We start from the raw sequence: 144179 nt of genomic DNA, 5'->3' as shown, positions 1-144179 counted from the left end.
CATGGTAGCTATTATTGTAGGAGAACTCTATAAGTGGAAAATACTTACTCCATGATCCTCCAAAGTCTAGTACACAAGCGCGCAACATATCTTCTAAAATTTATATGGTACGCTCGAACTGACCATCGGTCTGAGGATGAAATGTTGTACTAAGACTTAGCTTGGTACCCATGGCGTGCTGCAAGCTTCCCAAAATATCAATGTAAACATCGATCCTCTATCGGATACTATGGCCTCAGAGATTCCATGCAATATTACAATTTCTTAAACATAAATGTTTGCGTACTGGTCTGCGACGTACGTAGTCTTGACAGACAGGAAGTGAGCTGACTTTGTGAGTCTATCTACCACAACCCAAGCCGAGTCATGTTGCTTATTTGTTCGTGGTAATCATGTCACGAAGTCCATGGCTATGTCTTCCCACTTCCATTCTGGAATACTAAGTGGTTGCAATAAGCTTGTAGGTCGCTGATGTTCCGCCTTTACTTGCTGGCATATTAGGCATTTGGACACATACTCTGCTATGTGTTTCTTCATTCCCGGCCACCAATATAGTGCCTTAAGGTCATGAGTCGTCTTGGTAGACCCCGGGTGACTGAGTATGGGGTAGTGTGTGCCTCTTCTAATATCGTCATCTTAATTCCATGGTCATTTGACACGCATACCCAGCCCTTATATCTCAAGAACCCCTGTCCTAATATAGAGAACTTTGTAGTCTTGCCTTCTTTGACTACAACCATATGTGATACTAACATGTCGTCATGCCCTTGCCCAATCTGTATTTCACCTAGTAAACTTGATTGGAAGGACAAGTTAGCCAGTTGACCCCTGACTATTTCTATCCCGACAATAATTAGCGAGACTTTCGTAACTATTCTGACTTAACGTATCTGCAACTACATTTCCTTTTCCTGGGTGGTATAGGATTTTTCAGTCATAATACTTTACTAGTTCAAACCACCTACGCTGCCTCATGTTGAGCTCCTTTTGTGTGAAGAAATATTTTAAGCTCTTGTGGTCCGTATAAATCTCACACTGTTCTCCATAAAGATAGTGGCGCCAGGTTTTCCATTTGAAGATCACCGCTGCCAACTCCATATCGTGTGTTGGGTAGTGTTGCTCGTATTCCTTCAGCTGCCTTGAGGCATAGGCTATCACCTTGTCATTTTGCATTAGCACAAAACCTAAACCTTGCTTAGGTGCATCACAATATACTACAAACTTGTCGTTGGGTGTGTTGAGCATAATTTATCTTTGAGCAACTGGAAGCTTTCTTGAGATTTATCCGTCTAGTTGAAATTTTGCTGTTTTTGGGTCAAGTTGGTAAGCGGAGTGGCTATCTTAGAAAAGCCTTTGTTGACGTGGTTCTTCGCCAATAGGTAATTAAGAAAATAAGAGGAAGGGATTAGTGCTTAGGTTGAACCGAAATGGATGAATGATCTTTCTAGGAATGGGCTGGTGACACAATTACGTTTTTAGGTGGTTCAAAGGTTAAAATCCTTCTACTCCACCAGTCAATATTATTGCTATATGCTTGGTATTCTTTTAAAGGGTATTTCTTACACAATAAAATCCAACCCTTTGCAACTCCCAGGGTCTCCATATTTATAGGAGAAGGCACCTGGGAGTTGGTAAGAAGGTCATCCCGTGACCTCCTTACCTATTATGTCAACTTTGTGACATTCATGATTAATTCCTAAAACCTGACACATAAGTGTGGTCTAATCAATAGGTAAGGGGATAATGGGCCGCACGGCCCAACCCAGTCGTGGGTGCCAGAATGTGCACGTTCATGCTGCGTGTCCGAGAAGTCAGGGATATATCAGACACGTGATGTCTGATATATGCACATTTACCTTGCGTGGTTGACTTTATAAAGGGGTCATAGCCTCCAACTCCAGTTCGTACAACGAGCTGGATGCCTCCCTCGACCTGTGGCCTTCAAAGTCCAAACTCAGTCTAATCTTGGTGAACCCTTAGGTTACCTCGAGCTGAGGAGGTAGGATCTTTCGATGGCAGCTCTGGTCTTGGGGATGTCCACTTGGTAGACATGATTAGGTTGTATCTCATGATTAGGCCGTATCTCAGCTCGCTAACAGCCCATGGGAAAACCAGGGCGAACAACCTTCTACAGATCTATGGTAATAGCCTGCTAGCTCGAGAAAACTTCTAACCTCTGATACATTCTTAAGTTTTGGTCAATCCTTCACAGCCTCTACCTTAGTTGGGTCTATTGTGATTCTGTAACGCCTTACTACCTTACAGTCGTTACTAAGTGAGTTTAAAATGTGCATTTAACTAGCTAACCAAGCATTTAACTTGAAAGTGTAACTAAACTGTATTAAAATCACATAATTTGAAAATATGAACATTCATTGAAAATTATAAGTGTTTTACATTAGGGATCCCAAAAATATCGTTTATAAATATTTAAAACTCAAAACATGTTTTAGGTTGTTTAAACGACAAAATAGAATTCAGTACAAGCATCTCCCAAAAATACCCCTGGCCGTGGCAGCCAGGCAGACCAGACATATACGCATCGCCTCACGCTCTCCGTACTCATGGTTGGCCAATCTTCCCCTTGCCCTTACCTGCACCACAGAGCACCCGTGAGCCGAAGCCCAGCAAGAAAACTCCACACAAATAGATAACATGTGCATGTCAATCACACAGGATAAAGCAAATCCACCAACAGGCTAAACACATATACGGCCGTGCCATCCCAGGAAGTTTACCAGGCCCTGGGTTTGCGGTCCATACTGTAAGGATATCCCAGGTATCCTTTAGGATCTTACCATGGCAACTCACACTTCGCGTGCTAAACGCTGCTCCCGGCCCCTTGCCGTTCTCGGCCCTTGCCATTCTCGGCCTTCACCATTCCCGACTCATGCCGTTCATTCACATATTTGCATACATAGCATAATTATTAAAACTCTTAAACATGTATTAACATAACCAATGGGCTACGACCTGCACATAAACATATAGGGTCGTGCCCTTCAACACAACTACGGAGCCTCGCCCAGCTCTATGGGTACATCGGTTTTTTTACATGTGTCCCGAGCTTCTTGAGCACCGAAATCTCGAGCACGGTCCTCTAACCCGAGCCTCACTGAAAACCTAGTCACAACACATACATAGAACCCTCATTACTAACTAATTTGTAATCATCTCTCGGAACCAATCCCGAGCTCTCGGGACCTTCCGTTTCCCCCCCATAAGGTAGCGGAAGCATCCCCCAAGCCCCTTGAGCCAAAACCCCAAAATCACATTTTCCCCAGCCCATGAATTGGCCTAGCGCCGCAGCACCCCCCTATAGGGCCGCGACGCCCATAATGGTGCCCTGCCTCTGATGCATCCTAGCGCCGCGACACGGAAGAACAGGGCCGCGGTGCCCATACGCGAACCCAGAAATCTGGGTTTTTCCCTAACATTTTCCCGAGCCAAAACTCTTCCAAATCAACCCCAAGACACACCTAAGTCCCAAATTCAATAAGAAAACCCCAAATAGACATAAGGCAACCTAAAAACATCAATAACAAGCCCAAACACACATTCAAACCCATGATTCACAAATTGGTTAAAAATTTCATAAAACTTAAACCATAACTTATAGAACTTAAACCTCCCTTCAGAAATCTTAAACCACACCAGAAATCAACCTCAAAGATGCACGAAATTCTTACCTCAAACTGAAATTCGACTCTGAGCTTCCTCCAATTCCAACTCCAAGCTAAACCCCTTTGATTCCCAAGCTGAATTCTCACAATATTAGGCCACAAATCCAACTTTCAGCACTCAACCCAAATTCTCAAAACATGCAAGGAAACCTAAAAAAATCAGATATGAAACTGTTGACAGTGAGAACTCGTTAACTAAGTTAAGTTAGAAAAATTGCAACGTAGAGATTATCAAAAGAAAAGCTTTAGAAATCTAAGTAGAAACTCCCAAAAGTAATTGCAGAAGAACAATCGTGAAATCAGTTTGTATTGATTATGGTGCCCAGCTACAATGATTTTTCCAACCTCATTTCAAGAGAAAGTGGTGTTTCTTTTATAGTGAGCTCTAGTGGCCCCCTGATACAATGTGGTCCAGGGGACTAGGCAGTACGCAGGTACACTGTCAGGAGAGTGGCTTCAGAGGTAGTGGTGTTGGTACCAGTACATTCCCAGGTACCATGAGGATGTCTCCACTACGCGACTGTACGAATGTCAGAGGAGTGGTGCAGGTGGTAGTGGTGTCAACTCTGACATCTTGCCTCAGACACATATGCCGCGCCCCCCTCTCCTAGCACCCCCACTACTTGTCTGGCAGGGGTACCACATTCGTACGCTGATTCCCTTATGTTTGCAGGTACATTCCAAAAGATATGCATGAGAGTTAAACTTTGCTGGTTGGGCTAAAGGGGGATAGACGTGAGAGGTCCTACGGGGTGCCCAGGTACGTAGCCAAAGCAAGGTCATCCCCCGCGAGACCCCTTAAGGACACCCCCGGCACCCGCGGGGGCTGCTGTTGGTGCAGCATGGCGCACGTGGAGGAGAGAGGCGGGGCCTTGCGTGGGCGCGCGCGGAGGAGCGAAGCTGGGCCTCGCATGGGCGCACGCAGAGGAGCGAGGCGGGGCCTCGTGTGGGCATGCGGAGGAGTGAGGTTGGGCCTCGCGTGGCGAGCGGAGGAGCAAGGCTGGGCCTCGCGTGGGCACGCGCGGAGCAGCGAGGCTGGGGCTAGTGTGGGCATGAGCGGAGGGGCGAGGCTGGGCCTCGCATGGGCGCGCACGGAGCAGCAAGGCTGGGGCCTCGCATGGGCGCGAGCGGAGGGGTGAGGCTGGGCCTCGCGTGGGCGCGCGCGGAGCAGTGAGGCTGGGCCTCATGTGGGCGCACGCGGAGGAGCGAGGCGGGGCCTTGCGTGGGCGCACGGAGGAGCGAGGCGGGGGCCTCGCGTGGGTGCGCACGCAGGAGCGAGGCGGGGGTTTCGCGTGGCATAGCTCAGAGCGCAGGACCGAATGAGGTTGGGCCTCGCATGACCCCTTGGATCTCTCGGTGCATCTTTATTAAGGCCTCCTAAGAGACATGGGTTGTGGGAAAAATATTGGGTTGCTTGGATTGCCTGAGGCTAATGAGGGTAAACCTCCATATTTTCCCTTGGTGGAATTTGAGTATCCACATAAACCTTACCTCTGAATTAACCTTGGCCTTTGCTTGATTCTAGTTGCCTCAATTCAGCCTTGAATCCCTTCCTTAGCCTCAAAGATATTCAGCTCTCTCTTCCACCCTTCTCTCCTAGCTTCTTGGTTCCTCTAGTCTTCTAACATAAACATTCAGATTATGCCTAGATGAAATAACGTGAATGACTTTTCCTCAGCCAAAGCTATCTTCTACCAAGGCCAAATGACCCAATTACCCTCCTTTCTAACTTGGATTCTAGCTAATCCTCAAGGGCACTCTAGTCTTTTCCTAAAACCCTTGCAAAAAAACCACTTTCCCACTTTAGACAACTATCCTCAAGAGTTGCCTATGGTTACCCAAGTTACCAAAGTGCCACTAACCATCCCCCAATAACTCCCACACTCAAGTTATAATATTCCCAAAATACCCCTAGGCTCCTCCCGAGCCGGGTATTTAACCCCGTTGGGAATTTTAGCGAAATAACTCCCTAGGACCGTCTCGGAACGTGCATCACAAATATATCACCATTATATCACAAATATCACTTATATCACATTTATGCCCTCAATGGGCTAAAATTACAAACATGCCCCTAAAGACCAAACGAGGCCCACATGCATGTTTAATTCACCTAAACATGCATTTCTAATTACATATTCACTAGATTCACATATTAATACAATATAACAATTATTGCCCTCCAGGCACGCTAATCATGGCCCAAAGCCTTATTAGCAAACTTGGGTCATTACAGACTCCATCCTTGGATACTATGTAGCCAAGGAACGCTACTTGTGATTGCCAAAATTCACATTTCTTGAACATGGCATAAAGTTGATTCTCCTTTAGTCGCGACATGGTCAATCTTAAATGTTCTTCGTGCTCGAATTCATCCTTGGAGAACACCAAAATATCTTCAATGAATTCTACGACGAATTTGTCCAGATAATCCTTGAAGACCTAATTCATTAAGTCCATAAATTTGGCTGGAGCATTGGTAAGACCAAAAGACATAACTAGGAACTCGTAATGTCTGTATCGAGTCATAAAAGCCATCTTTGGTATATCATCTTCCCTTACCTTGATCTGGTGATAACCAGATCGTAGATCAATCTTTGAAAATACAGTCCCTCCTCGGAGTTGATCAAATAAGTCGTCGATCCGGGCAAGCGGGTACTTGTTCTTATTTGTCACATTTTTTAGCTCATGGTAATCGATACACATCCGCATGCTTCCATCCTTCTTCTTCATTAATAGATCAGGAGCTCCCCATGGCGAATGGCTTGGTCTGATGAAACCCAAGTCTAAGAGCTCATGCAATAATGTTTTCAACACCTTGAGTTTTGTAGGTTCCATCTGGTATGGTGCCTTTGAGATAGGCTCGGTTCCCAGTACTAGTTTGATTGTGAAGTCAATTTCCCAAGTAGGGGGTAACCATGGTAAGTCGTTAGGAAATATCTTTGAAAATTCCTTAATAATGCGGACGTCTCCACCCTTTAATGGTGTTTCCTGTGCCGCTTCCGTGACCCTTGCTAAGAATGCGTGACTTCGTTTCTCTATCATCCTCTGAGATTTGAGAGATGAGATAAGCGGTGTCCATAGTCCTGAAACCTTTCCCATAAAACATAGTGACTGTCCCTCAGAAGTTTCGAACATCACCTGCTTACGTCTACAGTCGATGGTTGTGCCATGTCTTGTTAGCCAATCCATGCCCAGTATTACGTAAAAGTCCTTGATCTCTAGCTCCATCAGGTCTCCTTCTAGCTCCGTGCCCTCGATTTTGATTGGTACACCTCGTGCTATTCGTGATGATATAACTGCTTCGCCCGAAGGTAATTCCGTAACAAACCTAGTTCTAAATCTTTAACAAGTTTTGTCTAACTTCTCTATCATTCCTAACGTGATATACGAGTGTGTTGCTCCGGAATCAAACAATACTAAACATATATTATTAAGGATAGGAAGCTGACCTGTGACCACCTTGTTACTAGCTTCGGCTTCTCCCTGGGTCAAGGCGAAGACTCTGGCTGGAACCATCTTGTTGATCTTCTTTTCTTCTTGTTTGAGTTGTGGACAATCTTTTTTTCGATGACCTTCCTGGCCACAATTGTAACAACCCTTGGTGTTTGCATGACACTCTCCAAGATGTTTTTTCTGGCACTTGGAGCACTGAGGGTTTTCTACATAACCCGACCTATTATTACCAATATTTTTCCATGCTCTTTTGACAGCGTCGACTTGCTTATTACGAGGATGCTCACTTTTCTACCCATTATTGTTATGCTGGTGGTTGTTGTGGTTTCGACCATTCTGAGTCTAATTCTGCTGCTTGGGTTCAGACTTGCTTGCCTCCTCCTTAATAACATTTTCTTCGAGCCTTTCCACCTCTATAACTGTTTCTAGATCATCGTCATAAGAAGTAGTTCCACGGTTTGTAAGCTTGACACTTAACTCAATCTTGCGTCTGAGTCCCCTGGAAAACTTGGTAACCCTCAAGTATTCGGTTGGGACTAACTCTGGTGCAAACTTGGCTAGACGATCAAATTGTCGAGCGTACTCATCTACCATCAAATTTCCCTGCTTCAGACTGGAAAACTCTTCTACCTTCGTAGCGATGACTGCCGAGTTGTAGTACTTTTTGTTAAACAGCTCCAAAAATTTGGCCCAAGTCATGGTGGTGATATCATGAGTTTGTTGTACCAAATCCAACCAAATTCAAACATCCTTTTTCAGTAGCGAGGAAACACAAGATATGCAACCCTCGTTGTCGAGGTTCATGTGTGCTAGAATAGGCTCTACATTCCTGAGTTATTCTTCATCCTCAAAGGGGTCGGTTGTCCCTTCAAAATTTGGAGTGTGTTGCTTACGGAAACGCTCATAGACTGGCTCTATGTATTGAGCTTGATAAGGTGCATAGTTCACCATCAGCCATCCCCCATATGGATTTCCTACATTTTGTCCTTGGTGGGATGCTTGAGCCATTGGTTTAGTCTGGGGCTAAGGCTATAGCTAAGGCAGCAGCTGAGGCTGTTGTCGTTGTTGTTGTAGTGGTTCTTCTACTTGTTTCCATAACCGGATAATCTCAATGTTGTTGTCAACTAGTGGTGGTGCATTTCTATTGGCAACAGTAGTAGTAGCACACGTTCCCCTTCTTTGTACTGGAGGGGCTTCGTGAGTCTCGTTGGTAGTGCTGGGGGAATTGTCGTTTGTGCGTGCAGACCTTCGAAGCGACATCTTCAGCAAAGTTCTAACAGTTGAGAAAACACGTTAGAACTTACCCTAATAGTTTCTAAGGCAGAACTTAATCTACGCAAACATAACTTGAACCTATCTGTTATGATTTCTTATGAAAAATTATGTAAGTCATCTTTATAAATTAGGGTGTGTTTCTATACTTAGACTATTAAGCCACCTTTATTATTTTAGAAGTCTGTTTCTAATCACCCTATATGACTTAATTCTCAGGCTCAAAACTCATCGTTGTTCCAAAGTTAACCATATTGTGAGAGGGCTAGTATCAATAAAATCATTCGCACTACTATGACCCCCTAAAATCTCAATACAGAACCCTGGCCATTGATTTGTATCCACCCTCAATGAACTCAATCATTTTTTATTGAATTTATTCTAAATTTATTATGATTATTTAAAAAAAAAATCAAACTTATACATGCCATTCAAAAATAACAACTTTATTCATTTTGAAAAAGATTTTCACTTATTACAATCATAAATTCAAAATAAATAAAGAAACAATACTAATAATAACTAGGGTAAATCTCTAAAACTCAGGATCTTCTACATCTATCCCTCCATCTAACATATCATCGTTTATTTCCTCATAATCATCATTATCATGAGCCTCGAAACTACCTCGGGGAATATTCATTAGTGAATTGAAACTCAAACCTATAGGTAAACCTAAGTATAAGAAAATAATATCTCATAGCTACTGGTAAATCATCTTCATCATCCATAGTCTCCCATAATTCTTCCAATTTTGAAACTACAAAAGGAAAATCCTTAAACAGCCTAATTACCAGGACATATTGTTTCATGGCTCTCATCATAATTTGTCTAGCGATATGAAGATGAACTATCTCCTTCTGAAATTTGACCAATCTTTGAGTGATTCTTTCTAGCACTCCTATTGTATCCATTGACTCTTTAACCCTTTTCATTGCCTTAATGGCTCAGATATCTTGATAGGTCAAAGCTCCATTCATTTTTTTACTGAAAACATAATGTCTAAAACGTTAGCTATTAACATAAACATAATATTCATAACATAAACACCTACATTGGCGGTTAGATTCGGAGCTTTTGCGTGTGTATCAAGGAGAACTTCAAGCATATGAATCGTGGCTCTGGTACCAACTGTAATGACCCGACTAACTTAAAGACCTCAGACCATTAAAACTACTAAGACATAACTATTATTTTGGAATACATACATAAAATAATAGAACTTTAAAAGAAAATCCAAAATATGGGATCCCATTGTTTTTTTTTTGATCAAGAAGGAAAAAACTTCATTGAAAAAAACAAGCAAATATACACAAGGCAACTGCCCAAACCGAACCCAACAACCAGTCAAGAATCCACCCTCAGATTACATACATTTGGAGCTTCTTTAAGAAGAGCTTGAAAAGAGGGACATCTTTCCTGTTATGAACCATATACAATCTATATTTCACTAAGGTAATAATCTCTTTGGCTATACAATAAGCTGACAGTGAATACCCATCAAATAAGCACCCATTCCTATTCCTTCAAATACTATGAACCACAGCAGCAAGAATCAAATTCAAAGTAAGACTAAAATTGTTATTATTCCCAGCACTAAGACTAACTGTCCAAGCTGAGTACTTAGTAGCCCAGGCAGGAAACCCAATCCAGGAGAAGATAAAACCCAGCACATTCTTGGATAAACAACACTCGAAAAATAGATGCTGATGGCTCTCCAAACGATCTTCACAGACAGGACACAGAAAGCTGGACATCTGAATATTAGCTTGAGCCAGGTTATCTCTGGTTAACAGGAAAGAATTAACCACCATCCATAACACGAACCTATGCTTAGGGAGAATTGAACGACTCCAAATAGCACTTTTATAGGCCACCAGTTGCTGGTTTAAACAGCTATTATACAGCTTAGAAGGCTTAAATTTTCTAGAAATACCAGCTGCAATCACCTCATCTTTCCTGAACTTGTTCCTTAAATGGCAGAGTTTTCGCCAATACCAGCTGGTGTCCTGCTTCAAACCATAGCTCCAAAAGTCAGCCCCTTCAAATACACGCTGAATCCATTTGACCCACAACGTATCCTGTTTAGTCGTGACTGCCCAGACATATTTAGCCAGCAAAGCTCTATTCCATCTTGAACCATCTCTAAGACCAAGCCCTCCAAAAGCCTTGGGAAGACAAACCTGCTGCCAAGAAGCTAGGTGCAGCTAACTACGAGTCCTCGAGGCCCCCCAAAGGAACTGTCTACACAGCTTGTCGACCTCCTTGATAATGCTTTGAGGCAGAATAAACACGTTCATCCAGAAATTTCTCAAACCAAAAAGAACGGAGTGAATGAGGAGCAGCCGGCCAACATAAGAGAGATGCTTGCTAGACTAGGAGAAAAGCTTAGTTCTCATTTTGTGAACAATGACCTCACAGTCCGAGTGCTTCCATTTAGTAGGCCTTAAAGGGACCCCAAGATAATGAAGAGGAAAGATCCCTTCAGAGAGGGTCATGAGCTGACAGATCTCTCTTTTATGCTCTACATTAACTCCTCCAAAATAGATCAGAGACTTCATGGAATTTATTAGTAAACCAGAAGCCTCACTAAACAAACCAAGAGCATTCTTAAGAACACTAACAACCCCAATAGTGCCTTTGCAAAATAGAATTATGTCATCTGCAAAACACAAGTTAATCAAATTTATGCTCTTACACATCGGGTGAAACCGAAAAAGAGGAGACCTGGAAGCCCATTGAACACTTCTAGTCAAATATTCCATAATGATCACAAATAGGAGAGGGGACATAGGATCCCCTTGGCGCAAGCCTCTTTTCCCCATGAAACTACCCTGAACCCGACCATTTATCAACAAGAAATAAGTAGTATTTCTGATACAGTTCATCACCCAACCAATGAACTTCATAGGAAAACAAAAAGACTTCAAGAGGTTTTCCAAAAACAACCAATCAACAGTATCGTACGCCTTACTTATGTCAATCTTTATAGCACAGCGGGGGGAAGTTATCGCCCTACCATAATTCTTAATAAGATCTTGAAGAATCATGATATTGTGAGCAATAGACCTACCACGAACAAAAGCACCTTGATTAGACTGGATAAGAGAAGGAAGCACCACTGCCAACCTAGAACATAACAGCTTAGCCATGACCTTATAAAGAGTCGAACAACAGGCAATGGGCCTGAAATCAAAAGCCTTAGCTGGATTAGGGACCTTAGGGATCAATGAGATGGTCGTTTCATGCAGCTCCTTAGGAAACTGCCCTGTAGCAAACCCATGCTTGATAGCTGAGAAAAAATCCTGACCAATTTCCTTCCAAAGCAATTTGAAAAAACCTGATCCATAACCATCAGGACCAGGAGATTTAGTGCTTGGTATACTAAATAAAGCAGACTTTATTTCCCTGTTAGAGAAGGGAGTCAAGAGAATAAGCTGCTGATCAATAGACAGCTTGGGGCCCATATCAATACAGTGAGGGTCTATTGAACCAGAGGCCGACCTAGAGTAACCTAAATGGTTCTTAAAGTGATCAACAAAATGGTCCACCACCATCTTAAAGTCATCAATAAGCACCCCTTGATCATTTATATAAGAAACAATGGTATTCTATGCCTTGCGTTTCTTTAGAAAAAGCATGGAAAAAAGATGAGTTCATATCCCCCTTCCTAATCCAGTTAATCTTGCTCTGTTGAGCAAGAAAACTATGATACATTTGTTCTTGTTTATGAAACTCAGAAGCCTTCTCCTTCACCACCTCCTGTAACTTGAAATCTTGCGGATTAGCTTGGGCTTGAAACTGGGCATCTTGAAAAGCCACTGAAGCTAACTGGTAACCATACCCCACATCACCAATACAGTCCCTATTGAACTTCTTAAGCCTATGCTTCAGCCTAACAAGACGGATAAAAATAGCTCTCAAACCAGATGCTTGAACAGGGACCTCCCAGCTACTTAACACCACTTGTTTGAAATCAGCATGGTTAGACCAGAAGTTATAGTACCTAAACAACTTGCTTCCCATAGTCACCAAAGGGATATTAGAAACAATACAAGAGCAGTGATCCGACACTACCTCCCACCGAAAATTAGCCAAAGACTGAGGAAAGATGTCTAACCAATCCTCATTAATGAAAACATGATCAATTTTTGAGAATATCCTGGCTGATCCTTCCTGATTGTTAGTCCAGGTGAAAAACGACCCTATACTTTTGAGAGCTTCAACTTTAGCATTAACTTTCCATCCAATAGCATCAGCCAGCTCAAGACTAGTAATAGCATTGCCACCAGACCTATCTCCACCAGAAAAGGGAGCATTAAAATCTCCAAGAACAATCCAAGCCTTAACTGAAAATGAGATACGAGTTAAATCCGTCCATAGGCTTCTTCTCTTTTCTACTGTGTTGTACCCGTAAATAAAAGTGATATGAAAACAGCTCCTGTAGCCCACCATCTGAACCTAGCAATGAACCAGCTGAGGAGACTCTTCCAAAACAGACATATTAGCTAACCCCTTCCTCCACAAAATTAACAATCTCCCTTCTGTTATCGGACTGGAGTAAAACTCCCAATTAGGAAATTTAAGCTCCATGAACTCCCTAATTTTATTCCCACACAATTTAGTTTCTAATAGTCCACTAATTCCAATCTTATTTCTCCTAAACATTTCTTGAACTAAACTCTGTTTATTAGCACTATTCAGTCCCCTTATATTCCAACTCAAAAGAGAACACTTATCCATTAGCTAAATTTCCTCCAGAATAGTCACTCTTCCTACCGTGCACCTGTTCCTGAAGTACACCATACTGATTATTCCTGTTGTGATTCTCAACAACCAGTTTAAAGGAACCATTGGAAACCTGTCCATGTCTGTGCAGAGAAGCAGTGCGTCTAGGGGTATGCCAGATAGCTTCCTTGTCCCTCTCCTTAATCTGATCCATATTAGCCTCCCCTGGAATAGAAACACCACTGGGGCCAATAACTGAGTTGTCTTCTCCTTTTTCTCCACCCAATTCCTCAACTGATTCCCCTTCAGACTCTTTCTCAGAAGTTTTTCCCTGCTCCAAAGTAATCTCTGCCTTAGAACACGTTTCTTTTTCCACCCAAACAGACTTAACATTCTTGTGACAATCTACCATAGAATGCCCAAAACCAGAACAGGTCTTGCATTTTGTAGGCAACCACTCATATTCTATCCCCTGCTCAATATTACAGATAACCCTCCCTGTAGGTTACAGTTTGTCAACGATCATGGGATCCCATTGTTATTACATAAAAACATACAGAAAATTTAAACATTTATTTTAATCGTTCAAATACTAAATACGGAAAAAACATAAATACATAATTAAAAAGACTTGAAACAAAACGTCATCCTCGATCTTTCCCATCAGTCCATTCATTCAGTTCTCACCCAATACACATGCCAAAGCAGCCATGAATTCGTCCCGCCTTCCAAGCTCATTTTCCTGCACCATCTAAAATGAAAAGGAATGAGTCTATTGCCCAGTAAGGAAAAACTACTAAAACATATCATATGTTATAAAGCGTAAAACATAAATCATAAAACGTATGACGTAAAAATGTAAATCATAAAACATATGACTACAAATTAATGGCCATTAACTCATTACAGTAGTATGTGATAGAAATCATCTAGGTCCTCTTGCTACTATTTCGAGGTAGGTTTAGACACAATCATAGTATATGATAAACCATCTAGGTCCTCTTGCTACTATTTAGAGGTAGGTTTAAGCATAACTATAGTCTACGATAATGATAAAAATCTTGGGATTTGCTTATTTTCTTTCTAAGCAACCATATTTCCCAAGCGACTACAACATAAAACATATACATACATACATACATACATACATACACATAGCATATATACATAATCATAACACACAAAATCTAACCTATTTTCCTTACCAAAACTAGGATATTGGAGACAAGAGCGGGATTGGAAACTCCTAAAACCAAATAGTAAAAATCATAAGTTTCCTAAAGAAAATAAGATGAAGAGAAGATCTAAACCATCAAGATAAGAACTTACTGAAAACCTTTAGTTTCAAAGGAATTAAACACCTAACCAAAAGCCATTATAAGAAGTTAGGATTTTGAAGAAGATGAAAAGAATAAGAGGAACTATAATGAACTAAACCTGAGAATAAGAGTACCTTAGATAGATTAGAACTTCGATCTACACCTCAATACTGAAATAACACTCTATCTTACTTCCCAAGTGTTTAGAAAAGCTTGGATTTCAAATCTTTTACCCTTAAAACCCTAGTGTTTCTCTCTAGAACGAACTTAGCAGCTTGGAGGCTCTGAAAAGTGCATGAATGATGAAGCAAATGGCAGAGTGAAGGGTCTTATTTATAGAGTTCAAGGAGTGAAACTAACTCCTTTTAAAATGAATAAATAATTGAATAAAAATTGAATTTTTTGCTCCACAAATGCCCCGAACTCGGTCAAAAACGTTCAAGAGCAAGTCCAAGTTATTGAGGGCTGTTTCTAGCTCAGATTCCATGGATTTTCAAAAATGCCAAAGGGAGCCGATATATTGCCCCTATAGGCGATATATCACCTGCCCCATAATCCCAAGCCTCTGTGGTTTCATTCGTGCGAATTCGACGTGTTTTCCGTATCAATCATAGGTGATATATCAACCCCTATAGTTGCGATATATCGATATACACTGATATATCAAAGACGTTTTTACACACGTTCAACACACTTGAATTTGTTTAAACCACTTTGACTAAGTAAAACGTGATCCTAATAGCTGAGGGAAAGTTCTAGACTTCCTAGGTTTATCCTTGATTAATTTATTCAACCAAAATCCTTGATAAACATATATGTGACAAGTATCACATTCTTAATTATTCTATCTAAACCTAATGTTATAATAAATATCATTTCTAGGACCAACTATATTAATCAAACCTTATGTTAAAACCAATATTTCTAAACCATAGGTTAAACTTATAAAATCCATATATATTTTTTTGAGCTTCCAACTAAATCCCGACTTGAACCAATAACCATGAAAACTAAAATACTACAACACAAGCTACTACTATCTAGCTAAATTTTTTTTTCAGACGCTAAAACTTGCTAATGGCGAGGTGACTATGCGAGTTGGAAGTGGCGCGCTCGTTTCAACTAGAGTAATGGGAACAATCCGTTTATTTTTTGGGAACAATTATCTTATTTTGTAAAATATTTATTTTATTTCTAGATTTTCTAGAAACTTAGTTTCTTTTTCTATGTTGCATGAATTTTTTTTTTTCACATTTTTCTTAATAATAATGTGATTGTGATTGTGTAGGAAAAATTGTATTCAGGTACAAAGAAAAAGAAAGAAATAAAACTGAGGAAAAGAAAGAAATAATGGCTTTTTTGAAGGTCCAAAAACCCAGGAGGTCGTGCCAAACAACCCCAGGCCCGCCTAGCCTTGCTCTCCCTTCGCCACTTGGCATCACCTGCATGTGCCACATATCTGCATTAAAGCCTGCGACCCGCCCTACCGACCCGTGTGTGTAACGCCCTAATCTCCAGGGATCGTTACGGTGTGCCCTTTTAAAAAGTGCTAAACTCCCTAATCGAGTCATTTGGCCATAATCATGTCACTAAGTATGATTAGCAGTTTAGGGATAAATTTTTTGGTTAAGATATAACATTTCACTAAAACGTTTAACGTAGACATTGGGATCCCAAAAATATAATTGAAAGGTTAATTACAACAAAAGATTTACAACCAGTTGACCTAAGCGGCAAAATAGGGTTTAACCCTAGTTCCTCTTTCAACCCTCAGCCGTGGTGGTCGAGCAGCCGTATATGTACTCATCGTCACGTAAGCTCTCCAACTCAAGGATGGTTCAACTTTCTTTTGCCTTTACCTGCACCACATAGCACTCGTGAGCCAAAGCTCAACAAGAAAACTTAATATGCTCATGAACAAGTAATAACATATTACTAAGTCATAATAGGCATGCCTAGAAGTAATAACCCTACTCATGCATAAGCAGGTACAAATACATGTTTGTGAAGTCCTGCGCTCTGAGTAGATGACTAATAAGTCTCTCGCTCTGAGGTAGATGACTAATAAGTCATTCCTTGATCAATTGACTAATAAGTCACTCTCTAAATAGAGACTAATAAGTCCATCTCGATCAGATGACTAATAGGTCTATCCCGGTTAGATGACTAATAAGTCCATCTCGGTCAGATGACTGATAAGTCCATCTCGGTCAGATGACTAATAAGTCTATCTCAATTAGATGAATGATAAGTCTATCTCGGTCAGATGACGATAAGTCTATCTCGGTCAGATGACTAATAAGTCTATCTCGATTAGATGACTAATAAGTCTATCTCGGTCAGATGACTGATAAGTCTATCTCGGTCAGATGACTGATAAGTCTATCTCGGTCAGATGACTAATAAGTCTATCTCGATTAGATGACTAATTAGTCTATCTCGGAGGTCCCATACCTCCTATCCATGTGACGTGTAGGTGACCTTAGCCTTTCCGGCTTTGGCTCTAAGTAACTAGCCTTTAGACTAAACAAGTACTTTTAGTTTTCATCGAACTTGTGGTCGGTCCGGCATTAATGCTCATGATGAGTCATTCAATGCAGATGTTGATTAGATCTAATCTTTATCGGCTCGCGTTAAACACGCTACAACCATCCTTGACTCATAAGTCAATGCCATACGACTAGTGCTCGATACTACTGCCGAACTTGACTAGTAAGTCACAGCTTCACAGTCAATACTGACACCAATGCCGATGCCTAACTAATAAGTCAGTGCTTCCTCTATGAGGCAATGCAAACAGACATATATCATATGTTAAGTATTCTGATATAAGGCATTTAGCATGCTTAATCAATAATCAGAAGAATATTTATAATCAGGCACAAATACAGAGACTCAAGCTCTTATCAATCTCAATTTCAACTTTCATGCCATGCCCTAGCCTCATGTATCTTATGCATCACATACTGGGTGCAGTTTTCTTATCTTTGGTCCAAGCACAGGTAACCAATAAACAAGCCATAAGCACGATCCTGATTCCAAGCCCATAGTGAAAACCTAGTCACAACCATAATATAAAACATCATCAAAATGAGTAAATAAATACTTCCAAACCCAAACCTAGCCTTCAGGAAGTAGAATCCTACTCAACAGGGTAGTAGAATCGATCCCAGGCCCATAGAGTTAAGTTCCTAAGACTAAAAACCAATTCTGGACAAAAATGCCCTCTAGCACCGTGTCCCCACCTCCCAAGCGTCGTGGCCCGCCCCAAATAGAGGCAGAACCCTTCTCTGCTTGAGCCTAGCGCTGTGACGTGCCACCTTCCACCGCAGCCCTAATAGCTCATCAGCAACCTCTACATTCTTCATCGAGCCTGGGTCACGGTGCCCAAGAAAAGGGTCGCGGCCCAACCATGAACCAGCCGTTTTTCCTCGTTTTCTCCATTTAAAAACCTTCCAAAAACCTATCCAAACATCCCCAAATACCAAAATCAAAGCTCCCAACCATCCCCATAATCCAAAACCAACAAAACCCAAGCTTCAATTCAATAAAAAACTCATCAAAACATAAAATCCAATTCAAGCTTAAAAACTTTAAAAACTTAGAACTTAAAACTTGGATTACCTCCGATTAAGTTGTTTCCCAACTAAATCCTCCAGCTAATAAGCTTCTAATCTTCCCTAGAATCTTTATGCCTTAATCCTCACTTGAATCCAAGTCCTAGAACTCAAGTTTCCTTCGAAAATGTGATTGAGAGATGAAAATGGAACTTTGAGGGAGAGAGAACGTTCTGAATGTTCTTTTTATTTCTTAACAGGTTACTTCAAGCTTAAGTAGCCTCAAGCAAATCCTAATGCTCGGGGTCCCAAAAATGCCCCTGGTAAAATAGTCAAAATTCCCAGAACTTTCCCCTTGATCTTAATAACTCATAAATTATCATCAAATAATTATTCCCATTACCCAATATCCCGGTAATGTGCTAAATATCCCTTGACTCACTTCGAGTCAAGTATAAATCCCGTTGTGACTTTCCCACTAGCTTACCTCCTAGGATCATCTCGTGCTAAGTAACCCTAGCATAACCAAATAATAATGACGCACCACACATATACCACAATATGCCAAATATGCCCAAAATGGCCAAAATATGAAAATCACCTAATTAATCAAAAATGGGTTCACATGCATTTCTAATACACTGAAACATGCATATTATCATTTAATTGCATAATAAATTAATTATGGCCCTCCCGACCTCCTAATCAAGGTCCTGAACCTTATTAGAAAATTTTGCTCATTACAGTGTGACACGACGGGCCTGCGTGTATAACCCCCTGCTCCCCTCCCTGCCTTGCACCACTTGTTGCAATGCTAATGGTTGGGCCAATCAATGGTCAAAAACTGCAATTTTACTGCCCATTTCAGCCTCTTCTCCATCAGTGCTCATTTTTCCCATTTTTCTCACACTCCACCTTCATTCAATAATATACGCCCAAAATAACAATGATAACTACATAAATAATAATATTAATAATTGTCGACATCCTTTTTTGCTATCAACTTAATAAAATCACTTTAAACAAATAATGAAGCTAAACACCAAGGTTTTACGTGGTTCAAGTTATAAAACAACACTAGTCCACGAGCCTTTAGTATTAGGGTTCTTGAAGCTTGAGATGGCAAGCCTCAATGGTGTTTTTCTCAGGAAGCGTATATATTGCTTTAAGTGCAAAAGTTGTGAACCCTCTGACAAGGGTATCCAAGCCCTATTTATAGAGGCTAAAGGTCATTAATTTCATTAATTCCAAATATTCCCTAATTATTCCGGGAGTTAATTGCTATTTAATCCCTTTGACTGTTCTAATAAAGACTATGGGCCCTTATGTATTGCAGAGGGCCTAATTCGTAGGTTGCAGCCCATCTACTTTGCAGGAGACATGCCTCTGACATTGTTAAGGTGCAGCTGCACATTTTCCTGTGTCAGGCGGTGTTGTGGGAAATACCAATTGTCGAGTGTACGAACTCGGTGCCACTACTCAAGGTGCCCAAAAAGCTGTCAGACAATCTTGTGTTGGCCCAAGGCTACAACGATGGACACTAGGTGCTCTCTGTAGGCATGAGGACAATGCACCTATACTTGGAGGACTATCGGACCAAGAGCACAGGAGGACCCCTAGGTTACTCCTCGAAGTGTGGCTTCATTTGGAGACATCCACACCTAAAATAGGGGACTCGACCTACTAGAAGGATACTACACTCTGAGGAGCTCTAAGTGAGCTTTATAGAGCTTTATTATCTTTACGAGGAGCCTAAGTACTTCTCTAATGACTACCACATGTCGAACGATGAAATCACAAACAACATTTTCCCCCCAAGACTTCACTTGTCCTCAGATAGTGGTGACTTAATCTGAGGGGAGTAATTTCAAGGGTCCTCGAGAGGTGGCTCTAGAGTTCTTTGTGACGTCACATTCGAAGAATGCAGAACCACATGTCGGATCCCAATTGTTGGCTTATCAATCAGTGTAGTTAATGATGAGTTTGTTCCACTCCCAAGACATCTAATTTGTACTTGAAGCGTCCTTTTGCCCTGTATCCGAGGCTACCGTTTCCCATGCTAATAATCATGATTCGAGCCTTGATAATCATGAACATGGGATCACGCTTGAGTGCCTACCCCGTAGGTGATCAATAGCTGGGGTAGAGTTTCTTCCACCCCAAGTTCATCGAGTATAAAACTCGAGAACCGCCCTCACACAATTACCTTGGTTATTTGAAATTCGAAAAGTATCAATGCTCTCACACTTGTCCAAAATTTTTACTGGTTCTAGACCCTGAAACCTTCAACGGCATCTGCGTCTCTGACAAAATGGACGGTTGAAGAGAATCCTCATTCTGTTGGTTGAACAACAAGTAGCATTTTCGGGTTCATACGCGACATAGCACCTACAGGCGCATCATATTGAGTAAGTAACTTAAGTTCTGGTTTGTCGAATGTGCAGTTGCATGCTTAAGCCTTAGATGTTTTTGGCATTTAGAGGTCCTTTGACCTCTTTTTAGTCGTTTTAGGCCTGCTTGTCATTTAAAATAGTCAAAATGTGTTATTCCACGTCCTATGTGTCTTTCCATGCTTCTGGGCATTCGACCTTAATTTGGAAAATTTCCAAATTCCGACGAGGTTCATGAACTTCGATGGTACTTTTCGGTACCAATTTGAAGGTTCCAAGGACATCCAATCCTTTTTCGTTCTTCCTCTTCTCTTCTCCAAGAAGTAGTCTTAGGGTCTCTTGTTTTGACCTATTTTCCTTCTTGTCAAGGCATTAGCTGCTTGGTTTTGTTTCAGATGTCCGAAGAGCTACATCACCTCCACCAACAAGGATTTTACTACTTTGATAACGAGTTCTTAGAGATGGCTTGGGATACGAGACAACTCCCCGAGAAGAGGAAGCAAAAGGCTGTGAAGTAGAGTAGGGCCTTCATAGTGAGAGAAGACAATGCTCCAGCAATGTAAAGGCTAGTCTGAGTTGGAATCTCAAAGGAAGAGGCCAAAATTTGGTCTTTTGCCATGGCACGGAACCTATACCATTGACGGTTTCGAGGAAGAGGAGCTCCTGAGTAAATTGAGGCATTGGGGAGCTCTTAACAAAAACCTCTCCCACCACAAAGTGGACACACAAGACATGCTGGTGCGCTTGTCCTGGGAGAGCGAGATGGCGCACAAGAGAATCTACAGCCTCTGAGCGTGGAGCACCTCTCACCTCCAAACAAGAGCCACACTACCGCTCAACTACTACTATGCAAACTTTTTGAAGTTCATTGGCATAGCTCCCTTTTAGCTATTCCTGAATGGGTATCAGGTGCTATCAGGGTTTTTCTTTCTGTATAGGAGGAAAAATTGGTCCCACCCTTATCCGATAGAGATCCTCTACATCTACAACTTTCGTGCCTACCCGAAGAGGGATAATTGTGACATGTATTATACTTTGATGCAGTATACGTACCTGGGTTTGTCCTAGAAGGCTTTGAGTGGTCGAGAGCCATGCACGAGACTACAAAGTCCACTTCTTTCGGACAAGTGGCTTCCCCACGCGAACTAATCCCACCCTATAGTTGGACTTCGCCAGGGTTGGTAAGTTGTCCTCCCCATGTGGCTTTTCCTTAGGAGTTGTGTTTTTTGCAGGTCCTTTTTGCAACGCTCCTTATGTGGATGCCTACCATGAGTGGTTCCAAAAGATGCACTCCCTCCCTGAAGAGGAGATGAGCTTCACTTTCCTCATCACAGAGGCTCACCTGTGCCAGTACGGGCTTCTGCAAGAGGGTCAACGCATAAGCTATGTGAGCCTGTCCAGCTTCCGTGACTCGAAGAAATCACTAGAGCACACCAGGCTTTACATGGAATATGCTGCGGGTCAGGTACTCCTATAGTACAACTAGAGGATGTGCGAGGAGCACATGGCGAGAGTGCTCACCATCAAGGCCAATGCCGAGGCCCAAGAGGAAAAGGAGCTCGAGATGGGGATAAAATCGTCTTTTGTGCCTCAAGGTAAATCCCCCATAACCCATTACCATGGTAATCATGTAGGGGATGGAGTTACTCCCGAACACACCTGGGTTGCCCCATGACTCCTCGAATGCGGGCAGGTCTCAGAGCATAAATGGATTGGGGAGGACTTTCAAGACTATCAAGACTTGATTGATGTGTTCCTTTGCCACCTGAAGAAGAAGCTCCCCCCCCCCCCCCCCCGCCATGAGGATTCGTGCCTCTGGATGAGGTGACGTTCATGCATGCCAGGTGGGTTTGCTAGTACGAGACCAACACCACGCAGAAGATGGATCGAAAATCTGTGAGTTCCCCCACTCCGTTCTTCACCCTAGGGAGTGTAACGTCCTCCTAATCCAAGATTGTTACACTTTGTAATTTAAATAGTGCTTAACTCGCTAAACTATTCATTTGGACATAGACCATGTAATTAAAACTAACCACATACTTGGGCAATAAAAAATTCGGTCAAAAGTCAACCATTTCATTAAAAAGAGTATGACTTCAATACATGGGATCCCAACATAGTTTAAAATGATTAAAAACCCAAAAATGGATACAAAAGCCGACCTAGGTGGAAAAATTCGGGTCCAACCCTAGTTCTAATTGATGTCCTCTGCTGTGGCGGACGAGCAGACCCCATATGTACACTCTGCCCCTGAAGCTCTCCAACACATGGCTGGTCCAACTTTTCCTTTCCTTTACCTGCACCATTTAGCACCCGTGGGCCGAGGCTCAGCAAGAAAATATAATCATGCTTATAAGCAGTACATTATTGGATCATAGATTCATAATTAGCATGCCTGGCAGTAATAATCCTACTCATGCATGCAATAAATCTAGATAAGTGACTATAGAGTCACACCAGAGCCTATTGGCCAATTTTCTCATATAACCAGCCTTAGAGCTGGTCAAACAACACAGATGCTTAACATTCCAGACGACCCTAGGGGTGTTCAAGCGTATATCTCTCTTTCGGGTTGGCTTAACCTTATTGGCCAACGTTTAGCACGTTATTGATACCTTCATCTCCTAAGCCGAGCCTTCAAACCCTCGACTTATAAGCCGAGTCCTTGAACCTTCGACTGATAAGACTAGTCCTTTAACTTTTGACTGATAAGTCGAGTCTTTTAACCTTTGACAGATAAGTCGAGTCTTTAACCATCTACTGGTAAGTCGAGTCTTTTAACCTTTGACTGATAAGTGAAGTCTTTTAATCTTGGATTGATAAGTCGAGTCTTTTAACCTTCGACTAATAAGTCGAGTCTTTTAACCTTCTATTGATAAGTCGAGTCTTTAACCTTCGACTGATAAGTCAAGTATTTTAAAGCAAATATGTCTTTAACTACTAAGCCATGCTCTACATTAAATAAAACAGATGAATCTTCAGCTTATAAGCTGAGCTTCCCAATTAGATATATAGACAAGCAGTTAATACGTAACATAGGTAAGCACATCGCATTAACATGTTGAATAATACATTCTCAAAATAGTAATAATCATGTACTATAATCGGGCCAAGCCTTAAACATAGACCAGCTGTAGTTTTCTTACCTTTGGTCCAAATACGAGTTAGTTAACCACGATCCTCGAGCATGATCCTGTTCCATGCCCTAGTTGTACTCTAGTCACAACCATAATAAACAATATCTATCAATATCGAGTAAATAAAGACTTGCGGACTGAGACCTAGTCTCCATGACCTCAAATTCTACTAAACTGGGTAATAGAATCCTTCCCGGGCCCTTAGGTTTGGGTTCCCGCCACTCAAAACCCAACTTGGCCAAAATTCCCGTTTGAGTCGCGATGACCTTCACAGGCGTCATGACTCTCCTTAAGTCAAGGAGCCTGACAATAGCCGCGGCGCGGCCTGATAGGCGCATCAGTGCGATGGCAATTCAGGGAACCGTCCATGGTTCTGGGTCCATGAGGGTCGCGGCACGACCTCAAGAACTCAGTTTTTCGAACGTTTCTTCAAGCTAAATCCCTCAAAATTCACTCTAAAAATAGTACCAAACTCCCAATTGAGTTTAAGAACATCACAGGCAGCAAAACCCAACTCTGAAACGAATCAAAAACACCCTAAAACCATAAAATTCAATCAAACTTAATGAAAACAAAAACTCAGAAACATAAAGCTCAAATTACCTCTAACACAGTCATTTTCCAGTTAAATTCCCAACCTATCAAGCTTCTAATCTTTCATAGAATCGTTATGACTCTAACCTTGCTTAAATTCGAGCTCTAGAACTCGAGTATCATTCAAAAACGCTAACGAGCGTGAAGAGTGAATGAGAGAGAGAGAACGAGAGTGAGACTTATGTTTTTCTAAGTTAATGAACTCAGTCAAGCCCTTACATTTGAACTGTCCCAAATGACCAAAATGCCCCCACTCAACTAACTTCTCTCTCAATATCCCATAAGGGAAAAAATGTCATTTCCATTCTCTAATCCCGCTCTATACTCAAATTTACTCGAATAATTTTGCTAAACCCGGAATATTGCTATTTCTCCCAAAATACCACTCACTCTACACTGAGTCCCGATGACTCTCCAGATCACACAAAATATCCCTTGGCTCGCCCTGAGCCGGGTATTTCTCCCCGTTGTGACTAAATCACTACTTGCTCCCTAGGATCGTCTCTTGCCGAATAACTTAAACATATCCACATAATAATGTGGTCTCAATCAATATGCACACATGTATATACCAATATTCTCTCAACGGGCCAAATTACAAAAAAAATGCCCTTCTAATAAGAAACGGGCCCACATGCATTCTTAATACACCTAAACATGCCAATATAGTCATATTGTAATATAACTCACATAATTCATATAATCATGCATAATCAACTATATAATAATATAACACATGCCACATAATCGTATCAGTATCCGATTAATTTACATAAATATTAAAATATTGCCCTCCCGGACCACTAATAAAGGCACTAAGCCTTATTAGGAATTTGGGACGTTACAACTATCCCCTCCTTATAGAAATTTTTCCCTTGAAGTTTAGCTGAACAACTCAGGATACTGGACCCGCATGTCTCATTCTAATTCCCAGGTCGCCTCCTCGACCTTGTTGTTCCTCCATAATACCTTAACCATAGGTATGATTTTGTTCCTCAATAATTTTTCCTTTCTATCTAGGAGATGAACTGGTCACTCCTCATAGGAAAAATCTGTTTGTAGCTCCAGATCCTCGTAACTCAATACATGAGTTACATCTAACACATATCTCCGAAGCATCAAAATATGGAATACATTATGAACCCCAGATAGCGATGAGGTAAATCCAACCTATAGGCTACCTGACTAAACCTTTCCAGGATCTCAAAAGGTCCCACGAACCTAGGGCTTAGCTTGCCCTTCTTTCCAAACAGCTTCACCCCTCTCAATGGTGAAACATGAAGGAAAACATAATCCCCAACCTAGAACTCTATATCTCTACGCTTGGGATCAGCGTAGCTCTTCTGTCCACTCTGAGAAGGGATCATCTGAGGTCTAATCTTCTCAATAGCCTCATTGGTCCTCTGAACTTCTTCAGGACCCAATTATTTCCTTTCCCCCATTTCATCCCTATTGATGGGCGATATGCATTTCCTACCATACAACATCTCATAAGGAGCCACTCCAATAGTCGACTGGTAGCTATTGTTGTTAGAAAACTCAATCACTGGAAAATATTTAATCTAGGACCCTTCAACATCCAATACACATGCCCGCAACATATCCACTAATATTTGTATCGTCCTCTCAAATTGCGCATATGTCTGAGAATGATAGGTGGTACTGAACTTCAATTCTGTACCCATAGCCTTCTGTAGACTTTCCCAAAACGTGGAAGTAAAAATGGGGTCCCGATCTGACACAATGGACCTAGGAGTCCCATGAAGGCGCACTATCTCTTTCACATAGTGATCTGCATATCGATATACTATAAAGTTTGTCCTCACTGGCAAGAAGAGGGCTTATTTGGTATACCGATCCACAATCATCCATATTGAGTCATGCTGACCCACTGTCCTGAGTAACCCCACTATGAAGTCCATTATAATGTCCTCCCATTTCCAGTCAGGGATACCCAAAGGCTATAATAGCTCTGCTGGTTTCTAGTGTTCTACTTTCACCTGCTGACACGTTAGGCACTTAGCCACATATTCGATTACATCTTTCTTCATCCCAGGCCACCAATATAGCAATTTCAAATCCTGATACATCTTCGTGGTGCGTGGATGGAACGAGTACAACGTAGGATGAGATTCATCCAGAATCTCTAGTTTGAAAGCAGTGTCTATCGGAGCACAAATCTGCTCCATGTATCTCAGTAAACGTATTTCTAAGACAATGTAATACCTAGCCACTCCAGCTAGGACGTCCTCTCTATGCCTCATCAACTGAGGAACATTCATCTGCCCTTCTCTAATCCTCTCCAACAGAGTAGACTATAAGGCGATGTTAGCTAATTGGGCGACCACCAACTGTATATCTGCTCTAGTCATCTCCTCTGCCAACTCCTTTGATATTTGCTTAAAGCTAAATAGTTGTCTCGAACCACTTCGGCTCAAGGCATCAACCACCACGTTGGCTTTCCCTGGGTGGTAAGGAATCTTATAATCATAATCTTTCACAAATTACAGCCAACGCCTCTATCTCGTACTATGATCTCCCTGAGTAAAGAAATATTTCAGGCTCTTGTGGCAGTGTATATCTCACACTTTTCTCCATAAAGTTAGTGCCACCATTCCTTCAAAGCAAAGTCCACCGCTGCTAACTCCAGATAATGTGTAGGGTATCGTTGTTCATAATCCTTCAACTCTTGTGATACATAGGCAATCACCTTTCCAGCCTGCATAGGACACAACCTAACCCTTGTTTCAACGCATCGTAGTAAACCATGAACTTCTCCTGATTTAAAGGAAGACTCAGAATCGGTGCAGTGATCAACTGCCAATTCAACTCTGGGAAGTTGTTCTCATATCATATGACCACGCAAACTTCAAGTTCTTGCCTGTCAGTTCAGTCAGTGGTGTCACATATTGTGAAAATCCTTCCACAAAAGTTGAGAATATCCTGCCAATCCAAGTAAACTCCTAATCTCTGAAGCACTCCTTGGCCTTGGACAATCCCTGACCGCCTCAATCTTGGCCGGATCCACCATAATTCCATCTCTGCTGAAAAATGTGATCGAGGAACGTCACCTGAAATAACTATAATTCACACTTCAAAAACCTTGCATACAATCTATGCTCCCTCAATCTCTGTAATACCAACTAGAGGTGCTGCTCATGCTCTAACTCTAACTAAGATTAAACTAGAATGTCGTCAATGAAGACTATCACAAATTTGTCCAAGTAATCCTTGAACACTTGTTCATCAGATCCATGAACGCTATCGGGGCATTAGTTAATCCTAACGACATGACTGAGAACTCATAATGCTTATACCTGGTACGAAAGACTGTCTTCAGAATGTCCTCATCTTTGATCCTCAGCTGGTGATAACCAGATCAAAGATCAATCTTTGAAGATATAGTCTTACCCTGTAACTGATCAAACAAATCACGTTCCTTGGTAGTGGATACTTGTTCTTAATAGTCAACTTGCTCAACTCTCTTTAATCAGTACACATCCTCAGAGAGCCATCTTTTTTCTTCACAAATATGACTGGCACATCCCATGGCAAAAAACTGGGCCTGACAAAACCCAAGTCCAATAACTCTTGTAATTGATCCTTTAGTTCCTTTAACTTTGCTAGAGCCATCCTATATGGTGCTCTAGATACTGGCTCTATCCCCGGTGCCAATCCAATGAAAAATTCTATCTCTCTTTGGGGCAGTAACCTTGGTAACTATTCTGGGAATACATCCAGGAACTAACAAACTAACTTGGTCTCCTCGGGACCAACTCGAACAACCTTAGTGGTATCTACCACACTATCTAGGAAGCCCATGCAACCTCCTCACAATAGGTCTCTAGCTCTCAATGCTGATATCATAGGAATACGAGGTCCGTGCATAGCTCCCACAAATACAAACGGGTCCTCGCCCTTAGGTTCCAATGTTACCATCTTTTTCTAAAAATCTATGGTTGCTCCATACTTGGCTAGCCAATCCATACCCAATATCATATCAAAGTCTTCCATAACCAAATCAATAAGATCTACTGATAGCTCTCTGCTATCCACTTCCACTGGTAATGACCTGACCCATCTCCTAGAGACTATCAGATCCCTAGTAGGCAATAAATGTAGAGCGCGCATGGCTTTGAACCCAAATACATTACCCACAATTGAAGTAAACATGTTAGTAACAAAACCCTCTTTGAAAAGTTCTAAGGGATAAGCTACACATTGCATACTATTCACATGGCCTACACAACCTATCAATCACCCTACTAGATACAAAGGAATGTGTAGCCCCAGAATCAATCAAAAACAAAATAAGAAGTGCCAGCACTAGAAAGCTAGCATGTCACTATAGAGGGTCGAGCCTCAGTCTCTGATTGTGTCAATGAGAACAGTTGAACTGGAGCCAAGTTGTCGCCTTCTTTGGTTCTTCCTTCTTCAACCTTGGGCAATCTTTCTTGAGGTGCCAAATTGTACAACATAAAAAGCAGGCATTCGTCCGACACTCTCCCAGTTGATGTCTTTTGTATCTGGCACATTCTGGATAAGTCCTCTAGCTCTCATTGACCCCCTGGCGACCAACATGTATACCCTGTGGCCTCTTGTCTGGGCCTGGAATTGTAATGGTGTCTGGGGTCTTCCTCTTTTGGTCACCAGGGCCTCCGCCCCTACTAGCTCCAATAAAGGGAGGTCCCACCCTCCTAGTGTCCCTTCTGGCCACGTTCTCGCGCCAGATCTTGTTTTCACCGCCCTCATCAATAAGGGCCTTCTCCACTTCCTGAGCATAAGTCGTCACTCCAGGTGCTGAAGTAATTTTAACATCCCGGGCTATCATAACATTTAGCCTTAGAAACAATCTCTATTTTCTTATCACATCAGCTAACACCAAGTCTGCAGCGAACTTGGCCAACCTATCAAATTTTAGGGAGTACTCTGTAACTGTCATGGTGTCCTGCACTAGATTACTGAACCCATCAGCCTTTGTGGCTCTAACTGCATCGTTATAGTGTTTCTCATTAAATAGTTCACTGAATTCCTCCCAGCTCAAGGTTCTTACATCTCTGGTCCAGGATAGCACTTGATTAGGCGTTATCCTGAAACATGAATGTGGCACATTCCACTCTATCATTACCTGCCACCCCCATAAATTCTAGGGTTGAGGTGGTCATACCTATCCACTACTCATCTTGCAACACATTTGGCCCTCCCTCAAAGCTAGGAGGGTGTTGTTTCCTGAAGTGCTTGTAGAGAGGCTCCCACCTGTTTTGTACCCATAGTTGTTACTGTAATACTAGTGCCACTAAAGGTGGCACAACTGGTGCAACATTCCTTACTAGAACCTACTACTGTCTCAACGTTCCTAGCTTGCATATCAGCAGCACCTATTGCTACTTCTTAGGATCTAGCGGAAGGTTATGACCCTGATCGTTGTCTCTGACCTAACTTCCAGGGCCGCCTGATTCATTTGATTTCCCTGGAAGCATACATCCAATTTTATCTACAATCATTGACTCAGCACATTAAGCAACAATAACAGTGCCCAACACCATTCCCATGGTCCAAGACTAGACAATTAATCATACACATGCGATAACAGTGCTAATAAGCAATTCAATAGCATTCACATACAACAATCATGCTAATAAGAAAGTTAGTTCATATTCATGCTCAATTAGGGTGCTAATAAGCACATTCTTGAATATTCATAGCTATAAAACTGCTAATAAGCACATCCTTTATCATTCACTTAACAGTCAAGGGACAGGCCCTATCAGTATAACTCATGCTTCCTAATCAAACATGCAAATAAGACATTCATATATCAAATAAAAAGGTAAACACAAATTATCATAAATAGTTATCGAACCCTGAGCCGAGCTTGTCTTCAGCGGCAAAGGTACATGTCCTGCCAATCTTCAGGAACCTTTAAACCTAAACCGCTCTGATATCAAGTTATAACGTCCTCCTAATCCAGGACAGTTACACTATGTAATTTAAATAGTGCTTAACTCACTAAACGAGTCATTTGGACTTAAACCGTGTAATTAAAACTAACCACAAGCTTAGGTTATAAAATTTTTGATAGAAAGAAAACCATTTCATTAAAAGAGTTTAACTTCAATACATGGCATCCCAACATAGTTTAAAACGGTTACAAACCCCAACATGTATACGAAAGCCGACCTAGGCAGCAAAATTAGGGTACAAACCTAGTTCCAACTAATAACCTCGGCCGTGGCAGACGAGCAAGCCGGATATGTACACTTTGCCCTTGAAGCTATCCAACTCATAGTTGGTCTAGGTTTTTCATTCCTTTAACAGCACCATTTAGCACCCGTGAGCCAAGGCTCAGGAAGAAAACATAATCATTCTTATAAGCAGTACATTATCATATCACAGATTAATAATTAGCATGTCTATCAGTAATAATCTTACTCATGCATGCAATCAATCCAGATAATTGACTATAGAGTCACACCTGATCCTATTGCCTAATTTCTCATATAACCAGCCTTAGAGCTGGTCAAACAGGTATAATGATTAACATTCCAAATGACCCTAGGGACGTTCAAGCGTATATATCACTTCCGAGTTGGCTTAACCCTATCGGCCAGTGTTTAGGATGCTATTTCCGCCCTCGACTCCTAAGCCGAGCCTTTAAACCCTCGACTTATAAGTAGAGTCCCTTACGCTTCGACTGATAAAATGAATGCTTTAACTTTTAACTGATAAGTCGAGTCTTTTAACCATCGACTGATAAGTCGAGTTTTTAACCTTCGTCTAATAAGTCAAGTCACCTCCAACTAATAAGAAGAGTTATTAACCTTCGACTGATAAGCCGAGTCTTTTAACCTTCTAATGATTAGTCAAGTCTTTTAAACTTTGACTGATATACCAAGTCTTTAACCTTTGACTGATATGTCATGTTTTTTTAAAAGAGATATGTCCTTGGCTATTAAGCCAAGCTCTTCGTTAGATAACATAGATGAATCCTCAACTAATAAGGTGAGCTTCCAAATCAGATAACACAGGTAAGAACATCGCATTAACTTGTTTAATAAAAGATTCTCAACATAGTAATAATCATGTACTATAATCGAGCCAAGCCCTAAACACAAACCGGGTGTAGTTTTCTTGACTCTGGTCCAAGCATGGGTTAGTTTGCCATGATTCTAAGCGTGATCCTATTCCGAACCCTAGGGTACCCTAGTCACAACCATAATAAACGATATCTAATAATATCTAGTAAATAAAGTATTTCGAATGGAATCCTAGTCTCCAGGACATCGAATTCTGCTAAATTGGGTAGTTGTCCCGAGCCCTTAGGTTTGACTTCCCGCCACCCAAAACCGAACTTGGCAAAAATTCCCATTTTGAGCCACAGTGCCCCTCACAGTATCCGCATCTCTCCTCAAGTCAGAGACCCCAACCTCTCTTTTCTCTGGACATGGGTCGTGGTGCAGCCAAGCAGGTGTCGAGGAGAGATGGCAGTTCAGGGAACCGCCGAGGCTCTTGGGTTCATGAGGGTCGGGGGCCCCAAGAACAGGGCCGCGACGCGACCCTGCGAACCTAGTTTTTCAAACGTTTCTCCAAGCTAAATCCCTTGAAATTCACCCTAAAAACAGTACCAAACCCCTTAATGAGTTTCAGAACATCATCAGTACATCAAAGCAGCAAAACCCAACTCTCAAACGAATCAAAAAGTTCGCAAAACAATAAAATTTAATCAAGCTTAGGAAACTTAAAGAAATAAAAAACTCAGAAACTTAAAGCTCAAATTACCTTTGATAAAGTTATTTTCCAGCTAAATTCTCAAGCTATCAAGCTTCTAATCTTCCGTAGAATCGTTATGACTCTAACCTTGCTTGAATTCGAGATCTATAACTCGAGTTTCCTTCGAAAATGCTAATGAGCGTGAAGAGTGAACGAGAGAGAGAGAATGAGAGTGAGACCTATGTTTTTCTGAGTTAATGAAATCAGGTGAGCCCTTATATTCGAATAGTCCCAAATGATCGAATTTCCCTCACTCAACCCACTTCTCTCTCAATACCCATAAGGGCAAAAATGTCATTTTCACTCTCTAATCCTGCTCTATACTCAAATTTTCCCAAATAATTTTGCTCAACCCAGAATATTTCTATTTCTCCCAAAATACGACTCACTCTATAATGAGACCCGGTGACTATCTCGATCACCCAAAATATCCCTTGGCTCGCCCTAAGATGGGTATTTTCCCCCGTTGTGACTATACCGCTACTTGCTCCCTAGGATCATCTCGGGCAAAATAACTCAAACATATCAACATAATAATGCGGAATCAATCAATATAAACACATTTAAATTCAGATATGCCCTCAACGGGCCAAATTACAAAAATTCCCTTCGAATGAGAAACTGGTCCATAGGCATGCTTAATACAGCTAAACATGCCAATATAGTCATATTATAATATAACTCACATAATTCATATAATCATGCATAATCAACTATATAATAATATAACAGTTCTCTCTCTCCCGTAATTGCAACAATATCCAATTAATTCACATAAATATCCCAATAATGCCTTCCCGAGCCCCTAATCAAGACACAAAGCCTTATTAGGCATTTCAGGACGTTACAAGGCGCCTTATAGTGGTGGGGATCCTGAGGATAATATGTACACTTGCATGCATTTTATTTTTTGCTTTATTCATCTCTCTTTCCTTCCCTCTGAGTACTAACAAGGTTCTTTCTTTTCCGGACGACATGGGCATGTTCGACTTCATCCAGGAAAAATGCCAGAGGGTATTTTGGCCATCTTAAATTTAGGACTCAAGCACACGAGCTGAGCCATTGTTTCCGATGGACGATCCTTCAGCCATGATGGCCCAAGTAGCCCTGGCGGCCACTGTGCCCTCGACACTTTTGGTGGCCCTTGCAGCCTCGACAGTTGCTAGCCTGGTCCACCCCTTGAGGCCAGTGGTATTTGGTGGGGTCATCAACCTAGATGGATTCCCCACACATGATGTGGGGCCTTTTTCGATTGGAAAGGAAATCCCTTCTTCCTAGGTGTCTGGTTGTCCTCTAGCCAGAACATCTCGCGTCATTATCTTCCCTGAACACTTCGAAGGGGAGGAGCTGTAGAAGCATAAGTGAGTGGTTGAATACTTCAATGCTCGTATCAACGAGGTTAATGAGGACTTCAAAGTGTTGGCTGAGTACTTGCGTGAAGATCGGCCGCAGACTACGTTGCCTCGTCTCAGCCATGAAGAGGAGGAGCCCCTCCTAGCGGGGTGGGTTAGTGAATGGACGACCCCGCTAGCGGTGGAGCTTCTTCAGGGACTAGCGGGGTCCCCCTGTGAGATGCCATTTCACATCTATGCCCGCTGTGGCAATGATAACAAAATAACACTCCTTGCGACCTGCCGCTTCGCTGCTCAGCAGGTAAGCTACATTTAATTTTTTGGGGTTTATTTTTTGGCTGTGTCTTCCGTTGTAACTAACTTCTTGTGTTGTTTAGACCACAACATTATGTTAGAGACTCGGGGATGTTATCACGACGAGGTCCTATGAGCTCCACGAGCTCAGGGAAACCTCAGTTCCCTTGGACGATCAGTCGCAGCTTCAGAAGGTCATGGAGCACGTGAAGAGTCATGCCTCCGAGCTGGAGACCCAATTATCCATGGAGCGGTCCAACTTACAAACACTCGAGAATACTTCCTCAAAGTTTGTGGAGGATGTAGTGGGCCGCACTCAAGTCGTGGAGGAGGCCGAGCGTAAGATGGCAGAAGACCTCACGGCTGCTCGGTAGGAAATCTGCTTTGCCCACGAGCATTCCTCAAAGAATTTAGCGGAGGCCCTAAGCCCAAGAAGAGGTTGTGCAACCAGCTTTGGGATCTGAGGCAGCTTCCAAGGACATGGAGGGCCTGAAGCTTCAAGCTAAGGATTTGAAGAATTAAAATGCGGATTAACTGATTGTAATGGTTATAACAATGGATAACATATTTATGGTTTTGAAAATGCTTTCTATGAATTCAAGAGTTCAATCCTGAGTCTATAGTGGAGTCACGAGGAATTAATAAGGTAGTAAAATTATTCGTAAATAAATTCACGGTAACTTATTGGAGCTTGATTTCATGGATCCATGGTCCCCTCATAACCTTTGAGTAAATCATCTAGAATGTCTCAATTAATTGATTTAATTATCAATTAGGATTTTTAAAGTTGACTACGTCAATTTTGGAAAATTTACAGAGATATGAGATTTAGAGAATAAAAGAGAATCTCTGGGTAAATTTAATAATATTGATAAATTGGTATCAATATAAATAAATAATATTAAATCAAGTTTCAAATTATAATTAGTTAATTTGAATAAGGATTTAATTAATTAATTAATTAAAAATAAATAAATAAATAAAAGGTTTTGAATTTAGGCCCAATTGGGATTTAAATTCAAAACAAAGAGATTGGGCCCAAGTCCATTTATGGCAGCCCAAGGCTTTTATTTTTGCTTATTATTTTTAATTAATTTAAATTTAAATAAATCCCATTATGTTGCCTATATAAGGAATATGATATCTAGGGTTTTTATAAGAAAGTGAGTTTCAGTTGATTGGTAAGTGAAAACCTAGACAGTCTAACCTTTCTTGGCCACTCTCTCTTCTTCTTCTCTTCAAGATCTCTATCTCATGTGTTGAGAACCAGCCCACACTAGTTCTAGGTTGATCAAAGGCTTGGTGAGGAAGACTGTGTTGCTGATCTTGTTCAATCTCTTGATAATACTCTGCTACAGAAATGAATCAAGGGTTAGAGAGATTGAAGGATGAAGTTGTTCCAGTTCCGCTGCGTAATGTAAGTTTTTACTTTACTCTGTATTTGTATCAATTTCATAGGAGCATATTCTAGGAATTTGCATGTTTGTTTGATAATATGTAAATTGCATGAAAATAAATAAAGATCCTGAAATGAGTTTTTCCATCAATTGGTATCAAAGCCATAGGTTGCTAGCTTATTTTTGTGAATGAACATGTATGAAATTGATTGATATGTTAGGTATTCATTGGATGGTACATGTTATTAGTGCATGTGTTATGTTTTCTTATGTAAATTTAGCAATAATTTGGTTGTTTTTGGCTTGTTGTGGATTTACAAACTGCACAGATTTTTTTAAAAAAAAAATTTGGACTGTTTTTTGCAGTGTATGTGTTGGGCACGCATGGAGCCGCCGTCGGGACCCGACCGTATGGCGTCGGTGCCGGAACCTGCGCACGACATTTTTTCGCAAAAATAAAATATTTTTTTAATTTTTTATTAAATTGGATATTTTGTGCAGTTAGGTTTAAAATATTTAAAATTGATTATCTAATAATTTTATAGATATTTTTGTTTTTTAAAATATTTTGAATTTGTTAGCTGATAATCATGACATTTTAAGATATATATTTTTTATTTTTTTATAAATAAAATATTAAAATTAGTTATGTGATTATTCAAGATATTTTTATTATTTAAAATATTTATAATTAGTTATCAGATAATACTAGATATTTTAAATTTGGTTAAAATATATTTTGATATTTTAAAATTTGTTAAAATATTTAAAAATAAAATATCTTGTCATTCCTAACAACTTAACAACCTTGAATAAATTAATTATTTGAAATTGAATTTTCTTTGATAAATTCTATTTTAATTAATTTAATATTTTGTAACTTGTTTAATTAATTATATTGAATTTTGTCCGATGAAGTCTATGTTAATTAATTATGGTATTTTACAAAATAGTATATTGTTGTGGTATATTTGCATAATTTAATAATACATGCTTATAGAGTAACATGTTAGGCCCATCAAATTATTAACATATCAAGCATCATTATTAAGTTATTTTTTGCATTTGGGCTTTAAATATAAGTATAATGATAGCCCAATTTTTGCGTTTAAAAAATGTGGGAAACTCAAATAAAACTTTCATAAAATGTTAGGTTTTATTTGGGCCCAATTGAACATGTAAAGTTTAAATTCCTCTCGTGTGTGTGGTTCCACTTGTGAATGACCATTTGCTTTGAATTACTAGATTGAGCCTAATCAATTGAATAACAATTAATAAAACAAAGGTTCAAATTACTGTCTTTTTGGGCTTTGTGTGGAAGTTTGGGAGCCTTGGTAGTGGGTCCGACATACTGAACCCAACTCTCCTCCATGCAAGCTCGAATTGTTAAGGCTCATTTACCTAAGTTGGACTTAGTTGTATTAGGTTATTCCTTTTAGTTGGACGTAATAATTGATTAGAAACATATTAATTCTAATTTTTGGATTAATTTTCAATGGTAAATTTAGAATTAATGGAAAAATTATAAACTATGGTTTGTTGATTATTTTTATAATTTGGCGAACCTTAGTTGGTTTATTGATTATTTTGATAATTTGGAAAACCTAAGTTGATATTTTTCAAAAAGAATAAAATACTAAAATATTTAATAATGAGTTTTAAAATTTTTCAATTCGATCTCCACCGTTGATTTAACAAGATTAGAGTTCAGTGGGGCCTCATGGCGCTTTGATTTCGTCTCCCTACGGAAGGTGTTCACCGGACTTCTTAGGTAAAATTTCCTAGGATAGATGGTTATAGATGGAACTTCTATAGACTCATCCCTACGGTGACTATAGGAATTAAGTCTATAATAATCGAAACCGTGGGTCAAACTCATAAAGTAAGAAATATTTGTGACTCTCGCCTACCGGGACACATGATTTTTCGTTACTTTGATCGGATGGAATAGGTAGTTAATAAAAGTCTATGACGTTTTATTAATTGAGATGTTTCTCTATTTAACTACGTGAATATTTGTGACTCTCGCCTACCGGGACACATGGGTTCATGGCTAGCTAAAGTACCTAAGAAATAGAAGATAAGTGTTTTAGTATTTTGCTTATCTCAAAACATTTTGTATGTTATGCTATTTCTAAAATATTTAATGAATAAATGTTTGTCAAGCAATGCGTTGATTTCTACTTAGTTGATAATAGAAGCTCTAGGCTTCCCACCTCATACTCTCTCTGATCTCTAAAATGTTACTCTATGGTGAGAACCTCATGAAATGTTTGTCCAACATCAACATGGTGTTGATTTTAGACCACATCGAGTTCGTGATAATCAAAGATATTCCTATTTTTCCCATGCAACGATCACCAAATCCTTCAAAGAGGATTGTTGATGGTAATTCGAGCAAATGAAAGAATGTTAATACTACTAAGCAAGCTCAAGGAGAAGCTGCTTTGAGCTTCTTCTTCGAAGAGCAAAAAGGAAGAAATTCATACAAAAAGAACAAGAAGTCAATTGGAAAGGCACCAAATGCTACAAAGCATCTTGGAGCAAGGCCTGATAATAAGTACACAAAAAAGGGGAGTGTTTCCAACTGCAAGGAAACTAGGAATTGGAACAAGATTGCCCAGAACTCAAGGCATATGGAACCCAAAATAATTAAATTTGTCTTGGATGCATGTGATTTTAGAGGAAGAAACTTCAGTTTTGGATCGCTGAATCACAATCTACTAAACATGCATGTACCTGTTTACACTTTTAACATTGGGAAAGCCATGAAGGATAAAAGCCACAGCTTGGTATCCATCAAGGGTTGTTCATATCAAACAAGGCAAAAGGATAAGCTTGAATAAATTTTGGAAGTAAATATATTGTTTTAAGACAATGTTTATTTTATTCCGATTTTCAATTGAAAATTTAATTTAAGTTTTTCTTATTACATCAACAACAATTTGTAGTTACTTTCACAAGTAAAAAAAATCCTATTTCTTTAAATGAATGTAAATTATGGGGTGGATGTATGAAAAACAGGCTATACCTATTGCAACTAAACGAACCCTATGCTATAAATAATGAGTTGTTTAAGACAGCTAATTCTAGTACCGTTAAACGACAAAAGGTCAATAACGTTAAAAATGATGCACCTTTGGCATTTTCGCTTTAGTCATATTTGCTATGATAGGATTCAAAGACTAACAAAGGTTGGGCCTTTGAGGGAACTCACCTAGGGTGACCTGCATGTTTGTGAATCTAGTCTCGAGGGCAGAATGACAAAGCGTCCATTCTCTATGATAAGAGAAAGGGCCAAAGAACCACTAGGGCTAGTATGTTCAAATGTCTGGGGACATATGAATGTTCAAGCGAGGGGTGGTTATAAGTATTTCGTCACCTTCATTGACGATTGCTCTAGAGACTCATGTAAGTACCTAAAGCATAGGAATTCTGCGAATTTGTTAAGAAGTTCAAAGAATTCATTGCTATGGCTTTAAAACCAAATTAGTTAAAACGTTAAAGATCTTACGATCTGATAGGGGTGGAGGATATTTGGATAATCAGAACCAAGATCATTTAATTGAGCTTGAAGATATGTCTAAAACAACTGCCCCAAGGACTCTGCAACAGAACTGTAACGACCCCAAATTCGCTATTAAGGCTTAAGGGCCTGGAGTAGTGTGCTTGGAGGGCATAATGGAATTCTGTGTGTGTCTTTAGTGAGTTTTATGCATAATTATGATTTGATGCACGTTATATGACTATTTGATTAATTGAGATGCATGACTATGTGAATTAGTATGCATGTAGACCTGATTGTCTTAGAATGAGCATGATTGTAATTTGGCCATTTTAGAGCACAACTGTGATAATTGCATTATGTGATTTGTGCCATGCGAGTGTGATGTTTTATTAGGATGCACACATCAGTACGGTCCTATTGAGCCAATTAGTCTAAAAGTCACAACGGGATGTTGTACCCGGCTCGGGAGGAGCCTAGGGGTACTTTAGGAATTTTGTAAGTTGAAGTGAGAACTAATGGTTATAGTTTTGGCAATTGAGTAACCTGGGTAACCGTTTGTAACTACTGTGGGTAACAAGTTTTAAGATAGAAAGTGATAGAATTGAAATAGAAGTGTAAAGACTTAAGTGCCCTTGAAAGTTTAGTTAGGAAGGATTATTAGGAAGGGGTAAATCGGTCTTTTGGCAAGGGGATTATGAAACTTTCAGCTGAGATTTAGGGGGGTACGTTTTGGGCATTTGGGGTTACTTGAGGCTTTGATAGAAATTGAAGAGAAGAAAGAGAAGGAGAAAGAAGAGCTAGGGCAAGCAAAAGAAAAGAAAAGAAGAAGAAGGGTAGAAGGGCTGAAGTGGGAGCTTAGGAGGAGTTCAAGAAAGCTTGTTGGGTGGATTCTTCACTTAAGGTATGGATTTTATACACACTTAAGTTTGGTTTCTGTGTTGATTTGAGGAATTTAATGCTTGAGTTAAGCTTTTCAAGGTTTTGTTATGGGTTGCTGAAATTTAAGATCAAAGGTGTGGATCTTGGGTGTGTTGATGTTTGGATCTTGAACCTAGTGTCTATAGGTTGTTAGATTGTTCATATGAAGTTTGGATTTGAGTTTTGGGGTTTAGGTATTGGTTTGGGGTGATTTGGAGAGGTTGAAGCTCGGGAAAAACGCATGGAAAACCCAGAAAATCTGGGTTCGCGATGGAGCGCCGCGGCCCTGTTCTTGGGCGCCGCGGCGCGAGGATGCTTCAGGATGGGGGCCAAGCTGCTGGGCGCCGCGGCCCTTGATGGGAGTGCCGCGGCCCTAGGCCATTTTGGCTGCCCAAAAGTTGAATTTTTAGGGCTTTTGCCCGGGGACACGGGGGATGGTTCCGATGCTTCGTTTTATGGAATTAGAGGTCCCGGGAGTACGGGATTGGTCCCGGGAAATGGTTTTGGGTTTGGTTAGTATTGAAAGTGTTTTATGTGTCTTGTGACTAGGATTCGGAAAGGCTCGTGCTAGAGGACCGTGCTCGTGACCGTGGTGCATCGGAAAGCTCGGGATACAGGTAAGAAAACCGTAACACCCGAGATTAGGGCATGGCCCCACTGTGTGATTGCAGGGCATGGCCCTAGATTATATTATGTGCAAATGTCTAACCTTCAATGAATCATGATGTGTGTGAATGATTATTTCGAATGTACTATATGTGTGATTATAATGAAATGAACGGCAAGGGCCGAGAGCGGCGTAGGTCGGGTACGGCCGTGGGGCCGGAAGTAACACTCAAGCACATGGGATGCTTATAGTCAGGGTGGGACCCAAGGGATACATGAGTTATCCTCGCGGTGAGAACCGAAACCCCAGGCTTTGGTAAGGCCTCTGGGGCGGCATGGCCGTACTTGTTTATTATGATGGTTTTCCTATTTATCAGTGAATTATGCCAGCTATATTATTTGCATATGTTATGTTCTATTTGGGTTTTCTTGCTGGGCTCGACTCACGGGTGCTCCGTGTGGCAGGTAAAAGCAAGGAGTCAGTCAACCGGCCATGAGTATGGAGAGCGTGGGGGCGGCGCGTACATGTTCGACCTGCCCGACTGCTTTGGTTGGGGGCATTTTGTATATGGCTGTATTAAACCATTCTTTTGATAACTGATCAAGTGTAAATCTATTTTTGAGTTGTAAATATTTTGTAAACCTTATTTTTGGATCCCAGATGTTTTATACTTAACGTTTTCAATGAAGTTAAACATATTAAAAGAGTACAGCCTTAAATTTTGATTTATCCACACTTTTGGTTTTAGAAACCACTTAGAGTCAGTCAAAAGCACGATTTCTATTTTAAACTCACTAAGTAACGGCTCTAAGGTAGTAGGGCGTTACAACTTGGTATCAGAGCGAGCCAAGGTTTATTGGTTCTGGAGATTGACCGAACCTGTACGCACGGTGCCATTGAAAAGCTCGACTCAGGGTTGATTGGTATGGTCGATTGATATATTCATGAATATGTGTTTAATGCTTTGTGTGCCTGCCTAGATTGTTATGAGCATGATGATTGGAATATTATATGCATGATGCCAGGGCAAGGCCCGTTGTATGCTGTATGATATTTGCATGTCATTTTGGTCGATTGATCATGGTTGTTGTTGAGATTGAGAGGTGGAAATTGGACCTTGTTATCATGCCTAATGAGAGGTGTCACTGATTGCAGGCAATTAGTTTTAATGCCTCGCCAATCATCGAGACTCCGCGGCATTCAGGCCGAGGATGATAACCAGAGGCAGGACCCTCCACCTGCTCCTCAGAACTGGCAGCAGATTTTAGCCGAGATGGAGGCTAGGTTGAAGAAAACAGAGGAAGAGCTTAGTCAGTTGAGGCAGCCAGCTCCTCCACCAGCCACTGGGTTACCACCACCGCCGAGTGTGGTACCAGCTTCGGTTCAACCTGTGACTGAGAACAGGTTGGAACCCCTGTATGAAAGATTTAGAAAACAGCAACCTCCTACCTTTGAGGGTGGAGCAGACCCACTGCAGGCTGAGCAGTGGATGAGTACAATGTCTGTGATCCTGGACTTCATGAGGGTTGAAGGAAGGGATAGGGTTGATTATGCCAGTTATATGCTTAAAAATGATGCACAAATATGGTGGGAGGTAGTAGGGCAGCGAAGGGATACTGCAACTATGTCTTGGGAAGAATTCAAGAGCATTTTTAACGAGAAATACTACAGCATAGCCATTCGAGCTGCGAAGGCGGATGAGTTCAACAACCTGACTTAGGGCAGGTTATCTGTCACTGAGTACGCCCTGGTATTTGATAGATTGGCGAAGTTTGCGCCAGAGCTGGTGCCGACTGATGCGACCAGAAGGGACAGGTTTATACGGGGATTAAATGTAATGATCGCCCGTGACGTGAGTATTACAATGGCTCCAGAGACTACCTATGCGCAAGTGGTAGACAAGGCCCTCACTGCTGAGAGGGCTGAGGATCAGATCTGGAAGGATAGCGCTGCTAGGCGTGATACCAGGAGGGTAGTGCCTTCTTCTTCTGGGCCTAGTCGAGGCAGCGGCCCCAGTGAGCAGAACAGGAGAGTACCGGACTCATTTGCTCCTTATGGTTCTGACAGGAGGGTTCGCGGTTCTGTGGGTGGCCGCCAGGGCGGAAATGACAACTGGATGGGCTCTCCATTGTGTCCTCGATGCAGGCGACGGCATTAGGGCGAGTGCCGGTCCAGGGCATGCTTTGTTTGTGGAAGCACCAGTCACTTGAAGAAAGATTGCCCGCAGGCTAAGAAGGAGGAGCCAAGGCAGGGTGACAGCCTCGCTCCTGCTAGGGTTTTCACCTTGACTCAGACTGAGGCAGAGGCCAGTCCATCAGTGGTCACAAGTCAGATTTTTAGCGCTGGATCCTTGTTTACTGCATTGATTGATTCTGGTGCTACGCACTCATTTGTTTCTGCTAGGGTGATTGATCAGCTTTGTAGACCTAGTATTTTGTATGCTAGGGATTTTCAGACTATATTGCCTACAGGAGAACTGGTAGTCTCTAAGAGGTGGGTTAGAGCCTTACCAGTAGTGGTAGACGGTAGAGAATTGTTTGTTGACCTGATTGAACTAGACATGGATGATTTTGACATAATACTAGGGATGGATTGGTTGACGCGGTATGGAGCAACCATTGATTGTAGGCGACAAATGGTGACCTTTGAACCGGAGGGCGAGGCACCCTTTGTGTTCGTGGGAACGGTGAATGGACCGCGGGTGCCTATGATCTCAGCACTAAAGGCTAGAGACCTGATGCAAGAGGGTTGCATAGGATTCTTAGCGAGTATAGTAGATTCCTCCAAGGTGGCGACAGTGGGACCGAATGAAACTAGAGTGGTCTGTGAGTTTCCAAACTTGTTTCCTTCAGAACTGCCGGGATTGCCGCCGCAGCGGGAGATTGAGTTCGGCATAGAGTTAGCTCCGGGAGTAGAGCCAGTATCCAAGGCACCTTACAGAATGGCTCCGGCAGAATTAAAGGAATTGAAGATTCAGTTGCAGGAACTACTTGATTTGGGGTTTTTTCAGACCAAGTTTCTCGCCGTGGGGTGCTCCAGTATTATTTGTTAAGAAAAAGGATGGATCGCTCCGGATGTGCATAGACTACAGGGAGTTGAATAAGCTGACCATCAAGAACAAGTATCCATTGCCTAGGATCGACGATTTATTTGATCAGCTTCAGGGGAGTACAGTGTTTTCGAAGATTGATCTCCGATCAGGCTACTATCAGTTGAGGATCAAAGAGGAGGACGTACCAAAGACTGCTTTTCGGACGCGGTATGGACATTATGAATTTTTGGTTATGTCCTTTGGGTTAACCAATGCCCCAGCGACATTTATGGATTTGATGAACAGATTTTTCAAGGATTACCTGGATAAGTTCGTGATTGTGTTTATTGATGATATCCTAGTATATTCACAGTCAGAGACAGAGCATGAGCATCATCTGCGCCTAGTGTTTCAGCGGTTGAGAGAGCATAAGCTATATGCTAAGTTTAGCAAGTGCGAGTTCTGGTTATCGCAAGTTTCATTTCTAGGCCATATTATTAGTAAGGATGGGTTACTGGTCGACCCAAGCAAGACGGAAGCAGTGAGAGATTGGCCTAGACCCAGCAGTGTTCCTGAAGTTAGAAGTTTCCTTGGACTAGCCGGTTACTACCGGCGGTTTGTAGAGGGGTTCTCCAGAATTGCTACTCCGTTGACAGAACTGACAAGGAAGAAGACCAAGTATGTGTGGACAGATCGATGTGAGAATAGCTTTAAAGAGTTGAAGCGGCGGTTGATTACTACACCAATGCTGAGCCTGCCAACAGATGATGAGAAGTTTGTGGTCTACTGTGACGCTTCCAGACAGGGTCTGGGATGCGTGTTGATGCAGGCTAGGAAAGTGATAGCGTATGCATCAAGGAAATTAAAGGAGTACGAACAGAGATATCCCATGCACGACCTGGAGTTAGCTGCAGTGGTATTCACACTTAAAAATTGGAGACACTATTTGCATGGAGAGAGGTGCGAGATATACACTGATCACAAAAGTCTAAAGTATTTCTTTACCCAGAAGGACTTGAACATGCGCCAGAGACGGTGGCTAGAGCTGGTAAAGGATTACGATTGTGATATCCTATACCATTCTGGGAAGGCTAATGTAGTGGCTGATGCATTGAGCCGGAGGGGCCCAGGACAGCTATATAGTTCGAGGCAGATATCTGACAGATTAGCTGGAGAGATGACCAGAGCAGGTATAGAGCTAGTGGTTGGTAGGTTGGCCAACATTACTCTCCAGTCAACGCTCCTCGAGAGGATTAAGGAAGCACAGGGAAGGGACCCCCAGTTAGTTGAACGTAGAGAGAATGTCCTAACTGGAGCAGCTAAGGACTTCTCTATTTCTGAGATGGGTTTGTTGAAGTACAAAGGACGGATTTGTGTTCTGATTGATCCAGACATTCGGCGAGAGATTCTGGACGAGTCTCATACCACTCCCTACTCTTTGCACCCAGGTTCTACGAAGATGTACCATGACTTGAAAGTTTTGTATTGGTGGTCAGGCATGAAGAGGGATGTGGTGGACTATGTGGCTAGATGCTTAACTTGTCAGCAGATTAAGGCTGAACATCAGAGGCCAGCAGGATTATTATAGCCTCTAGGGATTCCCGAGTGGAAATGGGAAGATATTGCCATGGACTTTGTGGTTGGATTGCCGAAGACTGTGGGTCAGCATGACTCGGTGTGGGTGATTGTGGATAGGTATACCAAGTTCGCCCACTTCTTGCCTGTGAAGACGACTTATACTGTGGATCAGTATGCAGAGCTTTATGTAAAGGAGATTGTTCGACTTCATGGGGCTCCGAAGGTCAATTGTATCCGACAGAGACCCCACTTTCACTTCCAAGTTTTGGAAGAGCCTGCAGAAGGCTATGGGCACGCAACTCCGGTTTAGTACCGCTTATCATCCTTAGACGGATGGATAGTCTGAGAGGACAATTCAGATACTGGAGGACATGTTGCGAGCTTGCGTGTTGGATTTTGAGGGATCTTGGAGTAGGTATCTCCCTCTGATTGAGTTCTCGTACAATAATAGTTATCAGGCGACTATCGGAGTGGCTCCGTATGAGATGCTGTATGGAAGAAAGTGCAGATCGCCGATTCACTAGGATGAGGCAGGTGAGAGAAGGTATTTAGGTCCTGAGATGGTTCAGAGGACCAATGAGGCACTTGAGAAGATTAGAGCTCGTATGCTCACCTCCTAGAGTCGCCAGAAGAGTTATTCAGATCAGAAACACAGGAGTGTGGAATTTCAGGTTGGTAATCATGTATTCCTCAGGGTTTCACCCCTGAGAGGAGTAAAACGATTTGTCGTTCGGGGCAAGCTGAGTCCCAGGTTTGTTGGTCCATTTGAGGTTCTGGAACGAGTTGGGGAGGTGGCTTATAGGTTAGCAATGCCTCCAGCTCTATCAGGGGTTCATGACGTGTTTCATGTATCCATGCTCCGGAAGTATGTTTCGGACACTACTCATGTGTTGAGCTATGAGAACTTGGAGTTGGATCGGAATTTATTGTACGAAGAAAAGCCTGTTCAGATCCTTGATAGAAAGGACAAAGTCTTGAGGAACAAGACCATCGCCTTGGTTAAAATATTGTGGAGGAATAGCAAGGTCGAAGAGGCAACATGGGAACTGGAATCAGATATGCGGGAGCGGTATCCCGAGTTGTTCAGGTAAATTTCGAGGACGAAATTTTCATGAGGAGGGGATAGTTGTAACGACCCCAAATTCGCTATTAAGGCTTAAGGGCCTGGAATAGTGTGTCTGGAGGGCATAATGGAATTCTATGTGTGTCTTTAGTGAGTTTTATGCATGATTATGATTTGATGCACGTTATATGAGTATTTGATTAATTGAGATGCATGACTATGTGAATTAGTATGCATGTAGACCTGATTGTCTTAGAATGAGCATGATTGTAATTTGGCCATTTTAGAGCACAACTGTGATAATTGTATTATGTGATTTGTGCCATGTGAGTGCGATGTTTTATCAGGATGCACGCATCAGTACGGTCCTATTGAGCCAATTAGTCTAAAAGTCACAACGGGATGTTGTACCCGGCTCGGGAGGAGCCTAGGGGTACTTTAGGAATTTCGTAAGTTGAAGTGAGAACTAATGGTTATAGTTTTGGCAATTGAGTAACCTGAGTAACCGTTTGTAACTGCTGTGGGTAACAAGTTTTAAGATAGAAAGTGATAGAATTGAAATAGAAGTGTAAAGACTTAAGTGCCCTTGAAAGTTTAGTTAGGAAGGATTATTAGGAAGGGGTAAATCGGTCTTTTGGCAAGGGGATTATGAAACTTTCAGCTGAGATTTAGGGGGGTACGTTTTGGGCATTTGGGGTTACTTGAGGCTTTGATAGAAATTGAAGAGAAGAAAGAGAAGGAGAAAGAAGAGCTAGGGCAAGCAAAAGAAAAGAAAAGAAGAAGAAGGGTAGAAGGGCTGAAGTGGGAGCTTAGGAGGAGTTCAAGAAAGCTTGTTGGGTGGATTCTTCACTTAAGGTATGGATTTTATACACACTTAAGTTTGGTTTCTGTGTTGATTTGAGGAATTTAATGCTTGAGTTAAGCTTTTCAAGGTTTTGTTATGGGTTGCTGAAATTTAAGATCAAAGGTGTGGATCTTGGGTGTGTTGATGTTTGGATCTTGAACCTAGTGTCTATAGGTTGTTAGATTGTTCATATGAAGTTTGGATTTGAGTTTTGGGGTTTAGGTATTGGTTTGGGGTGATTTGGAGAGGTTGAAGCTCGGGAAAAACGCATGGAAAACCCAGAAAATCTGGGTTCGCGATGGAGCGCCGCGGCCCTGTTCTTGGGCGCCGCGGCGCGAGGATGCTTCAGGATGGGGGCCAAGCTGCTGGGCGCCGCGGCCCTTGATGGGAGTGCCGCGGCCCTAGGCCATTTTGGCTGCCCAAAAGTTGAATTTTTAGGGCTTTTGCCCGGGGACACGGGGGATGGTTCCGATGCTTCGTTTTATGGAATTAGAGGTCCCGGGAGTACGGGATTGGTCCCGGGAAATGGTTTTGGGTTTGGTTAGTATTGAAAGTGTTTTATGTGTCTTGTGACTAGGATTCGGAAAGGCTCGTGCTAGAGGACCGTGCTCGTGACCGTGGTGCATCGGAAAGCTCGGGATACAGGTAAGAAAACCGTAACACCCGAGATTAGGGCATGGCCCCACTGTGTGATTGCAGGGCATGGCCCTAGATTATATTATGTGCAAATGTCTAACCTTCAATGAATCATGATGTGTGTGAATGATTATTTCGAATGTACTATATGTGTGATTATAATGAAATGAACGGCAAGGGCCGAGAGCGGCGTAGGTCGGGTACGGCCGTGGGGCCGGAAGTAACACTCAAGCACATGGGATGCTTATAGTCAGGGTGGGACCCAAGGGATACATGAGTTATCCTCGCGGTGAGAACCGAAACCCCAGGCTTTGGTAAGGCCTCTGGGGCGGCATGGCCGTACTTGTTTATTATGATGGTTTTCCTATTTATCAGTGAATTATGCCAGCTATATTATTTGCATATGTTATGTTCTATTTGGGTTTTCTTGCTGGGCTCGACTCACGGGTGCTCCGTGTGGCAGGTAAAAGCAAGGAGTCAGTCAACCGGCCATGAGTATGGAGAGCGTGGGGGCGGCGCGTACATGTTCGACCTGCCCGACTGCTTTGGTTGGGGGCATTTTGTATATGGCTGTATTAAACCATTCTTTTGATAACTGATCAAGTGTAAATCTATTTTTGAGTTGTAAATATTTTGTAAACCTTATTTTTGGATCCCAGATGTTTTATACTTAACGTTTTCAATGAAGTTAAACATATTAAAAGAGTACAGCCTTAAATTCTGATTTATCCACACTTTTGGTTTTAGAAACCACTTAGAGTCAGTCAAAAGCACGATTTCTATTTTAAACTCACTAAGTAACGGCTCTAAGGTAGTAGGGCGTTACAAGAACAATGTTGATGAGCGGTGTGAATCGAACATTTATGAAAATGTGTGTTCTATGATAAGCTATTAAACTCTACCAACTTCTTACCCAGATCTTTTCTGGAGACATACTACCTAGACCGCATGTGATATTTTTTTTTTAAATGTTGTGCCATCTCAAAAGTTGTCTGCAAGACACCACTAGAATTATGAAATGGTCGTGAACCTGGTTTACGTCATTATGGAATTTGGTGGTGTCATGTTTTTGTCATGAGGAAAAAGGTAGAAAGCTAGAACAACGAACTAAGGGTTTGCTTGTTTGATGGCTATTCTAAAGGTACTCAGGGTGGTCTGTTTTATAGTCCATAAGACAAGAAAGTGTTTAGCTCTACAAATGCTACTTTTCTGGATAACGACTACATAATGAATTTCAAGTCTCATAGCAAAATAGTATTAGATGGAAAAATGATAAACTATTGTTCCATCCTTACCGACGCAAGTCGATGAAAACAAGGTACATTTAGAAACCACTAATCCAAGTCAGAAAGTTACGATGCCTTGTCATAGTGGGAGGATTTCTCGGAACCCGGTACCTATGATATGGATAGTGAAACCCACAAGTTGGTTGGGGACACAAGTAACAATGATTCGTTGGCCTTTAAATAGGAGATGGGTAAGTCTGAAAGGGATTTTTGACTCAAAGCCAAGTACTAGGTAATAAAGTCTAAGTACTCTTAATTTGTCAAAGATCTTGTAGATGTGCCATTGGACTTTAGGCCTATGGGGTGCAAGAGGATCTATAAGAAGAGAGGAGCTAATAGAAAGGTCGAGACATTAAAGGCTCGACTCGTGGCAGAGAGAGAAATTTGACTTACATAAAACTTTTTCTCCAGTAGTCATGTTAAAATTCATTTAGTATACTCTTATCCATAGCCACAACTCTTGATTAAGAGATAAGGATAATGGACATCAAATAAGCATTTTTCATGGCTATCTTAATGTGACAATTAACATGCATCGATTAGAAGGATTTAAAGTAGTTGGATAAGAAATTTGGCATGCTGAGTAAGTCAATCTATGGACTTAAACAAGCTTCGCGCTTGTGGAACTTAAGGTTAAATGGAAACATTAAGACCTGAGTTTTTGAACAAAATGTAGTTGACCCTTGTGTTTGAAAACTTAGGGAAAAAGACATTGTGGTGTTTTTAATCCTTTATGTCGATGATATCTTATTCATTGGAAACAATGTCAATAAATTATCAAACATAAAGAACTGGCTAGAAACGAAATTTTAGATTTCATTGTAGCAAGTCTTGTTCTTGGTAAACGAAATTTCATATTTCATTGTAGCAAGTTGTGTTCTTGGTATCCAGAACATCAGGGAAATAAATAACTGAACTTTAGCTCTAACTCAAGTGACCTACTTTAGTGAGGTGCTTGGTCATTACTATGTAACAAATTATGAGAAAGGATGTTTAGTGTCTTGACATGGAATTTATTTTTCTAAGCAGCAGTCTCCACAGACTCCTCAAGAGAAAGAAAAGATGTAATGAATTCCTTATGCATTTGAAATTAGAAGTCTAATGCATGCTATGTTGTGTGTTGTGATCGAAGATCTTCTATGCAGTGGGAGTGGTGAGCAAGTGTCAGTAAAACCTTGGAAATAAATAATAGATGAAAGTCAGTATCTTTGATGGACTAGAGACTATATGTTAGTCTTTTCAAGTGGATCTTTGTACCTGTTAGGCTACACATATTAAAATTTTAGACTGATGTTGATGACAAGAAGTCTACTTCTGAAAAATGTGTTTACTCTTGGGGGTGGAGCTATGATTTGGGGAAGCGTTAAGCTATCTGCCATTTTAGAATCCACTTTGGAGGCTGAGTACATAGATGCTTCTATGGCAGCTAAGGAAATAGTGTGGCTAAGGAACTTCTATACGGATCTCGGTGTTATTCCAGAAATGAATAAACCACTCATTTTGTCTAGTGACAGTAATGAGGCAATAGCGAATTCGAAAGAACCTCGAAGCTACAAAAGAGCAAAGCATATAGAGAGAAAGTATCACATTATCGAGGATATGTGGCGAAGGTGTGAAGTGAAGGTGATGAAGATAGCATTGTAAGGAAATCTTTCATATCCCTTTATAAAGATATAAGCAGAAAACATAATTGTGAAGCATGTAGAATGCATGGTTTTGAGAAACATGTCCCATTTGTTTTAAAAGGGCAAGTGGGAGTTTGTTGGGTTTTATGCCCTTATAAAACCATGTCAGGCATGTAGCACGGTTTCATATTATCAATAAAAGTAGTAGAAATCATTTAGTTTGACAACCGTGTTGCTTGCTTGTTTTATTACATGATTATTGAAATAATAAAAACATTTATAAAATCCCGAACATATGGATAGTTACAATTATAGTGACTAGGTCACAGTGGATTATAGTTGTAATTATATGTTCAAAAGAATGAGTCCTAAGATTAGATCAGTACATTGGATTTTCACTGATTAGGCAATCTACGACATGATCTACTTACACATTCAGGGTGTGATGTCTTGTCCAAGGCATAGACCAAGTAGATAAGATCGGATGTATTTAGTTACATCGGACTAGGACCGATATTGATTATTGATTGATAAATAAGTATCGTTGTTATCAAATCTAATCAATGTCACAATGTTGACCATATATTAAGTCGATCTTAATTTTGAGTGATAATATTATGCTAATTATATTATTTAAATCTTTTGACTTGTTCGTTACCAGCTTACCCTACGGTCTAGCCCATACTTACATCTTGGAGATTTATTAGTGTAATTGAGTGGGAGTATTATTCATAGATACGAAATCTATAACTTCTGTATGAGAAGTGAAAAGATGATTTCCTTAATTTCTTTGTTCAAAAGGTTAAATGATTGAGATCTCATTTCTGTGATTAAGTTCACAGAAATATCATTTATAAGGAACTTAGTGGGAGTTAAGGATAAAATACTGATGAGGGGTAAAATGGTAATTTGCACCCAGCTCGTTAGTAAGTCATCGATAGAGGATTGACTAATTTTAATGGTTATAACAATGGATAACATATTTATGGTTTTGAAAATGCGTTCTATGAATTCAAGAGTTCAATTCTGAGTCTATAGTGGAGTCACGAGGAATTAATAAGGTAGTGAAATTATTCGTAAATAGATTCACGGTAACTTATTGGAGCTTGATTTCATGGATCCATGGTCCCCGCATCACCTTTGAGTAAATCATCTAGAATGTCTCAATTAATTGATTAAATTATCAATTTGGATTTTTAAAGTTGACTAGGTCAATTTTGGAAAATTTATAGAGATATGAGATTTAGAGAATAAAATAGAATCTTTGGGTAAATTTATTAATATTGATAAATTGGTATCAATATAAATAAATAATATTAAATCAAGTTTCAAATTATAATTAGTTAATTTGAATAAGGATTTAATTAATTAATTAAAAATAAATAAATAAATAAAAGGTTTTGAATTTAGGCCCAGTTGGGATTTAAATTCAAAACAAAGAGATTGGGCCCAAGTCATTTTATGGCAGCCCAAGGCTTTTATTTTTGTTTATTATTTTTAACTAATTTAAATTTAAATAAATCCCATTATGTTGCCTATATAAGGAATATGATATCTAGGGTTTTTATAAGAAAGTGAGTTTCAGTTGATTGGTAAGTAAAAACCTAGACAGTCTAACCTTTCTTGGCCACTCTCTCTTCTTCTTCTCTTCAAGATCTCTATCTCATGTGTTGAGAACCAGCCCACACTAGTTCTAGGTTGATCAAAGGCTAGGTGAGGAAGACTGTGTTGTTGATCTTGTTCAATCTCTTGATAATACTCTGCTACAGAAAGGAATCAAGGGTTAGAGAGATTGAAGGATGAAGTTGTTCCAGTTCCGCAGCGTAATGTAAGTTTTTACTTTACTCTGTATTTGTATCAATTTCATAGGAGCATGTTCTAGGAATTTGCATGTTTGTTTCATAATATGTAGATTGCATGAAAATAAATAAAGATCTTGCAATGAGTTTTTCTTTCACATGGTCCCTAAGAAGTTACACTGGATAGAGTTCCCCCTGAGTATGGATGACTCGAGGGTCCGTTCACTTGTTTGAAGTCGGGATCAGATCGTTGCTCCTCAGGATGTAACTCATGCTCTCCACTTGTAGGTTACTAGGCTCGCCAGGTCTAACACTAGGCTTGCTCCACTCGTGATAAGCTTATCTTCCTAGGTTATGCTAAGAGAAATGGCCCCCATGTACGGATGACATGGGGGTCCATTCACCTGTTGGAAGTCGCGAAACGATCGTTGGTCCTCGGGATGCAACTCAAGCTCTCTGCCCGTATGTTACTTGGTTTCTGAGCCTGCTTATGCCAACCTTGACACTAGGCTTGCTTTTCTCTTGATAAGCTTAGCTTCCTTGGTCATTCTAAGAAAAATTTCATCCCGAGTACGGATGACTCGGTGGTCCGTTCACCTATTGGAAGTCGGGAACTAATTGTTGGTCCTCAGGACTCAACTCAAGCTCTCTGCCCTTAGGTTACTTAGTTTCTTAGCTTTGCTTATGCCAGCGTTGATGCTAGGCTTGCTCCACTCATGATAAGTTTAGCTTCCTAGGTCACGCCTGCGATCAGCTATCCAGCGAGGAGACCCACCTATGCCCCTTAAGAGATTGGAGAATAGTTTGCATTCACTTGTCTAGACCAGCGACCGGGTACACCTCGAGAAGTAAAATTACTGAATTAAAATTGAAAATACAAGAAGTTTCACTGAATATCATATATCGTGTTTTGTACGCATGATTTCCATTAATTGGGTCTGTAGGCTACAAAATTTAGAAGAAACATTGGTTACAATACTTGTAATAATTGCGAAGGTGCTCGGCATTCTAGGCAAGAGGCAACAACTCTGTAATGCCCTACTACCCTAGAGCGAATACCATGTTATTTAAAATGTGCCATTAGCTCGCTAATCGAGGTTTTAGGTTGAAAAGTGTGATTAAATCAAAATAAAGACTCATTTGACGAAAGTTAATTATAAAAGATATGGACATTCATTAAATTTGTAAAAGTTATACATTGGTATCCCAAAATATTATTTCAAAATTTATTACAATTCAAAAGTTAAGATACATTCGACCTAAGCGACACAACAAACTATTCACAGTATATTTCTCAAAACAACCCTGGTCATGGTAGCCAGGTAGGCCGAACATGTAGACGGCGCTCCACACCCTCCATTTCATGGTTGGTCGACCTTTGCCTTGCCCTTACCTGCACCATAGAGCACCCGTGAGCCAAGGTCCACCAAGAAATATAAAGACTTAGCATATCACAATTGAATCCAGTAATAAACAACTTAAACATATAGCATATCAAACATATAGCGACCTATGCCGACCCAGGTGCTTTAACAGGCACTAGGTTCATGATCTTCGTCGAGCGGGTGAGTACAACACCCTTAGAGGGTCTTTCTCTAGTCGCCTGCATTCAACATGCTTAATGTCGATCCTGATCTTTGCCATTCCCGACCTTTGGCGTCCCCGGCCTTTGTCAGTCCTGTCCTTTACCATCCTTGGCCTTTGCCATTCCTGGCCTTTGCCCTTCCCGACCTTTGCCGTTCTTGGGATTCCCAGTTCTCAGCATTCACAGTTTTTATCCTTCGTCGTTCATTCTTAATCATGCACAACATAGCATAAAATCTACATGTATTCACACACTCAATACACAAAAATAATAGGGTTATGCCCTGCTCTATGGGCACAAACAATTTTCTTAACTATGTCCCAAGTTGACTGAATAGTGAAATCCTGAGCACGATCCCCTAAACTCGAGCCTTTTTGTAAAACCTAGTCACAAAGCATCAATAAATAAACATCCATCAATTCCTAACCAATTAAGAACTTCGGATTAATATTCTGGCCTCCGGGACCTCGAATTCTAAACTGGGTAGTAGAATCTTCCCAAGCCCTTAAATTTGGGTTCCCGAGCCATAATCCTCTATTTGCGCCATGATGCCCCCAATTAGAATCGTGACACCCCAAAAATTAGAGTCAAGGCCCTCTCTAAGTACGAAAGCCCAACCTTAAATTTTCCTGGACACGCGTCATGTCGTGCCCTGCCCAAAGCTGCGACGCTAAGGCGATTCAGCGAATCCCCAAGCCCTCCTGAGTTCATGCGGGCTGCGGCGCGACCCCGCGAACCCAGTTTTCCCCCAACATTTTCAGATTTTTAAACTCCGAAATAGTTTTCCCAAACATGCCCCAAGGCTAGAATTGAGTCCCAAAACACTTTCACTATACTCAGAGCAGTAGATAATCCCGAAAAAATGAACCAACACCTCATTACAACTTAAATTCATACACTTGAGTTCCAAACCCCTAAAATAACCAAAGAAATTTAAAAAGAAATCTTGCTCTAAACCTTACCTATGTGATGATTTCGACCCTGAGCTAATTCCTCAACACTAGTAGCTTCAAATCGTAAGCAATCCTAGCCTTGATTTCAGAAATCTCAGCGATTCCACTTAGAATTTCCAAAACCTCACCAATGGGAGTGAGAGAAAGGGAAATGAGAGAGAGAGAGAGAGATGAGTGAGAGATTAACTTAGTTTTTTCTCGTTTCTCATAGTTACCTAAGCCTGTCCAAGTCTATCACTTACCTCAAAATGACCAAAACACCCCTTAGACCAATTCTAGCCCCTTTAATGCCACCAAGGGAAATTCTGTCATTTGCACCATTCTCGCTAATTCCTAGAGTATTCTTATAAATCCCCAATTAAACCCGACATGCCCAAATAATCACTAAATAATTACCTATTACTCGATAAATCCTGAACACATACTATGTTCCCAAAATACCCATAGGCTCACCCCGAGCCGGGTATGTGGCCCCATTGTGCCTATTCTTCTATTTGGCTCCCTAGGACCATCTCGGATCACACATCACAAATATATCTCTACAATATTGTGGTCTCTAACACAACAGACACATAATTTACATTTATGTACTTAACGGGTAAAAATTACAAATATGACCATATTAACCAAAATGGGCCAACATGCAAATTTAATTCACCTAAACATGTAATTCTTATCACATAATCATTTAATCCATGTAATAACATAATTAAATCAATTATTGCCCTCCCGACACACTGATCAAGGCACTAAGCCTTATTAGCAAGTTTGGGACGTTACAAATCCCAACAAAGTCAAGCCAATTTGTATGTCCTGGGCACACAATTCACTGGACTTGGTATAGGCCTTCCTAGCTATGGCTTAATACTTCAACACCTGGATCTCAGGTGGCTAAGAAAACTCTTCGCAACACCATATCTCTGACCCTGAACTTCCTATCCTTCACTTTAGAGTTGAAGTTTCTGGCCATTTTCTGCAGGTAGGACGCTCCTCGAAGCTCTTCCACAAGGTGCAGAGACTCTCAGAGTATAGCATGGTTCGTGGTCGAATCTTGTGTATCCCGTTGGTGCGTGGAGATTTCTACCTTGACTGAGAGCACGACTTCATATCCATTGGCCATGGAGAATGAAGAATGGCCAGTAGAGTTCGTAGCAGTGGTGCGGTTGCTCCACAATGCCTTAGGCAGCTCCTTAGGCTAGGCGTCTTTCGCATGCTCTGGCTTTTTCTTTATGGTGGCTTTAAATGTCTTGTGGATTGCCCCCACTTGTCCGTTTTCCTACGGGTGGGCTATGAAAGAAAATTTCTTCATAACTACATGCCTTTGACAGAAGTATGTGAATAGTTCGTTGTTGAATTGCAGGGCATTGTCAGATACTATCTTTCTCAAGAGCCTGTAGCGACAAACTATGTTCTTAGAGATGAAGTCTAGTGCCTTCTTGGAAGTAATTGTAGCGAGAGGTTCAAATTTGACCCACATTATGAAGTAGTCGACTGCCACAACAGCGTACTTCGCTCCCCCTTCCCAGTGGGGAAGGACGTGATAAGATCAATTCCCTAGACTGGGAAGGGTCAAGGACATGTCCTCTAGGTGAGCTCATTTGGTAGAGCTTGGGATATGTTAGCGAAGCATTAGCATTTGTCGCACTTCTTGATGTAGTCCATCGCATCACCATTCATAGTGGGCCAGAAGTACCCTTGTCTCAAGATTTTCATGGGGAGGCTCTGGCCCCTGACGTGGTCTCAACAAAAGCACTCATGAACTTCTCGGAGTTCAAGGTTGGCTTCCTGCGTGGACACACACCGGGGAAGGGTAACGAATATCCTCGCATATACAGCTTGCTATCCATGATCACGTATCGAGCTACTTTCTTGTCCTATGGTAACTCTCTAGAGACTATATACTTCAAAATAGGCTCCATCCTAACATCTTGAGGTTGGACTGCTTCAACCTCCTCAGAGGCTAAGATGCTTGGCACGACTAAGTAGTCAATCGGAACCACGTTGATTAACTCAGCATCCTTGGTGGTAGCAAGCTTGTCCAAAGCATCAGCGTTAGAGTTATGTTCCCTCGGCACTTGTCGAATGGAAAATCTCTTGAATTTGTGCTGCATTTCCTGAGCCTTCACTAAATATGCGGCCATCTTCGTTCCTTGGGCCTGGTATTCTCTGAGGACCTGATTCACTAAAAGCTGGGAATCACAGAAAGCTTCAAGTCTCTCAGCCTAGAGCTCCAGGGACACTCAGAGTCCAACAATAAGGGCCTCATACTTAGCCTCGTTGTTAGAGGTGTCAAACCCAAACCTTAGGGCACTGTGGACCCTGTGCCCTTCAGAGGATACAAATATTAGGCCAACTACTACTCCATTCTCATTAGAGGACCCATCTTCATACAACTTCATTGTGGGCCCAACCATCGGGGCATTCCCAGGTGGCTCATGCGTTCCCCTACACTCCGCTATGAAATTTGCCAATGCATGTCCCTTGATGGCAATCCTCGGATGATAAGTAATGTCAAACTGACTTAGTTCGATGACCCACTTAAGGTGTCTTCCTGAGAACTCCAGCTTCTAGAGGACTTACCGCAAGGGTTGGTTGGTGAGGACCTTGATGGGATGTGCCTGGAAGTAGAGCCTTAGCTTCCGAGAAGCAGCCATTAGGAAAAAAGTTAGCTTCTCCATAAGCGGGTACCTGGAATCCACCTCGAGGAGTCTCTTACTCACATAATAGACCGGGTGCTGAACACTGCCTTCTTGGCAAACCAAGGCGACACTAATGGCATCTTCTGAGACATCCATGTAGAGGAAGAGGGCTCTCAATCTACGGACTTTGACAAAATTGACGGGTTAGCCATATATGCCTTCAACTGCTGGAATTCCTGCTCACATTCCTCCGTCCACTCGAATCCTTGTCCTTCTCGAAGGACGTTGAAGAAAGGAATGTACTTATTAGTTGCTTTGGAGACAAAGCGACTAAGTTTTGCTATCCTCCCAGTGAGGCTTTGTACGTCTTTATGCTTTCGGGGGGATGGAATTTCGGCCAATGCATTGATCTTCTTAGGATTTGCCTTTATTTCACGAGCACTAACTATGAAGCCAAAGAACTTCCCAGAGGCAACTCAAAAAGTGCACTTTTAGGGATTCAACTTCATTTTGAATTTGCGGAGGAAGGAGAACACTTCTACCAGATCTTTGACGTGTTCGGGGGTTGTTCTAGATTTTACCAACATATCGTCTACATAAACTTCCATGTTATAACCCAGCTGGTTCTTAAACATCCAGTTTACCAATCTCTGATTGGTGGCACCAGCATTCTTGAGCCCGAAGGGCATCACCTTGTAGCAATACACCCCTTGGTCAGTCTGGAAGCTGGTATACTCTTGATCTGCCATATGCATTGAAATTTTGTTATACGCCGAATACATGTCCATAAAGGACAATAGCTCATACCTGGAGGTACCGTTGATCATATGATTGATTTTGGGCAAAGGATAACAGTCCTTTGGGAAAGATTTGTAGAGGTCTGAGATGTCTATATAAGTCCTCCAAGTGTTGTTTGTCTTGGGAACACGGATTGGGTTAGACAACCACCTTGGGTACTGAGCCTCTCGGATGAATCTGTTTGCGAAGAGCATATCCACCTTCGCCTTCAAAACCAGTGCTCCAGTTAGGTATATTGTCCTCCACTTTTGGTGTATTAGAGCCACGTTAGGATCGATATTCAAGGTGTTTCATATAATGTTCAAATCAATGTCTGTCATGTCAAAGTGAGACTAGGTAAAGACGTATTGATTGTCCTTGAGAAAGCCCAACCATGCTTCTTGGACATCCACCCTGAGATCCTTCCCGACTTTTGTATTTCTATCAGGGATGGAGGCGTCAAGGATTACCTCCTCCATCTCCTTCATGGGCTTCATAGCCCTCTCTTCTTGGACTCTGAGGTCCAACTCCTCAGACTCCCTTTCCTCTTGAACAACCTGGACCTCCATCTCCTCGAGAGGAGGCTGTTCGGGAGCAATTGCCTCAACTACCATCACTGGATGCTTCAGGGACACATTGTAACACTACCTGGCCTCATTTTGGTCTTCGCAAACTGTGCCTATTCCCGCCTCAGTAGGGAATTTCATGCACATGTGGCGTATGGAAGTAACCGTTCCAAACTCCACCCAGGTCGGACGCCCCAGGATGGCATTGTACGTGGACGAGTAGTCCACGACCACAAATGTACAGTATTTGAAGGTCTGGCAAGGCTCTTCCCCAAGTGTCATTGGCAGTTTAATTTGCCCCATTGGAATGAGACCTTCCCCTGAGAACTCGTAAAGAGTGAAGGTGCATAGGGGCAGGTCACCAACAGTCAACAAAATATTCTCGTAGGCTGACTTAAATAGGATGTTCACTACACTCCCATTATCCACCAAGATCCGAACCACAATCTTGTTGGAAATCTAGCTCTCGACTACCAAAGGATTGTGGTGGGGAAAATGCACACTCCGAGCATTGTCCTCGAAGAAGGTGATGACTTGGTCACTCATTCAGGACCTCTATGCTATTAACTGGGTTAATGACAACACCCCATCATCAAGGTTAAAATCCTGTGCATATCGATTATGAAAACCCTTGGAGGTGCCTCCCAAGTGGGGTCCTTCGAAGATAGCCTGCACTCTCCTGTTCACTAGGGGAGGTCCATGGGCTATCTGCTACTGCGGGGCCACATGCACTTGAACCAGGGGCCAAGGACCCACCTGTTGAGGAGGCAATCCTGCATTCGGAGCCTGGGCTGGATAGGCACAAATCCTAGCATACTAGTGGAGGAGTCCCAGTTTGATGAGACTTTCAATCTCATCTCTATGTTACCTGCACTTGTTTGTATGGTGCCCCATATCATTGTGAAACTTGCAGAACTTGGTGGAATTTTTCTTCTCTCGATCCCTTCATAGAGGCAGCGAATTCTAATAGATGACATGTAGCTTAGTGCCTAGGAAAATATTCTCTAGAGTATCCACCATGTAATGTCCCAATTTCCCTAATAAGGCTTAGTGCCTTGATTAGGGGTTCAGCAGGGTAAAATTTCAATTATTATTTGATTATATGAATAATGTGAGTTATATTATAATATGACTATGTTTGCATGTTTAGGTGTATTAATCATGCATGTGGGCCTGTTTCTTATTAGAAAGGGTGTTTTCGTAATTGTGCCCTGTTGAGGGCATATTTGCATATATATATATATGTGTGTGTGTGTGTGTGTGTGTGTGTGTGTGTGCTTATTGATTGAGGCAACATTATTATGTTGATTTATTTGAGTTATTCATCACGAGACGATCCAAGGGGGGAAAGTTAGCGATTTATTCACAACGGGGTCAAATACCCAGCTCAGGGTGAGCCCAGGGTTATTTTATTAATTTAGTACATTACCAGGGATTTATCGGTTAATGGGAAGTTTTTTGGTGATTACTTGGGGATATTATAATTATTTGGAAAATGTGGTATTATTTGAGATTAGTGAAAAGTGGTGGCAACAGACTAATTTTCCCTTGAGGGCATTGAAGAGCTTGGGTGAGTGCTAGGGGCGTTTTGGTCACTTCCCTTGCCCATGAGATAACTTAGTCAGCTGAGAAAGAAACCTCTAGAGTTTACAAAACACCAAATAATAGCTCTCTCTCTCTCTATCTATCTATCTATCTATCTATCTCTCTCTCTCTCTCGTTTCTCTCTTTCTCTCTTGAACACTTAAGGAGTTTTTAGTTTTTAGAGAAGATTTTCTTGGGAATTTAAGGCTTGGATGTAACGACCCAAAATTACGAATAAGGTTTAAGGGCCTTGATTAGTGTGCTGGTGTAATGCCCCGGATTCCCTAATGTGGTTTGATGGCTGGGTTAGTAGGCCGGGAGGGCCATAATTGCTTAATTATGCCATTTAATGTGTTTATGCATGTTTATGAGAATTATATTATAATATAATGTTAATTGTATGCATGTCGATGTTATATGTTGAGACCACATTATGATGTGGGTTTGTTCGAGCTAGTCGACATGAGACGATCGTAGAATATTGATTAGCGGTTTAGTCACAACAGGTTTAAGTGTCGGGAGTTGGGTTGAGTCTCGGGGTGATTTTGATGATTAGAGTGTTACCGGGAGATAAAGGGTAACGGGTTATGAATTATTGGTGTTTGAGATTATTGAGGATAGCGGGAATTGGAGAGCGTTAATTATGATTAACAAGTTAGGAGGGAAGTACCAAATATGCCCTTGGTAGCCTTTAGAAAGTATTAATTGACCTAGGGGTAAAATGGACATTTCACCCCTAGGATAGATATAACTCTTGGTGGTTGAAGAAAGTAGTGGAAAAACAGAGTATGCAAAAGAGTTCTCCCGTACCTTCTTCTCTTCACCTTTCTTTGTGGTTTTTGAACCAATTTTGAGGATTCAAGCTTGGGAAGCAAGCCTTGGGAGTTTGGGAGTGTGTTCCACCATTGAAGACCATCATAAGCCGAGCTTTGGGTAAGTTTCTAACCATGGTTTTCTCTGGTTTGCCTTGTTTTGGTTCTGTTTTGCAGCTGAGATGTTTAGGGTGAATTCATGGTTTTGGTTGGGATTTTTGGCTAGGGTTCCCATGCTTGTGAAGTTTGGGGTGTGTTAGAATGGTTTTTGGGATCATTTGGCATCAAGAATAGGATTTGGAAGCTTGGGAATCGAGTTAGAATTGAAGGAGTTGAAGAAGGTCTGTTCAGGGGAGATTGGGTCTGGAGGTAGCGCTACAGCGCCCACCCTAGGGCGCTATAGCGCTCCTCAGGAGGCTTTCTGGCACTTGGGTGGTTCTGAGTATAGCGCTGTGGCGCTAGGGGTTGAGCGCTGTAGCGCTACCCTGTTCCTTCTAAGTCCCGTTTTGAGTGTTTTTAAGGGTTTTTGAATTGGGGTTTCAATCCTTAAGGCCCGGGATCGAATCTACTCACCATGTGGGCATGTTTCGAGGTCCCGAGGGTGGTGCTTAGGTTAAGACCCTATTATTATGGATTCTCATTAATGGAGGTTGTAATTGGTTGTGATTAGGTAACCGCTAAGGAACTAAACGATCGATCGTTCTCAGGGGTCGTCTTTATCGTACTTCTCGCTCGAACCTGAGGTAAGAAAACAGTGTATGAATACAGTTGCACCCTGTATAGGTATATGACATGCATGGTTTGATATTGAAGCATGTTGGTAGATATATGAGGATGTGGATTGCATATTAAATGCTAATGAACGCTGATTACCTGTTTATGACACTGACTAGTCAGGGACCGACTCTAAAGTCGATGATCACACATTGAATGGCTCTATAGTATTAATGCAGGACCGACCCTAAGGTCGAAGAACTTATAAGCGCTTACCTGGCCTACGACCAAATGTCTATAGCCAAGGTATATGATCCCGATGACCGTTTGTCACGTGGCTGAGGGACGTTGTCCATAGCTTCGACTCTAGAGTCGTGAGGAAGGTTATGTTGGTGGCTAATCACCATGCACCTGTCCTAATCAAACTTAAGAAAGAATCACCTATCAGTTAAGCCCTGGTGACCCTATCCTCATATGGCTAGAGGGAGCGATGCTCATTATTGTGACTTTTGGCTATTGTCTCCTATTTTTTGGACTGATAGTCCTGAATGGTTATTGTGATCGTTGTTGATATTATATCATGTCTTATTGTGTTTTCTTGCTGGGCCTCGGCTCATGGGTGCTATGTGGTGCAGGTAAAGGAAAAGAGAAGCTCACCCAACCCTGAGTGGAGAGCTTGGGCGATGTTGTGTACATACAGGGCCGCTTGACCGCCACGGTCAAGGAGTTCTCAGAGGGACTAGGGGTTTACCCTACTTTTGCCGCTTAGGCCAGCGGGGACTGTAAATTTGAAATAATAGTGACTCTTTTGTATCACGAACTACTTGTAATCATTTTGAAAGGCTCATGAGCAGTTTATTTACGTAATGAAATGTACCCTTTCCTTTTTATTGGTTTTCTCCTTAAACTAATAATAACGCTTAGATCACGTTTTAACCAAAGGACTCGGGTAGCGGGTCAAATTTCCGGTTCACCGTTCACCATAACTGTTCTGGGGTAACCAGGGCATTACAGCTGGGAGGGCATAACTATATTATGTGTGATTTAAATGATTAAATGCATGATTATGTGATAAGCATGCCTATATGATTATTTGGATATATGAGATGCATGATTATGAGTATTAGTATGCATGTAGGCCCTGATTAGATTATAAGGGCATATTCTTAATTTTGGCCCATTGAGGACATAAATGTAATTATTTGTGATAAATTGTTGAGACCACATTATTATGTGGATATATTTGTAGCTTGTCACTCAAGGCGATCCTAGTGAGCGGTTGAGCGAAAAAGTCACGGTGGGAATTTATACCCGGCTCAAGGGAGCCTGGGGGTATATCTGGAATCTGGGAAATATATTGGAGACTATTAGACAATGAGGAAAATAATTGGTGATTAGTTAGATGTCGGGGTATAAGCAGTAATTATTTGGGACACTCGCAGAATTAGCGGGAATTGGGAGCAAATGACCAAAAGGCCCTTGGTATGTTTAAAGGCTTAGGTTTAAATGGCAGGGCAAAAAGGTCATTTGGTTTAAAAAGAGATAAGTATTCAACTGCCTTCTTCCACTTAGTGGGATTTGTAGAACATATTGGAAGCTGAAAGAAAGAAAATAAGAAGGAAAACAGGGGAGGCCATCCTTCACCATTTCTTGAGGAGTTTTGGAGCTGTAATTCAGAGGAGGCTTAGGCTAAGGCTTTGCACTTGGATCCTTGGTGAATCTAGGAAGTTCCACTAGAGTTAAGCTCAATTGAGGTAAGGTATAAAGATTTCTGATGAGTTTTACTGGATTTTGTTGAGGTGATTTCTAAGCTTGAGTTTTGGATGGAAGTTAGAGGAATTGAGCTTGAAGAATTGAGGAGCTAAATGCAAGAAGGGCATAGAGATAACCTAAGGTCAAATTTCCCCATTGAAGGTAACAATTTCTGGCTTTGAGGTCTTCAATCTCTAAGTTTTTGGTTGAGTTCTTGAATTCTGAGCACAATGCTTGTTTTCTTTGTTTGATGATGCATGTGGTTAGAATTGAGGTTGTTGGGCAATGTGGGGTGAGATGTAGTGAATGGTAGTCTTGTTTTGAAGTGTAGTTGAGATTTGGAGTGTTCTAGGGGGTTTTGGCTCGAGGAAATTTGAAGGAGAAAACCAGAGGTTGAAGTGTGTTGCTTGTAGCCTTGGAGTGCTACAGCGCCATGCTGGCTTCCTTGGGGTCTTTTGGCTCTGCTTGTAGCACTGTAGTGCTACCTTGCCTTCAAAAATGGGTTTTTGGGTTGTTTCTTAGGGTTTTTTCCCAGGGGCTCGGGGTTTGATTCCACCACCCCGTTTGGTGGAATTAGGGCTTCCCGAGGGCACGGGATTGGTCCCGAGGTTAGGTTTCGGAATTGAAGTTTAGTGATGATTCTAATTTATGGCTATGACTAAGGGTACACTAGGGCTTAGACAGGATCGTGCTTGAAGGTCGATTTCACTAATAAAAGCTATCAGAATCAAAGGTAAGAAATTGCACCCGATTATGTGTTAGTGTTGGGACTAAGAGCTCCCTATATTTATATGTGATATCATGAGATGTTATTATGCCATGGGACATATGATGGACGACCTAAGAGTGCCAGAATCAATATTTGTGCACAGGACGGGGCTCGGCCACTGGTAGTTGGGGCTAAATATATATTCACTGAGCTTGGCCTAAGTGAGCTGGAGTCAATGGGATAATCAGAGGGTGTGGCCTATGGGCGCCGACCCTGTATTATGGCGTGATATGTTTAATGTTGTTAAACTAATGACTGTGATGATTTTGTTATATGAATAATTCATTATTGGTTTGAGGATTGATGCCACTGCTTATGTGAGCTGTATGACTTATTGTATATCTGACAAACACACAGTGTCACGGTCTTGGCTATTTAGGGAGTTACATTGGAGCTAGGATTTGGATTAAGGGGCATCTTAGGGTTGTCTCTTAACAGATTAAGGTAAATGAACTCGTTATGTTCTTGAGGTGTTCATGAGCTTTGAAGCTCAAGATTTGGGATTTGAATTTTGGTGAGAAATTGGGTGAGTTTTTGGTGTCACTGTGTTGCTTAATGTGGATGCCAAAAATCCACCAAGAAAAAAATCCCCAGTACATGGTTAAAATACAAGGCTAAAGGTCACTTAGTCACATTATCAGGCTCAGACCTATAAGTCTTGTGAAACCGGGAGATTGTCCCAAGGGAGGCATCACCTAGTGAGCCGTGAAGTATGGCCTTTGTGGATGCTCAATATTCCATGCTTGTAAAAGATCCAAGGCACATGCTAAGGTCACATAAAGGCCTAAATACAAATCTGAGCCGCGGGATGCTCAGGCCACCGTCCTCTTGGAACGGCCTCGCATCACCCGGGCACGTGCATCTCGCGAGGCCAAGCCTCGCATCACCCTCAGCGCGCCCTCGGCATCACACTGAGCATGTGCGTCTCGCGAGGCCCAACCTTGCACCACCTCTCGCAAGGCCCATGCCTCACACCTGCCTCGCATAACCAGTACCACACGCCTAGGAGGGGCACCTCGTGCCCGGAGGATGTGCCTCGCGTCCATGGTGCCTCGCGCCTAAGAGGGGTGCCTCGCATCCGAGGTAGGCATCTCGTGCCTAGGGGGAGCGCCTCGCCCCTAGGAGATGCCACGTGCAATGGGTCGCACGCCAACGACACCTAACACCTATTAGGCATACCTCAGGCCCGGGAGATGCCCAACGCCTCGCCTCATCTTGCATCTCAGGGCCCCCAAGCGACCCTGCCTCACTTCACGTGTCTGGGAATATGTCCCGAGAAGGATCTTAGGCAGCAGGACAGGCTCGTCCTTGGTGGGCTCGCGACCCCATGAGCATGGGGACCGCGGGGCATTGGTCTTGTGAATGAGACTATCGACTAACGCAGGGGTGCCCTCAACGACACACATTTCTTCCTGTGGGACTCATAGGATGTAAGGTCAAGGACCTAAGGGAAGGCTTCACAGCGATCTGATGCGAAGGCAGGAGGGGTACGGAGCGCACCTGCGAACTAAAAGGAAGTAAAGTACGGAAACAAGGCCCATGTCAGACAAGTAGTGGCCGTACAAACAAAGTACTTGCTGCGGTCCACACCAGACAACCCCTGACACTCGTACTCAGTAGGTAATGGAGACATCCCCACGGATTCTGACCATGTACGGGAGCTGATACCACCACCTCTGAAACCACTCTCCGGACAGTGTACTTATGTACCACCTGGTCCACTGGACCATAGTGTATCTAGGGTCATTAGAGCCCACTATATAATGACCCCCAATTCCACATGGGAGGGGGTTGGAAATTTCATTGTATGCAGAGGCTATTAAGCAATATACATTTTTTATTCCATTGTTGATCTGCGTTTATCCTTCCATAAGTTCATTCTAAGTTCTTGTCTAAACATCACCACACTTACCTTTGAGTTTTCCGATCTAATTTCATTGACGAGATTTCACCGTCAATAGTTTGGTGCCATCTGTGGGAAGAACAAGCATCAAGCCAGTGTTCTTCCATCACTTCCAACGAAGAAAGATGCTAAGACGTTCAAAACTCCTATGGAAAATACAAGAGGATGAGGTTCGCCAGAATGAAGTAGAGCGAAGGGCTTCCAAGAAAGATCCCCCTCCAACTAAGCATGGAGGTAGGCTGGAGGAACCTCTTCCCCTAGGGGAGGAGAGCGAAGCATCGTCCCTAGCTATCCAGCCCGGCGGAGGTCATTCAGAGCCACTAGTGTATCCACTTAACCGTCCCTCATTGACACCATGCTCAGGCCACCAAGACCCAGGTCCCTCGACGCACTGGCCAGGCAAGGGCCCCGGGGTACGCTCGGTAAGTTCCAGCTCAAGGACTCGCTTCTACAAGGATGAGATTCACTAGTTGCATAAGAAGACACGAAGGCTGGAAAACACAATAGAGAACATGCAGGAGGTTTTGAACGACCTACTCCATGGGAAGTCAAGCATGCCCCTCCTTAAGCGTAAAGGGAAGGAGCATGAAAAAGGGGAAAACACTGTCCCCGTAGACGATGGGGGAACCCAACTTACCACCAGTAAAACCCCCCAGACAAAGTACCATGGGGGACCTAGGCAGACAAAATGTCCCCAGGAGAGAAGGCGAGGGAAGATGATGGTCGCAAGAACGAGGCCGAAGTCCCCTTAAAAGATGCACCCACTGGCCTAAGAAAAGAGCTCAAAGGGAAAAGGTCAGAAGTAAGAAACGCACTCCCCGCAGTTCCCCCGAGGAACACAACCAAGGCAAGGGATCAGCCCGAGAACCCGCAAAACTCCTTATGCAAAAAGAGGAGGGGACTAGACACCGAAATGCAAAGCCCTCGGGGCAAGATCATCACTGTACTTGGGGGGCACATGGATGAAGAAGAATTCGACCGTGATTCACCCTTCACAAGGGAGATTCAGGCTGAGAAAATGCCCACTGGCTTCAGAGAGCCTCGCATGACTCCGTACGAGGGTACTACAGACCGAAAATATCACTTGGACTCCTTCAATAACTTGATGAGGTTAAGAGGGGTCAAAAACATGGCAATGTGTCATTTCTTTGTCGTTACGCTTAAAGGAGTGGCGTACAAGTGGTTCAAGAGGTTAAGGCCAGGAACGATCGAGTCATGGAAATAATTCTCTGATGAATTTCTTCAGCAACACCATGTAGCCTGTGATTACGTCATGCCAACTACCAGCCTCGCTAACATAAAACAAGGCGAGAATGAAAGTCTAAAGGACTACATCCATAGGTTCAGTATAGAAGCAACAAAGGTGGGAGGTTTAACCAAAGCGGAGCACAAGATGGCTATTACAGCCGGAGTTCGTCCAGGAAGCAAGTTATGGGGTAACATGCTCAAAAGAGAAGTTTCAAATTTGGATGACTTCGAGAGAGAGCACAGAAGTACATACGTGTGGAAGAGGGCCATAAGAACTTCTATGTTGAAGAAAGTGAACCTTCCTCCAGTTGCCCTACGACCAATACGTCTGAAGATTCCATATAGAAGGGGGGGGGGGGGTTGTGCTAGAGGGATCGCTGACCAAGTTTGAGATTGAACGAAGAAGATGCTTGCAAAAATAGTACTATGCCATGAAAGTCTCGACCTAAGGGGAGATCACCTCAAAAAATTGCAAAAAGGGTCTCCAAAGTAGGCGCTTGAGAAAAGGGTCTCAAAAGTAGAGGCCACCAAAAAGGGTCTCCAAAGTGGACGCTTGAGAAAAGGGTCTCAAAAGTAGAGGCCACCAAAAAGGGTCTCCAAAGTAGACGCTTGAGAAAAGGGTCTCAAAAGTAGAGGCCACCAAAAAGGGTCTCCAAAGTAGACGCTTGAGAAAAGGGTCTCAAAAGCAGAGACCACCAAAAAGGGTCTCCAAAGTAGACGCTTGAGAAAAGGGTCTCAAAAGTAGAGGCCACCAAAAAGGGTCTCCAAAGTAGACGCTTGAGAAAAGGGTCTCAAAAGCAGAGACCACCAAAAAGGGTCTCCAAAGTAGACGCTTGCGAAAAGGGTCTCAAAGTAGACGCTTCCAAAAAGGGTCTCAAAGAAGACGCTTGCAAAAAGGGTCTCAAAGAAGATGCTTGCAAAAATAGTACTATGCCAAATGACGAGAAGGACGCTTCTCACAAGAAATAATAAGCGCGCGCAAAAATAGATAAAAGGATAGCTAGAACCCAAAGGGTCAACATATCCTTATAGATACAATCAAGGTGCACCAAAGAGAGACCTATCGAACCCCCTTTCACGTGGGCTCCAAAGGACCTCGAGCATGAATAATACAAAAAATAAAATAAAATAAAAAATAAAATAGAAAATAAAAAGAAAGAGAAGAGTCTACAAGAACGCCTAAAGGCCTCCCTATAGACTGGGGGGCAAGTGTGGATGCCAAAAATCCACCAAGAAAAAAATCCCCACTACATGGTTAAAATACAAGGCTAAAGGTCACTTAGTCACATTATCAGGCTCAGACCTATAAGTCTTGTGAAACCGGGAGATTGTCCCAAGGGAGGCATCACCTAGTGAGCCGTGAAGTATGGCCTTTGTGGATGCTCAATATTCCATGCTTGTAAAAGATCCAAGGCGCATGCTAAGGTCACATAAAGGCCTAAATACATATTTGATTCGCGGGATGCTCGGGCCACCGTCCTCTTGCAACGGCCTCACATCACCCCTCAGTATCACCCGAGAACGTGCGTCTCGCGAGGCCCAGCCTCGCATCATCCTCGGCGCACCCTCAGAATCACGCTGGGCATGTGCGTCTCGCAAGGCCCAGCCTCACATCACCCTTGGCGCGCCCTCAGCATCACACTGGGCATGTGCGTCTCACGAGGCCCAGCCTTGCACCACCCTCCGCGCACCCAGCGAGGAGGCTCTTGCATCACAGCCGCACACCCCTCTCGAGAGGCCCCTGCCTTGCGCCTGCCTCGGCGCATGTGCGTCTCGTGAGGCCTAGCCTCGCACCACCTCTCGCGAGGCCTCTGCCTTGCACCTACCTCGCATCACCGGTACCACACGCCTGGGATGGGCGCCTCGCGCTCGGAGGATGCGCCTCGCGTCCACGACGCCTCGCGCCTAAGAGGGGTGCCTCGCATCCAGGGTAGGCATCTCGTGCCTAGGGGGAGCGCCTTGTCCCTAGGAGATGCCACGTGCAATGGGTCGCACGCCAACGACACCTAACACCTATTAGGCATACCTCAGGCCCGGGAGATGCCCAACGCCTCACCTCATCTTGCATCTCAGGGCCCCCAAGCGACCCTGCCTCACTTCACGTGTCTGGGAATATGTCACGAGAAGGATCTTAGGCAGCAGGACAGGCTCGTCCTTGGTGGTCTCGCGGCCCCATGAGCATGGGGACCGCGGGGCATTGGTCTTGTGAATGAGACTATCGACTAACGCAGGGGTGCCCTCAACGACACACATTTCTTCCTGTGGGACTCATAGGATGTAAGGTCAAGGACCTAAGGGAAGGCTTCACATCGATCTGATGCGAAGGCAGGAGGGGTACGGAGCGCACCTACGAACTAAAAGGAAGTAAAGTACAGAAACAAGGCCCATGTCAGACAAGTAGTGGCCGTACAAACAAAGTACTTGCTGCGGTCCACACCAGACAACCCCTGACACTCGTACTCAGTAGGTAGTGGAGACATCCCCACAGATTCTGACCATGTACGGGAGCCGACACCACCACCTCTAAAACCACTCTCCGGACAGTGTACTTATGTACCACCTGGTCCACTGGACCATAATGTATCTAGGGCCATTAGAGCCCACTATATAATGACCCCCAATTCCACATGGGAGGGGGTTGGAAATTTCATTGTATGCAGAGGCTATTAAGCAATATACATTTTTTATTCCATTGTTGATCTGCGTTTATCCTTCCATAAGTTCATTCTAAGTTCTTGTCTAAACATCACCACACTTACCTTTGAGTTTTCCGATCTAATTTTGTTGACGAGATTTCACCGTCAACACTTAAGATTAATTATGCTAATTTTGAGACACATTCTGTCTTGGTTGGGCACTTGGGGTGAGTTTTGGTGGATTGAGCTCGGAGAAAACGCAAGTAGAAACCCAGAATTTTTTGGGTTCACGTAGTAACGCCCCTTCCCTGGGTTTGGGCACCCCTGCGCTATGCAAGGGTAGTTCTGGGGGCTCTCTGACTTGGTTGGGCACCACTACCCTTGCTTTGGGTGCCCCTGCCCTATGCCAATTTTATCAAGCCCTATTTTTAGAGCTTAGGAAGTACTTGGGGGCTCAAAGGATGATTCCACCACCTCGTTGGGTGGGATTGAAAGTCTTGAGAGCACGGGATTGGTCCCAGAGTTTTTTTTTTGGGATTGTATCATAATGAGGTTATTATTTATTGTTGTGACTAGGTTACCGTTAAGGCTCGGGGCAGAATCATGCTCGAGGGTCATTTTACCTATCCTATGCTTGGATAAAGGTAAGAAAATTGCACCCAATACGTGATATATGTGACTAAGGCTTGGCCCGGTTGTTGAACATGGTTATGACTATGCTTGGGCTGTTTTATTAGACATGTTAACTATTTTGTTCATACTTGTTATATTTAATGTATGCTTATCTGTTATCTGATTTAAAAGGCCTGACTAATAAGTCAAGGACGGTAATAGCACGCGGAGCGCTGGCCAAAAGGATTGACTTATAAGTCAAGGGTGGCAATAGCGTGCTGAGCATAGGCCTATATTGTTATGCCTAATGAGGAGCATGGTATACGCTTGACCGACCCTATGGTCATTTGGAAAATAAAGCGCAAGGTACACTAGGCCAGCACTAAATCTTGTAATACAGAGGATAGGGCAGTAGGCCCCGGGGTGACTCTATAGTCCCATATCCCAGGGAAATGGGCCTCGATGTGACTCTATAGTCACTTATCTGGATTGAATGCATTTTTGAGTAGGATTATTACTGCTAGGAATGTTAATTCTGATTTTTTGATATGTTAATAACTACTTATCAGCATGTTTAAGTTTTGTTGCTGAGCCTTGGCTCACTAGTGCTATGTGGTTCAGGTAATGGGAAAGTGATAGTGGATGAGCCATGAGCTGGAGAGCTACGGTGGAGGCATGTACATATGCGGCTGCTCAACCACCACGGTAGGGAATTTTCAGAGGAACTAGTGTTAAACCCTATTTTTCCACTTAGGCCAGCTTGTTGTAACTTTTTGAGTTGTAAATAACCTTTTTAAATGTTTATTTTTTTGGATCCTATGTACGAACTTACCGTCTTAATGCTATGACTATTCCTTTCATAAAAAAAATTTAACCCTAAGCTGTTAATCACGTGTATCACCAAATTACTTGTTTAGAGAGTCTAGCACTCTTTAAAATACACAATGTAATGGTCTGTGCTTTCTAGGGCATTACAACTTGGTATCAGGGTGTGCCATGGTTAAGGGTTCCTGAACACTGGCTGGGCATGTACACTCGCCACTGAAGACATGCTCGACTCAGGGTTGTTAACTATGTATGTGGTTATGAGTTTAATGCATAAATAGGATATAAATGTTGGATATACTTGCCTTATTAGGGAGCATGAGATATTATGATAGAGCCTGACCCTTGAATGTTGTATAATTGATAAAGACATGCTTATTAGCATCGCTGTTTGCTTGTGAATGCAAAGGAAATGCTTATCAGCGTTGTTATATGCATATATATGCCAAGAAATGCTTACTAGCATTGTTATATGTTTATAAACGTTAGGAAGTGCTTATTAGCACCATGTTTGAGCATGAATATGAACTGACATGCTTATTAGCATGACTGTTGAGTGTGAATACTTTTTTTTCGGTCTTGGACCACAGGGCTGGAAGAGGTATTGTTATTACTACCTAACATGCCAAATTGATTACTGGATCAATTTATAAGCTTGGAAGTATGCTTCCAGGGAAGTTTGATCTGTTAGCCGGCAAAGAAATATAGGCCAAGAATGATAATCACGATCAGACCCTTTCGCCAGCTCCAACAAACTGGCAGCAAGTGCTTGCTGATATGCAAGCCAGATTACAGAGGGAAGAAGAATAAGAAATACGCCTACTTACACAGCAACAGGTTCTAAGAGGGAACATTCAACCAGAGGTTCCACCTATGTTGGTACTGATAGTAATACAACCGCCAGAGGTTGGTAATAGATGGGAACCTCTTTATGAAAGGTTCAGAAAGAAGCACCCTCCAATTTTTGAGGGCGATGCAGACCCGGCTAAGGTCGAGCAATGGATGAGTATGGTTACCACTATCTTGGATTTTATGAGGGTAGTTGGTAATGAAAGGGTGGTTTGTGCCACATATATGTTTCGAGAGGATGCCTGAATTTTGTGGGAAGTGATATTCCAGACCAGGATCATCAATATCGTGGACTTGGAAGAGTTTAGAACTTTGTTCAATGAAAAGTATTACAATGATGCAGTTTAGGCTACAAAGGCAGAAGAACTCATTAAGTTGTTATAGGGGAATATGTCAGTGACAGAGTATGCACTACGAATTGATATACTAGCCAAGTTTACTGCAGACTTGGTACCCACTGATGGGACAAGGAAGTAAACATTCCTTCAGGGGGTACAACCTATGATAGCCTGGGATGTTCGCATTTCTATTGTGCCTAGGGTGACGATGTATGCCTAGGTGGTAGAGAAGGCCCTTACTGCATAAGGCGCAGAAAAAAAAATCTGGCGTGAGAACGTGGCTAAAAGAGATACTAGGAGGATGGGACCTCCATTTATGGGTCCTGGTAGGGGTGGAGGCCCTAGTGACTATAAAAGGAAGGCTTCATATACATTTTCAACTTCAGGCCCTGATAGGAGGCCACGTGGTATACAGATAGGCCGTAAGGGTGACAATGAGGTTTGGAGGATCTACCTAGAGTGCGCTAGATGTAAGAGGTGCCATGTGAGAGAGTGTTGGGCAAAGGCCTGCTTTTTGTGCGGGATAGTGGGACATTTGAAGAAAAATTGCGTGAGAGCAAGGAGAGAAGAACCAAGGAGGGCGGACAACTTGACTCCAGCTCAGGTGTTCGTATTAACGCAGGCATAGGCTGAGGCTAGTCCCTCATTAGTGATAGGTCAGCTTTCTAGTGCTAGAACCTCTTATACTATTTTTTTTATTAATTCTAGTGTTACACATTCATTTGTTTCTAGTAGGATAATTGATAGAATCTGTAGACCATGTGATTATTATAAATTGGGGTTTGGAACTTTACTGCCCACTGGGGAGCTAGTAGTTTCCAGGAGATAGTTGAAAGTTTTCAGTTGATTTGATTGAGTTAGTTATGAATGACTTAAACATGATCTGGGGCATGGACTGGATGGCTAAATATGGGGCAACTATAGACTGCAAGAAGAAGATGGTAACCTTTGAACCTGAGGGTGAGGAACCCTTTGTATTTATTGGCACTATGCATGGACCTCATGTACCTATGATATAAGAGTTGAGGGCTAGAGACTTCTTACGAGGCGATTGCATATGATTCTTGCCATTTGGTGGATACCACTCAGGTCATTCCAGTGGGACCAGAAGAAACTAGATTAGTCTATGAGTTTCTGGATGTGTTTCTAGAGGATCTACCATGGTTGCCACCACGTAGAGAGATAGATGTTGTTATCGAACTGGCACCAGGGACAGAGCCAGTATCTAGAGCATTGTACCGAATGGCCCCAACAGAATTGAAAGAATTGAAGGTACAATTACAGGAGTTGTTAGACTTGGGTTTTATTAGACCCAGTTTCTCTCCATGGGGTGAACCAGCCCTATTTGTAAAGAAGAAATACAATTCTCTGAGGAAGTTTATTGATTACAGGGAGCTGAACAAGTTCACAATTAAGAACAAGTATAATCTGCTAAGGATAAATGACCTATTCGACTAGTTGCAGGGTAAGACGGTATTCTCGAGGATAAATCTTCGATCTGGTTATCACCATTTGAAGATCATGGAGGAGGATATACCGAAGACAACTTTTCGCACCAGATATGGGCATTATGAGTTCCTGGTTATGTCATTTGGTTTGACTAAAGCCCTAGTAGATTTTATGGATTTGATGAATAAAGTGTTTAAAGATTATCTAGATCGATTCGTGATTGTCTCCATCATCGATATTTTAGTTTATTCTCAGTTGAAGGAAGAGCATGAGCAACATCTCTGGTTTGTTTTACAGAGGTTGAGGGAACATAGACTGTATGTGAATTTCAAGAAGTTCAACTTCTAGTTACCATAGGAGACTTTCCTTGGTCACATTGTCAGTAGAGATGGAATCAAGGTGGACCCAGCTAAGGTTGAGGCAGTTAGATATTGGCCAAGGCCAAGGAATGCCTCAAAGATCACAAGTTTCCTTGGATCGATAGTTTATTACAAATGTTTTGTGGAAGGGTTCTCAATGATTGCTACCCCATTGATGAAGCAGAGATGCAAGAACTTGAAGTTTCTATGGTCAGATAGGTATGAGAACAGCTTCCCGGATTTGAAGCGGTGATTGAATACAACTCCAATACTGAGTCTTCCAACATATAAAGAGAAGTTTGTAGTTTATTGTGATGCCTCGAGACAAGGGTTAGGTTGTGTCCTTATGCAGACATGGAAGGTGATTGCCTATGCATCACAACAGTTGAAGGAATATGAACAGATATATCCCATTCATGATCTGGAGTTAGCAGCGGTGGACTTTGCACTAAAGGTATGGAGGCATTACCTTTATGGGGAGAGGTGTGAAATATACACTGACCACAAGACCTTTAAGTATTACTTCACACAGAGGGATTAGAACATGAGACAGAGGCGTTGGTTAGAACTGGTGAAGGATTATGACTGTGAAATCCTGTGTCACCCAGGAAAGGCCAACGTGGTGGCAGATGCCTTAAGCCGGAAAGGTCTGGGATAATAATACAGTTCGAGGTAGATATCCAAGGAATTGGCAGAGGATATGACTAGAGTAGGAATAGAGTTAGTGGTGTGCCAGTTGGCTAACATCACCCTACACTATACTCTTTTAGAGAAGATAAAGGAAAGTCAGTTGAGTGATCTACATCTGATGAGGATAGAGGGGACGTTCTAGCTAAAGTGGCTAGGGACTAGTCAGTATGGGATTACTGAGGTATAAGGGTCAGATTTATGTTCCGATGGATGCTGTTATTAGAAGGGATGTTCTGGATGAATATCATACCACCCCTTACTCTTTACATCCAAGCACCACGAAGATGTGTAGATTAAGATTGCTATATTGGTGGCCTGGGATGAAGAGAGATGTGACCGAATATGTGGCTAAGTGCCTGACATGCCAGTAGGTCAAAGTTGAGCAACCAATACCAACGGGGCTATTACAGACTTTAGATATCCCAAAGTTGAAATGGGAGGATATCACAATGGATTTTGTGGTTGGGTTTCCCAAGACTTTGGATCAACATGATTCAGTGTAGGTTATTGTGGATCGATACACCAAATCAACTCACTTCTTACCAATGAGGATGACTTATATAGTTGACTAGTACACAGATCTCTTTGTGAGAGAGATAGTGCACCTTCATGGGGCTCTAAAGTCGATTGTATCAGATCAGGACGGCACATTTACTTTCAAGTTTTGGGGAAGTCTGCATAAGGCCATGGGTACACAATTGAAGTTTAGTACCACTTATCATCCTCAACTATCAGTCTACCATTGGAGTGGTTCCCTATGAGATGTTGTATTGTAGGAAATGTAGATCACCCATTCACTGGGATGAGATGGGAGAAAGGAAATACTTGGGTCCTGAGGAAGTTCAAAGGACCAATGAGGCTATTAAGAAGTTAAGAGCTCGGATGCTCGCGTCTCAAAGTTTACTGAAAAGTTATTCAGATCTGAAGCGCATAAACATGGATTTCAAAGTGGGAGACTATTTCTTCCTTAGAGTTTCACCATTTAAAGGGGTAAAGAGATTTGGAAAGAAGGGCAAGTTTTGCCTTTGATTTGTAAAACCTTTTGAGATCCTAGAGAGGATCGGTCAAGTCGCATATAGTTTGGCCCTACCTCCGACATTATCTACCATACACAGTGTATTTCATATTTCGACGTTTTGGAAGTATGTATTAGATGTGACTCATGTACTGAGTTATGAAGATCTGGAGCTACAGACAAATCTTTCTTATGAAGAACATCCAGTCCAGATATTAGGCAAGAGGAAAAAGGTCCTGAGGAATAAAATTATACCTTTGGTTTAGTTATTATGGAGGAACAGCAAGGATGAGGAGACGACCTGGGAATTAGATTCCAACATGCGGGATCACTATCCTGAGCTGTTCAGGAAAAATATCGAGGACGAAATTCTAGTAAGGAGGGGATAATTGTAACGTCCCAATTTCCCTAATAAGGCTTAGTGCCTCAATTAGGGGGCTAGGAGGGCAATAATTGAATTGTTATGTGATTATATGAATTATGTGACTTATATTATATTATGACTAAGTTTGCATGTTTAGGTGTATTAAGCATGCATGTGGGCCTGTTTCTTGTTAGAATAGCATTTTTGTAATTTTGGCTCGTTGAGGGCATATTTGTATATATATATATATGTATGCTTATTGATTGAGACCACATTATTATGTGGATATATTTGACTTATTTAGCACGAGATGATCCAAGGGAGCAAGTAAATTGTTTAGTCACAACGGGGTCAAATACCCGACTCGGGGTGAGCCTAGGGGTATTTTCTTAATTTAGTACATTACCAGAATTTATCGGGTAATCAAAAGTTATTTGATGATTACTTGGGGATATTAGAATTAATTGGAAAATGAGATGTTATTTGAGATTAGTGAAAAGTGGTGGCAACAGACTAATTTTCCCTTGAGGGCATTGAAGAGTTTGGGTGAAGGCTAGGGGCATTTCGGTCATTTCCCTTGCCCATGAGATAACTTCATCAACTAAGAAGGAAACCTCTAGAGTTTACAAAACACCAAATAGAATTTGTCTCTCTCTCTCTCTCTCTTGAACAGTTGGGGAGTATTTTGTTTTTAGAGGAGATTTGCTTGGGAATTGAAGGCTTGGATCTAGGATTTGGATTAAGGGCCAACCTAAGGTTGCAGCTTAACAGATTGAGGTAAGAACTCTCCTTTGTTTTCTTTGAACTTTTTATGTTCTTTAGGTGTTCTTGAGCTTTGAAGCTCAAGAATTGGGTTTGGAGTTTGGGTGAATTTTTGGTGTCACTATGTTCCTTGAGTTGAATTATGATAATTTTGGGACTCATTTTTCACTTGAATAAGAACTTGAGGTGAGATTTAATGGGTTGAACTCGGAGAAAATGCAGGTGGAAACCCAGATTTTCTGGGTTCGTGTAGTAGCGCCCATGTGCTATGCAGGGGAGGGCTTTGGGGGCTCTCTATTTGGCTTGGGCGCCCCTGCCCTTGTGTTGGGCACCCCTACGCTATGCATGGAAAGTTTTGGGGGCTCTCTGACTTTGTTGGGCAGCCCTACCCTTCCTTTGGGCACCCCTGTCCTGTGCCAATTTCAGCAAAGCCCCCTTTTTAGAACATGGGGACTCAAAGGATGATTCCACCACCCCTTTAGGTGGGATTATTAGTTTTGAGAGCACAGAATTGGTCCTGGAGTTTGTTTTTTGGGATTAAATCATAATGAAGATATTATTTATTATTGTGACTAGGTTACCGCAAGGGCTCGGGGTAGGATTGTGCTTGAAGGTTGTTTCATCTATCCTATGCTTGGACCAGAGGTAAGAAAATTGCACCCAATACATGGTATATGTGATTAGGGCTTGGCCCAGTTGTTGAACATGGTTATGATTATTACTCAGAGAGTCTAGAACTATTTAAAATATATAGTGTAACAGTCTTTGCTATCCAGGGCGTTACACACCAGGTCTGTGTACTCGGAGTTCTGTGGAGCATATTTCTCATGGGGAGCTGCTCCTGTTCTCTTGGGCTTCTTGTCCTTGCCTTTCCCTCTACTTTTCCTCCTGTTGGGGGTCGTCTAGGTGTAGTGGACTGGGCCAGAATTGTGGTTCCCACACTGAATGTAGGCCAAAAAACAGTATATCCAATGGAAGTTGCTCTGTAGCCTGTCAGGCGGCACTAAAACCAATATTTGGCACATCGTTGAAACCAACTAGTTGAGCAGTAGGGCCGAACTACGGAGCGCTCATAATACTCATTTGAACTGGAGTGAATTGCGAATATTGGGTGCCCAGAGCTACGACGTTTGAGAACAACAGAGTGAGGAAAGGCACAGGTACTCCGAACATTCCAATTTGGGCACCCTCCCTGCTAATGTACTCTTGTTCTCGACGAATAAAGTCATCAAGCCTATGGCACCCTCTTTGATGGTGGTCATCTCATAGTGGGGAACTTGCTCAGATGTCTTCTTGTGGGGCCATTGTTGGCCATCATAGACCCTCTTGGTTCGGCTGCATCCTCCTTAAAGTGTTTGATGTACGCTTTAAGGGTTTCAAGATTTCCCTAACTTATATTGTCCAAAGCATTGACTCAAAATTCACCTTCTTGCAGCTATGAATTTTCTTCGGAAGGAGGAGAAGAGATAGTGCTAGGAGTGAATGGATCAATGCTTGTGATTCTTGAACCATTCATCAGCTGATCCCATGAAGGTCAATGGGAAAACGTGGCATTTGGCATCCTCAGAGACGAGGTGGATCGACATCACTCCATTAAACTTTGAGAAATGGTCTGTGGGGTTCGTGCCTCCATTGTACGAATCCATGTTTGGTATTTTCAAGCCTCGAGGTAGTGGTTCTGCCACAATGTGTGGAGCACAAGGCTCTCCATCCTCCTCCTTGGAGTATGAGTCATGACCGGGCCATCTTTACCATTATCCTTTTCAAACTCTCTAATTCTGTGTAGGTAGAGTCACGATTTTGATTGGCACTCTGTGCTAGGTGTTCTTTCCTCCTAGCATTAAAGTTGTCTCAGAGGTATGGTTGTTGTCTCCCAAGATCATCCTTGGGAGCCGTCTTGCCCCAGTGTTCAAGTCATGTCGCAGGTCCCGCTGTGCTTGGTGGCAACCACCGAGCTCGGGGAATTCTACCTCTGTTTCTGCCTTGGAATCAACATATTCATTATTTACTGAGACATTGATCCCTTGTCCTCAATTGGCGCAGACATTTCTCCTATGATTCTGGGGAGGTGTCAGAAGGACACCACCTCTAGGCCTAATGCAATCTATCATAGCTGGCCTAGGCAGAAGACCTTAGGCTCCACAAAAACTAGCTGCTTGGTGGTGTCCTTGGGCCCCACGCCGTTGGTTATCAAAGCCTTTTTCGAGGAATGAATGAGCTTGGAAACCTGTTGAGTTCTCTTACGTCTCCGAACAAGATCTTCGTCTACTTTGCCTTTTCCATGGTTTGCGATGTAGGCGGGGCTCCAACTCCAGCCAGGCACGCAAGTGGCATGCCAGCTGGCAAATCTTGGGCCATGTCAGCGGGGAAGCTCGGGAGGTACGCCTGCTGCATTGACAAGTGGCACTTAAGTTGGCTGCGCAGGAGGCACACCAGCTAGCTGCCTAGGTGGTATTTTACAATGGGGGTCCACTCGTATCCCTTGGACCGCAAGAGCAGCCCTCATGGTGTTAATCATCTCCTGTAGAGCGGCGATATTCTCCTCCTGGGAATCAAGTTTTTGTTGATGGGAAGCCTCCAGACAGCGGGGCGCCACCACCTCTAGCAGATCCCCCACATCCACAAGTTAAGGGTAATCCTCCTCATGGAACCTGTCATCATTGCCGTCATATTCAACATTTTCATCGTAGTCTTCTTGGGCCATCTCCGGGAGGTCATTGATGCGAAACTATGATGTGCAAGTATACATAATTGATTCAAGTAATAAAATAGTAAGTAAAGTATCGTTCCCACAAGGACTGTCGACCAATTACCCATAATTGCTTTTAAATTTCTATTTGGCTGTCAAAATAGAGTGATTTTTAAACTAAGACTTAAAATTGAAATAAACTTTGCAATAATAAAGATTGATTTAATAATTAAAATCCTAGGGTATTAACTTCATCAACTTTTCATTCTATTAATTTTACTAATTAGTTCTAAATCTCTTCTACCTATTCTAATAGCAGGTTAACAAAAATCGATTCCTTTTCTTTGTCAAGATATAAGATCTCAACCTATATGCAAGTTTTCTACATCTCTGTGATAAACTTAAACACATAGTAGGCATTAAGATTGGTAACCTAATTGCTACACAAGTCATATAGGTACTTCCACCCAATCTGTAACCTATGTCTATATAACGATAGCATATTGAATTCGCATCTTTCGAATTCTGAATCAAAATCATAAATCAAGCAAATAGTGATCAAGTATTTACTAGCATTAAGTAAACATCATATAGATTAGAAAAAAGAAGTATCAATAGAACATCATAATAAAATTAAATAGAAATCCAAGAGACTACAATAACCCTAGATATAGGACTTAGTTCATATCAGACTGAATAAAACAACAAAATAATTATTTAGAAACATGAAATCCAAAAACATGAAGAAGAAATAAAAATATTAAATTTTAGAAAAAGAGGTCTCAGACTCATAATTTCTCTCTAAATTCATAATAAAAAAATATGACCTAATTCTAATTAAAACCTAAAGTCTTAATTGATATATATATACATATATAAAACTGAATTCTTCTTTGTTGGCAAGGTGGGCCGTGACTTGGCCATTCTTAGGTCGCGACCCGTGTCTTTTGTAAGGCATTTTAGAATCTGGTTAGATCTTCAGGCGCCATAAGCCTCTTCACCCAGGTCACGGCCAGCATCTTGATGTGCCTCTTAGATTTGACTCTGTTTCTTCTAGCGTTGCGACTCTTTTGACCAAGTCGCGACCCTAATCCCTCTCAGCAGGTTATGCAGCCTTTGACTTTGCTAGAGTCGCGACCCTAATCCCTCTCAGCAGGTTATGCAATCTTTGACCTTGCTAGAGTCACGACCCTTAAGCTCATGATACGATTCTAATTCTATTTTTTTTTTTTAAGATTTTGACCTTTTGAAATCCTTCCTTCATCAAAAACCTCTTGTAACTCATCCTTAAGGCCAATTTGAGTCTAACAACCTCCAAAAGCTCCATTTTCCCACCATTTCCTCTTCTTTTCACGTTTAGCTTATGATTCATAACACCTACATAACACAAAGACAAACAAAAGCGTAATCTTGTACAAAACAAACACAAAGACTTAAGATTACCACAAAAACACATCCTAAAACAACACTAAAATGGAGTTATCAAAATCCCCCAAACTTACTCTTTGCTCGCCCTCGAACAAAGGACTCAACTCACAAAAACTACTCTAAACAAAACACAACACAACTTTTAATATGAACCATAATTTTTAATGCCCCCAAATCATGAATATAAATCGTATAATTCTCATAAAATTACTAGGCATTGTTCTTAACCCAGATTTTTAGTTAACTGCTACTCTAAAACATTTTAACATCTCAACATCTAAGACAACCTAATCATGCTCAACAAATAACATAGTTAATTTATCAGTACATATCGACTTTCAGCCGAACATACTGCTAACCAATTATACATTCCATATGCTTACTTATTTGCCATTCTCCACTAATATACACCAAAACATGCTTAGAAATCGATAGGAATTTATAAGCTTGTAATTAACTGGCTTAGGTAAAGGTAGATAAGAAAGACTTTTTAAGTTCAAAGTTACCACAAACACACGACCTTTTTCTTCCTAATAAAACCCCCAATAATTCTTTTTTTTTTTCATGACCTAGAGATAGATATATGTTTTTATTCTCTAGTTTTTTTCTTTAGATACTAACTACACTCCCCAAACTTATTTCTTTTTATACATGTAACTCTAAACAAGAAAATTTCTTTTTCAATTTTCTTTTTTTCACATATACTCTCTCAATTTTTTTTTTCTCTTTCGAATCCCACTGGCTTTCCTCAAGTGACCCCAATACAATTCCCCACCATATTGTCATCATGTGCATCATAATATATTTAGGCAAAAATTTATATCAAGTTTTCAATTCTTAGAATTTATTAGTGGCTCAGAACAAATAGGTAGAAAATTAAGCTCAACAAGGGTTATCAATAGAAAATAAATTTCAGGGTTGGAAAGAAAGGATCAAATGATCCAAAAATTGCCTAAATCATTTTTGCAAACAAGCATGATGTATTATTTCACCTCAAATAACAAATAAGAAAGTTCTAGAATTTACAAATTCCCACTATACAATCCACAAATCCATTCAATAAGCATCAAAAAATTCAACTGTACAACTCATAGAGCATGAAAAGATTTTCCAAGTACGTTGACACAGTAAAGTGAAATACAAAAGCAGTTAATCAATTACACAAGTTTTCATGAATTCATTTTCTTTGAATTATACTATCTATCATTCACTTTATCTTCATTGGCAATCATGGTTCACAAAAAAAAAATCACGTTAGACTCAAACATAAAACTTAAAACTCAAAATATACATAGACAAATGTTATCCCCATTTCCTGCATGGGCTCAGGGCCTTCGTCCAGGCCCATTGTCAGGGGCCATGTAAGCGTGCGGGCCTGGCCCAAGGCCTCTTGGTACGGAGAACGTCCAAGGGGAGGGATATGGACCTGGGATGCATGTCTGGGCCCATTAGAGGGGTCCGGCATGTCCCTCCGGGTCCGTCCTCCGGGATGATAGTCCGGGCGATGTACAGAGCGTTCGGACCCCCGCGGCCTACGGGTCCAGGTCCCGAACCCTGATACGGTCCGGGCCTGTGGTAAACGAAACGGGACAAAGGTAAAAGGACCCGGATCACCTCACCCCCGGTTGAAGGGGTCAAGCGTCCAGGACCCTGAAGCCGCCTCACTCCGCGTGGGCGTTGTCCCCACATTTCACCTGCAGAAAAGGATACCTCGGGATTGCACGCCGTTGTTTCAGGTCTGAGCTGTCAAGTACTCTGACTGATCTTGTCTCCTGAATCTGCCTCGTAACTCGAAGTGTCCAGACCAAAAGAACTGTTTTGTCGGGCGAGATATAGCTCTAAGGTCAACCTGTTGGGCCTTAGCTGGTTTGGAATTCATGTATTTTGTATTGGGCCTCCACTAGAAAGGCCAGGAATATCCCTATCTCCGACGGGCCCGGGTCGTACCCGGCCCCGACCCGGTGTTCCCATAAGCCTATAAATATAAGCTATAGAACACTGGGAAAGCTCTCTCTCTTCATAAAAAAAAATATATACAGTAACTCTGTCAAAAGATAGAGGGAAACTCCATTGTAAAAGGTTCTTCAAGCTCTAATAATACAGACTCGTGGACTAAGGCTAGTTAACGCCCCAACCACGTAAAAATCCCCTGTTAATCCTCTGCTTTCATTATACTTATCATATAGATAATAGATATTAATATAGTTGCCGAAAATCTCGGTTAACAGTTTGGTGCTTTCATTGAGAGCTGAAGGAAGCTAGTGCTAAAGTCAGGCCTTTACTATGACGGTGAACACACGACACACCACCTTCGACCCTACCAATCCAGAGCAGGGCAACGGAGACCTGATGCCTTCACAACATCTCCCTCAGGATCTGCCCGAAAACGCGCCTCCTCAAACATCTCACTAAGACGAGTCACAAGACTACGAGGGTGGGACAAAATACGAAGAGGAAAATGAGGAGGAGTATTATGAAGAGGAAACTGAGGGGGAGTACCACGACGAAGTTGCAGATCCCAAGACCCCCGAGAGAGAGCCCGATCAGCAAGACTTGGAGGTGACCAGACTAAGGCAGCAAGTCCTGGATCAGGAAGCCAGGATCGCTGAGCAAGCGGAGGACCATCGACGGATGCAAGAGTCTCTCCAAGCCCTGCAGGCACTCATGGCCGCGCAGGGTCCGACAGCCAACCCTGCAACTAGCCCACTTCCAGAAATGCAGCAACCTGCCCCACGAGAGCAAGCCGGGGTCCCCAGAGGTGCCAGTTCGGTTCCTCCCCCGGAGCCTTTTCCCGAGCCAGCTCCAGGAGCCCCGGATAGGGAGCGGCGGAAGACCCGGGAGAAGACCACCCCCGTCGAAAGAGCCAGGGCCCGTTCCCGGCCGCTACCTAGGAAAAAGAAGGTGTGCCCCGTCCCAGGACGAGGCCACCCGATCGATCCGCAAGGGACGCGGCCGCGGAATGCACAACACCGACACGCCCCAGGGCGAGACAGGCGGGAAGGATCTTTCCACCCAAGTACCTCGGTTAACAAGAACCGTCGGGAATGGCCTCGCCGCGAGGAACGTCATGACCTCAGTTCAGGGGACGATACTTCCCAGATAGACTTACGCGATGGACTGAACGCTCGGAAGGAGAGGGCCCGCAAGGAAAAGATCCTCCCCCGAGATGGAAACCTCAGGAACAACATCAACAACAGGAGGAAGGAGAGAATCCCCCTGGAGGATGGCACGGCTAGGCAGCTCATGGAGCAGATGGCCGCATTGAAAAAGGTCACAGATCGCCTGGTCCGCAAGCAAGAGGGTGCGGACATCGACTCCGACGAAGAGGATAAAGAGCCCTGCGCAAGGCACATCCTGGACTCCGTACTCCCCAAGGGGTTCAAGATGCCAAGCCTCACAGCCTATACTGGAAACACCGACCCCAGGGACCATCTGTCCCGATACAACCGACTCATGACAGTGGTCCATGTCAGCGACGACGGAAAATGCCTCTGCTTCTCGATAACTTTGGGCGGTCCCGCCGAAGAGTGGTGGAAGAGACTGAAACCGGGGTCCATCCAATCCTGGTCCGGGTTGCAGTCAGCGTTTCGAAAGCAGTTCTTGGCCGCCATGAGGATGGATATGCAAATCAGCGCTCTCGCAAATATGAAGCAACTCCCCGCAGAGACACTGAGGGCCTACATCCAGCGCTTCATTGAAGAAGCCTCCAAGACGAAAGTAGACGACGGACAGCGCCTGGTGGCACTGCAGTCCGGGATCCGGGCTGGGTACCCTCTTTGGGACGACATGCAGCGGAACAAGGCCGCCACCTTGGAAGAGCTCATCAGGAGGGCCCAAGGATTCATCAACTGGGAGGAAGCCCAGATCCAGGCCTTCGGGTGGCCCCCGGCTCCGCATCCCATCGCCCAGACGTTTTCGGGATATGCGGGACAATTCCCGTCGCAGTCCTACATTGCACCCCCTGTTTCCCCAGGACCGACCGTCGCGCTCGGAGTCAGTTACACCCTTACGATGTACGACCCTGCCACTTTGGGATACGCCCCGGCCCAATCCACTCACTTCTCCGGTTATGGCGTCGCGCTGGCAGGACACAGCATGGCCCCTATCGATGCTCAGCAGTCCCAGATAGGAATAACTGAGGCAAGCGTGAATCCTTCCCGGGGGAAGCGGTCCGGCAAAGGCCAGAACCGGTCCGAGCCGGTCAAAAAGGGGAAGAGGGGCTATGAGCCCCAATATTCAAAATACACCAACCTGGTGGACACCAGGGAAAACATCTATCTGGCGGTTCACTACCGGAAGCCTGTCCCCATGTTTAAAGGAGGGAGAAATCCAAGAGATACCAGCAAAAGGTGCGCCTATCACAAGGATGTGGGCCACACCACCGATGAATGCCGGCAGCTCAAAGATGAGATTGAAAATCTCATCAAGCTGGGAAACCTCCACCAGTGGGTAAGGATGCCCTTGGGAGTCCCGGGCCTATCAGCAAGCCCCAGACAACCCGCGGCCCCGGGAACGACTCGGGCATATCCCCCAAGGGAGGGTATGCCCAGGGACCCCTGGCGCAGGCACCTCAGGGGGCCCCCGCAGCGCAAGTTCCCGGCCCCGGAATGCCTTATCCCTCTGGGGCAGCACCCCCTCGAGTTGACGGACATGTGGCAACCATCTCGGGCGGACCTCACCTGGGAGGGGCATCAAGGAATGACCAAAGCGCTACCTAAGCGAGCTGGACCACAACCAAGAAGTTTGCGCCCTTGTCCAGGCTCCGGCTCGGCGCCCTAAGTTGATAAAACTCCCCATCACCTTCACAGAGGACGACGCCCATAACGTCCACTTTCCCCACCACGACCCGCTGGTCATAGATGCCCAAATCGCCAACAAGTTGGTGTCCCGTGTGTTGGTGGATGACGGAAGTTCCGTCAACTTGTTGTTCAAGCCCGCCTTCACTGCCATTGGCTTGACGGAAGCAGATCTGGCATCCTACCCGACCCAAATTTACGGCTTCAACGGAGATGCGCTTCTCCCCATGGGAAAGATCCAGCTGCCAGTTGCGCTGGGGGGTGAATTGCAGCACTCGTTCAAGTTCTACACCTTCGTAGTGGTGGACTGCCCCACCGCTTACAACGTCATCTTTGGCCGGCCTGCACTGTTCGAGTTCGGGGCCATCACCTCCATCCGCCATCTTTGCATGAAGTTCCCATGCTACAACGGAGGGGTAGGGACCGTCCGGGGAGACCAAAAGAGCGCCCGGAAGTGCTGCCATGTCTCTGCCCGGCCCGTATACATGGTCCGGGAGGAGCCCGTCGAACCAGTTCCCCTCCCTCCTGCTGAAAGGGTGGTCCAGAAAGAGGATGACCTGGACCTACGGATAGGGGACGATCGCGTCCTGGAGCCAATGGACGAAATAGAAGAGGTGTGCATCAGCGAAACCGACCCAACCCAGATCATCCAAGTCGAAAAAAAACTGCCGGCAGACATTCGGGCCGCCATCATCGCCCAAGTCAAGGGGAACCAGGACCTTCTGGCCTGGTCCCACTCCGACATGACCGGGATCGACCGTAATATCATTTGCCACGCGTTAAGTATTGACCCAAACGCGACCCCTGTCCGCCAGAAATGTAGGCCTTTGGGGACAGAGAGGGCCGAGGCCCTTAAACTGGAGGTTGAGAAGCTGTGTACCCCGTGTGGCTGGCCAATCCCGTCTTGGTGCGACCTGGAGAACGTGAATTGACTTCACGGACCTCAACAAAGCCTGTCCGAAGGACTGTTTCCCGCTCCCCCGGATCGACCAAATGGTGGATACTACATCTGGATACGAGATCTTGAGCTTCATGGACGCTTACTCCGGCTACAATCAGATCTCTATGCACGTGGCTGATCAGGAACACACCAGTTTCCAAACTGACGAGGGAATCTATTGCTACATATTCATGCCTTTCGGACTCAAGAATGCCGGCGTAACTTACCAAAGGCTCGACAATCGGATGTTTCGGGTCCATTTAGGGCGAAACATGGAGGTATACATCAATGATATGCTGGTCAAGACTAAGACATCCCGAAACCATTCGGACGACTTGGCGGAGGCTTTCGCGGTTATCCGGAAGTACGAGATGAAGCTGAATCCTAAAAAGTGCACTTTCGGCATGGCTTCCGGGAAGTTCGTGGGCTTCATAATGAGTTTTTGGGGAATAGAGGCCAATCCGGATAAGATCAAGGCACTGATCGACATGGCCTCTCCCCGGAAGCACAAGGACGTGCAAAGCCTGACGGGGCGAGTAGCCGCCCTGAAACGTTTCGTTTCTAAAGCCACGAACAACTGCGTCCCGTTTTTCAACGTCCTCCGGGGAAGCCAGCGTTTTGAGCGGTCCCACCCCGGACGAGCGATGTCCAGGCGTATAAAATATAAGAGGACCGAGCCCAAGGCCGGTCCCACCCCGGACAAGCGATGTCCAGGGGTATAAAATATGAGAGGACCAAGCCCAAGGCCGGTCCCATCCCGGACGATCGATGTCCTGGGAAAAATAAGAGGACCGAGCACCAAGGCCGGTCCCACCCTGGACGAGCAATGTCTAGGGTTATAAAATGTAAGAGGACCGAGCACCAAGGCCAGTCCCACCCCGAACGAGCGATGTCCGGGGGTATAAAATATGAAAGGACCAAGCCCAAGGCCGGTCCCATCCCGGACGATCGATGTCCGGGGAAAAATAAGAAGACCGAGCACCAAGGCCGGTCCCACCCCGGACAAGCGATGTCCGGGGGTATAAAATATAGAAGGACCAAGCCCAAGGCTAGTTCCATCCCGGACGATCGATGTCCGGGGAAAAATAAGAGGACCGACCACCAAGGCCGGTCCCACCTCGGTCAGGCGATGTCCGGGGGTATAAAATATAGGAGGACCGAGCCCAAGGCCGGTCCCATCCCGAACGATCGATGTCCGGGGAAAAATAAGAGGACCGAGCACCAAGACCGATCCCACCCCGGATGAGCGATGTTCGGGGGTTTAAAATGTAAGAGGACCGAGCACCAAGGCTGGTCCCACCCCGGACGAGCGATGTCCGGGGGTATAAAATATGAGAGGACCGAGCACCAAGGCCGGTCCCACCCCGGACGAGCGATGTCCGGGGGTATAAAATATGAGTGGACCGAGCCCAAGGTCGGTCCCATCCAGGACGATCGATGTCCGGGGAAAAATAAAAGGATTGAGCACCAAGGCCGGTCCCACCCTGAACGAGCGATGTCCGGGGGTATAAAATGTAAGAGGACCGAGCACCAAGGCTGGTGCCACCCCGGACGAGCGATGTCCGGGGGTATAAAATATGAGAGGACCAAGCCCAAGGCCGGTCCCATCCCGGACGATCGATGTTCAGGGAAAAATAAGAGGACCGAGCACCAAGGCCGGTCCCACCTCGGATGAGCGATGTTCGGGGGTATAAAATATAGGAGGACCGAGCCCAAGGCCAGTCCCATCCCGGACGATCGATGTCCGGGGAAAAATAAGAGGACCGAGCACCAAGGCCGGTCCCACCCCGGACGAGCGATGTTCGGGGGTATAAAATGTAAGAGGACCGAGCACCAAGGCCGGTCCCACCCCGGACGAGCGATGTCCGGGGGTATAAAATATGAGAGGACCGAGCACCAAGGCCGGTCCCACCCCGGACGAGCGATGTCCGAGGGTATAAAATATGAGAGGACCGAGCCCATGGTCGGTCCGATCCCGGACGATCGATGTTCGGGGAAAAATAAGAGGACCGAGCACCAAGGCCGGTCCCACCCCGGACGAGCGATGTCTGGGGGTATAAAATGTAAGAGGACCGAGCACCAAGGTCGGTGCCACCTCGGACGAGCGATGTCCGGGGGTATAAAATATGAGACGACCAAGCCCAAGGCCGGTCCCATCCCGGACGATCAATGTTCGGAGAAAAATAAGAGGACCGAGCACCAAGGCCGGTCCCACCCCGGACGAGCGATGTTCGAGGGTATAAAATGTAAGAGGGCCGAGCACCAAGGCCGGTCCCACCCAAGACGAGCGATGTCCGGGGGTATAAAATATAAGAGGGCCGAGCCCAACGCCGGTCCCACCCCGGACGAGCGATGTCTGGGGATATGAAATATAAGAGGACCGAGCACCAAGGCCGGTCCCACCCCGGACGAGCGATGTCTGGGGGTATAAAATGTAAGAGGACCGAGCACCAAGGTCGGTGCCACCTCGGACGAGCGATGTCCGGGGGTATAAAATATGAGACGACCAAGCCCAAGGCCGATCCCATCCCGGACGATCAATGTTCGGAGAAAAATAAGAGGACCGAGCACCAAGGCCGGTCCCACCCCGGACGAGCGATGTTCGAGGGTATAAAATGTAAGAGGACCGAGCACCAAGGCCGGTCCCACCCCAGACGAGCGATGTCCGGGGGTATAAAATATAAGAGGGCCGAGCCCAACGCCGGTCCCACCCCGGACGAGCGATGTCTGGGGATATGAAATATAAGAGGACCGAGCACCAAGGCCGGTCCCACCCCGGACGAGCGATGTCCGGGGGGTATAAAATATAGGAGGACCAAGCCCAAGGCCGGTCCCATCCCGGACGATCGATGTCCAGGGAAAAATAAGAGGACCGAGCACCAAGGTCGGTCCCACCCCGGACGAGCGATGTCCGGGGGTATAATATATAGGAGGACCGAGCTAAGGCCGGTCCCATCCCGGACGATCGATGTACGGGGAAATATAAGAGGACAGAGCACCAAGGCCGGTCCCACCCCGGACGAGCGATGTCTGGGGGTATAAAATATAGGAGGACCGAGCCCAAGGCCGGTCCCATCCTGGACAATCGATGTTCGGGGAAAAATAAGAGGACCGAGCACCAAGGCCGGTCCCACCCCAGAAGAGCGATGTCCGGGTTTATATAATATAGGAGGACCGAGCCAAGGCCGGTCCCATCCCGAATGATCGATGTCCGGGGAAATATAAGAGGACCGAGTACCAAGGCCGGTCCCACCCCGGACGAGCGATGTCCGGGGGTATAAAATATAAGAGGATCGACCCAGGGCCGGTCCCACCCCAGACGAACGGTGTCCGGAGATGAAAAATGAAGGACCGAGCCCAAGGCTCATCCAGTTTGCCCGGGACAGTTGGACAATTGGATGTCCGGGAGATAAAAGCATCCGGTTTGCCCCAGGGCAAAGCCATGGCCTAAAACTGATAAAAGGAGAATCATAGCTCCAAGTTAAACCAAGCCCGAGGGCCCTGGACTTGGTGCCATGATTAAAAACCTGGAGGGTTAAGTCGTTGGGTCCAGTCCAGGCCGTTGGAACCGGAACTGAACCCTCACAATCAGTTATTCGCGGCAACAAAATGAAATTCCTACGTGGAATAACAAAAGGAAGCCAGCATTAAAACCAAAGAAGGTAGCAATGTTCTAAATTTAATTAAAAGCCAAAAACACTAATAAAATTACATCTCATTCGCCCGGAGGTCCGCATCCTCCCTATCCTTGGCCTCGAACTCGGCCCACTTCGATTCCGGATTAGGGAAGACTAGGAGGTTCATACTCTTGTCCTTGCACCAGGCCATGTAGATGGCCTCATCAAAGGTGACATCCAGCAGGCCCTCGGCCTCCTCCTTTTCGCGACGGGTTGTATCATGCGCCGCTTTCGCCTGAAGTAGAGAATCACCCAGTTCGCAGACACAGGCCTTTAAGGCCAGGATCTCCTCTTTATCCAGGACGGACTGGGCCACGGCCATCTCCAAAAACATCGTCCATTCATCGGCCTCCTTTGTTTTCCAAGACAACTCCTCCTCAAACCCGACCTTGGCACGATCGAGCTCATCGCGCCCTGTCTTTGCGCGGGCCACCTCTGCCTGGAGACGGGCCTCCTCCCAGCCAAGAGCCTCCTTGGCGGCCTCCCTCTGGTTCACGGCCACCTCCAACTCCAGCTTGGCTGTCTCCATCTTTATGGCCAGCTCGGCCACCAGATTGGCACTCCTTTGGGACAACAGGTCAACCTGGAGCAAAGAAAAGTTAGAAAATAAACCCTCATCGACAAGTAAGGGAAGGAGTGTAAGAGAAGTGAAAGTTAACGCAGTGGCCTGGTGACGGAGAGCCTGGGAGATGAATAGTACGTCCGGGTTGGCTATCGTGGCGTACCTCTTTAGCAGGAGGTTGGACATGGTGCTCCCAACATGGTCTAACAGGTCAGCCGCCAGAGGGGTCGTGTCCTGGCCGAGTTTAGGGCGGAAGCCCGCTTCGGCAGCTGGCCGATCAACGATCGGCTGAGGAGCGCTGAACTCGGTAGGACGCTCCGTAAATTCAACCTGAAGACGGATTGTCAGGGCCTTGTAAGTTTCTTCCCTCCAGCACCGGCCGTTTTCCCAAGTCCGGTTGATCAGCCGGGACTGCTCATCCCGCAGGGCTGACTCCCCCTCCTCGAGAAGAGTTGGGCATAGGGGGAGAACTGGCGGTGCAGGGATTTCCTTCGCGGCCAGCCGACTCTCCCCATGTGACTCTTCAGTCGAGCCGGCTCGCCTCGTCCGGGGCCTCTTCCCGGTGTGCCCTCTTCGGTGCCAGCATCTGGGCCCCTTTTCCCGGAGCACCGGCTGACAGCCGCTTCCGCCTCCAAGTCAATCACGGGAGGCAGGGCGGAGGCGGAATTTGCAGCAAGCTCCACGGCCCGGAATGGGACCACGGCCAGGGCACCTTCGCCGGGGCGAAGCTCCGTCACTGACGGTTCCTTGGCGAGGGGCAGCTTCGACCCCGTCGCCTCGTTGTTCTTCTTGGCCGCCCTGTCCTTGATGAGCCGCCTCATTTCGCTGGCAGGTGTTGACATATCGGAGTCCCCTGCAAAAGTACAGAAAAAAAGGAGTCAGGACGATAAACCCACAAGCTAAAAACACACAAATCAAAGTTAGGAATGACCCGGGACGAACCCTTGTCTATGCCCCAGGCATGACTCAATTCCTCTAAAGTAAATGAATGGACCTGATCCCCTATGTCGTCCGGGTTCAGGAAGCCCCCGTACTGGAGGAACCCGGATAAGAACATGACGACCTCTGAGCCTATGGGGATGGGAATTGAAGGTCTCATCTCCCCGTCGGCCCCAAGCGCGGGGCCCGGGGGTACTAGCCTATCCTTAGCTAAGTCCCCGACTCGGGGAGCATAAGTTAAGATTAAAGGGGAGTTACCTCGCCCCAATACGCTAGACCTGGGAGTCCCGACGTTTGGTACGGCATCTTCGAAGAGCTCCTCCAGCTCTTCTGAGGTGGCCGCTTCTGCCGGGACCTGGTCCTTCTTGTGCTGGGCTGCATCGGCTCGCACCGCTCTTACCACAGTGGCAATGTGATCCAGGGCCATCCGCTCCCGGCCGTCAACGTTTTTCTCGCAGGGGATTCCTCGAAGGTTCAGGATAACAATGGTCTGGGTGGCCGCAAGCATCCCTACCAGTCGGAGATTGTCGTCCGTGACGTAGCCACCTACGTCCAGATCCTCCGCGCTCAACTTGGAATAAAATCTCCTCCTTTCCAGAATGAACTCGGTAAGGGGAGTTTGAGCGAAGGGCCCTGCCACCCGGAAGATATGATAAGAGACGAGTAGAAAAGATGAGGAATAAAAGAGAGGTCCAGGAAGTTACTTACCCACTCGCTGGAAGTCCAGCAACAGTGTGGGGTTCTTGTCCACGAGGAACCCGGACGTCATGAACCAGTAATGCCTGACGTCCGGGGGATGCCTCTAGCAGCTAGTAGAAGAGGGATAGCTACTCCACGGCTTCAGCCTGTAAAATCCATCCAGGGTCTTGTCCTTGACGTAAACCTGCGGCTCCAACTTATAGAAGTACAGGACCTCTGCAGAGGTGGGCTCCGCGATCTCCTTCGCGGCGCAAAATACCCGCCATCCAGCGAGTAGACGGTATGCTTGGGGTAGAAGCTGGAACGGTGCGATTCCCACGTACGTCAAGAACCGTATGAAATAGTCATGAAGCGTGAGCGTAGCTCCCGCGCTGATATGGCCAGCACTCCAGGCCCCGAATCCTTTCACGGACGTATACGCCCGCTCCTCGATCTTGGCCAGGCGGTTGTGAAAGAGGCCCGGAGTTGATTCGATGCCCAGACGCTGCTCCAGGAACAGCATCATCCAGTAATTCCGAAACGATTTAGGCGTCACGTCCATTTCCCACCTGTTGCCCTTAGGCGTCTGGGATCCAGGAACGACGACTGCGGCCCTGTTGACCTCTTCTTCAGAATGGAGCGTAATGCCCGTTGCCATAGTTGATGATCTGAGAACAAAGAAAGAAAACCAAGAAGTCAGTACCTAAACCCAAGAAAGTCAGTCAAGGTACGGGGAGTCTCCTAAGGACTACTTGGAGCCCCGTCGGATCAGGTCCAGGACTCTGAAGAGCCCCGGGACCCTGATCGGGAGAGGAGACTACTAAGACCCGCCCTCTGTCCAGGAAGCATCCAGACACAGAGCAACGCGAACCAGGCGGCCTTCCTAACAATTTCTAAGCATAGAGCCTAAACGCACGCATCAAAAGAACATCATAAGTTCATAAAGTTGTCAAGAGAGTCAGGAGGACTTACTGTAAGGTGTCGGCCGTAGAAGATGATGGTTGTCCGACTGTAAGGACGGCAGAACCTTGTTCTTGAAGTGGTGTAGCCGGTGTAGTAGTTCGTCAACAGGACCAACCCAAGATGCATCTTCAGGTAGAAGAGCGAAAGTTGGGGTTTTGAGGAACAGGCGGCGGCGCAGAGTTAGCAGGTGGCGATGTATGTCGTCGACGATGTCGGACATGGAAGACTCGAGTAGTGTTTATCGGTTCTTAAGCTGGTTCGACGAGGTAAAATTGCCAAATGTGGTTTTCGTGGGGTATTTATAATGGCCCTAAGTCCTGGCCCACGATCCAACGGCAAGGTATTTCTTCATCGGACGGTCAGGAATCGCGCATGGACATTTATGAGTCCTTTTAGGTTGGATCCTCGCCATCTCAGATCCGACGGCCCAGGAGTGACGGATGCCAAAGGTCGCCCCATCCTACGGTCCACCTCGTCCCAGGGACATTAATGATGGCCCCCGTGCAGATGAGTTGCTTCGAGACGTGCGCTGACACCCTAGCCTAGGCCTAGCGACCCTTGGGAGGGCTAGGTGACCTTTCAAGACCCGTGCAGCAATCACCTGGTGACACGTGTATCCTTGCCATAAAGCGGGACAAAGGTAAACGATCTGGGCCAAACATCCAAACCAGTGCCACAACCCGCTGTCACGGACCCACGATCTCGGGCAGGAACTGGGGAGGCAACCACGCGAGCGTCCTGGGGACGATGCAACCCTCCTCCTGGCAGACCTAGGAGAAGGCTTGGGGGGTAAATGTTATCCCTATTTCCTACATGGGCTCGGGGCCTTCGTCCAGGCCCATTGTCAGGGGCCATGTAAGCATGCGGGCCCGGCCCAAGGCCTATTGGTACGGAGAACGTCCAAGGGGAGGGATATGGACCGGGGATGCATGTCTGGGCCCATTAGAGGGGCCCGGCATGTCCCTCCGGGTCTGTCCTCCGGGATGATAGTCCGGGCGATGTATAGAGCGTTCGGACCCCCGCGGCCTACGGGTCCAGGTCCCGAACCCTGATACGGTCCGGGCCTGTGGTAAATGAAACGGGACAAAGGTAAAAGGACCCGGATCACCTCACCCCCGGTTGAAGGGGTCAAGCGTCCAGGACCCTGAAGCCGCCTCACTCCGCGTGGGCAATGTCCCCACATTTCACCTGTAGAAAAGGATACCTCGGGATTGCACGCCGTTGTTTCAGGTCTGCGCTGTCAAGTACTCTAACTGATCTTGTCTCCTGAATCTGCCTCATAACTCAAAGTGTCCAGACCAAAAGCATCATTTTGTCGGGCGAGATATTGCTCTAAGGTCAACTTGTTGGGCCTTAGCTGGTTTGGAATTCATGTATTTTGTAGCTTTTGTATTGGGCCTCCACTAGAAAGGCCAGGAATATCCCTATCTCCGACGGGCCCGGGTCGTACTCGGCCCAGACCCGGTGTTCCCATAAGCCTATAAATATAAGCTACAGAACACTGTGAAAGCTCTCTCTCTCTTCATAAAAAAAAATATATACAGTAACTCTGTCAAAAGATAGAGGGAAACTCCATTGTAAAAGGTTCTTCAAGCTCTAATAATACAGACTCGTGGACTAAGGCTAGTTAACGCCCCAACCACGTAAAAATCCCGTGTTAATCCTCTGCTTTCATTATACTTATCATATAGATAATAGATTTTAATATAGTTGCCGAAAATCTTGGTTAACAACAAATATTCTAAAAACAGACACAAACAACAATCACAAATTTTTAATTCCCTCCCCCAAACATAAACTAAACATTGTCCCCAATGTTTTATAAAAGCTATGGGAAGAAAACTTACCTATTACGAATCATCTCAAAAAGGTGGTGGGTCTTGGAAAGGATGCATGGTGGTGGATAAGGAAAATGATGCTTGTCCTCCTCCTAGTTAGACCACCGATAAACCAATTCATTTTTCCGGTCCGCTTGGGCTTGATGATAACCGTGAAGTTCCCCCAAATAATTATGGGTATGGTGGTTTTGTCGGATAATGTAATCCAGTTTGGCCAAGTGCAGATTCGGTGGTGTCTCAATTGCCAGAAATTCAGGAGAAGCTCTTCTTCACTCCTCCTCTACTTACCTTGGTTCTTGTGTTACGTTTGCATGGGCGAGTTCATTAGCAGGATCTCCCTCTTCTTCAACTCTCGCTTGGCGGGGTTGTGGTGCAAGAAGCTCCAAAGATGGTGCAATGAATTTAAACAAAGAAGATTGAGAAATGGGCCCCATTATTTCCTATAAATATCATTGGTATATTTAGGCACCTCCCACACCTCACATAAATTGGTAATCATTGAACCATGCCCCAATCCAGAAGTCATAGTTATTCGGTATAAGTCGCAGATACTAGTGCGTATAACTCGTCCAATTTCCACAGAGAGTCTCTTAATAATAGCATTGACAAGAAGATACTGATCATTCCCCACTTCAAATAGGTGAGTATTTGGCATAAGCCTCGCACTCACTAAGAGAGTCCAAGCCTTAGCCACTCTTTTCATTTGAAACCGTCTGAAATTGTTTGGTTTTCCATCTTTCATTACAAAACTAGCCCCAATGTTTCAGCCACATCAGTCCAATCGATCTCACTATAACAGGCCATCTGATAATATTCATCCTCCTCTAGGGACAACATCGGTAATCCATATAATGCATCAATATTATCAATATGACACTCCACCCATAAACCTCTCACAAAGACCTTCCTATTTACCATTCCTGGAAAATTAGCATAAAATTCACAAACTATGGAGAAATTGGCCTTGGTCATTCGATGTCCACAAAAAATTTCCAATTGTGACTTTTAATTTCAGCTAGAATTATTTCATATGTTTCCTAAGGATACAATTGGTCTTGATATTCCATCCCTCGATCTTGAATATCTTGTCGCTAAGACAACCTTTGATAATGGTCAAAGGCATCTTTACTAATGAATCGAGCAGGGTCAAACTCTTAAGGAGGAGGTGGTGGTGGTTGTTTGGCTGCCTGTGGCTATGGTGGTTGGGTGGAGGATGTGGAGGGGCGATTTGAATTTTTAGATGAAGTAGCCCTAGCGGGATGTTTTCTTGGTCCCATAAAACACAATGCCCAGATACTACTATAAAAAATTCTGCAGCACTTCCGCTAAATTTTCTTACTTCCCTCAACAGAATAAGACCCCAATAATACCAACTCAAAGAAAACAACATATACTAACAATTTGTCCCAAAATTCTAACGAAATCTCTTGTCTATCTAGCACAAAATTACTTAAACCCAGAATTTTAAGAACATAGAAAATTAGAGTCTTTCTTGTCTTTGAGTTGTTTAGATTGCCCACTATTCAAATACTCCTCGTGTCTTCAATGCCACAAATAAAACTATTTAGGGTTTTGATTAAAAGAAGGAAATATGAATCTATGAAGTTGTGGGTTTGGAATTATTGTAGTTTTAAGAAGGATGAAGATGGGAGAATGAGAGAAATTATGAAGAAAAAAAATGGGTTTAAGGGAGGAAAAAATCAAAATGTGGGTTATGGCTTGAGAAAAAATGAGTTTATAATGAATTTTCCCTTTCTGATGGAGACGCGTCGCGACCCAGCAATAGCAAGTTGTGGCCCGCCTTGTTTTTTCCCAAATTTCTATTGTGCAGGCGCCATGACTCAGCTGTAGCAAGTCGCGGCCCGCCTCTTCAACTAGAACTAGCATGCTCTCTGACTTCATTTAGGGCCGCGACTTATCAGATCAAATCGTGGCTCGCCTCCTCCTTTATTTGCTAAGCACTCAAACATTTTTTAGGGTCGCAACTTATAAGAGTAAGTCGCGACTTGACCTCTAGAAGAATTTGAAAACTACCTTTTCACGAATTGCATGGTTTCTACATACATTTTACTCAAAATCTAAATAAATCATAAAAAATAATGAATCTTTACAATTTAAAAACAAAATTAAATAATAATTGTCATATAATTAAGAATTAAAACAAAAAAAAGTATAGGAATGCGTCCTACCGCGCTGATGTTAACGTCATTTAGTCGGACGCTGAACACCCAATTCAAAGGGGTTCCAAAAGCAACACAGTCTTGCATTTTCCCACTGCTCCTTCAAATAGTGCTTCAATTTCTAATCATTCACCTTAAAGTATCCCATCTTCTCCCTCCGAATTTGCATCACTCCATAAGGCAATTAGACAACAACTATGTACGGTCCCGACCATCTTGACTTTAATTTTCCTGGAAAAAGCATCAATCGAGAATTCAATAATAGCACCTTGTCTCCTCCCAGTTAGAAATCCTTCCTAAGTATCCTATTATCATGAAATGCCTTACACTTTTATTTATAAATCTCTGCATTCTCATAGGCTTCATTCTGAAATTCATCGAGCTCGTTCAACTCTAGAAGCCTATTCTATCCCGCCATGAAGAGATCAACATTTCGCTTTTTTACTGCCCAGTAAGCTCTGTGATCAATTTACACCGATAAATGACATGCCTTTCCAAACACCAATTGATTCGATGACATATCGATCAGAGTCTTGAAGGCTGTGCGATATGCCCATAGTGAATCATTAAGATTTTTTTACCAATCCTCCCTTGATGTATTTACAGTCTTCTCCAAGATGCTTTTTATCTCCCAATTTGACACTTCTGCTTGCCTAGTGGCAAGTGGATCATAGAACCAAGCCTTACGATGATGAACTCCAGAACAAGCGCATAGAGTTGTGAATGACTTGTTGCAGAAATGACTTCCTCTGTCACTAGTAATTGCTCTTGGAGTACCAAATCGGGTAAAAATATTTTTAAGAAGGAATTTAAGTACCTCTTTACCATCACAAGTAGGAGTTGTTGCAGCATCCACCCATTTAGAGACATAGTCCACTGCAAGAAAATGTAATTATTATAAGATGACGGAAAAGGCCCCATAAAATCTATTCCCCACACATCGAACAACTAAACTTCAAGAAATCCAGTCATTGGCATTTGGTAACAATCACAACTCTTGACAAAGGCACTATCATCTTTAAATAACGTGGGCCAATAAAACCCACATTGCAGAACTTTTGTTGTTGTCCTTGTTTCTCCAAAGTGACTTCCACGATGTAAAGTATGGCAATGAGTAAGAATGGAAATCATCTCCTTTTCTGGGACACATCTTCTAATGACTTGATCTGCACAATGATGAAAGAGAATGGGCTCATCCCAATAATAATGCTTGACTTTTGAATAGAACTTTTTAAGTTGTTGCCTTGACATGTCCGGAGGCACAACTTTAGCTACCAAATAATTGACATAATCAGCAAACCATGGTAGCTTTTCTTCACTTTTAATAGAAAATAATTGTTCATCCGAGAAGTTGTCATCAATTTGTTCCTCTTTCTCATTAGACTCTTCTTCTTTTTCCAATCTAGATAAATCATCTGCAACTAGATTTTCTGTCCCTTTTTTGTCACAAATTTCCATATCAAACTCTTTCAATAATAGGACCCATCGAATCTAGTGGGGTTTGGCATCGTTCTTAGTCATAAGGTACTTAATAGCAAAATGATATGTTTAAACAATCACCTTATTACCAATTAATTATGGCCTAAATTTATCAAACACAAAGAAAATGGCAAGTAATTCCTTCTCAGTAGTTGCATAATTTAATTGAACATCATTCAAGGTTCGACTAGCATAATAAATTATTCGAAATACCTTGTCAACTCACTGTCCCAGAATCGCTCCTACTGCATAATCACTTGCACCACACATCAATTCAAAAGGTTGATCCCAATCCGACGACACAACAATAGGAGCATAAACTAATTGCTCCTTTAGCATGTTAAATGCCTTTACACATTCAGCATCAAAGTCAAAAACCACACCATTCATAAGTAGAGTGGATGAGGGCTTTGAAATCTTCTAAAAGTCCTTTATAAACCTCCTATTTATCCAGTGTGGCCCAAAAAACTACAAACCCCCTTAACAGACACCGATGGAGGTAAATTTTCTATTGTAGATTTCATGGCCCTGTCTACCTCAATACCATGGCATGAAATCCTATGGCCCATGAGAAAATAGGGAACCCAAACACAAAAAAGACCAATGTAAAGACGCATAAACTCACCCAAGTAGTGGAGTGCATGAGGGTATCCCCAAGCTCCACCACAAAAAAGACCAATGTAAAGACGTATTGGTAGTAGTAGTAGTAGTAGTAGTAGTAGTAGTAGTAGTAGTAGTAGTAGTAGTAGTACTAGTACTAGTAGGAGTAGTAGTAGTAGTAGTAGCAGTAGTAGTAGTAGTAGTAGTAGTAGTAGTAGTACTAGTAGTAGTAGTAGTAGCAGTAGCAGTAGCAGCAGTAGCAGCAGTAGCAGTAGCAGTAGCAGTAGCAGTAGCAGTAGCAGTAGCAGTAGCAGAAGTAGTAGTAGTAGTAGTAGTAGTAGTAGTAGTAGTAGTAGTAGTAGTAGTAGTAGTAGTAGTAGTAGTAGTAGTAGTAGTTTTTGTAGTAGTAGTAGTAGTAGCCTGTAGTAGTAGAAGTAGTAGTAGAAGTAGTAGTAGTAGTGGTAGCGGTAGTAGTAGTAGTAGTAGTAGTAGCAGTAGCAGTAGCAGTAGTAGTAGCAGTAGCAATAGCAGCAGCAGCAGCAGCAGTAGTAGTAGTAGTAGTAGTAGTAGTAGTAGTAGTAGCCTGTAGTAGTAGTAGCCTATAGTAGTAGCCTGTAGTAGTAGTAGTAGTAGTAGTAGTAGTAGTAGTAGTAGTAACCTGTAGTATTTTAGTTTTAGTGGAGATTTGTTCAAGCCTGGATTTATTTGGAAAATCATAGACATAGTTATGAATTTTATAAGTTTAACCTATAGTTTAGAAATATTAATTATAACATAAGGTTTGATTAATATAGTTGGTCCTAGAAATATTATTTATTATAACCTAAGGTTTAGATAGAATAATTAAGAGTGTGATAGTTGTCAGAAGCATGTTTATTAAGGATTTAAGTATTTTAGATGAATAAATTAATAATGGATGAATCTAGAAGCTCTAGAAACTTCTAGCAGTTATTAGGATTACATTTTACTTAGTCAAAGTTGTTTTAAGAAACTTCAAATATGCTGAAACTGGGCAAAAACGTGTTTAAAATATCATTTTATGCTGATATATCGCAACTATAAAGTCGATACATCTTCTACGAAAGACATGGAAAACACATTGACTTCGCACAAACGAAACCACGAAAGCACAGGGCATAGGTATAGGCAATATATCGCCTAGGGTAGGCGATATATTGGCTTTTGGAGCCATTTTTGAAACTTTGTGGATTTATATTAGAATCAACCCTCAACCACTTGGCCTTGGTCTTGAACGTTTTTTACCGAGTTCTGGGAATTTTTTAAACCGAAAATTCAAATATATTCAATTATTATTCATTTATTTATTCTTTTTAAAAGGGGATAGTTTCACTCCATGAACTCTATAAATAGGACCTAGTACTCAGCCATTTGATTCATCATTCAAGCATTTTTCAGAGGCTCCAAGCTGCTAAGATTATTCTAGCGAGAAAACAATAGGGTTTGGGATTGAAAAGCTTTTTAATATAATCTTTATAAACACTTTGGAAGTAAGATAGAGTGATATTTCAGTATTGAGGTGTACATCGAAGTTTTATTCTATGAAGGTATTCTTATCCTCAGATTTAGTTCATCATAGTTCTTTTATTTTCTGTCAATTTCTTTTAGATCCTAACTCATTATTATGGCTTTTGGTTAGGTGTTTAAGTTCTTGAAACTTAAGATTCTTCGGTAAGTTTCTATCTTGACGGTTTAGATCTCCTTTTCCACTTCCATTTCATTGGAAACTCATGATTCTTACTGTTGGTTTTTTGAAGTTTTCCAATCTCGTTCTTATCTCCATTATTTCGGTTTTTGGTATGGAAAATAGGTTAGATTATATGTGTTATGATATCATTATCGTGGTTTAGAGTTATGATTTACCCTACCTCGATTAGTAGACTGAGGACCTAGATGGGTTATCATATACTACCTTGTCTTCTAGCCTACCTCGATTAGTAGACTGAGGGCCTAGATGGTTTTATCACATGCTACGGTAATGAGTTAATGGCCATTAATATTGTAGTCCTATATGATATACGTTTTTACGTCATATGTTTTATAGTATATGCTTTATGATATATGTTTTTATTAGATTTTCCTTGCTGAGCATTAGGCTCATTCCTTTTATTTTAGATGGTGCATGAAAATGAGCTTGGAAGGCTTGATGGATTCGTGGCAGCTTGGCATGTGTATTGGGAGAGGACTGCTAGAAGACCGAGGATGAAGTTATTTCAAGTCTTTTAATTTATGTTCTTATATATTTCCGCACTTAGTTCTTATGCATGAGCTGAATCACGATATCCACTGATAGAGAAGCTGGCATTCTATCTGATATTGGCTTACAGGAAGCTCCGACCATATTTTCAGTCTCATTCAATCAACTTTGTGACTGACCAACCTTAAAGGAAGGTGTTACAAAATCATGAAATGTCACGATGTCTGTTAAAATAGGCTATTGAACTTAGCTAGTTCGAGATACTGTACGTGCCACGGACCTTAATCAAAAGTCAGGCCCTTGCTGAGTTTGTGGCTGAATACACCGGATTTCAAGAGGAGCTTTTGAAGGAGCGATGGAAAATTTTCGTAGATGGATCATCAAATGAAAATGGATCGGGAGCAGGGATCATACTAATCTTCCTAGAAGGGCATAGATTCCATACAACTTTGAGATTCGGGTTTGAAGCATCCAAAAACGAAGCAGAATATGAGGCTTTACTAGCTGGGCTGAGAGTGGAAAGGGAGCTCAAGGCAAAATCTGTCCAATGCTATAGTGATTAATCAAGTGTTGGGAGAATATCAAGCTCGAGGTACCAAGATGGCAGCTTACCTAGCTAAGGTGAAGGGAGAGTTGTCTGAATTTGAGTACAGTATTGTTGAACAGATACCTCGTGAGTTGAACTCTAATGTTGATGCTTTGGCAAGGTTTTCCACCACCGAAGAAGTTGAGACCTTGAACGTAGTGCCAGTGGAGTTCTGGGAGAGTCCACGCGTGACAGAAGAAATGGTAGAGGTCGAGATGATTGACACAAGACTAACCTAGATGACTCCCATAATGGAATAACTCACAATAGGGAAGCTACCTATGGACAGAAAGGATGCAAGAAAAATACTATATCAAGCTCCGAGGTATGTGATAGTGGATGGGAAATTGTACCAACGTGGTCATTCATTGCCTCTCCTACAGTGTGTTCTGCCCGAGGTTGCTAAATACATATTGCAAGAAGTGCACGAAGGCATTTGTGGAGATCATGCTGGGGGGCAAAACTGAGCACTGAAAATACTGAGGCATGGCTATTTTTTGTACCACTTTAACAAAAGACTCGATCTCGTATGTTCAGAAATGCGACAAATGCCAGTGTTTCACCATAGTTTCCCGAGCTGGACCAGCCGAGCTAATGATGATCTCATCCCCGTGGTCATTTGCAGTATGTGAAATCGACCTAATAGGGTCCTTACCTAAGGGAAAGGGAGGAGTTCGTTACGCGGTGGTGGCGATCGACTATTTCACGAAGTCGGTGGAAGTCGAACCTCTGGAAACCATCACTTCAAAGAGAGACCTAGACTTTGTGGTGAAAATTATTATATGTCGGTTTGGGCTTCCTAAAAAGATCGTGTCAAACAATGGGACACAGTTCGACAATGATCTCTTCACTGACTTCTATAGAAAATATGGCTTTATTAAGACTTTCTCCTCAGTAGCGTATCCACAGGCCAATGGATAGTTCAAGGCTATAAACAAAACCCTAAAGGAGAGCTTGAAGAAGAGGTTAGATGAAGCCAAAGGATTATGGCCCGAAAAGCTTCCGTAAGTACTTTGGGCATACCGGACTTTTCACAGAACCTGCACAGGACATACCCCTTTTTCCCTAACTTTTGGAAGCGAGGTCGTCCTTCCAGTCGAAGCCATGGTAGCCACTCACAAGAAATGGACATTCAGCCAGGAACAGAATGATGAACTCCTTAATGCATCTCTAGACCTGATTGGAGATAAACGAGAGAAATCTCAATTACAGCTCGCCCATTATCAACAAAAAATCACTCGTTATTTTAATTCTAAAGTTAAGACGCGAAGATTTGGATTGGACGACCTGGTTCTCCGAAGGGTCTTTCTAGCAAATAAGGATCCCATGGACGGTGTCTTAGATCTGAACTGGGAAGGACCATATCAGGTCGTTGAAGTTTTGTGTGAAGGAACTTTCAAAATAGCTCGGTTGAATAGGGAGATAGTCCTGCGGACCTAGAATGCCTTACACTTGAAAAAGTATTATCAGTAGTACCATCATCCATGTAAGGCTTATTTATAAAAGCATTTAATTAAATAATAGATGAATTATTAAATAATCTCTTGTCAAAGTTGTATTTCCTCGTGTATTAATGTTTGTAAAAGCAACCAAGAAAGTTTCTACATTCTGGTTACTTTGGGGGCATATAACCCCGTGATAAAAAAAAAAACATAAAAATCCCTGGATACAACCAGGTCCAAAATATAAACAATGATTATTCAATGGCTTTTTAAAGCTCGAATTTTCAATAAACCTAGTGCGAACTAAATTTAAAATCATTTAAAACCCTGGACGCAACCAGGTCCGACAGTTGGCAAAATTGTATAATATCAAGGGCTTTTTAAAGCTAGTGCTATCAGTAAACCTAGCATGAACTAAGTTTCAATAAATTAAAAAACCCCAGATATAACCGGGTTCAAGGCTTGATTCTTAACATGTATGATACAAATAAAACACACAAAACTTGGATATAACCGAGCTCAAAATATCTATCCCGATCTAAAATCGATTCCTAAAATCTCGAATGTACAAGTCTAAGGATTCACAAACATAAAAGATAGTAAAGGAGAGATAAATGGATCAAAAAGTTAGATATATATTGAAACAAAGTAGACATTATCCTGAGGAGAAAAACCACAAACCAAGCCCGAAGGCAATTGTTTAATAAAAAAATGTTAAACAGTTATAGAAAAAAAAAAAGAGAAGTTATCATTGAGCTCCACCAGTTCGCCAAGCCAAGTTGACCTCCTCGCCATCTCCCTTAGCTGCCATGGAAACCTCACTAGTCTCTAACGGTCCTTGCTAAAGTCGAGCCTTGAATTTTGCAAGGAGCGAATCCCACAACCTAGTTTCCATGAAAGAAAAGTTCCCATCTGGTTTGAAGGCCCATCAATGGTATAGCATCTCTTCCATGGAAGACAATGAGGCCACCTTTTCTTCTTTAACTACGACCTCAACCTCGAGCAGTTTGGATTTGGCTTCATCAACCTCGGACTGAAGTTGTGTCGATTAAGCCTGGAGGGAAGACAATGCAGTCATTGCAGCCTGCTCGCTTTACTGGGACAAGGTGAGAACGGCCTTAGCATCATGCACACTCTTTTGAGCAGCCTCCAAGGTAGCTTTCGCGACCTGCTCGCCTTCTTGAGCAGCTGCCAGGGCAGTGTTGGCGGTGTTTAATTTTGCCTGGAGCTCATCATTTCTAGCCCTAGCCCGGGCAATGCTATGATACTGGGCCAGGAGAGACTGCAAAATAACAAAAGATAACTTACTGTGTGGTTCATCTCCATAGCTGACTCCAAGACAATATCCGGGCTGCGTTCATCGATTGTCCTTAGATCCCTCGAGATGGCCTTATAGACGTGCCCCACCATATGGCTTGCCGTCTCATAAATGATGCCCCAAAAAGCTTCCGGGATCTTTTTTAGATACTGGAGATCTACTGGAATTCGAACGGTCAGGGATGGAATGGTAGGGGCTGGAGGATCAGCTTGTATTACTTGGGCCTGAGGAGGAGGAACCCTAGAAGTAACAGTACTCACCAGAACTGATTCCTGGGTTGAGCTCGCGTCTTTCCCCTTAGCAGGGGATCTGGAGGTGTGGCCCGCAGCAGGGGGTTTTCTTTGAGATCCTAAGCCTCTTTACGGCAGGGCCCAAGCCATTTTTCTTTGTCTGAAAGGTGGTTCGGAGGTCAGGAGCTCTGGGTTGTTCCATCTCTTCCCCTGAAAACAATAAAAAGGAATTAGTTCGCAAATAAGGTTATCAGAATTATACATAAAGAAATAAAATAAACAAAGATCCTACCCTCCGGGATGGGGGAGGAGTCTATTATCACGACCTCCGATCTTGGAACTAATGGAGGAGAGGGAGAATCTACGGTTAATATTTTTGGGATCCTAAGGGGCTCAGGCTCAGGTCCTTCCTTAGGGCTGAATTCATCTACATATTGTCTAAATACAGGGGAAAATGCACCCTGGACCAGAGAAGACTAGGTCCTACGGTTGGTTCCATAATCCTAAAAAATGGCAGATCTAAAGTTTAAAGTGTTGTCAATAACTACTGTGCCCTTAGGGTAACTACTGTCATGGCGTACCACTAGGTGGTCTACACATTGGAGCAGGGTTACAGTACGATCTGGGCTATGATGATGACGATGGATGAGCTGATTTCGGTTAAATTGAACTAACCTAAAATTGTCAATAGCCCTATCGAATTCCCTATAGAGGTATGAATTACCTTGGCCGGAGGGGCTGGATACTGCCCTTCACGCAACTCATTCTAAGTCAGGTTCCTGGGCAGCCTCGGGAGCCCGTCATTTCCTCACAAGTGGCACCTTGTCCTCTTCTTCCTCCTCACCTTCGGTGGCTGGCAAGGCCTCCTCTTGAGAGGATGGGAGCTCGTAGATCACCGAAAGGGTAGCCCGGGTCCTTAATGCCAACGTTTGACCTTCGTCAAAAAACTTACACGCCAGCATCATTACATCATTCATGACCTGGCAGTAGTCTTTCGCGATGGGTGGAAGCCCAGAAAATTTCTCGTATTGACCACCGAGGCTTGAAAATTTATTCGCCGTGTTTGTAGAATCTCGAAATTTTACTTAGTAGTAGCAGTAGCAGTAGCAGCAGCAGCAACAACAACGTAGTATTTTAGTTTTAATGGATATTGGTTCAAGCTAGGATTTATTTGGAAACTCATATAAATAATTACAGATTTTTTAAGTTTAACCTAGTTGCTCCTAGAAATATTATTTATTATAAACTAAGGGTTAGATAGAATAATTAAGAGTGTGACACTTGTCACAAGCATGTTTATTAAGGATTTAAGTATTTTAGATGAATAGATTAATAATTGATGAATCTAGAAGCTCTAGAACCTTCCAGCAGTTGTTAGAATTACATTTTACTTAGTCAAAGTTGTTTTAACAAACTTCAAATATGCCGAAAGTGTGCAAAAACATGCTTAAAATATCATTGTATGCCGATATATCGTAGTTATAGGGCCGATACATCGCCTACGGAAGATACGAAAAAACTTCGACTTCGCACGAACGAAACCACGGAAGCTCGGAGCATAGGTATAGGCGATATATCCACTTTTGGAGCCATTTTTTAAACTTTGTGGATTTAAATTAGAAACAACCCTCAACCACTAGGACTTATTCTTGAACATTTTTTACCGAGTTCTGGGCATCTGTTGAACCGAAAATTCAAATATATTCAATTATTGTTCATTTTTTTATTCTTTTAAAATGAGTTAGTTTGAATCCTTGAACTCTATAAATAGGACCTAGTATTCAGCCATTTCATTCATCATTCAAGCATTTTCCAGAGGCTCCATGCTACTAAGATTATTCTAGAGAAAAAATACTAGGGTTTGGGATTTAAAAGTTTTTCAATCTAATCTTTATAAACACTTGGGAAGTAAGATAGAGTGATATTTCATTATTGAGGTGTAGATCGAAGTTCTAGTCTATCAAGGTATTCTTATCCTCATATTTAGTTCATCTTAGTTCTTTCATTTTCTTTCAGATCCTAATTCATTATTATGGCTTTGGGTTAGGTGTTTAAGTTCTTGAAACTTAAGGTTCTTCAGTACGTTTCTATCTTGATGGTTTAGATCTCCTTTTTCATTTCCATTTCTTTGGAAACTCATGATTCTTACCATTGCTTTATAGGATTTTTCCAATCCCGTTCTTGTCTCCATTATCCCGGTTTTTGGTAAGGAAAATATGTTAGATTATATGTGTTATGATATGTATGTGCTATGTATATATGTATGAATATGTTTTTAGTCACTTGGGGATTATAATTACTTAGATAGCAAACTCCAAGATTTTTATCATTATCGTGGTTTTGAGTTATGATTTACCCTACCTCGATTAGTAGACTAAGGACCTAGATGGGTTATCATATACTACCTTGTGATCTAATCTACCTCGATTAGTAGACTGAGGACCCAGAAGTTTTTATCACATGGTATGGTAATGAGTTAATGGCCATTAATATTTTAATCCTATATGATATACATTTTTACGTCATATGTTTTATAGTATATGTTTTATGATATAGTCTTATGATTTATGATATATGTTTTTATTAGATTTTCCTTGCTCGGCATTAGGCTCATTCCTTATATTTTAGATGGTGCAACAAAATGAGTTTGGAAGGCGGGATGGATTCGTGGCAGCTTGGCATGTGTATTGGGAGAGGACTAATTGAATGGACTACTGGAAGATCGAGGATGAAGTTATTTCAAGTCTTTTAATTTATGTTCTTATGTATTTTCGCACTTAGTTTTTAAACAATTAATTAAAGATTTTGTTTATGTTTTAATATAAATAACAATGGGATCTCATACAAAATTATGTATTTCCTACCATATTTTGGATTTTTAATAAAGTTCTATTATTTTAAGCATATATGTATTCCAAAATTGTAGCTAAATCTTAGTATTGCTAATGGTCTGAGTCCTTAGAATTAGTCGGGGCAATAGGTTGTATAAGAAATGCACTTCTTGGGCCATGGGAGTGCGACCATTGAGCTTCATGAATGCCATGTACAGGTAGCTCAGGGTCAACCATCTGTTTGGTGCCAACTGAATTGGAGCAAGGTCAAAGTGGTTCAGGATCATGACGAAGAACGGGTGTAGAGGAATGGTGCCACCCGCCTTCAAAATATGTTCGCTAAAGACCACATAGCCCTGGGTGGGTTATTAGCCTTACACTTATTGGATGGTACATATTGTTTGTACCCCTTACAAATATGGTATTTCTCTCCCACACATTGGAAAAAATGGCGGACGCCAATAGAGGACTGGTGTCCAACTTCCCCGGAACAACTTGTAGCCTCACTCTCTTCGACATGTCTGCAAAACCAAAGGAAAAATGTGAGGTTAAAATAGTACTTTACCCTCCATTTTCTTCTTCTATCGAGAGTTTTCCATAGAGACATTGAGTGTGGGAGCATCACACATGGGTTGATTGAAGACACGGGCTGAGGGGAACCAGGAGTGACAACAGGATTACTTGGAGGATGCAGAGGTGTGGGTTTAGGAGGGAGGTTTCCCTCCATGAACTCCAGCTTCGTTTGTATGTCAAGAAGACTCACTCTAAGGCTGACAAGGTAGGCATCAGAATCAAAGGAAAATGGGGCTCCATCACCCCTCAGAATCGAGCCTATTTCGATTTCGACAACCCCAATATTTTGCCTAAGCTCAGCCATGCATTCTAAGTGACAAAGACGGGCCCTGCTTAAGGTGTCATATCTTTGGTAGGGTCTATTTTCCGGGGACCCCGAGTCTGAGGACAAGTCTACAAACTCCACCCCCAAAGGAATGCTAGATGACCCCTCAAATGTCGTAAAGCCACTCCTCATTGGGAACACAGGTGCAAGTGTATGTGGAAGTTGTACTACAAGACACAATGGAATAAACTCAAAACCCCTAGACACAATTGCTCAAAATGACAAACTACATGGTACAATAGAGGGTATACATGCTAATGGGTGCAAATGCATAATTCAGTTCACAAGATGTTCAGGCCGAAGCAACCTTTCCAAAATAATGCTAATTTGGACCCAATAAACACGAGAAAGGTTGAAGGCATACCTTGAATAGGTGAAGTTGCAAAAGTACCTAAGGTCAAAAGTACACGCCTATAAAAAGAGAGGGGATAGAAAGAAACAATTTTTTGTCTCCAAGTATACTTATAAGTATCTTTATGAAAAAAAAAGAAAAAAAAAGAAAGACAAATTGCACTTGTGGGGGATAGAACCACCCACCTCTTGGAAGTTTTGAAGACTAAAGCACCACCAAGCTAAGATAAATGAGTGCAGTAATTGTATTTAAGAAGAAGACCTATTTATAGGAGGATCAAACTCATCCTAGCCATTTAATCAAAAATTTGATCCATGGACGAGAATGAACCCAAGCACCCGCGTTTGGATCTGCGAAGTCAAATTATAGGCTCAAAGCGAAGAAAAACACTAACACCACAAGAGGCTCGAATGCACCATACCGAAAAGTCTACCGGAGTGCCTAAAAACCCTCCCATAGACAAGGGGAAACTTTGGATGCCAAATTTAAGTTGCACAAGGCCCCCGCCTTGTTACCCTCAAAATATAGGCTCGGGACAAAAACAGCCATGCCTAACCTTGCGCCCTGCGCTAAAGGCCTCGCAAGTCACACGCCTCCCTTACAGAGTTTTTCTTCATGCCAAAGGTCACATAGGATCACACCTCAAAACTAGCGACGCATCTCGCACTGAGGGTCCCATGGGGGTGCATTTCTTGCTAATAATTTACCACCTCGCACCATGCATCTTGCGAGGCACAACCTCGCACCCACACGCATTCGCTTGGCACCAGCATCTCGCGAGGTACAGCCTCGCACCAACATGCCTCTATCTTGCATTGTAACACCCCACATCACTATGGATGCTTCCTGGAATGACGACTAGCCCTGTAAACCAACATGAGTATTTCCAGCGTGCTTTGTCCTCACTTGCACGCTTCCTAGGAAAACTTCCCAGGAAGTCACCCATCATAAGATTGCTCCAGGTCAAGCACGCTTAACTTTGGAGTTCTCAAGTGATGGGCTACCGAAAAGAAGATGCATCTTGTTGGCATAGGTAGATACTGTCAATCCATTTAAGCCCTCTTCAACTGTGTAGTCTTATACCTACACAGTCTTAGAATCATCAAACTACCTTCCCCCTACGGATCACAGCTTTACCCGGTCTTTCCCCCTACGGATCACGAGATACTGACTCTCGCAATCAACCTCCCTTAGGGGTCCGACGTTCCCATCGGCCACACTTCTAGCTGGGTCAAGGCTCTGATACTAATTGTAATGCCCCACATCACTATGGCTGCTTCCTAGAATGACGACTAGCCCTATAAACCAACACGAGTCTTTCCAGCGTGCTTTGTCCACACTTGCACGCTTCCTAGGAAAACTTCCCAGGAGGTCACCCATCATAAGATTGCTCAAGGTCAATCACGCTTAACTTTGGAGTTCTCAAGTGATGGGCTACCGAAAAGAAGATGCATCTTATTGGCATAGGTAGTACCCATCAATCCATTTAATCCCTCTTCAACTGTGTAGTCTCATACCTACACAGTCTTAAAATCATCACACTACCTTCCCCAAGCGATGTGGGATTGCACATCTTTACCTAGTCTTTCCCCCTACGGATCACGGGATATTGACTGTCACACGCATCAAGGCCTCACAAGGCACAGCCTCGTGCCCACATGCCTCTGTCTCGCACCAAGGCCTCACGAGGAGTAGGTGTGCCTCGCGCCCACATGCCTCTGTATCACGCCAAAGCCTCAAGAGGTGCAGCCTTGAACCCATATGCCTCTGTCTCGCACCAAGTCCCCACGAAGCGTAGCCTCGTGCCCACATGCCTCCAAGGCCTAACGAGGTGCAGCCTCGCACTCACATACCTCCTTCTTCAAGCCAAGGCCCCGCAAGGCTCAGCCTTGCACATGTTCCTTCCCCCCGAGTCGAGCATATCGCGAGGCTCTTTCCTCCCATGCCCCTTGGGATCGTGTCTTCCATGATGACCGATATAGACTTCAACATTTAAAGGTTAAAAGAATAGGAGGCATTGTGAGGATAAAACCTATGCATGACTCAAAGAGATTGTACAGGTATGAAGTATGTACGAGGATACGACCCTAAAGACCCCAGGTATCTAACCCTAATCTCTACGCCAGACAAGTAGTGATCGTATGAGTAAGGTACCTGATGTGGTCCTTCCCAACCAACCTATGACGTTCGTACTAAGCAGATGGTGGAGGTACAACTAGGTATTAAAATTAAGGTGCTCTCGTAGACCTTTGGCGTGTGTTGGAGCCGACCACTACTCTTCCAACACAACTACCATCCGTAGTTTGCATATGTAGGGCCATGTCTCCCCGGGACCACCATGTACAGTGTGCTAATAGTGTTGTCTTATAAATATGACGTCCCTTCTCCTGAGATGGGGGTCAGATTTTGGGAGTTTTGTAATCATCCATTTCTAATGAATACACACATATATTCTACATCTCTCTATTTTCTGTTCTAAAATTCTAGCATTTACGTTTTAAGTTCTTGAAACCATCAGAAAGTTTGTTTGAAGTTCTATCTATTTAAGTTCACTTCTTCTACAATGCACAAAACCCTTAATCTAACTTAGTTGACGAGTTTTTACCGTCAACAACCACATTTCTTGCTAATCTCAATTAATACCTCATAATTCCCCCAAGTAATCATCAAATAAATTCCCATTACCCGATAAATCCCGGTAATGTACTAAATTACAAAAATACCCCTGGGCTCACCCCGACCCGGATATTTGACCTCGTTGTGACTAAACCGCTAACTTGCTCACTAGGATTGTCTCGTGCCGAAACACTCAAATATATCAACATAATAATGTTGTCTCAATCACAAAACCCATATATTTACAAATATGCCCTTAACAGGTCAAAATTTACGAAAATGCTTTTCTAATAAGAAAAGGGTCAACATGCATGCTAAATACACCTAAACATGTAAACATGGTCATATTATAATATAATTCACATAATCATGCATATAATTACATAATTAATTCAATTATTGCCCTCCTGGCTCCCTAATTAAGGCACTAAGCCTTAATAGGGAAATTGTGACGTTACAATTATCCCCTCCTTATGGGAATTTCGTCCTCGAAATTTCGCCTGATCAACTCAGGATAATTATCCCGCATATTTAACACCAATTACCGAGTCGCCTCCTCAACATTGTTGTTCCTCCATTATACCTTATCCAAAGGTATGGTTTTATTCCTCAGGACCTTGTCCTTCTTGTCTAATATCCGGACTGGCTGCACCTCTTTGGATAAATCTGCCTACAGCTCCAGATCTTCATAACTCAACACATGAGCCTCATTAGATATATACTTCTGAAGCATCGAAATATGAAACACATTGTGCACTGCAGACAATGCCAGAGGTAAGACCAACCTATAGGCCACATGACCAATCCTCTAGGATCTCAAAAGGTCCTACAAATCTAGGGCTCAACTTTCCTTTCTTCCCAATCCTCTTCACCCCTTTCAATGGTGAAACTCTAAGGAAGACACAGTCTCCCACTTGGAACTCCATGTTCATGCGCTTCTGATCTGAATGACTTTTCTTTCTACTCTGAGACGCGAGTATCCGAGCTCTGATCTTTTCAATAGGCTCATTAATCCTCTGAACTGCTTCAGGATCCAAGTACTTCCTTTCACCCATCTTATCCCAGTGAATGGGCAATCTACACTTCCTACCATACAACATCTCATAAGGAGAAACTACAATGGTCAACAAATAGTTGTTATTGTAGGAAAATTGTATCAAAGGAAAATACTTTTCCCCATGACCATTCAAAGTCCAGCACACATGCTCGCAACATATCCTCTAATATCTTAATTGGCCTCTCCAACTGCCCATCCGTCTATGGATGATAAGTTGTACTAAACTTCAGCTGTGTACCAATAGTTTTCTCCAAACTTCCCCTGAACTTGGAAGTAAATGTTGGGTTCAGATCTGACACAATCGACTCCAGAGCCTCATGAAGATGCACAATCTCTCTCACATAGAGATATGCGTAGTGGTCAACTGTATAAGTCATCCTCACTTGTAAAAACTGATATGATTTGGTGTATCGACCCACGGTAACACACACCGAATCATGTTGACCCAATGTCATGGGTAACCCAACCACAAAATTCATTGTGATGTCCCCCCATTTCCACTCTGGGATATATGTTACACCCAAATTTTGAGAATAAATAAATAGCCTCAAAATGTAGGCTCGAAAAGAATGAGCTCGAAAATTAAAAATGTTGTCAGTACCCTTATACGAATTTTCAAGTGGTTCCAAATCTGCTATTGGCACTCAAGCGCGAGTCTCATTATTCGAGTCTAAGTTGCAGGCTCGAAGACACCAATATTCTTCGAGGGGTAAGTTCGCCCAAATCACTGGATGATGAGGAGGGTATAACCAGAACAATGAGCTCAAACCCTGGCCAGTCTCGATAGCGCGTCAGCACAACGATCAAGCTCAGTGATGTGTTTTGCATGTGGAAAGACTATTAGGAAATCCCTATTTTGTAGTTATTCATTATTATCATATATTAAATTCCTATTTTCATGGGATATAATGTAATTAATGCATTTATTATATTTATTTCTAATTTATTTGATTTATTCTTCCCTGAATTAGAAGAAGATATTCTCATAATCAGGTCTACAAATAGCCTGGAGTAATTCATTTGTAGACATGCACAAAATTGTGCTAGAGAATACTCTACCAAATAGCTTTCCTTCAAATCTTTGAGAGAGTAGAAAGAATATTAGTGACTTGTGAACTAGGCATATTTTAACTGCTGAACCACATAAAAAGCATTGAATCCTTCTATTTTTTTCCATACTTTTGTTTAGTGCTCTTCATATTTAAGTATACTAAAAACGACATCAACCGTTTGGAGCTTTCTTTAAGAGCATTAAGAAAATTGGTGTATTATTTAATCAAAATCCTCATGCATACCATCAATTGCCACCATGAACAACCATGGAACTGGTGGGCAACCATTTCCACAACTCCCAGAGGAGTGAACTCCTCAAACTAAGAACTACCCGCGGAGGTTTGGGAAGCAGCCTGTGGTAGATTAGAGCCCTAACGAGGGAAGTGAATCATCAGCCTCCAGGGGCAACCTGTTCCAACCCCCAGGCTTGATGAGGATCTATACAATAATCCTGAAAGGTACGTGCCCATCATGGAATTGGAGAATCGCAAATTGCGTGAACGGTTAGCTGAAGCTACACGAAAAAATGAAGTATTGGCTAGGCAAGGGGCTTAAGTACAGGCATCACCTCGGAGGACCAGAGGATGGCCTCATGGGAGTACGATCGCCATAATGGCTGAATAAAGGGCCCAACAGGCCCAATCAAGGCCCAGGACAAATACCGGCAATGGTCATCCTGGGGGAAATGTTAAAAATGCTGCTAGGGGAAACCCTACGGTAAGTGTAACTACTGGAATAAGGAATAACAGAACTTCTCTTGTAGATCTGAATCATAACCTCGAGCTTATCAGGAACAACCCGGAGCTTTTTTGGGCTAATTCTGGACCTTCCAGATCCAATAATGGAAGGCCCCCGCCTTCACCAATAAGGCATCCTCCATCACCATAAGGTACCCCTTCCCAGCTCTAGAGGCACCCCAGACAGCTCCCAATGGGAACCAGATGGAAGAATGGGCACCCCAGAGACTCTCTCAGAGTGGGAGCCGAGATAGAAATCATAGGGCTCGACCTGGACAAATGGGTGAATGGGAAGCTCATCGAGAACATAGGGCATTCCAAGTAGCATGAAGTCATATGTCAAGGTCACAAATGATCGGGGTAAGGGGGCTAGTAGAAAACATGCCTCGAAACCATCGAGCCACGCAACAACAACTAGAGATGAATGTCATCTTTCTCAGTGGAAGTCTGGACCTTAGCAGATCGGTGAGGGTATACAACACCGAGCCCAGGTACACCAGGAATTATGATAATGACTACCCTGATCTTGGAGATCACTTGAATAAACTGGGGGCAGGCTAACCCGTCAAACCAGGATATATGAATACATTTAAATAGCCAAAAATAGCCTATGCAGCCAGCACACTGGAATCAATATAGCCTTGTACTGGGGTAGGGAGCTAGAGTTTTCACAAACAATAACCTAAATGCAAGCTCAACCACTGGTGGACTTGGTCAAAGAAAAAATCAACCAAAAAGAAAGAGCCTTCAGGCTCCTTCAAGAAGAGAGAAATAAGGACAAGGCTAATGACTCTGATGAGGAGCTCGAGCCTTTTTCTTCGTACATATCAAATACTTTGTTTCCTTATCAATTCAAGATACCCTATGTGGCACTCTTTAATGGGACTTCAGACCCATATATCCATCTGAGTACGTTTAACACCATAATGCGTGCTAGCAATGTTGGATACAAGCTTAGGTGCATGCTATTTCCAACCACACTGATGGGACCAACAAAAAATTGGTTCGACAAGTTTCAAAGGCACTTGATCTCATCTTGGGAACAACTAGCTAAGGAATTCAAGAAGCAATTCAAGTCCATGGTAGGTGTCAGTCCCAAAGCCTCGACCTTGATTAATGTTAGACAAAAGCCGGGAGAGTCATTAAAAAGCTACATGGAAAGATTTAACATAGAGGTGGTACATGCCCGAAATGTCGATGATAGTGGTCATCTCATGGCAGTACGAGCTGGAGTATTGCCAGCAAGTCCCCTTTGGGATGACATGCGAAGAGAACCTGGGAGGGCAATAACCGAATTCAATAACAAGGCTCAGATTTTCGTCAATGTACAAGAGGGTGGTCAGCATTAAAACTGACCCCTCAGCCTATTATAACCACAACGACGAATGTAAACTCAACCTCGACCTCGGACATGCCCTCAACGTCGCGACCCTGAAGAGATAACCCTTCAAAAAGGAAGAAAATGAAGGGAACTACTCGAAGGCAGACGAGGGTGAAAAAGAAAAGAGGAGACAAATACTTGTCCATTTATACAGTTTATACCAAGCTTACAGATACTCAGGAGAACATCTTTATCGCAAATGAGAACCAGGTCCTGTTCACGCGACCTGATCTGATGTAAAATCAAAAGTCGAAAAGGGATACCAATAAATTTTGCAGATTCCGTAGGGACATCGGTCATACAACTGATGAATGCAGAAAACTAAAGGATGAAATCGAAGGTCTGTTCTCGAGAGGATATTTTGGGCAGTATGTTAGAAACAGGAATTCGACCCAAGCTTTAGTTTGACAGAGGGCAGCTCCTACACAGCCTCCCCAACAAAATACGGCTCCACGCGCAAGGGAGGATGACCGACCTCCCCCGATAAATTAGGAGGATCTGGTAACCATTGCTGGATGACCACATACTGCTGGGTTAGGCAGAAATGCACAAGAAATATATGTCAACGAGCTCAAGACGGGTGATCGATCTCCCTACGAACTTGGACTCCAAGCTCCAAAACAACAGAGGGTTGAAACTCAACCCATTACTTTCACTGAAGAAGACGTCGTTCATGTCCAGTTTCTCCACAAGGACCCTTTGGTCATTACATTCCTGCTCGACAATAAAAGGATGCATCGAATCTTGATAGATAACGGGAGCTCGGTTAACATCCTTTATAAGGCTACCTTAGAAAGGATAGGACTCTCAGTTCGAGACGTGAAAGCCAATGCGACAACGTTGTATAGATTTTCAAGTGAAGGAATAGCCAGCACGAGATATATTGAGCTCCTGGTGACCTTGGGAGACTATCTAGTGTTAGTAACCAAAATATTGGAGATCATAATGGTGTACACCCCCTCAGCCTACAATGTACAGCTCAGGAGACCAGCCCTGATTGGGCTGGGGAAAGTTTCATCAGTGAGAGACTTGACCATCAAGTTCCCAACACCTATCGGCATTGGGACATTGAGGGGAGATTAACTGACCGCCTGAGAGTGCTATAGCATCTCCATGAGGGGAAATGGCCAAATAAGTGTGCAAGCAGTTGTTGTCATACAAGAAATAAGCAAGACAGTCTTCGAAGTCGAAGAATAGATCGACCCCATAATAGAAGAGGATAGGGCCGATCTCAGACGAATCGAGGAGCTCGAAGACGTAGAGCTTGATGAAAATCATACCACTAGGGTGATAAAAATAGGGAAGAACCTCCCAAAGTATGCGAGAATGCAATAAATTTTCTTCGTGAAGGAAAATCAAGATGTATATGCATGGTCACATTAAGACATGGTTGGGATCAACCCAAACATTATAAGCCATGCACTCAACATAGAAAAAAGCTTCCCTCCAAAGCAACAGAAAAGAAGGCTCCTGGACAATGAAAGGAAGAAAGACTTAAAAGAAGTGGTCAAAAGATTGAAGGCAAATAAGTTTATTCGAGATGCTTTCTATCCTGATTGGATATCCAATACGGTGTTAGTTCCGAAGCCTAATGGCAAGTGACGAATTTGCATTGATTATTCGGACCTCAATAAGGCGTGTCCAAAGGATCATTTTCCCCTATCTTGAATTGATTAGCTCGTAGATGCCATTGCAGGTCATGGTATCATGTCATTCATGGATGCATATTTTGGATATTACCAGATAGTCATGCATGCTCCTAACCAGGAACATACGAGCGTTATGACCGATAAAGGCTTGTATTGCTACAATGTGATGCCTTTCAGGCTCAAGAACATCGGGGCCACATACCAGTGATTGGTGAATAAGATGTTTGTTGAGAAAATAGGGAATAACATGGAGGTTTATGTGGACAACATGCTGGTTAAGTCCAACAATAATTGTAACCACGTTGATGATCTTGTTGAATGCTTTGCTATACTCTAAAAGTACAATATGCGACTTAACCCAGAGAAATGCACTTTCGGAGTATCCGCAGGAAAGTTTCTCAGATTCATAGTAAATGCTCGGGGCATAGTGGAAAACCCAGATAATATCAAGGAATTAATCGATATGCCCTCACCTCAAAAACATAAAGATGTACAGAGTTTAACTGGACGAATGGCAACCTTAAGTAGGTTCATATAGAAATCTATAGATAGATGACTTCCATTCTTTAATCTTTTGAGAGGGGGCAAGAAATTTGAATGGTCGGATAACTGTGAGCTCATGTTTCAATCTCTTAAAAAGCACCTCGCTGAACCACCAATCTTATCCAAACCAATCACAGGGGAAGTATTGTACTAATATCTCGTCACAACCAAGCATGCCATCAACGCAATACTTGTTCAGGAGGATAAGAAAGTACAAAATCCTGTTTACTATGTTAGTAAAAGGTTACTGGGGGCAAAGTCGAGAAATCCATTAATGGAGAAGATGGCCATGTGCTTGATATATGTATCTCGAAATCATCGACCTTACTTCTAGGCATATCCTGTACCTGTGTTGTTTGACCAACCAATAAAACAGGTGTTGTCAAAACATGAGGCATCCAAAAGACTGCTAAAATGGGCGGTCGAAGTTGGACAATTCATGATCACTTATCACCCAAGGACAACGATAAAAGGATAAGCCTTAGCAAATTTCATAGTTGAGTGTACGGGAACCACTAACGAGGAAGTCATAACCCCAGCCCGTGAGTTGTGGAGACTTTATATCGATGGGTCTTCAAATGAGAATGGATCAGGGGCATATTTTTCATTTAACCTTACGGTTTGGCTTCGAGGCATCAAATAACGAGGTTGAATACGAAGCACTATTAGCAGGACTTTGGATAGCTTTCAAGCTCAAAGCAAATGCCATTCACTACTATAGTGATTCCTCATTGGTTGTTAACCATGTCATAGGAGAATATCAAGCTCCTAGCATGAAAATGGCAACTTACATGGAAAAAGTCAAGGCAACGTTCAAGTAATTTGAGTTCTATGCCATTGACCAAGTTCCACGGGTGCAAAACTCAAATGCAGATGCTCTAACTAGGCTTGCCATAACCAAAGAAGATGATGCACTCGATGTGGTGTCGGTCAAGTTCCTACCGGTCCCAAGCATAGCTGAGTCTGAAGAAGAAGACATCAACATGATTGACTCGCAACCTACTTGGATGACCCCATAATTGACTACCTCTAAATCGGGAGCCTCCCAGCAGACCGGGTTGAGGCTAGGAAACTTATGTACAAGATACCAAGATACACTATCGTGGAAGGGAAAATCTACAGAATAGGGTATTCTATGTTACTGTTAAGGTGTGTAACTCCACTCGAAGCCATAAATTTTTTAGAAGAAATCCATGAAGGATTTTGTGGAGACCACACTGGGGACATAGTCTATCAAAAAAAGGTGATTAGCCAAGGATACTTCTGGCCTACTTTTAAAGTAGAATCATTCGAATACGTCAAGTTCTGTGACAAGTGTAAATGGTTCACTTCAATCTCGCGAGCTCCACCTACTGATCTCATCTTGATGAGCTCTTCATGGCCATTCGCGGTTTGGGGAATCGACCTTATATGATCCTTACAAACAGGAAAAGGGGGAGTCACTACACCTAAATTTCGAGAATAAATAAATAGCCTCAAAATGTAGGCTCGAAAAGAGTGAGATCGAAAATAACAAATGTTGTCAGTACCCTTATACGAATTTTCAAATGGTTCTAGATCTATTTTTAGCACTCAAGCACGATCTACATTGTTCGAGCCTGAGTTGCAGGTTCGAAGACACCAATCTTCTCCAAGGGATGAGTTGGAAAAAATCACTAGATGGGGAGGAGGTTATATATGGAACGATGAGCTCGAAGAATGGACAGTCTCGAGCATGCGTCAACCCAACAATCGAGCTCAATGACGTGTTATGCAAGTGGAAATTTTGTTAGGAAATCCCTATTTCGTAGGGATTCATTATTATCATATATTAAATCCATACTTTTATAGAATATTATGTAATTAACGCATTTATTATACTTATTTCAAATTTATTTGATTGATTGTAACTTCCCTGAATTAAAGGAAGATATTCTCATAATCAGGTCTATAAATAGCCTGGAGTAATTCATTTGTAGACATGCACAAAATTGTACTAGAAAATACTCTGCCAAATTGCTTTTCTTCAAAGCTTTGAGAAAGTAGTAAGAATAATAGTGACTCGTGGACTAGGCAGATTTTAACTGCTGAACCACGTAAAAATCCTATGAATCCTTCTATTTTTTCTATATTTTTATTTAGTGCTCTTCATATTTAAGTTGAAGAAAAACAGCGTCAGCAATATCCAAAGGTTGTAATAGTCGTGCTGGTCTCTGAAGTTCACCCTTGACCTGCTGACACGTCAGGCACTTAACCACATATCCAGTTACATCACTCTTCATCCCAGGCCACCAATATAAAGTCTTCAGATCCTGATTCATCTTTGTGGTGCTGGATGCAAAGAGAAAGGGGTATTATAGAATTCATCTAGACTCTCCCATTTGATAACAACATTCATGGGAGCACAAATCCGACCCTTGTATCTTAGAAAGCCCATCTGTGACACTGTATAGTCCCTAGCCACTCCAGCTAGGACTTCCCCTCTAATCTTCATAAACTATGGATCATTCAACTGACTTTCCTTTATCCTTTCTAGAAGAGTATACTGCAGGGTGATGTTGGCTAATTAGCCCACCTCAAACTCTATCCATACTCTGGTTATATCCTCTACCAATTCCTTTGATATTTGCCTCAAACTGCATTATTATCCTGGACCTTTCCAGCTTAAGGCATTTGCCACCTTATTGGCCTTTCCTGGGTTATACAAGATTTCACAATCATAATCCTTCACCAACTCTAACCAACGCCTCTATCTCATGTTGAAATCCATCTATGTGAAGATATACTTCAAACACTTGTGGTCAATGTATATCTCACACTTCTCCCCATACAGGTAATGCCTCCATACCTTTAGTGTAAAGACCACCACAGCTAATTCCAAGTCATGTGTAGGGTACCCTTGTTGATAATCATTCAGTTGTCGTATGCATAGGCAACCACCTTCCTCGTTGCATAAGGACACAACCTAACTCTTACCTTGAGGCATCGCACTAAACCACAAACTTCTCCTGCTATGTTGGAAGACTCAGTACTGGAGTTGTAATCAATCGCTGCTTCAACTCTGGAATTTTGTCTCACACCTATGAAACCGCGCATACTTTTGGTTCTTTCGTGTCAGTGAGGTAGTAATCCTTGAGAACCCTTCCACAAAATGCTTGTAATAACCTGCCAATCAAAGAAAACTTCTAATCATTGAGGCATTCCTTGGTCAATCTTAGTTAGGTCCACCATGATTCCTTCTGTACTAACAATGTGATGAATGAAAGTCACATGTGGTAACCAGAAGTCACATTTCTTGAACTTTGCATATAGTTTGTGTAACGCCCTACGTTTCGGGTACCTTTAAACGACTTGAGTCGGGATTCTTTACCCCGAGTTAAGAAATTTACTTTAAATAATATTATAATTTTTTGGAATTTATTTCCATGAGTTATTTCTAGCCAAATTATGAATTGTGTGATTAAAAGTCAAGATAAGACTTTCGATCTTGGACCGACACAAAAACCCTACTCGGGTAAAAATCTCAGAAAATAAAAAGAGAAACTATTGCAAATATATTTTGGCCATAAAATACATTCATAAAAATTAAATTTTGGTCCAAAATAATAAACCTAAGAATAAATAGAAATTTCAGGGCATTTTGTGTTAAATGCTTAACTTTTTGCCTAATTGTGGAATTTTATTCCATAAATGGACCTTAGGTTAAATTTTATTGCGTGATTAATTAAATTAGATGTGAGACACATTTAATTTAATTATTATGTGTTAAGTTTTGTTTTTTATTTTATTTTATAAGAGTGAAAAAAGTTATAGAAAATCATTTTTGGATTTTTGGAAAAATCAATTTCATAGAAAATGTTTATTAACCTTTATTTAAAAAATAATAATAAAATAAATAAATAATAAAGAGGTGGTTGGCCATGTGAGGGCTTTAACTTATGTGAACCAAATCTATTCTAATTAATGTTAATGACACAAAGTGACATAAAGTAAATACACTTAAGAGTTTTAGATATTTTTGTGTTTTCTATGCTCTTCCACCCTCCCCAACCGACCCCCTTCTCTTCCCTCACTCTCATCTTGTTCAAAAAAATCTCTCAAGTTTTCTCACCATTTTCAACTACCAAAAACACTAAGATCCCTTGGAAGCTTAAGCTTTTATCTTGGAAGAGTTCCCCTAAGGCAAAAGTTTCAAAAACTTGACTCTTCTAAAGATTTTAACCATATATCTTTCAATAACTAACTATATATGTTGTTGGGGGAGTTGGTTTAAGGTTTTGAAATAGTTTTGAAGGTTCTAAAGCTAGTAGAAACATCAAATCATAAAGTAAGAACAACAAGAGGTAAAATGTTTACTTTTTATGGTTGTTTTTGTATGGTTTTTATTTTTAAGCATTATTTTGTGTATTTAATGCTTAAAGTTTCTTATTAATTATGTAATAAGTTTAGGTAGTTTCTTGATATTCTGTATGATGCTTGAATGTTGATTGTGAAAATAGGGACCCAAAATTCCTAACCGTTTTGCTAAAAACCCTAAATCCAAAAAAAAAAAAGATTGGTTTTGAGCCTTGACTTTCAAGGGGTCAAGCATCCACTATATAAGTTTTCTTTTGATGTTTTTGAGATGGATTACATGAATTTGAGCTTTTTAAACATTAAAAAACGTTTAGAAATAAGTGAGTTATGCTATTTCAAAGTTTAAGTAAGAAAACTACTTTTTTGTATTCTTAATTTTGGGACCAAGTTTGGACAGCCAATGTATAGGAAAAATGAACTCAGTTTTACTAAAATTTGGTTGAGATGTTCTTAGCATAACCTAGTATGCCTCTGTATAATTTGATAACAAAATACTGAATGGTTTCAGTGTTATGAAGTGCCAAAATTTGGAAGAAAAAAAAATAAGGACTTGAAAATAAGGTCATTTTTACCTAAATGTTTTCACTAATAAAAAATGCTCCTTCTCACCTAAGATTTTACAGAGACCTTAATGACATACCAAAGATTGAATTGGGAAATTTCAGTAACAATTGGTAAGTAAATTTCAAGTTATGACCTAACAAAGTATGTAGTTAAAAATGCGAAAAATGAGGTTTTTTTGTGCATATTGCAAGATAAAGACTTGATAAGTCTTAAAAAAAATTTCACCTAAAATACTACTTTGAGATTAATGAGAATTATTTTTATTCTTTCTAAAAATAAAATATTTAATTTATTAGTAAATTTAATAAATTAAAAGATGGTTTAAAACCCTATATTTTGATAAAATAATTAAGTAAATTATTTTTAGTAAGTAAACTTGATTAATTGACTTTGGATAATTAACTAGTCAAGATAAGCAATTATTAACGATTTTACCTAATTAAGTTAAAATTAGGCTATTTTCCTAAAATGGGTTTCAAAGATTAAAACCTTAAGAGAAATAAAAGGAAAATTAAGATATTATTTTTTTGAAAAATAATTGAGGAATTTAATTAGTATTTTCTGGATATAATACCGGCTAAAATATTTTATATATTTAACCAACTTGTTGAAAATACGAGTTAATAGCGGAACTTTTAAAGAATAAGATTTTTAGCGAATTATGGGAAATACTATTGTATTACCTGAGCCAAGGTATCGAGACCATAGGATAGGTCTCCCCAAGATTTAGGGTTTAGTCTCAAATTTTTGCATATGAATTTCTTGAATGGGTTTAAAACAAAATAAAGATCTTTAATCATTACAAGTGATTTTGAAAATGACCAAACTGCCCAAAATGATAATAATAATAAATTATGAGTGTTATAATTAATCCAAGTATATTGTATGGATAATTATAGTATTGTCTAAGTATAACTAGACTATATGTTGGAGGGTGAAATCCTACTAAGAGCTAAGGACTCCAAGTAAGTCAACTTCTATTGTGTGGCTACAACATGAAACGACTAATGTAATGTATGTTAGTATAGAGACACATGCACATGTATACACTATCGTAGAAAGTTTAGATAGAGATGTTAGTCTAGTAGGTCCTTATTCAAAAAATATAACCGGTAGATATTTGTCGTATCCTAGACGGCTGATCCCGGTCACACTGCTTGTTTAATTTTATTATGTCTTGTTCACTACCGCGACGAGTGGCCAAGAGGTGAGGATTGCTGGTTTAAACCTAGGGGCACCAAAATGAATGGGACCTAGAGGCCCTCATTCTTACTTTATCATTGGACGGTTAGAACCCGAGCATCTGCTCTGATTAGTTATTCCTAGATAGCAACCGTGAATATTTTCCATTTAGTGATAGTGCCTAGAGATACTAGGGGTTGCCAAGTTTGAGTGAGGATGAACACCTTAGGGGCAACTGCTCGCCAGCACCACTAATTAACATAGGAGTCTTTGTAAACCCCTGTAACTTCGATTACACTCTTGAATAGTAGCATTGCCCTAGGTAACTTGATAGTTACCATTGTGAGGGATTTACTTTTGATAAGTAGTGATGCCCTAGGTAACTTGATAGTTACCCTTGATGGGGATATTTATTGGCTATATCTTAGTGTTGAGACTCGGTTCTACCCTATTTATTATCAAATATGTTGGAGGGTGTGGTACGCCCGAATTGTTAGAAACTGTCGAGCGTTGGTCTTTACTTATATTGTGATATATTATATCTGTTTGTTCTAGGATTTTCTGAGTGCATGGATTTAACTGTTTATCTGAAATAGTGTGACATTGGATATCAGGCATAACCATAAGTTTTCTAGGATGCTTTTGCATTCTTGAAATTTACTGCTTAGGGTCTGGATTGATTTGGAACCCTAATTTTTTTAAGCTATTGTTATCAGTGGTCAGTGGCTTAGTCAATTACCACCTGTCTTCTCTACATTCTTTTGTTTCAAAGTTGAACTTTCTAAGTATTTTCACGTACCTATTTGTTCCATGTTGTAGGTAAGAACAAGGGCATAGCAGAGTAGTGAGCGCTGGAGTCTACTTTGTGGATGTACATGTGAACCGACCTTTTGGGAAGCTGTTTTGTTTTTGGAAATGTTGTTTTATTATCATAAACAAGGCTCGATTTACTTTTTATAAACTATGTTTGTATTAAATATTAAGTATGGCCATACTACTTTAAAAATTGTTTTATACAGGTTTTTGAGACATTTTGTTATATGAAAACGTTTATATTTCAGCATTATCGAGTCTTAAAAATATGGGAAGTTACATTGTGTTCCCTTAGTCTCTGTAAAACCAACCTAACATGCTGCTCATGTTCTTCCTCTGACTGAGAATAAACTAGAACATCGTCAATAAAGATGATCACAAACCGATCAAGATAATCCTTGAACACCTTGTTCATCAAATCCATAAAAGTTGTGGGGGCATTAGTCAAACCAAATGACATAACCTGAAACTCATAATGCCATATCTGGTGCGAAAAGCAGTCTTCAGTATATCTTTCTTATTTATCCTCAACTAGTGATAACCAGATCGAAGATCTATCTTCGAGAATACTGTCTTACCCTGCAACCGATCAAATAGGTCATCTTTCATTGGCAGAGGATACTTGTTCTTAATTGTCAACTAAATTCCTGTGCCTTTGCAGTGCTAATGCATCATTGTAATAATTTTCATTGAACAAAGTTCTCAACTCTTCCCAATCCAGGGTATTGACGTTCCTGGTCTGGAATATCACTTCCCACCAAATTCGGGCATCCTCTCGAAACCTATATGTGGCACAGGCCACCCTCTCATCACCAACTACCCTCATAAACTCCCGAATAGGGGTAACCATGCTTATCCATTGCTCGACCTTGGCTAGCTCAACACTACCCTCAAAAATTGGAGGGAGCTACTTTCTAAACCTTTCATAAAGAGGTTCCCATCTGTTCCCAACCTCTGATGGTTGTACTACTGCCGGTACCAACACAGGTGGCACCTCTAGCTGAATGTTCCCTAATGGAGCCTAGAACTGTCTAAGCAGCCAGATGTCTTCTTCCTGCCTCTATAATCTGGCTTCCATAACAACAAGCACTTGCTACCAGTTCTCTACAGCTAGCAGAGGGGTCTGACCTTAATTATCATTCTTGACCAGTATTTCCTGGCTGGCTCATGGAACTGACTACCCTGGAAGTATACTTCAAAGCTTATATCTTTCTACAGTAATCAATTCAGCATGTTTGGTAGTAATAACAATATCTCTTGTCACCCTTCGGTCCATGACCAAATAAACAAACATTCACATTCAACAGTCATGCTAATAAGCATGTTGATTCATACTAATACTCAAACATGGTGCTAATAAGCAATTCCTGACATTTATAAGTAGATAACGATGTTGATAAGCCTTTTCTGGCATTTATAAGCATATAGCGATGCTAATAAGCATTTCTTTAACATTTACTAGTACTAAAAGTGCAAATAAGCATTTTCTGGCATACACATGTATATAACAACGATAATAAGCACTTCCTTAGCATTCACAAGTAATAATAGCGCTAAGAATCACATTTCTATCATACACACAGTAATAAAGGGCCAGGCCCTATCAAAATATCTAATGCATCCTAATAAGGCAGACATATAAGGCATTTATATCTTATTTAAGCAGTTTAACACAATCACATAAATAGTTACCAAACCTTGAGTCGAGCTTGTCTTTAGTAGCGAGTGTACATGTCTAGCCAGACTTCAATAACTCTTATCCTTGACATGCTTTTATACCAAGTTGTAACGCCCTGGATAGCCAAGACCATTACACTGTGTTCTTTAAATAATGCAAGACTCACTAATCAAGTCCTTTGGCCATAAATGTGTAACTAAAAGTGATTAACGGATTAGGGATGAAAAATTTGGACAAAAAGAATGATCATTTCATTAAAATGTTTAAGTGCGTACATGGGATCCAAACATAAACTTTACAAAGTCATTTACAGTTCAAAAGGGCATTTACAAAACAAGCTGACCTAAGCGGAAAAATTAGGGTTCAACCCTAGTTCTTTGTGAATCCCCAGCCATGGTGGTCAAGCAAGCTTCCCTTTCCCATTACCTGCACAACATAGCACGTGTGAGCCAAGGCTCATCAAGAAAACTTAAACAGGCTCATAATCAATTAACAACATATTAATCGTAATTATCATGCTATCAGTAATAACTCTACTCGTGCATGCATTCTATTCAAATAAGTGACTACAGGGTCACACGGGGGCCCGTTGCCCTAGAATAGGCGATTGTAGAGTCACACCAGGGATCGTTTCCCTAGGATAAGTGAGTATAGAGTCACCCTAGGGCCCAATGCCCTATCCTCTATTTAACTTGCATTAGGGCTAGCCAAGCTTTCTTGGCGCTTTATTTTCTATGGACCATAGGGATAGTAAAGTGTATACCACGCTCTTGATTAGGCCTAACCATATCGGCCAGTGCTCAGCGCACTATTGCTGCCCTTAACTTATAAGTCAAGCCTTTCAGCCGACACTCAGCACGCTATTTTCGCCTTTGACTTATAAGTCAAGCCTTTCCAATCAGATAATGCAGACAAGCATACATCATTTAACAATTATCCTGATACAGAGCATTCAATCATGCTTAATTAAATAATCATAGACATAATCATAATCATGCTCATTGATAGGGATCTAAGCCCTAATAATAACCATGTTCAGCAACCATGCCATGCCCCAATCACATATATCATGTATTGGGTGCAGTTTTCTTACCTCTGGTCCAAGCGCTAGCTAAATAAATATGACCCTCAAGCGTGATCCCCTTCCGAGCCCTAGCAGTACCCTAGTCACAACCATAATAAATGATATCCATCAATATCGAGTAAATAAAGGTTCTAGATCGATTCCTAGCCTCCGAGACCACAAATTCTACTAAATCAGGTAGTAGAACCCTTCTCGACCTCTTAGGTTTGAGTCTTTGCACAAACCTCTTTTGGCTATTTTTCCCAACAAGAACCGCGGCGCACCTCAAATCAGAGAGTCCCCAGCCTATTATCCCTAGAACATGCACCACAATACAACCCACCAGGCATCGCGATGCCAAGATGATTCAGAGAACCTTCCCAGACTTTGAGTTCATGCGTGTCGCGTCGCTCCATAAATAGCACCACGGCGTAACCTTGCAAAACCAGAGTTTCAAAGCCTTGCTCCGAGCCAAAACTCACAGAATTCACCCCAAAGTTGTACCAATCCCATAATTTAGTCCCAAAACATCAATAGTACACTTAATGCAACACAAATACACCAAAACTAAACTAAAACTCAAAATTCAGCAATGGCTTTAGAAATTCAAAACATAGAAAAATCTGAAAACTTAAACTCGATTTTACCTCTATTAGTTTGTTTCCAAGATGTTCTTTAAGCCTGCTAGCCTTTATGTTCTCCCAAAGCAAGTTCGAATTGCTTACAAGCTCCCTCCTAGCCTCAAGATGATCAAGTTACCCCAAATTCATCTTGGAGCCAAAGTATAAAAACAAGTGAGAGAGAGTATCAAGAGAGTGTGTGTGTTTCTGTTTTTTTGGGTTTCCTATTGTTGAAGTACTTTAGTGACTATGTCACTCCTTGAAATGAATAAACCAAAATGTCCTTGCTTATTTCCTTGCTCTCTAATGCCCTCAAGGGAAAATTAGTATTTTACCACATTTCCCGCTAATCCCTATTAACACCTCAAAACTCCCCAAGTTATCATCAAATAAATTCACATTATCCAATAAATCCTGGTAATGTACTAAATTACCAAAATACCCCTGAGCTCACCCCCAGTCGGGTATTTAACCCCGTTGTGACTAAGTCGCTAACTTGCTCACTAGATCGCCTCGTGCCGAAAACTCAAATATATCCACATAATAATGGGGTCTCAATCATAAAATGCATATATTCACAAATATGCCCTCAATGGTTCAAAATTTACAAAAATACCCTACTAGTAAGAAACGAACCATAATGCATGCTTCATACACCTAAACATGCAAACATAGTCATACTATAATATAACTCACAAAATTCGTATAATCATGCATATAATTACATAATTCATCCAATTATTGCCTTACTGACCCCCTAATCAAGGAATTAAGCCTTATTAGGGAAATTGGGACGTTACATTTACTGTGTTTTGTCTACACGATTTCCATTAACTGTGCTAGGAGGCTACAAAGAGATTACAAAAATTAATAAATTTTGTTGTCGGATCATACATATCTGGTCGGTACGTGGAGATTGTTGCCTCAACCGGGAGTATGGCCTCATACCCATAGGCCATAGAGTATGGCGAGGGGTAACTGGAGGTCCTGGCAGTGGTACGTTAACTCCATAATGCCCTAGGAAGCTCCTCGAGCAACGTGCCTTTCTCATGTTCAAGCCTTTTCTTCAAGGTGGCTTTGAGCTTCTTGTTGACTGCTTTCACCTGCGCATTTTTCTGTGGGTGGCCACAAAGTAAAAGCTCTTTATAGCTCTGTGTTGCCAACAGAAGTCCATGAACACCTCAGTATCAAATTGTAGGCTGTTGTCGGAGACTATCTTCCTCGAGAGCCCATAGCGACAAATGATGTTCTTGATGATGAAGTTCAGTGCCTTCTTATAAGTCATTGTAGCAAGTGGCTCAGCCTCGACCTAGTTTGTGAAGTAATCACTGCCACTATTGCATACTTCACTCCTTCTTTTCCCGTGAGCAATGACCCGACAAGGTTAATGCCCCACACCGCAAAGGGCCAAGGATTGGTCATCTGGGTTAGCTCAATTGAAGGAGCTCGAGGTATATTGGCGAAGCGTTGGCATTTGTCACATTTCTTGACATAGTCCATCGCTTCTCTATTCATGGTGGGCCAAAAGTATGCTTGTCTCAAGATCTTCTTGGCAAGGCTCTGCCCCCAAGCGAGGTCCCCGAAAAAGCCCTCATGCTCTTCTTGGAGTATCAGACCGACTTCTTGCTTGGACACACATGGGAGCAAGAATATCCTTGCCTGTACAGTCTGTTGTCCATGATGACATACCGAGGTGCCTGGGAAAGCATCTTCTAAGTTGCTTTCTTGTCCTGCGATAACTCACTGGAGACAAGATACTTCACTATGGGCTCCATCCAACCGTCCTGGGGTTGGACTGTTTCCACTTCTTTGAATGCTAAGATACTCGCAGTAGCAAAGTAGTCAATGGTGACTACATTGATGAGTTCAGCACCCTTGGTGGTTTCAAGCTTGGCCAGGGCATCAACGTTAGAGTTTTGTTCTTGTGGCACTTGTCGAATTGAGAATTTTTTGAAGTTATGTAGTATTTCTTGGGTCCTTGCCAAGTAAGAGGTCATTTTTTCCCCTGGACCTGGTACTCCCCGAGGAACAAGAATATTGAAAATCTCGAGGCTCTAAGCCTTCAGCTCAAGTGTAACGTCCCAAATTTGTTAATAAGGCTTAGTGTCTTAATTAGTGTGCCGGGAGGGCAATAATTGGTTTAATTGTATTATTATGTGGTTCATTGTTATATATGTCTATTAGCATGTGATTACGTGGATAAATGATTATATGACAAGATATGCATGTTTAGGAGAATTAAATATGCATGTTAGCATATTCTTGTTAATAGGGGCATACTTGTAATTTTTGCCAATTGAGGGCATAAATGCAAATTATATGTGTATTGTGCTTGAGACCATAAGATTGTAAAAATATATTTGTGATGTGTGATCCACAATGGTTCTAAGGAGTGTAATAACAAAATAGTCACGACGGGGTCGAATACCCGCCTTGGGGTGAGCCTAGGGGTAAATTGGGAACATAGTACGTGTTCGGGATTCACTGGGTAACGTGTAGTTATTTAGCGAATATTTAAGTACCTCGGGATTAATTGGGGATTTATAGGAACACTTGAGGAATTAGCATGAATGGTGCAAATGACGGGATTTCCCATGGAGGCATTAGGCGGCTAAGGGTGAACCTAAGGACATGTTGGACTTTTGCAGTTGAGGATAGACTTAGACTTGGGTTAGGAACTATGTGGAAAGAACTAATCAGAAAACTCTCTCCCTCAAACACCTCTCTTTCTCTATCGCTAAGCTTGGAAATTTTCGTGAATTTTGAGGAGTTTTGTTACGGAATTGAAGAATTTGAGGCTTGGAGTGCTTGGGAATTACTCAGGGTCGAATTCTCTAGTGGAGGTAAGGACTTTGGTGATGAATTGTTAAGTTTTATGTTGTGATTTAAAGCTTTGTTTAGTTTCAAACCTTAAATCTGATTTTGGATATTGGTGGGACTAAGGGTTAGTTTTTTGGATGCTTATACCAGTTATGTTGCTTGGATATGAACTATAGACTAAATTCTAGGACTAAGCTTTGATTTAGGTAGATTTTATAGGGTTTAGCTCGTAGAAATGCATGGAAAATTATGGGTTTTCAGCAAGAGTCAGGCCCTTTTCATCAAGCGCTGCGGCCCGTGTGTGCAAAGAGGCCTGGGGAGCCTCTGATTTTTCCCAGGAGCCACAGCGCAGGCAGGGCGCACCATGGCCCATGTCCCATAGAAGAGAGCCCAAGCCTCTCTGACTTGTAGCAGGCCGCGACCCTAGAGGGCTGGTCGCGACTCAAATTAAGGGAAATGACTAAAATAGGATTTTAAACTCGGAACCCAAATCTAAGGGCACGGAAGGGATCCTACTACCCCGTTTAGTAGGATTCGAAGTTCCGGAGGCTAGAATAATATTTTGAAATTCTAATTTGGCTTATGGCTTGATGGATTATTATTGCGCTGTGACTAGGTTCTACCGCCAAGGCTCGGGTTTAGGGGTTCGCGCTCGGGATCACACTAGACAGTCATCTCGAGACACAGGTAAGAAAACTTTTTATGCCCATAGAGCAGGGCATGGCCCAATTATTTTTGTTTAATGCTATGTTTGAATATTTAAAATTGTTTGGCTATGTTTGTGTGATTGTGACTAAACAACGAACGCCAAGAATGGCGAAGGTCGTTAACGGCAAAGGCCAAGAACAGCAACAAGCATGCTGAATGTAGGCCGCCATGGCATGGCCATCTAGGGTATTGTCCTCACCCGTTCGGTGTAGACTGCGAACCCAGTGCCTGGTAAAGCACCTGGGTCAGCATAGGCCGTTATGTGAATAGTCTGATATCTGTTTCAGGTTGTGTATTTATTTAATTGAACTGTCATATGCTATGTGTGGAGTTTTCTTATTGGCCTTGGATCACTGGTGCTCTATGGTGCAAGTAAGGGCAAATGAATGGCCGACCAATCATGAGTTGGATGGCATGGAGCAGCACGTACATGTTCGGCCTACCTGGTCGTCACGGCCGGGGTTGCTTGAGGGACACCTTATAGACATTTGATTTTGTCACTTAGGTCAACTGTACCCTAACTTTTAAATTGTAAATAAATTTTGATACACTATTTAGGAATCCCAGTGGATCACTTTTATGACTTTAATGGATGTCCAACCTTTTATTCTTAATTTTAAATAAAAGAATCTTTATTTCAATTTAGTCACACTTTTCGATCTATACCCTCGATTAGCGAGCTAATGGAACATTTTAAAATCACATGGTAACGACTCTAAGGTAGTAGGGCATTACAACTTGGTATTAAAGCATGTCAAGGTTTATGGTTCCTGGAGATCGACCGAACATGTATGCTTAGTGCTAGAGACAAGCTCGACTCAGGGTTGGTCGATATTTAGTGAATTATGTGTTTAATTTCTTGTTTGAGTTGCCTTGTTTTCCTAATTATTATAATTAGAGCATGATGAGTGTATATAATGCTAGGGCACGACCCCTTTGATTGATATATGTTTATGGTATGTGTGCATAGCTGCTGTTTGTGGTTGATAGATTAGAGTGGGAGGTGTTTTTTGGACGTTTTTATAGTGCTTAATCTGAGGTGTCATTGATTGCATGCATATTAAAGTTATGCCTCGATGATCGATTAGACTCCGCAGCAATATGGTCAAAGATGACAACCAGGGCCAGGACCCTCCACCCTCCCCACCGAACTGGCAACAGATGTTTGCCAAAATGCAAGCCAGATTTCAATGATCTGAGCATGAACTCCAAGAACTGAGGCAGCAGACCCCTCCTCAAGATTTGGGGTTACAGATGCCACAGACTGTGGCACCAGTGCCAGCCCAGCTTGTGATGGACAACAAGTGGGAGCCTTTGTATGAAAGGTTCAGAAAGCAGCACACTCCATCCTTTGAGGGTAGTCCAGACCCACTACGGGCAGAGCAGTGGATGAATATGATTTCTTCCATATTGGATTTCATGAGGGTGGAAGGAAATGAGAGGGTGGCCTGTGCCATCTACATGTTGAGGGATGACGCCCACATCTGGTGCAAAGTCGTGTCCCAGAGGAGGGATGTGACTACTATGGCCTTTGATGAGTTCAGAGATGTTTTTAATGAGAAATACTACAGTGTGACAGTTCGAGCTGCAAAGGTGTATGATTTTACCAATCTGACTCAGAACAGTATGAGTATTACAGAATATGCCCTAAAGTTTAACCGGTTGGCAAAGTTCATGCCGGAATTGGTGCCTATTGATACGGCACAGAGGGATCGATTTGTATAGGGATTGAACATGATGATAGCCTGCGATGTTAAGATAACATTAGATCTTAGGACTACCACTTATACTCAGATAGAGGAGAAATCCCTAACTGCTGAGAGGACTGAAGATTAGATATGGAGAGAGGGCGCTGCAAGGCGCGATGCTCAGAGAACAGTGACTCCCTTTAATGGTTCTAGTCGGGATAGCAGCCTCAGTGACAATAAGAGAAAGGCCCTTGATTCTTTTGTTCCTCCTGGTCCAGATAGGAGGGAAAGGAGTGCTGTTAGTGGCCATTAGGGCAGGGGAGAATTGGAGAAGCTTCCCAGTGCGTCCACGGTGTAGGCAATGACATCTAGGGGAGTGCAGAGTCAGAGCATGCTTCATCTGTGGGAGTGTCAGTTACTTGAGGAAGGCTAGTCCCTCGATTGTGACAGGTCAGAATTCTAGTGCCGGTTCTTCATTTACTGCATTGATTAATTCAAGAGCTAATCATTTGTTTGTATCTGGTTGGGTGATAGAGCGTTTGTGTAGACCTTGTGATTTGTATGCTAAATGATTTAGGACTGTTTTGCCAACTCGGGAACTGGTAGTCTCTAGGAGATGGGTTAGAGCATTACCAATGGAGATAGACAGTATAGATTTGTCAATGGATCTGATTGAACTAATGATGGATGACTTTGATGTGATTCTAGGGATGGACTAGTTATCAAAGTACGGGGCGACGATAGACCACAAGCGAAGAATAGTGACCTTTGAACCGAAAGGGGTGGAACCCTTTGTGTTTGTGGGGACAGTGAGTGGGCCACGAGAACCTATGATTTCCGCACTGAAAGCTAGAGACCTAATGCAAGAAGGTTGCATAGGATTGCCTCTAAGATCGTTTCTATAATGACCCAAATTCCCTAATGTGGCTTGATATCTGGATTAGGGGGCCAGGATGGCCATAATTGATTTATTATGCAATTAAATGATTACATGCATGATTATGTGAGTTATATTATTATATGATGATAAATGCATGCATGCGGGTCCGTTTTTCATTATAAGGGTATTTTGGTAATTTGGCCCATTGAGAGCATATTTGTTTATTTTCATGCATGTTGTGAATTTATGGATGAGGCCACATTATTATGTGGATATGTTCGAGCCATTCGGCATGAGACGATCCTAGGATGTAATTTAGCGGTTTTGTCATAACGGGGTCAATTATTGGGATATTGGAAAATGAGAATGATTATTTGATGATTTATTGGGAGTTAGTGAAATCAGGAGGAAATTCTGGGAATTTTGAATATTTTACCCCTGGGGGCGTTTTTGGGAACCTGAGCATTATGATTTACTTGAGGTTACTTAAGCTTGAAGTAACCTATAAGAAGGAAATTACGTTCAAACACTTTTTCTCTTTCTCCCGTTATCCCTTTTTACTGTTTGTAGAATTTTCGAAGGAAACTTGAGTTTTAGGACTTGGATTCAAATGAGGATCAAGTTATAGCAATTCTAGGGAAGATTAGAAGCTTATTAACTGGAGGATTTAGTGAGAAACGACTCAATTTGAGGTAATTCAAGCTTTAAGTTTTTAGTTTTCGATTTTCTAAGCTTTCAATTGGATTTTATGTGTTGATGAATTTTGATCTGTTTGAACTTCAGGATTTGATGGTTTTAGGCCATTGGGATGTTCGGGAACTTTGATTTTTGGATTTAGAGATGTTTGAGTAGGTTTTTGGAATGATTTAAAAGAGAAAAAAAGAAGGTTTTTGGCTGGGTTCCAGGTGGGGTCGCGACCTTGTTCTGGGGTGCCGCGGCCCGAGCTTAGTGAAGAAGAGAGGTGAAGATGAAGGGCCTTGGGGCTGCAGCGCCTGGGAGGCGGGCCACGGGATGAGGTGCAAGTGCTTGTGGCTAGCGCCTCTATTTGGGAGGCGGGCCGCGGCTCAATAGGGTAAGGTTGTTGTGCTTAAGGGAATTTGTGGCCAGAATAGTGTTTTAATGACGGGAACTCAAACCTTAGGCCTCGAGATCGTTCCTTCTACCTGATTTAGTAGAATTCGACGTCCTGGAGGCTAGTTCTTGGTCCGAGAACCTTTTATGACTCATTTTATTGATGGGATTTCATATTTAGTTATGACTAGGTGACCGCTAAGGGACTTAAGTGTCGATCATTCTCAAGGGTTATTCTTTTATTATTTCACGCTCGAACCAGAGGTAAGAAAATAGCACCCAGTATGTGACATGCATGATTATTGATGAGGCATGTTGAGTGCTCTATTTTTAAATCTAGATTGCATATTAAATTCTTAGCAATCCTTCTTATCTGTGAATGGTACTGACTTATTAGTCCAAAATGGCAATGGTGTCAGTATTGATTGTGAAGCTCTGGCTTATTAGTCAAGTTCGGTAGTAGTACTGAGCATTGGTCGTATGGTATTGGCTTATGAGTCATGAATGGTATTAGCGTGTTCAACGCAAGCCGAAAAGATTAGATCTAATCGACCCAAGCATGAAATGCTTGACCGACCTTAAGTTCGTTGAAAACAAAAGCGCTTGTCTAGTCTAAAGGCTAGTTACTTAGAGAAAGAGCCAAGAGCTTAAGGTGACTGACACATCACATGGTTTAGGGATCGGATCCCCATATATGGACTTAGTAGCCATCTCTTCATCTATTTAAGGAACAGAACCCTGGAGATGTATTTATTAGTCATCTATACAGGGAACAGATCCTTAAAGGTTAACTTATTAGTCACCTGCACAGCGTGTGACTCAATTGTCACTTATCTGATTGGGCTTCATGCCCTAGAATGATTACAAGAATCATTATTGATAGTCACTTATCTGATTAGGCTGCAAGCCCCAGAATGATTACCATAATCATTTATCTTATATACATGCAGTAATAAGTTTTCTTCCTGAGCCTTGGCTCACAGGTGCTATATGGTGCTGGTAAAGGGAAAGAAATGCTCACCAGCCTTAAGTGGAGAGCTTAGGTGGTAATGTGTACATTTGCGGCCACTTGACCACCACGGCCAAGGTGTTTCTCAGGGGAACTAGGGGTTAACCCTATTTTTTTGTCGTGTAGGTCGAGGAGTTGTAATTTTTTATACTGTAATGACCATTTTAGATTGTAAATAACTTGTAAACATTTTTATGGACCCATGTACTGTTTAATGTTTAAAATAAAATATATCAATTCCTTTTGACTGATATTTTTACCCTAGCCTATTAATAACACCTAGACGCACGTTTATATCCTAATGACTCCTTTAGCGAGTTAACCACTGTTTAAAGTTCACAGTAATGGTCTTGGAGTAACCAGGGCATTACAGTTTCAGTTGGACCAGATGAGACCAGACTGGTGTGCGAGTTTCCTGATGTATTCCCAGCAGACCTGTCAGAGTTACCACCACACTGAGAGATCGAGTTCATCATAGAGTTGGCACCATGGACAGAGCCATTATCTAGGACACCTTATAGAATGGCTCCAGCAGAATTGAAAGAAATGAAGATCCTTTTGCAGGAGTTACTGGATAAAGGATACATCAAACCGAGCTTTCACCATGGGGTGCTCTAGTGTTGTTTGTCAAGAACAAGGATGGGACCTTAAAGATGTGCATCGACTACATAGAGCTGAATAAGTTGACCATTAAGAATAAGTATCCATTGCCTAGGATCCATGACTTGTTTAACCAACTACAAGGGTATACGGTATTCTCTAAAATTGACCTTCGGTCTTCCTACAATCACTTACGGGTTAAAGAGGTATGGACATTATGAATTTCTGGTCATGTCCTTTGAATTAAACAATGCCCCAATAACTTTTATGGACTTTGTGAATAGGGTATTCAAGGATTTCTTGGATAAGCTTGTGATCGTATTCATTGATGATATACTGGTGTACTCTCAGTCAAACACAGAGCACGAGCAGCATCTTCGTTTATTACTACAGCTGTTGAGTGAGCATAGGTTGTATGCTAAGTTCAGGAAATGTGAGTTTTGGTTGCCCCTAGTAATATTTCTGGGCCATATTGTGAGTAAGGAGGGGATTCTGGTTGACCCAACCAAGATTGAGGTAGTGAGAGATTGGACCAGGTCGAGCAGTGTACCAGAGGTTAGGAACTTCTTGGGATTAGTAGGGTATTATCGGCAGTTTGTTGAGGGATTCTCAAGAATAGCTACACCGTTGACTGAGCTGATGCGTAAGAAGACCAAGTATGTCTGGACAGATAGATGTGAGAATAGTTTCAAGGATTTGAAGCGGCAATTGATCACCGTTCTGGTACTGAGTCTTCCATTAGACAAGGAGAAGTTTGTGGTCTACTGTGATGCTTCAAGGCAGGGTTTGGGTTATGTACTGATTCAAGCTGGGAAGGTTATAGCCTATGCATCTAGGAAGTTGAAGGAGTATGAGCAGTGATATCCCACTCATGCTCTAGAACTGACATCGCTGGTATTCGCAATTAAGGTATGGAGGCACTATCTATGTGGAGATAAGTTTGACATATACACCCACCATAAATGTTTAATTATTTCGTTACTCAGAAGGATCTGAGTATGTGCCAGAGACGTTGGCTGGAGTTGGTGAAGGACTATGATTGTCAGATTTTGTACCACACAGGGAAGGCCAATGTAGTGGCCGATGCATTGAGTCAAAAGAGCCCAGGGAAGTTATTTAGTTTGAGACAGATATTAGAAAAGTTAGCTGATGAGATGACCAAAGCAGGAATTGAATTGGTAGTTGGTCAGCTAACGAATATCACTCTTCAGTCCACGCTCCTTGAGAGAATCAGAGATGCATAGAAGGAAGATCCACAGTAGAGGAAGCATAGGGAGGCTATCTTAGCCAGAGTGGATAGAAAATTTTCTATTTCTGAGATTGATTTATTGAGATATAAGGGTCGAATTTGTGTCCCGATGGATTCTGGTATTAGGCGAGAGATTCTGGATGAGTCTCATACCACTCCCTATTCTTTACATCCGGGTACAACAAATATGTACCAAGACTTGAGTACTCTGTATTGGTGCCCGGGGATGAAGAGGGACGTCATGGATTATGTGGCCAAATGTTTAACCTGTCAGCAGGTGAAGGCTAAACATCAAAATCCAGCAGGGTTGCTACAGCCTTTATGGATTCCAGATTGGAAGTGGGAGGATGTCACCATGGACTTCATAGTTGGATTACCGAAGACAGTGGGACAACATGATTCTTTGTGAGTGATTGTGGATAGGTACACCAAATCAGCCCATTTTTTCCTGTTAAGACAACTTACATGGTGGAGCAGTACGCTGAGTTGTATGTAAAGGAGATTGTGTGATTCCATGGGTCTCCGAGGTCGATAGTACCGGATAGGGACCCCACCTTCACCTCTAATTTTTGGGAGAGCTTGCAAAAGGATATGGGCATGCAGGTTTGGTTTAGTACGCCTATCATCCTCAGACAGATGGACAGTCTGAGAGGATGATTCAGATACTGGAGGATATGTTGTTGGCCTGTGTGTTGAACTTTGGGGGACCTTGGAGTAAGTATCTCCCTTTGATTGAGTTTTCTTTTAATAACTGTTATCAAGAGACTATCGGAATGGCTCGGTATGAAATTTGTATAGGAGGAAGTATAGATCGCCCATTCATTGGGATGAAATGAGTGAGAGGAGATATTTAGGCCCTGACATCGTTTAGGGGACTAACGATGAAATTGAGAAGATTAGAGCTCGGATTCTCGCCTCTTAGAGTAGATAGAGGAGTTACTCAGACTTGAAACGCAGAAGAGTAGAGTTTCAAGTCAGTGATCATGTGTTTCCTAGGATTTCTCCTTTGATAGGAGTAAAACAATTTGCAGTGAAAGGCAAGTTATGTCCTAGGTTTGTTGGTCCCTTTGAGTTTCTGGAACGAGTTGTGGAGGTAGCTTACAGACTGGCTATGCCTTCAGCTTTATCAGGGATTCACAACATATTTCATGTGTCCATGCTCTGGAAGTACGTATCCGATTCTACACATGTGCTGAGCTATGAAAACCTAGAGTTAGATCAAGAGTTGTCTTATGAGGAGAAGTCAGTTCAGATTCTATACCGAAAAGATAAAGTCTTGTGGAATAAGATCATTGCCTTAGTAAAAGTGTTGTGGAGGAACAACAAAGTGAAAGAGGCATCTTGGGATCTTGAGTCTGATATCCGGGATCGATATCTTGAGTTATTCAGGTAAATTTCAAGGACAAAATTTCGGTATGGAGGGGATAGTTGTAACATCCCAAATTTTCTAATAAGGCTTAGTGCCTTGATTAGCGTGTCAAGAGGGCAATAATTGGTTTAATCGTATTATTACGTGATTAATTGTGATATATGTGTTTTGGCATGTGATTACGTGGATAAATTATTATATGACTAGACGTGCATGTTTAGGAGAATTAAATATGCATGTGGGTCCGTTCTTGTTAATAAGGGCATACATGTAACTTTGGCCTGTTGAGGGCATAAATGTAAATTTTGTGCATTGCGCTTGACACCACACGATTATGGAGATATATTTGTGATGTGTGATCCGAGACGATTCGAGGGAGTGAAAAAACATAATAGTCTCAACGGAGTCGAATACCTGACTCTGGGTGAGCTTAGGGGTAAATTGGGAGCATAATATGTGTTCGAGATTCACCGGATAATGGGTAGTTATTTAGCCATTATTTAAGTACCTTGGGATTAATTAGGGGTTTATAGGAACACTTGAGGAATTAGCGGGAATGGTGCAAATGACGGGATTGCCCTTGGACGCATTAGGAACCTAAGGGTGAACCTAGGGACATTTTGGACTTTTGTAGCTGAAGATAGACTTAGACTTAGGTTGGGAACTCTGTGGAAAGAAATAATTAGAAAACTCTATCCCTCAAACACCTCTCTCTCTCTCTCTCTCTCTCTCTCTCTCTCTCTCTCTCTCTCTCTCTCTCTCTCTCTCTCTCTCTCTCTCTCTCTCTCTCAATGCTCTCTCTCTCTCACTAAGCTTGGGAGTTTTGGTGAATTTTGAGGAGTTTGGTTAAGGAATTGAAGAATTTGTGCTTAGGGTGCTTAGGAATTGCTCAGGGTCAAATTCTCTGGTGGAGGTAAGGACTTTGGTGCTTAATTGTTAATTTTTTTGTTGTGATTTAATGCTTTGTTTAGTTTCAAACCTTAAGTCTGATTTTGGATATTGGTGGGGATAAGGGTAAGTTTTTGTGATCGAGTCACAACCTTGTTCTTCAAGTGTCGCAGCCTGTGTTTGCGAAGAAGCCTAAGGAGCCTCTGATTTTATCTAAGCACTATGGCACAAGCAGGGTATGTTGCGTCTCGTATCCCATAGAAGAGAGCCCAAGGCTCTCTGACTTGTGTGGGCAACGACCCTAGAGGGCGAGCCAAGGCTCAAATTAAAGGAAATGAGTAAAATAGGGTTTTAAGCTCGGGAACCCAATTCTAAGGGCTCGGGAACGATCCTACTACCCGGTTTAGTAGGATTCGAGGTCCTGGAGGCTAAAATAATATTCCGAAGTTCTTATTTGGTTTAGGGCTTTAAGAATTATTATTATTATTGCATTGTGACTAGGTTTTACCACCGAGAGGTTTAGGGGATCATGCTAGACAGTCAACTCGGGACACAAGTAAGAAAACTGTTTGTGCCCGTGGAGCAGGGCATGGCCCGGTTATTTGTGTTTAATGTTGTGTATGAATATTTAAAATTGTTATGCTATGTTTGTGTGATTGTGACTGAACATCGAAGGTTGGGATCGGCGAAGGCTGGGAATGACAACAAGCATGTTGATTGCAGGCCGCCATGGCATGGTCTTCTAGGGTATTGTGCTCAGTCATTCGCTGAATTCTGCGAACCCAGTGCCTGGTAAAGCACCTGGGTCAGTATAGGATGTTATGTGAATAGTCTGATATCTGTTTAAGGTTGTTTATTTATTTGAATAGTCTGATATATGTTTAAGGTTATACGATCTTCTAGTGGCTCATATGCACAATGACTAACACCAGGCACAATAATATAATCCCAGACCTGGAGGACACTTGACTGAAGAAGGTGCGAGGACCTCTAAATTGGTCCTCGGGGCGTGATCTCACTTGGAGACATCCACACCTCAAGGACGGACCTCGGGGGGTGGCCTCCCTTGGAGACATCCGCGTCTGGCTGGTTCAGGGTACCTGGAGGAGTTCACACTCTAAGAACATCATACCATATCTTGTCGTTAATTACTCCTTATTGCCACGTGTCGGGTGGTAAAAACACAAACAACAATATTTATTATTTTTTATATATGATTTAATTTCAATAATTAAATAAGTTGTAATTGAAATAAAACAAAGATTAATTAAATTAGTTAACTAACTTTATAATCATGAAAGAAGTGATAATTTGAATTGTTTACTATGAGTTTATTTTTTACTATTAGACTCTCTCAAGAAATAAACGATTGAATTTCCTAAATTTGAAATTCTAGAAATTTTTATAGCCTCTCTTTTCTCAATCATACCTAGATCTCATGTGTTGAGTACATCTAGAAAGTATAAATCAACCTTTGAATCCAATGTGCCCACACACGTCCTTGTGTGTTTGAGGTTTGGCTTGGAAGGCTAAGGTGTGAGCTTTCAGAAAGGATAGTGTTGTACCCTAACATTTAGCATGAGTTTAATCACTCAGCTAGGGATACAGTTGGCAGATGAGTATATGGAAAAGCAGAAAAGTAGAACATCTAGCAAATTATGATGTGAGCAGCTCGAGTTAGGACTTACCAATATGACATTTAGGTAATTATCGAACCGCCTCTTAGGATGACGGTCCAGTTTGAGACATATAATGGCCAGCCCCCTTTAGGGTGCTCTGAGGTTAATCCGAACTATGGTTCAGATATTCTGCGATCACATTCTCGATGAAGATGCTCATCCTATGGAAACTTGGTCATGATGCATACTGAAGGATATCGAGACACTGAAGGGCTCTTTATACGCTCATTAATGCCCAGGTTGTATTGCACATTTATTATTTATTATCTGAGATAGCAGGAGTATATTCTATTATGCAATCATATCCCAATGTAAATGGGCATGATCTGTATTAAATGTATACCATATTTATGCACACAATTACCCAAACCTATCCAGGAAATTCCACTACAAATATCAGGGATAATGGACAGGAAAAGGGAGAAGTATTTTTGTATTACTGAAACTCTACAGAAATTCTGAGAGAATAGCAATAATATTGTCTCGTGGACTAGGTGGATTTTAACCGCTGAACCACGTAAAATTGTGTGTATGAAAGGGTTCTTACGGTTTGCAAATATGCACTAATACTATTATTAGATTTATAAATCTATTGTGGCAAAAAACCGCGTCAATAGATAGGAAGATCGTTGATTTATACGAAAAGATTCAAGGACGCTTGATAGGCTATGAGAGGTAATCTTTATTCCTTTTATGTGTTATTTAATATATCTATATATGTATGATCCTGGCTGGTATCAATAAATTTTTTAAAATAACCTATTCTGTTGTGTATTCTGATTTTCATATTTAATACCAACAATAAAAGGGTTCTTATACAATTTTGGAAGACTAGATCACTCTCTTCAATCTCTCTTTAACCTCTCTCTCTCTCTCTGGCTCTCAAAGACCAAAGTTTTTTCCAAGAAAAACATCAAGCATTGCTTGATTTGCATGATTTTTAAGGCTTGTTCAATCCCAAAGCTCATTCTACTAAGTTGAAGCTTCAAGCAATATGGAAGGCTTGGAATAGAGATTTTGGATAAGAATATTCCTATTGTCTATAACCCCAATCTTGTATTTTTTTTCATTCTATTGTGTTTTGATTGTTAGTATTGATGATTAAATATTTATAAGTTCATCTTATCATCATTTAATCACTTAGTTTATTATTTTTCAAGATTTGCATTCATACCATGAACATGCTTCTTTGATTATCAAGATTTGCATTCATACATTGAATAAGGTTCTTGATTAGTGTC

At 42.4% G+C, this 144179-nt stretch overlaps 1 protein-coding gene across 1 annotated transcript; it reads right to left on the bottom strand.

Moving 5' to 3' along the window:
* Nucleotides 1-11996: 11996 nt before the first annotated feature.
* LOC133832843 (uncharacterized) lies at nucleotides 11997-12866 on the bottom strand. The gene has a single exon (XM_062263128.1). It carries the CDS (start codon nucleotides 12864-12866, stop codon nucleotides 11997-11999), a length of 870 nt encoding a protein of 289 aa, XP_062119112.1.
* Nucleotides 12867-144179: the final 131313 nt, after the last annotated feature.

The sequence above is a fragment of the Humulus lupulus genome, chromosome 4 (genome assembly GCF_963169125.1).
Source record: "Humulus lupulus chromosome 4, drHumLupu1.1, whole genome shotgun sequence".
Classification (NCBI taxonomy): domain Eukaryota; kingdom Viridiplantae; phylum Streptophyta; class Magnoliopsida; order Rosales; family Cannabaceae; genus Humulus; species Humulus lupulus.
This window is presented reverse-complemented; position numbering and strand designations above follow the sequence as displayed.

Excerpts from the sequence above, each read along its gene's own strand:
- LOC133832843 (XM_062263128.1), bottom strand. The coding sequence starts at position 12,866 with ATGGTGGGCTACAGGAGCTGTTTTCATATCACTTTTATTTACGGGTAC.